This window comes from Sphaeramia orbicularis, chromosome 3 (assembly GCF_902148855.1).
Source record: "Sphaeramia orbicularis chromosome 3, fSphaOr1.1, whole genome shotgun sequence".
Taxonomy (NCBI): Eukaryota; Metazoa; Chordata; class Actinopteri; order Kurtiformes; family Apogonidae; genus Sphaeramia; species Sphaeramia orbicularis.
The window spans coordinates 7,340,022-7,484,200 of record NC_043959.1 but is presented as its reverse complement, the minus strand read 5'-3'; the positions used below and the strand labels follow the sequence as shown (position 1 = coordinate 7,484,200).

At 36.1% G+C, this 144,179-nt stretch overlaps 6 protein-coding genes across 10 annotated transcripts in view; 3 read left to right on the top strand and 3 right to left on the bottom strand.

Annotated features, from left to right (window-relative positions):
* lctla (lactase-like a) overlaps positions 1-9,441 on the bottom strand; it is a 9,945-nt gene extending 504 nt beyond the window's left edge. Inside the window, exons 1-12 of the mRNA XM_030161790.1 lie at positions 9,315-9,441; positions 7,805-7,965; positions 6,760-6,847; positions 6,308-6,417; positions 6,096-6,224; positions 5,907-6,002; positions 4,486-4,540; positions 4,232-4,393; positions 2,506-2,780; positions 2,233-2,359; positions 539-738; positions 402-465 (exon numbers count right to left, since the gene is read on the bottom strand). Of these exons, the coding sequence (XP_030017650.1) occupies positions 402-465; positions 539-738; positions 2,233-2,359; positions 2,506-2,780; positions 4,232-4,393; positions 4,486-4,540; positions 5,907-6,002; positions 6,096-6,224; positions 6,308-6,417; positions 6,760-6,847; positions 7,805-7,965; positions 9,315-9,441 (1,594 nt within the window). The remainder of the gene's footprint in view (positions 1-401; positions 466-538; positions 739-2,232; positions 2,360-2,505; positions 2,781-4,231; positions 4,394-4,485; positions 4,541-5,906; positions 6,003-6,095; positions 6,225-6,307; positions 6,418-6,759; positions 6,848-7,804; positions 7,966-9,314) is intronic.
* Positions 9,442-15,148: 5,707 nt separating this feature from the next.
* Positions 15,149-22,621, top strand: crybgx (crystallin beta gamma X). Its single transcript, XM_030125543.1, has 6 exons — positions 15,149-15,309; positions 15,560-15,608; positions 17,177-17,298; positions 18,881-19,016; positions 20,560-20,699; positions 22,489-22,621. The coding sequence occupies exons 1-6, from the start codon at positions 15,149-15,151 to the stop codon at positions 22,619-22,621; spliced, it is 741 nt and encodes a 246-aa protein (XP_029981403.1).
* Positions 22,622-26,374: 3,753 nt separating this feature from the next.
* Positions 26,375-52,097, bottom strand: cars1 (cysteinyl-tRNA synthetase 1). Of its 2 annotated transcripts, XM_030161683.1 has the most exons (23): positions 51,992-52,089; positions 47,295-47,522; positions 45,142-45,233; positions 43,234-43,322; positions 40,984-41,080; positions 40,287-40,385; positions 38,994-39,143; positions 38,072-38,212; positions 37,822-37,910; positions 37,602-37,723; positions 37,302-37,414; positions 36,986-37,114; positions 36,665-36,794; positions 35,660-35,763; positions 35,480-35,577; positions 33,167-33,356; positions 32,383-32,451; positions 31,939-32,020; positions 31,369-31,449; positions 29,646-29,713; positions 29,123-29,182; positions 28,624-28,707; positions 26,375-26,987 (listed from the first exon to the last, which is right to left on the bottom strand). In XM_030161683.1, the coding sequence occupies exons 1-23, from the start codon at positions 52,011-52,013 to the stop codon at positions 26,859-26,861; spliced, it is 2,466 nt and encodes an 821-aa protein (XP_030017543.1). In that variant the 5' UTR covers positions 52,014-52,089; the 3' UTR covers positions 26,375-26,858. The 2 variants fall into 2 exon arrangements, with proteins under 2 accessions (XP_030017543.1, XP_030017548.1); XM_030161688.1 differs by lacking the exon at positions 47,295-47,522 and having other exon boundaries at positions 51,992-52,097.
* Positions 52,098-52,153: 56 nt separating this feature from the next.
* Positions 52,154-68,122, top strand: pex16 (peroxisomal biogenesis factor 16). 2 transcript variants are annotated; one of them, XM_030161813.1, is made up of 11 exons: positions 52,154-52,429; positions 52,641-52,676; positions 55,283-55,359; positions 55,605-55,738; positions 56,727-56,827; positions 57,469-57,549; positions 58,634-58,792; positions 62,944-63,016; positions 64,471-64,590; positions 65,670-65,734; positions 67,606-68,122. In XM_030161813.1, the coding sequence occupies exons 1-11, from the start codon at positions 52,297-52,299 to the stop codon at positions 67,662-67,664; spliced, it is 1,038 nt and encodes a 345-aa protein (XP_030017673.1). In that variant the 5' UTR covers positions 52,154-52,296; the 3' UTR covers positions 67,665-68,122. The 2 variants fall into 2 exon arrangements, with proteins under 2 accessions (XP_030017673.1, XP_030017663.1); XM_030161803.1 differs by having other exon boundaries at positions 52,155-52,429; positions 58,631-58,792.
* Positions 62,923-87,903, bottom strand: arfgap2 (ADP-ribosylation factor GTPase activating protein 2). 3 transcript variants are annotated; one of them, XM_030161702.1, is made up of 17 exons: positions 87,771-87,842; positions 84,862-84,980; positions 84,128-84,200; positions 83,761-83,892; positions 83,060-83,140; positions 81,948-82,053; positions 81,489-81,545; positions 79,269-79,313; positions 77,981-78,033; positions 77,737-77,873; positions 76,270-76,401; positions 76,030-76,158; positions 75,557-75,709; positions 74,317-74,443; positions 73,908-73,995; positions 71,637-71,764; positions 69,368-71,539 (listed from the first exon to the last, which is right to left on the bottom strand). In XM_030161702.1, the coding sequence occupies exons 1-17, from the start codon at positions 87,840-87,842 to the stop codon at positions 71,519-71,521; spliced, it is 1,653 nt and encodes a 550-aa protein (XP_030017562.1). In that variant the 3' UTR covers positions 69,368-71,518. The 3 variants fall into 3 exon arrangements, with proteins under 3 accessions (XP_030017571.1, XP_030017562.1, XP_030017578.1); XM_030161711.1 differs by lacking the exons at positions 69,368-71,539; positions 79,269-79,313 and adding an exon at positions 62,923-62,932 and having other exon boundaries at positions 71,612-71,764; positions 87,771-87,903; XM_030161718.1 differs by lacking the exon at positions 79,269-79,313.
* Positions 87,904-95,663: 7,760 nt separating this feature from the next.
* On the top strand, positions 95,664-119,271 carry LOC115417157 (uncharacterized). Its single transcript, XM_030131165.1, has 13 exons — positions 95,664-95,799; positions 98,055-98,257; positions 100,882-101,010; positions 105,180-105,291; positions 105,555-105,741; positions 107,793-107,934; positions 108,071-108,226; positions 109,050-109,105; positions 111,498-111,673; positions 111,781-112,181; positions 112,838-112,934; positions 115,279-115,510; positions 118,608-119,271. The coding sequence occupies exons 1-13, from the start codon at positions 95,677-95,679 to the stop codon at positions 118,823-118,825; spliced, it is 2,232 nt and encodes a 743-aa protein (XP_029987025.1). The 5' UTR covers positions 95,664-95,676; the 3' UTR covers positions 118,826-119,271.
* The last annotated feature ends 24,908 nt before the right edge of the window (positions 119,272-144,179 follow it).

Below are 144,179 nucleotides of genomic sequence, written 5' to 3'. Positions count from 1 at the left end.
TTTTAAAGTAAAGCAGATTATATTCATATTTGTGGAGGACTGTTCATATTCTGTTAGTCAGTGTCTAATTTTATAAAATTAAAAAAAAAAAGTCTGTGTTTTAAGATCTTTTCATTATTTTGAGATACTAAGGCATTATTTTATCAATTTATCTAGTTTATGTGGTTTCAGAAACATATGTTAACATTAAAGTTCTGTACCTAAACTTCATCATGCACGGGCCAAACCTTTGGCATTCCTGCATGATCCTGATTTCCCTGGGATTTTCTTCTATCTGAAGGGGCAAAACAAAGAAAAACCCTGTTAGATCGTTAATGAAATAACAAGCTTGAGCCAGAATTTTCCTTTGTTTGGCCCCACCTAGCTCTTTCAGGGTACATCGTGTGTTATTAAATACTGACCTGCAGCCAGGAGCTGGTTACTAGAAGAACACGTCTCTATGGCTTTCCTCTTCCAACTCTCCACCTGTAACAATAGTGGCAGTTAAAGCATAGCCTCAGTAATTATTCTTCAGGTCAGATGTGATGTTAGACATTACCTCTCTCTGATTGGGGAAGCCATTAGAGCTGATGATGCGTTTGTAGTACTGGACTGAGGCCTTAGGGTAGCGTGGTTTACTTTTACTCCTGAAGTCAACATAGAAGAGACCAAACCTCTCAGAGTAGCCTTCATCCCACTCAAAGTTATCAAGAAGTGACCAGGCTGTGTATCCCTTCACATTCACCCCATCTTTAATCGCTATGAGGTGAAAAAAGAAGCAGAAATGTAAGAATTCAGACCCAAAATCAGACAGACCAACATGAAACAATGTCTGTTCAGTTTGTGGAGTTAAACGTCTACAGGCTAGTTGTACAGAGTGGGTTCTTCATATGTTGTAAGTAAAATTAAAGGTCAAAATGGATGTGGCAGATTTAGCTCCATACCAGGAACAGGTGAATGTCACATATTTGAACATTCAACAAAAAAACATTAAATATATACAAAAAATATTGATAAATTCAGTGTCCCAGACTGCGTCAGAACATAGCCTACAGTCTTGGTGTTACTGGTGTCATTTGCGCTACATAATGACTCTCAAAACCCCAATTCTTTTCAGGATAGACTTTTTAAAAGCTCAATATACTTCAACCATTTGTCAGAAATTTGAGGTTGTGGCTCTCTGTAAATATAAAATAAAACTGGCATAATGTTAAAAAGTGTGTCATAGCAGTACTTGACAAGTCAGTAATAATAATAATAATAATAATAATAATAATAATAATAATAATAGATTAGATTTATGTAGCGCTTTTCTATGAATGCATACTCAAAGCACGTACAGAGGATCCATTATTCATTCGCTTTCACATTCACACTCTGGTGGTGGTAAACTACATTTGTAGTCACAGCTGCCCTGGGGTAGACTGACGGAAGCATGGCTGCCAATCTGCGCCTACGGCCCCTCCGACCACCACCGAACATTCATGCACATTCATACACCAGTGTGAGTAGCAGCACTGGAGGCAAGGAGAGTGAAGTGTCTTGCCCAAGGACACAATAGCACATGGACAGAATGGAATTCAAACCGCCAACCCTTCGGTTATTGTACGACCCACTCTACCATCTGAGCCATGGCCGCTCCAGTAAGCTCTAATGTAATGTGGAGGCAGACTGTTAAAGTTAAAGAAGATTTTCTAAGTGACCACGTGTAACTCACAAAGTACAAAATCAAACATGTCCCTTAGTTTTTCAAGATGTTTGGAAATCATCGGACATCTGGTTTTTCACTCTAAAAGAAGAACTAGTTTCACCTGATCACACATACGGAATCAGACTAGTTTGAAACGGCAGGTTTTACATATTTTGTGATTTTTTTAAAATTATTTTGGTGACAAAATATATAGGCAGAAATGTTTCAGCACACACATTTTTGTACAGGGATCATAGGTATTTAATAAAGTATTTTAATGTGCTATGTACATCTAATGGGTTATGTAGCAGAATGTGTTTGTGATTAATTTATTTTAGTGCCTCCTTATGATTCACAAGATTCAGTTTCCTTCAGTCAATTTTTTTCCTGAAGGAAAATGAAAAGCTGTTGCCTTCAGTTGTTGCCTTCCCAGTTCCAGTTTTGCTGTTACAATAATTGTACCAAAAAAAAAAAATGAACATCTGTGTAAAAACAGCAGGGTAAACCAGAACACTCACAGAGTGGTGATAGGTTTCATATTTGTATAAGTGTTTTTATTTCACCTTTGAGCATCTCATTGATGTAGTCTTTAAAGTACTGCATCCTCCAGTCATCACAGAGGTCAGTGCACATCATCTTCTCCGACACACCGTTTTCTGTTACATAGATCATGGGGTTTCCATACTGAGTCTGGTTGACAGATATTAATTACGTGCAGATTAGTACACCAAGTCAGAGACCTTATTATCATACTGATTTATATGCACATCATGAAGTTGCCCTTTATATGATATTCAGTCTGAAGTCTAAACTGTGTTCTGTTTGTGTTGTTGTACCTTAACAAAGTTCAGCATGCGACGGAAGCCCCAGGGGACAGAATAGAGCCACTCAGACCCAGGATCGGGCCAGTGAGGGTCGACCAGTTCAGCGAGGTCACGGTCTGCAAAGTAGCTGTCACCGAGTCCAGATGGGTAATTCTTCTGGGTAATGTAGCGGGTCGTGAAGTGTCCAAGACCCAGGAAGTCACAGGTGCCCTTGATGTAACTCTTCTCCTGAGGTGAGAAGACGGGAAGCCGTGAAGCCCCCAGGCCCTGCTGGCCACTTTTCCTGCCTGGAGGTTAATGACAATCATCATTTTAATGCAGGTGAGTACAGCAGAAGTCATGTCAACATGCACTTGTGTTTAACTTGTGGTCTATTAAAATGAGGTCAGTTTTCTTTACCATTATAAGGCTGAGCTGCAGCACCCGAGACATTTGGAAATATGAACAAATATGAATATGAATGAATGGAAAATGGAAAAAATGGAAAGCATCAAAACTTAAGGACTTTTCCTAAATCTAATGGATGCCACAGTCCACAGTGGAGCTGATGTTGTCTGGATGTTGTTAATCATCGACTCTAGCTTTGATTATGTGAATGATATATATAAATAAAATAAGATCTTCTAAAAAGACGTATGTACATCTGAAATTCTGTGTACCTACTGTTACCATGTGTGCCGTTTTTCATTACTGAAGAGTGCTGCGTTTTACAGCCCACAAACAAATATGTAATTATTCATATTAGAGATACCATCTGGGATCACAATAGTTGTTTGTAATTTCATCATGTTTCTCTGTTTACACTTACGTAACTTCTCAAATGTAACCTTTGGCCCCTTTGGTCTGCCTTTAAGTGCCTAAAAATAATAGTCATGTTACAGATAGATAAAAACTGTGCATTTCTAACGTGACTGTATAATGTCATATCTTTAACCCATAAAGACCCAGATCTACTTTTGTGGCAGTTTCCAAGTGAATTTTTCTCTGTATTTAACCTTTCTTAAGTGATTTATCACCATGTATTACACCACTATCTTCTGTATTTTGCAATCCATCAGTGTAAATCATGTATTTCCCTATATTTAATTCACTGATCATGTAGATGTTCATAAAAAGTTCAAATTAAAGTTGAGGGTTATTATATCAGAAAAAGAGAAAACTGAAGAAAAACTGACTTTTCTTGCAAATCTATCATTAACTAAATATAAACTAATTGATCCAATTCCATTGGTTTTACTGGTGAATCAATGTTGTAGAAGATAACAGTGTTTTCACAGTAACTACGGAGCCTCTTAACATCCAAATGGGTCATATCTGATGACCATGAAAAGATGACAAACTGTATTTTACACTAATTATGCACATGTATTGATAGGATTAGTGGATCAACAGGTACTTAACATTTTAGATCAGAAGATCCTTTTGGTCGGTGGTGGATATTTGGGTCTTTATGGGTTCAGATTTATTGTACCACAGTCATCTCAGAAATCTTTCAGAATTAAAAATACTAATTGTTTTCAAGAGTATTTCAGTACATGTAAAATTACATTGTATAAGTTAAAACTTAGGTGGGTAAAACTAAACCAACTTCCACACTTTAGTTCTAACTCAGCCCATTATCATGATGGAATAGGGTCAAAAACCTGCGGGTTGTTTGTTTTTCTTTGAGGGAACTAAATCTTTGCGAAAAGCATGACATTTTTCTGATTTAGACATTTGCCTTGTGGCTGTGACATACCGATATATTCCTTCATAACCTGGGGGTAGTCTCCATTAAACAGTGGAGTAGCAAACCATCCCAGGTAGAAGTGGATGTATCTCTCGGCTGCTTCGATGTCCCTCTGGTTGCTGATATCAACTGGTTCCCCCCAGTCAGCAGTCAGTGAGATCCCAACCAGACCTGGATGGACATTTGTATTACACTTTAACCACAGCATATTAACAGAAACCCTTAAATATGAAAAGACATGCAGATGATTACATTGTTAATACCTTTTTGTTTGCTTCTCCACTGTGTGTCATACGTGTGCCAAACCTTAGCGTGTGCCTGGTTCAAAGACATAGAGAAAGCATCAACTGATAGATATCCTAAGAAGGACATTTGTAAACTTCAACTATTACAAAACAAAGCTGCCTGACTGGCTCTGCACTGCCCATTATGGACAAGCAGAGACAGTATGCACAACACTCTGTCTTGGCTACATGTTGAGAATAGGTTATTAAAGAATCTCCTGATCTTTTTTTATAATGTATGCATCAATATAAAGCCCACAATTTTGCATTCAAAAATAAATTATGTGGATCATAGACATGGTTATTCTACCAAATGACGGACAAATGGTGACATAGTTGTTCCTGCAGTTAGAACATGTGCAATGCAGAAAACGGTCTTGTATAGAGCTGTGACTCAGTGGAATAGGTTGCCTTGTGCTGTGAAAAAAAACTAACAATATAAGAAGTTTCAAAATTATTCTAAAGTAAAGATTAAGTAAAAATCTGTCCAAATTTTAAATACATTTGTATATGTTTTAATTGTTTTATTATAAGACATTGTTGCCCATTTTGTAAACTTTTCTTTATATGTATGCATTAAAATGATGTATGTGCTATTTTAAGTGATGGGTCCCAGGAAGACTAGTTGTTACCTTGGTAACAACTAATGGGAACCCATTTTAAACAAATAAACTAGGTTTGAACAATGTGCAAATGGAACCACTCTATCTGAAATACACTATATGGACAAAAGCATTGTAAAAGAATTCAGGTGTTACTTTTCTAACAAAACAATAATTACAAATGCCATAATATAGTTTTATATTGTGATAGATATCGTTGCATTGGTTCATTTTGTTTAAATTGTTATCTTTGCTTCCAAAATGCCTCAGAGATGGTTTTTACTTAATTTCACTCAACATTGACTTTTTTTTTATTTATTTATTTTTATCCATGACTATGATTTTAAATGTTCAATCTCTAAATTTCATGCTCTGACTGTAAATAATAATTTTCTAGCACACCTAACCATCTACTTTCTTCACATCTCACTTAGGCAGAAAAATCTCCCATGAAACTTTAAGGAAATATTGATGTTTATAAACTATATGAACAAAAATATTGGGATGCATCATGTCTACAGAGATAGAATATTTACAATCATAGTCATGGATAAAAAGAAAAAAAATGTTGAGAGAAATAAGGTAAAAAAATAAAAATAAAAATTTCTGAGGCATTTTGGAAGCAAAGACAACAATTTAAACAAAACTAACCAATGCAATGATATTTATCACAATGTAAAACTATATTATGACATTTGTCGTTACTGTTTTGTATCCCAGACCCCTGTTAGAAAAGAAACACCTGAACTCAATGTGTCCCAATACTTTTGTCTATGTAGTGTACCTCTAACATCTCACCTTGATGATATGATGGGCAGCCTTGTAAGCCCCTGTCCCTTTCAGCTTCAGTCCAGGTGCATGCTCTCCTGTTTCATACCCTTCAACAGCAATGGACTAGAAAAAAGAAAGTAGAAATAAGACTTAACATCTGTATTCACAGTACAGTAAATGCATCATTTCTCTATCTGACCCTTCCATTGGACGTACCCAAGGGTTGTTGAATGTGATCCAGTACTTCACTCTGTTTCCAAATCTTTCAAAGCATAAGTTTGCAAAGTCATTGAAGTAGTTCACCATGGTGACGTTCTGCCACCCCCCATATTTCTCCTGTAAGACCTGGAAACAGAAGAGTCAAACAACTGCAACAGACATGAAGTGGAAATGAAAACAAAAAGGTGTTGAGCAGATGCAGATCTTACCTGCGGTAAATCCCAGTGGTACAGAGTCACTATGGGTGTGATTTTATTCTCCAACAGCATGTTAATCAGGTCATCATAATATTTGAGTCCTTTTTCATTGATGTGTTCACCTGAAACAGATGACAGTATGGCTGTGTAATGGCAAGAATCTGCCAGTATGATATGGGTCATGACACAACAGCCTCTAAGTCTAATTTTAGGAAAGCTTTCACTGTATAAAGAACACAGCAGTGTATACATGAACAGTAACAATGGGGAGTTATACAAAACATAAAATGAGCTACCGTCTGTCATGAAGTTTTGACCATTAATGAAGACATCAGTACAGTAGTAACATAATATACAACGTGGTATTCAAGTGTATGTATATTTTTTTGCACCCCAGTAAATTTTCAGTTAATTAGAATGAATTGAAGTTGATATTATAGACATAAAATCTGGGATGAGGTTACTTTTTAGTCCACTGGGTAAAATCCTCGGCCAGGAGATGGAGAAGCGATAATGATTGAACTTCATGTCTTTCATCAAGCCAACATCATCCTAAAATACACACAGAGCAGAGAACACAATCAAAACCCCCATTGGAAACAGAACACACACAAGTCAAATACAGACACTGTTTAAGTCAGGTATAACAATGAAAGGAGGAGGGGATATCAGAATAATTTGCAGCCAAAAGCTGCACTGTCAGCCATGCTATGAGCTTCAATAAGGTGCCCTGAATGAAATGTGTCCATTAGATACAGGGGAATCATCAGCTGATCGATCAATCAGCTGATGTGGACTAGGACTGAGATCAGTCATGATCAGTGATGTGTTATCTGAGCTCATGACTCTGAATTATCCAAGATCAGTGTTTTATTCCAAATAGCAGTTGCAATAGATTAGAGGTGTCCAATATGTCTTTCGCAATCAACCAGTAGATCACGAAGGTACTGCGGTTAGATTGTATAAAAGAAAAAAAGAAAAAACCCATGGGCTAAATGACATTTTTAAATTTTTTTAGCAGCAGTCTTAGAATCTGGGCTGAGTTTGCTGAATAACTTTATTTCACACTATGTTTATTTTGTGTCTGCTTGAAGTTACTCATGTAAGATTCAAAAGACAAGTAAATATATACATTTGAGCTAAATTAATGCATGTGATGCATATAATTTGATAATTTTCAAAATACTAATACAGTATAAACTATGTACATATTTGTTTTTATTCCCTGAGTATTTAAATATTTACTATTTAAAGGTTGGTCTTTAATAGTGATTGCTTAACCTGCTTCTGTGTTTCACAGTTACTTCAGTTTCAGTATACTGTATCTTTCTAGATTCTAGTCGGTTATGTAGTTATTTCTGGTTATAAAGTCACCTGAAGTCAGTATTTGAAAAATGTAATAATCTGCCACTGAAAATTTTAGGAAGCTTTGAAACTTTTACCACTGTTTTGTAATGAATGCTAGTTTGTTTGTTTTTTGTTTCACCGATTCATTTTTTTTCACATTACCTTGAATTTATAGTAGCCTTCACAGGATGAGTCTCCTGTCTCATTTGAAATTATTTTCCCCTTTTTGCGGGCAAACACATCCCAGATGCTCATTCCTTTGCCATCTATGTCCCAAGCTCCTTCGGTCTGATAGGCTGAACTGCCGGCTCCCCAAGAGAAACCTGCAGGAAAACAGTCATTCACATTTACAGAACATGTCTTAGACCGTATTAAAAAGCCTTGACTTTCATTTACAGTAACCTTAGAGTTCACTCTCTTTTGAGTACAGTCAATATTAATACAGTTATTAAATGATTACATGTCAGCTTTGCACTTACTGGAAACATCTTCAAAGTGTTAGTGAATTAGTTGAATTGATTTTACCATTAAAATTAAGGAAATATTTCTCATGATATACACAGCACTCTATACCACATTATCCTGGCATCCGTTGACTGCATTTGTACTAAAACATGCTGTTTGTCTGAGTGGATTTTGTTTAACCCATAAAAACCCAAACGTACACTAGTGACCAAAAGCATCTACTGATCTAAAATATTTAATAACCTTAGATCCACTAATCCTATCAATACATGTAAGTAATTGGTGTAAAATGCAGTCTGTCATCTTTTCGTGGTCATCAGATATGATCCATTTGGACGTTCAGAGGCTCTGTAGTGAACGTGGAAACACCGTCATCTTCTACAACACTGATTCACCAGTAAAACCCATGGAGTTGGATCAATGACAGTGGAAGGAGACACTTGGTTTATGTTCACTTGATAGATTTTACTGAAAAAATCGCTTTTTCTCAAGTTTTCTGTTTTTGGTATCATAACCCTCAAATGTAATCTCAGCATGATGATTAAAGTACATGATCATTAAAATAAATATAGGAAAATACCAGATTTTCACTAACCAAATGCTAAATAGAGAGGATAATATTATGATAAATGGTGAAAAATCACTTAAGAAAGGTGAAATAGGGAGAATAATTAATTTTGGAATTACCACAAAAGTAGCACTGGGTCTTTATGGGTTAATTTACAAAATCCACTTTTCAAGTCATGGCTTCTTGAAATGATATGCAATGATGGGACTCTATGCACTTCATCATTTAATTTCACTTGTTAAATTCTGTGAAACTGACCCCACAGTGCTGTGACTGTATAATTACTGTATTTTCTTCTTCAGGTACATATACATTGTGATGAAATACCTGTCATGCAGTGTATCACAGAGCTGGTACATCATGAGACTATTATTTCTATGAGAAACATTGATGTAAACAATTAACCATAATATGGTGCTAACATGAGCTCTTCCATCTGTGATTCCCACCTCAATTAGGGATTATTGTTAGTCAATCCTGGATCATACCTAGACACTGTTAGTATGAAAACAGGAAGTATATTTCATTCCAAATGCAAAAAGGTCTTAAATATTTGCAGAAAAACCCAGCAGGAACCTAAACTTCACTGAGAGATACTGACACTGAAAGTTACAGTATTTTGTGTGTTTTCTGTCGTACCAGTTGGGAAGGTGCCATAGTAGAAGGACGTTCTCTCATTCTTCGTCCAGTCGAAGTCCTCACTGGCGGATACCAACAGAAGCAGTGCGACCGCATGGTACAGCCTCAGGATCCACCGCTGCAGCATCGTGATCTCTGGTAAAAAGTTCACTGTGTTCAGTTACACCTAAAGACAAATTAGACTATTTATAAATGCAATAAATAGACTTTCACAACCTGCTGAAGGTTCAACTCCCGTCTAACACCATTCACTGCCTGGAAACTAGATAAACTGCTGTGCATTTCATAGGTACGGCACAAAGAAAATGTTCCAAAAACATGAGTCAGACTCACTCAGAGGCGTCAGGTGTCCATAGGTTTTAAGTAAAAGCATCCTATCTCAATCCCCAAACCTCAGGAATTATTTGTTAAATATCCGTCAAAAAAAACACCCAGTCATTGTCAGACCTCATGGATGTGATAGAAGAATCGAGTTTCATTTCAGCCAGCTGTAAGACACACTGACACAAAATGCTATAAGAGACAGAAAATAGGCCAGCTTGTCCAGCACGGTGAGGATGAGTGACATCTCAAACTTCTTAATATCCTCAGAACTACAGAAAGATTAAAAGGTCAAAGTTGCTAAAAACGCAAAGTTGCTTCTGAGTTGTCCTGGTCTCTTTCTGTCCCTACACCTGCCCCCCTTTTGCTCTCAGTCTGTCTCAGCCCCAGCCGCCTCACTCAGAACCACATATAGATGTCTGACCTGCTGCATTTGTCTCCGCTGGAAACTGCTCCAAAATACAGGAAACGTCCCCAAGCTTCTGGACCGGGTTAGCACTCACCGGTGTCACTGGCAGGCTCAGTGCCAATGTTACAGAAACAAAACACAGTGAAACATCCAGGACATTTTCTCCTATTCATCAGCCCACACAGAGCAACACCCCCTCACCCCCCCACCCCCTCCATCACACACAAAATACCTCTCCATTTGAAGTCAGTGGAGTGTGAGCGTAAATTTGCTGGTGCAAACAGATCTTTTGGAACAAGGAGAGGTTTTGACACTGTAAGCAAAGTCAATATCACTGAGTGGCAACCAGTTTACACACACCTAACCCTAACATTTTTTAATATCCCCATGTACCTGCAAGTGTTTCCCCACTGTTAGTTAACTATCACGTTAAATTATTCTCCTTACAAAGAGTATATGTAAAACAAGGGTGTCAAACTCATTTAGTTCAGGGGCCACATTCAGCCCAGTATGATCTGAAATGGTCCGGACCAGTAAAATAATAACAGTTAAAAAAGTCTAGTTATATTATGAAAATGTTTACATCTAGAAACTACCCTTTAAAAAATTTGAATTACATGAACAATCTGAGATGTTTTAAGAAAAATAGAGCAAATTTTACCAATATTATGCTTCAGTTTATCATTTATGCATGTGCATTATAACTTACAGTTTACAGTGGATCTACAAATACACAAAACATTTAGTAACAAGTAGAATATTGGTAAAATTGCACTTATTTGTCTTAAGACATTCATATTTGTTGAGGTTATTCAATTTTTGGGAAAGGATAGTTTGTAAATTTACACATTTTTTAATGTAGTTTCACTTTTTTTATACTAAAACAAAGAAGAAAAGTATGTACTTGTCATTATTTATAAGTTATAGTTGTATTTTACTCGTCCAACCCATTTGAGACCAAAGTAGGGCTTTGTAAGGCCCCTAAACTAGAATGATTGACTGTTAATATCTTAAGTGTAATTTTTGCATTTCACAAATTCATCCCATATATATCCTTTATTTAACCAGGTTAAAAAAAGCCTCATTGAGATTGCAAATCTCTTTTTCAAGAGTGGCCTGGCCAAGAAAAGCAGCATGACACACAGTTTCTGAGAAGACGAGACATAATCAACACATAATTAAATAACTTACAATTGATAGTGACAAACAATCATTTGTGCAAGTTTAAAAACAGTTACATTGACCAAGCCCATTCATTTCACACTCCTTTAAAATGAGCGTGTATGTTTGACACCCCTGATGTAAAATGTTTAATCCAGTGCATTAAACATTCGTAAAGGCGGCCAAAATCTGATCTTTTCACTCATATGGGATATTTTTTCCCCTTCACAGTGCAACAGCTCAAGGAATCTGATTTGTTCAATTCTGAAATGGTCCACTTCCATATGTGGTCCTAAATCACAGACAGATCTAATCTTTATCAGTGTGAATTGAACAGTCAGATCAGAATTCATCCCAGTTTTGCATGATTTAAAATGGAGAATCACTGTAACTCTGCACTGGAGGAAGTCCAAATGAACCTTTAACATGTACAGCAGAAGAATATAAATAGACATGAAGGCAGTAGTAAAATGAATCCAAAACATTATATCAACGACAGGAACCTTTTTACTGCACAATGAATCGTATTTACATGTTTTAACTTAAAGCAAAGGTTTTGAACACACAACTTGTGCTTGTACCGGAGTACTGTCATTGTGTCTTTTAGTTACTAACTTAACTGAAGGATGTAATGTGAACACTTCATAGTGCATAGTCCTGGTTCATATTCCTGTACAAAAGCAGTGCAGGACCTGTTATCTGGAATTTGGTATTTGCCACATTTTAACAGCCAAATAAAAAATCTTGGTGAGCAATAAATCAGGATTGAGCACTAAGGTTGGAAAATGAAAACTACTAAAAATAAAATAGAAAACTACTGTGAATTATTCAACACACAGTATATTAATACAGTAATAGAAATTGAACTGTGGCTAAATCAGCTTCATTTTGGTTTTCAGACAGTGTTAAAGGGTTATGGTGTTCAAGAATAAATTTGCTTTGCATGATATGAGGCCTATAATTTTTTTTAATTATCTGCCTCAGATATTAAATGTGCTAAATGTTATGTATTTTAATAAGATTAATTGGAAAACAAAGGACAAAAGTGCTTGTTTGCTGATGTTTTCAAGGTATATGATAAAGTGTTTATATATATATATATATATATATATATATATATATATATATATACATTGGTTTATGTACATTTCTACAATACATTTATAAATGTTCCACTCGACAGAACCTGTAAAGTGAATGGATTGTAATGTGCAGACAGTGGTTTGAAGTAGATCTGGTTGCTCTGAGACTAATATTCTTGTTGACTAAAACCCATTCTCTCATTAATTCTTGAATTTCACATTTTGATCCAAGACTGTATCTTGGAAACTTCAGCCAACCAGCATTTTTGATTTGCTTTTTCTTTATCAGTGACTCACACGTGGTAAAATTTTATTCTGGAAGCATTTTATTAGTAGACCAGTGTAACCCATGGTGTAAACCACACTTTATCTCATACGTGGTTTCATTCTACATTTTTTAGATTCTCCAAATCAAAGTTTTTCTCACAATACCTGAAGTCCTACAGTACACTAGCTGGCACTAAAACCTAAATAATATTCACTTAACCTCAAAATAAAAATAAAAGTACATATTTCAGCTTACTTAAACACAACTTCAAAACAATGAAATAAATATAAACTATAACAAGGGTAAAGCCATAGCCTGGAGTGATGTGTTTGTGTGAGAAATGTTTGTCTGTTGAATGCTGGACTCTACCCCAGTGTTTATCTGTAAATGCAAAAGTAAATGGGGAGCTGCTGTTTTTTTGGGATAAAAAGCACTAGAATATATATTTCTATAAATGACATCATCAGCTCAATCTCAGATCTGACTAGTTACTTAGCTTTCTTTATCAATCAACATGTTAAACTTGTCATGATTTAAAATATGCAAAAGAGAATTGTACTGTGAAATGAAAATGTAGCCATTGATGAGAGAAGAAGAACAGTTAAGGAGTTAAAGCCCAGTTCCAACCTGACCATTTATATTGAAATTAGGAACCAATTATTACTAACTTTGCAGCCACTGGTGAGAAATGACTCGGAATGGTGGGAATCAAGGCATTGGAGTAAATAAATTCCTTTTCCTAAATTCTAGGAGTCGCAACTTTTTGCCAGTATGACCATGAAATAGGCATTAAATTTGTTCTAAGTAGTTTAAAAAGGTCTTAAAAAGTCTTAAATTTAACTTGTAGAAATCTGTAGGAACCCTGAAATGCAGGAGTCTAATGAAGCTCAGTCCAGATCTGAGGCCAAACAGTGAGTATGTCACAAAGGTCACAGCTTATAGTGATTTATAAAGGGTTTAACCCAGGGGTGTCAAACATACGGCCTGTGGGCCAAAACTGGCCCACCAAAGGTTCCTATCCAGCCTGTGGGATGAATTTACAAAGTGCAAAATGACCCTGAAGATATTAACAGCCAAGGGGGTCAAAATCATTTTAGTTCAGGTTCCACATACAGACCAATATGATGTAAAGTAAAATAATAACGTAATAACCTATAAATAATGACAACTACAAATTCTCTTCCTAGTTTAATATGAAAAAAGTAAAATTACATATTACATACAAACTATGCTTTCGCAATAAAAAGTGAATAAACTGAACAAATAAGAACAACCTGAAATGTCCTAAGAATACAATACTTATTGTATTGTTATTCATTTTTTTTAATGTTTTGTTGTTTGAAAAAAAGGGAGAAAAATCAAGAAGTGAAGACACTGGAGATATACACAGACAAACAATTATACAGATAGATTGATTTATTCTTTTCTGAAAAGAAAAGAAATATATAAAAACAACATTGTAAAATGTTATATGTGCATGTGAATGTAAAACATGTAAATTCTCAATTACAAAATCAAATAAAAACTTGAATTATAAGAAAAGAATACAATACTTAGAATAATTAATAGGTCCAATTTTAACAATATTTCTACCTGTTACTAAAGGTTTGGTGTATTTGTTGATCCACTGTGATCTGTAAGTTTTAATGCACATGTGTAAATGATAAACTGATGCATAATGTTATTGAAATTGCACTTATTTTTCTCAAGACATTTCAGGTTGTTCATGTTATTCCCATTTTCATAATGTAATTTTACTGTTTTCTCACTAAAACAAAGTGGAAAAAATTGTATAAAGTTATTATTTATAGTTTATTATGTTATTGTTTTACTAGTCCAGCCCGGTTAAGATCATGTTGGGTTGTATGTAGCCCCTGAACTAAAATGAGTTTGACAGCCCTGGTTTAACCAAGAGTAACCAAATCAAACACGTGCGAAAATCCTATAAAATAACAACAATAAGTGTCCACATTATTAGGTGATTGTTGTTAACTCCACAGCTGTGTAACCATGTAGCTCTTCAGTTGAAATCGTTCGATTGTGTTCATAGAGGTGATCATACATTTCCACAGGAGAGTCCTCCACGGTCAGTGTGGCACCCCTCGGGGTCATGACCTCTGTGCTGAATACAGTGTGTGGAGCTGGCCGTGCACAAAGCATGAATACAACCATTATCATACGCTGTATTGTTTACAGAACATAGTTGTTTAAAATGCTGAACAGGCCAAAGCAAATCTGTCAGCACTGCACTCTGTGTCTGCACATTTACATGTCAGTGTTCACACACTGTGGAGTTTCAGCTCCTGTGTTTGGACATTTGCATGCACATGTCTGATTCAATTGCTCTGTCTATGTGCGGGGGTGTTTTTTTATGTGTTCAGGTGTGGAGAGGGAAGACAACATAAGCGTGTGGTTGTGCGTTTAGCATATCAATGGCCTCCAGGGCCCCGGTGACTGTCACAGAAACACTCTGAGCCTTCTAGTACATGTCGGCTCACCTGCACTCGCTGTATTTAAGGGGCTTTTTTGTGGCCTCGCAGAGCTGACATGAACATCTTTACTAAGGTCTCAGGATTAGCCCAACAAACCAGGTATGTTAAGAGAGCCACCGTGCCGGCAGAGCCCACTGAGTGACCCCCGATCAGCTGTGGAGGTGGGTGGGCCTGTGGCTCCACATCCCACCATCCCTCCTCCTACTTCACATGCTGTGCTCTCTGTGACACCTCCATCACTAGTCGCACAAAATCATCTGAAGTACAGTTTGATGGTTTGCGTTGAAGTACTTGAAAATAAGAATCTGACTTAAGTTAGAAAATTAACTGCACATGATGTTTTTAACTGAAAGTGATGAAAATTGTCCAGTAGTGGCAAACCATTCTATAATTCCACTATATAACTACCAACACTGACTCTGCTTTCTCTGCAACTGTTTAACCTCTGTATTTATAATACTGGTATATTTTGGGGCTATAATGACTCATTAATAATGCTTCTATGTCTACAGCAAGCTGGGGTCTGTGCTCCAACGTGCCTTCTACGGGTCCAGTGGGAGGGTGAGTTGAATAATGATGTGGAATCCTTTCTTCAGATGAATCATACAGTTAGAAACCCTAGTATTAATGTTTAAATGAATAAGATATTTATATGGCACCACAGAGCTTAGTCTGGCAATAGGCTGCTTAACTATGAGTATTAAATCTGCTTTTCATTTACATGCCTACATGCTCTTATGAAAAATGCAAATATTTTTATGATAAAGTAAGTGCCAGCGGTAGTTATTTTCAAGATTTGGTTTGAAGCAGAAGTGGATTTGTGTGGACCCAGAACCTCAGTGTTGACAGTATGATTCACTAGTGTCAGTCGTACATGGATATGACCTTTTTACAAAAATACCTCATCACAGAGGAGACGACTGTACCATTAAACAAGATTATCTGCATCAAAATGCAGTCAACATCTGTTACAGGGATGCAGCCTGGCCAAAAAAAAAATTAACTCAACAAAAAAGGTCAAATCCATCCATTGGATAATTACTACCATACATTAACTAATGCAGTTGCTTCTCACTTCTTAAACAACTATCAGTTTGATAGAAGCATAAAGATTGGACTGTGTTTCAATGGAAAAGGTCATGTGGTCTGATGAGTCCAGATTGATCCGGTTTCAGAGTGATGGGCTCATCAGGGTGAGAAGAGAAGTAAATGAAGTGATTACCCATCATGCCTAGTGCCTACGGTATAAGCCTGTGGGGGCAGATCTAAGGTTGATTCAGTTGGTTAGGTCCAGGTTCACGTTATGTGTCCAAAATAGGATGGAAATAAATGTTATGACATTGCATAAGCTAACTGAAACAATGTTTGCCATAATCAAAGTTAAGCCTAAATAAGACTAAATATTAGAGTGTGGTATTTTTTTTCTTGGTCATATTGTGTTCATCAGTGTAAAAAGGCGTTCGTGGGACATGTGAAGGGCTTTGCTTTGTTTGCTGATGTTGAGTTGGATTTTTAAAACATATAACATCTGTATTTATTAGAGCCTGTGAAGGGTCATTTAGTGTCAATCACAAGAAAAATGACTTCTCTCACTACTTTTATGTAACTTCTTAGAGATATGAAAGAAATAGTTAAATAGTTGTAGTTTAATATAAGAGGTCTGTGGAGTAGGAATCAAATTAATTAAATACAAGTTCCTTTCTTAATGTTTATCTGAAACTTTAACTGAACTAGAACCATTCAAAACTAAAGATGCTGTAGACGACACCACCAAAATTTACTTTAAATAATGTCCTAAGTCTAAATTTCTCTTTTAAATGACATATATTTATCTACTCTGAATATTTATAGAAATCTAACTATGTTCTATTCTAAAGGAAACTATATATATGTGGCAAGATGTAACTGAGTAGCAAGTGTGAGAAGGTGCTGTAAAAACTGAACAAGTGGATATAAATAGACATTAAAACAAACCATCAAAGTGGTGGGGGGCACATTGTAGGTAAAAATCCTGCCAAAAAGTTCTCCAACTGAGTAAGAGTAACATTTATGTTGTAAACGTCCATCTGGAGCACTAAAACGTTGGTGCTTGTAAATTCTGAGCAGTTTCTTGTTTTGTTTTTCTTCAGGTGACCCTTTTCGAGCAGCGAAACTTCGCTGGCAGACGTCTGGACCTGAGCTCTGACTGTTCCAGGCTCAGTGACAGGAACTTCCCAGAGAGATGTAACTCTGTGCAGGTGGAGAGTGGAGCGTAAGTCTGCAGCGCCACCTACAGTTCACTACACTCACTACAACACAGAGTCTGCAGAGTTCTCATTGTCTGTCAGAACAGATGTTTGTGTGTTTTTTTTTAAATTCAGCTCAATTTTTCACAAGTCAAACAGAGCATTAAATATTTTTTATAATATATCATTCAGATTGGGTGAAATCTCCAAACGTATCCTTGTCATGACATCAAACAGGAAATAAGTGTGAATCTAGAGTAGAAAACAGACTGAAGACGCACCAACTTTAATACACTGAAACAGTTACTACCAAAATACAAGAGCTCCAAAAGTCCCAAAGGATGGTATTTATCTTGTTTTCGCAAGTTATTATCTCATGTGAATAAGTATGTATTTGACACACTTTGTAGGATAATAATCTTGTTCACACAGGAAGGGTTATTTAAGACTTAAGGTGCTCTGTATAAGCTGAATCATGGAACTAAAAAAGTGAATGTGAAAACATGTCTAGAAAAATTATACGGGGCTACCAAATATTAAGAAAGAAACAAAAGATGATTTACAAATGTCTTGTACTTCAGTGTGAGTTATAAATATGAACCATCACAAACTGATGCATTTGATTTTGCAAATACAAAACACACCAATCAAATACATACGCAACATATTTATAAAAATACATCATGCATTAGAAACAAATACAGCATGTCTTACAAATCCACAAATATATATATATATATGTATCTCCTGGAAAGACGTAATATATCACAGGATTTTATTTCACAATCTTTCCACTGTATTTAAGCTGCTGATTTTCTCACAAAAAGTCCTGTGTAATTCAGTTTTTAACAAAGCAGGTGTGTGTGGTGAGTTTATTAGTGTTGATTTTATGGCAAGTTCAGACAAAATCTCATGTGATTTTTATTTTTTCATTTTTCTGCAGGAAATATTTTGGATATTTGTAACATGATGTAAATTTTTCTTATGTATGTATGTATGTATGTATGTATGTATGTATGTGTATATGTGTGTTTATATGTATGTATGTGTGTATGTATGGATAGATGTATTGTATTTGTAGGTATGTATGTGTGTGTGTGTGTGTGTGTGTGTGTGTATGTGTGTATGTATGTGTGTGTATGTATGTGTGTATGTACTGTATATGTGTGTATGTATGTGTGTGTATGTACTGTATATGTATGTATGTATGTGTGTATGTATGTATGTGTGTGTGCATGTATATGTATGTATGTATGTATGTGTGTATATATGTATGTATGTATGTGTGTGTGCATGTATATGTATGTATGTATGTATGTATGTGTGTATGTACTGTATATGTAGGTATGTATGTATGTGTGTGTATGTTTGTATGTGTATATGTATGTGTGTGTATGTATGTGTGTATGTACTGTATATGTAAGTATGTATGTATGTGTGTATGTACGTATGTATGTGTGCATGTATGTATGTGTGTGCAAACCACACTTTGTTGGTGGTCATCAGTGGGACCTGGTCCATGGTATCTATTTTTGGTCCAGAATGGTTTGAGGGTTTGACGCTGTTGCAGATGTTCATTTCTGTCTCTGTATTTGTACTCGGTTACAGATGGGTTGGTTACGAGCATGAGAACTTCCGGGGCCGTCAGTACCTGTGGGACATGTCTGAAAGGGGAGAGTACAACTGCTACGACAGGTGGTGTGCTCAGGTCGACCATGTGTCCTCTGTCCGCTCTGTCAAACAGGTAACAGGTGGTCTACGTACGCAGGCTTTACAAACGCACACTGCACATTAGGCGACAGCTGATGGACTGAACGAGTGACTTCTGCTTAGAGCAGGGGTGTCAAACTCATTTGAATTCAGGGGCCACCTTCAGCCCAATATGATCTCAAATGGGCCAGACCAGTAAAATAAAAACAGTAAAAATAAATTAAATTACATGATGAAAATGTTTACATCTACAAACTATCCTTTAAAATTGTGAATAATATGAACAACCTGAAATTTCTTAAGAAAAATAAGTGCAATTTTAACAGTATTATGCCTCAGATTTTTATTTGTGTTATATGTCCTACTATATAATGCACGTTCTTTGTCTGATCGATTGATGTTGCAGCACAGGAGGGCATTTATACGGATTTTCTTTAGCCTTCACAGGCCCGATCGCCGCCAAACTCGCCAAATGAAAAGAAACATTACCTTAACTACCTACTACGCACAATTTTATGTCTGTATTCAAATATTGCGAGGTATGCTGGGCGATTTTAGCCTCTCTCTACTTTGAATTCTTCATCCCTGCCACCATACTCCATTTTCAGAAGTGGTTATGCTGCCGTTCATGAAATACTATAAATTGATGGTACTGAAATAAGCAAACTGCCTAAGTCTTGAAAATATTCCTTAAATATCCACTCCCAAATAATGTGAACAAATAACATCACGGCAATGTTTTACAAAATTGCTGCTCTTGCTGTGTCCATTTACAATAATGTATAGGCACTTTTCACACACAGTGGCACCACAGGTACAATGCCGCTAGTATTATTAACAGCCAGAATGTTGTTAAAATTGCACTTAGTTCTCTTAAGACTCTTCATGTTCTTCATGGTTGTTCAGGTTATTCATATTTTTTATGAAAGGTTTGTTTGTAAAATAATCATTTTTATGTCATTTTACTTTTTTACACTAAAACAATGAGAAACATTTGGTGTTGGGATTATTTCCAGGTTATTATGATAGCATTTTACTGGCTCCATCCACCTGAGATCGTATTAGTCTGAACTGAAATGATTTATGACATCCATTGTTAATATCTTAAGATGTTCAGTGTAATTTTTGCATTTCACAAATTCATCCTGCCAGCCTCATTGGACCCTTTGGTGGGCTGGTTTTGGCCCACGGGCTGTATGTTGGACACCCCTGACTTAGAGGAAAACAACCACAGAGCAAGTAGAAACACAGCTGTTGTTTCCCTAAAATTGTCATACAAAGAAAAATAGGTTTGTGTACTCTTGAACACACTGTAATTAAGGGTCAACTGACAAATTAATATCTGACTTTAGTTTGAAAATACTGGGTTTTTTTCAGCTCATTTCATTTGTCTTCACTTAAGTTGTGCTAAATCACAGTAAAATCATGCCACTACTTTACAATATCAGTAAACCATCAGACCATCAGCGTTAACACTATGATAGAGAATACTCAACATAGCAACACACCCCTTCACACACTGACCTGCAGCATCTCCCCAGCTGATGACTGTATTTGACCATTTTCATGGTTTCCAGGACAACAACCCTCCCAGAGCTCAGCTGTTTGAGCGCGCCAGTTTCTCCGGTAAGAAGATGGAGATCCAGGACGACATCCCCAACCTGATGAGCCGCTACAGCCTCAACAGAGTCGCCTCCATCCGCGTCCTGGGAGGAGCGTAAGTGGAATATTTGAAGACTATTGGGGATGATGCAGCTTTGCAAACCTCCAACCACAGAACAACAGAAAACAAACACAGCCCTAGGGAGATATGTAGTTTGATTAATGAAGATTACTTACAAATAGCAGTTTTGAGTAGTTTGTAACACAGGGTGTCTGCAGATACTTAAAAAATTTAGTCCTTTTTATCTGTATATGACAAAAAAATGACAAAAACATATTAGTGATGGCTTAAATCACTAAAAACAGGAATGCAGTGAAGTAGACTAGTAAATGATTATCTGTTAAACAATTCCCATATGTGATTATGTTGTTTATGAGATGAATATGACTAGATCTCAACCTTTTTATCCTCATTTTGTAAATGGAATCCCATGAGTGAGCTACAGTATTCATCCTAAATGCACATGCGTACAACAAGGATCAGTAAAGGACAGGACAAACTAAGAGACATATAGACCCGTAAAATCATCAAATCAATAAAAATCAATAATACAATTCTATCAACAAAAACCCATGAAATCAGATGAATAGATCATCTAAAGAATATAAAAGAATGACGAAATCATCTAAAGAACATAAAAGAATAGAATAAACCATCTAAAGAATATAAAAGAATAGAACAAAACATCTAAAGAACATAAAAGAAGACTAAACCATCTAAAGAACATAAAAGAATAGAACAAAACATCTAAAGAACAGAAAAGAATAAACTAAACCATCAAAGAATATAAAAGAATAGAATAAACCATCTAAAGAACATAAAAGAATAGAATGAACCATCTAAAGAATATAAAAGAATAGAACAAAACATCTAAAGAACATAAAAGAAGACTAAACCATCTAAAGAACATAAAAGAATAGAACAAAACATCTAAAGAACAGAAAAGAATAAACTAAACCATCTAAAGAATATAAAAGAATAGAATAAACCATCTAAAGAACATAAAAGAATAGACTAAACCATCTAAAGAATATAAAAGAATAGACTAAACCATCTAAAACACATACAAGAATAGACTAAACCATCTAAAGAACATAAAAGAATAGAACAAAACATCTAAAGAACAGAAATGAATAAACTAAACCATCTAAAGAATATGAAAGAATAGAATAAACCATCTAAAGAATATAAAAGAATAGACTAAACCATCTAAAACACATAAAAGAATAGACTAAACCATCTAAAGAATATAAAAGAATAGACTAAATCATCTAAAGAACATAAAAGAATAGAATAAACCATCTAAAAAAACATAAAAGAATAGAATAAACCATCTAAAGAATATAAAAGAATAGACTAAACCATCTAAAGAACATAAAAGAATAGAACAAAACATCTAAAGAACATAAAAGATAGACTAAATCATCTAAAGAACATAAAAGAATAGAATAAACCATCTAAAAAACATAAAAGAATAGAATAAGCCATCTGAACAATATAAAAGAATAGAACAAAACATCTGAAGAAAATAAAAGAATAGAATAAACCATCTAAAGAACTTAAAACAATAGAATAAATCATCTAAAGAACTTAAAACAATAGAATAAATCATCTAAAGAACTTAAAACAATAGAATAAATCATCTAAAGAACTTAAAACAATAGAATAAATCATCTAAAGAACTTAAAACAATTGAATAAATCATCCTAAGATCTAATCAACTAAATTGGGAGGGGTCTGTGTCAGACTTACGACTTCAGATTGACATTTTGTGTGCTTGTACAAAAGGGTTATTGATGAGAAATAAAAGGCCAAAGTTAACGGTCTGTTGTGCTTTATGCAGCTGGGTGGTGTATCAGGAGCCCAACTACAGAGGGCCTCATTACATCCTGGAGAAGAAGGATTACAGCAACTTCTCTGACTGGGGCAGTCAGAACAGCACCGTGGGCTCCATGCGCAGGGTCCGCTTCAACTGAGAACCCCCTTCAGCTCATCAGAACATCAGAACATCAGATCACCAGAACACTGGATCATCAGAACATCAGATCACCAGAACACTGGATCATCAGAACATCAGATCACCAGAACATTGGATCATCAGAGGACCAGAACATCAGCTCATCCATCTAAAGGACTGTTCAACATCACACACATGAAACCTGTCAGCTTTGTACACAACACTTTTTTTAGTAATAAATGATTAAATACAAGCTCCTAGTCTTCATTCTTTATTTCATAATAGATGGATTTATTAACCCATAAAGACCCAAACACACCATCAACCAAAACCATCTACTGATCTAAGCTCTTTAATACCTGTTGATCCACTAATCCTATCAATACATGTAAATAATTGATGTAGAATACAGTTTGTCATCTTTTCATGGTCATCAGATATGACCCATTTGGACGTTCCGAGGCTCCGTAGTTACCATGGAAACACCATCATCTTCTACAACATTGATTCACCAGTAAAACCCATGGAGTTGGATCAATGACAGTTAATGACAGGTTTTGCTACAAAAAGTCACTTTTTTCTCATATTTTTATGATTTGATATAATAACTTTTGAATTTACTCTGAGCTTTAATGGGCATCATCATGATCAGTGAAATAAATATAGGAAAATACATAAAGTACCACTGGGTTTTTATGGGTTAACTTTGACAGTTGACATTTTTGCTCCAAACATCATTTTATTTAGCTTTTATGAATAAAGTAAATATGTCACAAAATTAAATATCTGATGATTTTATGATAACTTCAAAATAGTGCAGGCTTATAATTTAAATGTAATTTAATTTTGCACATTTCTGATATAAAGTTCTGATCTTTACAACCCCTTTGTCCCATAGTAAATAAATACCAGAAATAAGGTCCATATTTTTTTTATGCCGAAGGTGTCTTTATTTTTAAATTTCTGTTTTTATTTCTTTGATTTTCAACTGGTGCAGAAAATCCCAACTGGAAATGAAGAAAAAATGAAAAAAATAACAAAACAAAAAAAACAAACAAAAAAAAACAGGAGCTTTACAGCTACGAGTTATTGCTTCATTCTTATCCTCAGACATTTCACTCGTCTCCAACGTCTCAAACCTTGACTAACCTTACAAATAATGTAAATGGGTCCTAATAGACAGGTCACTTCCATAAAACCAGAAATAAATCATCTCTCTTCACATTCTACGCACAGATTTGGTTATAAGTCAGTAGTTGAAATAATGTTAAATTACATGTTTTTATTGAAAATGCAGCACTTTTCTTGTCTTCAGTCTAAGTCTGATGTATAACATGTTTTCATTGTTGAAGTTTGATGGGTTTAATTGATGTAATTCAGTTTCCAACAGCCTTATCTTGCAAAAATTTAACTACTACTACTTGTTAGTTGTAGTAGTAGTGGAGGCCCTCCATTCTGAGCCCAAAGTGCCTTGCAGTAAAAAAAAAAAAAAAAGGCAAAATTATAATATACCTAAATATCAGAAAATAAAAAATATCATAAAAATGAACAAAGTAATCACAAATTGAATAAAATAATCAACAAAATAAACATTAACATGAACAAAATAAGCTCCAAACTGAACAAAGTTGAAGATAAAACAATAGCCAGCAAAATATAGACAAATAAAGTATGTAACAAATTTAATCAAAACAGCCAAATTAATAAAGTGAACAAAATGTGTAAAAAAAAAAAAAAGAGTGCTATGAACAAAATAAAGTTGTAAACATTTTGTTCTTATGTTAACGATATATTTTACTGAAAAACTCACTTTTTCTTCTGTTTTTTTCTGTTTTGTTATAAATAACCTTTGATCAGTATATTAAAAACAGAAAATTCCTGGTTTTCAGTGTGTTTTAGTCACATCCTGCCTTCAGGTGGGACTGGATGCACCTGTTGGTTCCACCACAGCAGAGGGTCATTGTCCTGAGTGGGCGAGGCTATACGGAGGTTGTCACACTCTGGGGTGGATGGGGGCTATATTTGTCCGTCCTTGTGTCCATCCATCCAAGATTTTTGTCCAATTTCTCGGACACTATTCACCTAATTCATTTCAAATTTTACACACATGTTCTTCACATGTGCCTGTTCCCAATTTTTTTATTTTAATTCTTTTTTTTTCTTCACATTTTTAAAAAGTTTAGAAAAGATTGAAATTTAAGACAAAAAGAACTAAAATGAACATATCAATCAACAAAATGAACAAAGCAACAAAAAATGAGCAAAATGAACAAATTAATCATAAAATAAGTAAAATAATCAACCAAATGAACAGTAATGAACCGAATAATCTGGTTCCCCTCAACACGTTTCTGATGTTTCTAATTTAATTGTTTGTGCTCCTCCTTGTCATGGGGTCAGAGGTCACAGTAAATAATGGCTTTAACCTTTAGAACACATTTACTTCAGGTTTTGTGTCTTTTAAGGTTGTGCACATATTTCTTGTATTTTCTTCATGTATGTGTAGAAAAGAGGATTAGAAACAAATAAATGCTCTTCAACCCTGAAAACCAGCAAAGATGAAGGTGGAATAATACACAGTATACATCTAATTAAAAATGTAAACAATTCCATTGAACTAATTGTATATTTTATTATTAGCCTTGTAAAGCCGAAACCATTAAATCATTGACAGAAAATTCCAGTTCTTTGAGACTGGAGCCTTTTTTGGTCTTTCTGACCCGGTCTTTCAATTTTTATTTTATTTTTTTTCAAGTATCAATTTCCATGTATGAGTTTCAATTTTGTATCATATTTGATACATTGGGTCTAAATGCTCAAATATTATTATTTTTGAACAAACAAAAACGTAATCATGTCGAACAAATTGGCAAAGTTCTGCCTCCTTCTTCTTCCTTAGTTCAAGACTTTTTTTTTTTTGCTTAATTCAAGCAAAAAAAATCTGCCAATGGAACAAGTGAAAATCATCTTGGGAAGATTTCTTGAAATAAGATTTTCAAGATCTATTGTCTAAAAATAGGTTCTTATATCTCACTGAAAAGTTAATCTTCTGGTGATTATGTCTTATTTTAAGTGTGATGAGATATTTTGAATAGAAATGAAAAAAATACACTTGGTAAGATTTAGATTAGATTTAGATTTTTGCAGTGCATTCTCAGTCAGTAAACAATGGCTCTAATTAAAATCTGAAAGTTACCAACAAGAACTCTTAGTCAAAATACACATCAAATCTCAATCCAAACATTTTTTTATTATCTTACTTATAAATGCCTTTGAGTCTATCCATACATGTATCTCAGATGGTGTTTCAGTTGCTAATGTCATGACATTTGTTCTGAGTTTACATCTGCCAAGTGCTGCTGCAGCCAAAGCCCCCCCCCAAAAAAAATCACACATTATATCACAGAGCCAAAATACAGAATGAGCCTAACGGACGGCTGATCATTAACAAAAAAAAAAAAAAGAAGCATTTTCTGGTTCTGTTTTACAGCCCCAGGGTTACGAGAGGAGACAAAGGTGAAAACGGCTGCCCATTCATAAGATCTGGAATAAACTGCAAATATATAGATAGAATTATTCCTAAAATATCCATCAGTGGAATGAAACAGGGCAACTCCTTCCAATATGTGCTGATAGAATGAGAGGAAACACTGCAGAGATGAAACATGGGCTTTAGCTTTAACACCACCCTAATAAAGTGACGTGAAAATGCACTAAAATGTCCTTATAAAGCAACTTATCCACTCAAAGTAAAAAAAGGATTAAACCAAAATAACCTCATGATACAGTATTTTCAATCATGTTAAAAAGATTATGAAGTGGCACACTTTCAAGAAAAAATGCTGATGTCATGGCTGTAAAACAGTGCTTACAATTCAGTTTTAATTGATACAAAAGAAAAAAAAAATCATTCAGACATAATGCAGTTAAGTTTAAACTGTTTATCGGCAGTGCTACGGATTTAAGTCAGAAAATCACCAGCAGTTGCTCTTTACCGGTCTGCACCATAGAAATCTCACTTCATTTTTTATGAAAGTTGCCGTGGAAACATGGAGGTCTTCTTGACTATGGTTTTCCTCCATTGTCTCTGGAAAAACAACACAGTCCCTTTGATTATATAAAGACTGTCTCAAACACTTTTCTCTGTTTTTTGCATGTGAACAGATGAACAGGAGACAAACGATGACCCAGGATCTCTGGCTTTGACATTTATTCTGCAGGTTTTCTGTAAGCGGATGGATAGTTTGCAAAAACAATCAGTTTCCATTTTGGTTTGTCTGAAGATACTCGCTGTGCAGTTTCTCTTGAGCCTCGTAGAGCTTGCGAAGTTTCTTGGCTTGTCCTTTACTGAGCTCCTTCCCTTCAGCATCATGAGTGGGGAAGCCCTGTTGACGACAGGTTCACTTCAATACATGTACAGATCAATCTACAGGTTTACATACAGACATTACATATTATACTGATAAACCACTGTTAAATGCCCGACTGTTAGTATTACCATTTAAATTCTTATTATCATGAAAACTGTGTTTGATTACAGCACTTTGAAAACTCACGATGATACTGCTCATTTCCTGGAGAAGCAGCGGAACTCCAGGCACATGTGCAGTTTGCAATGTTTGGCCTGCGAAAACATGCCTGAAGGCAGCGAGACCCGACCCACGGACCTCCTGCACAGACTGGGTACAATACATGGACCTGGTCCGAGCGCACCTCTGTCCCATACAACTATCTCTCTCTCTCATTGTGAATGATTTGATGCGGAAATGGTCAAACAAGCTCCACTATGACCTGTCCAATTACTTTTTTCCCCACTCAAAAAACACTCAAGAATCGATAGGAGAATTGGTATGGAATTGGATTGGGGAAAAGAATCAACAATGGCACTGATATTGATCAAATCCTTTCAATTCCTACCCCTAGTACAGATATCTCTTATGGCCATAGGGTGCCATCTTTAATGCGCATTTGCACGTTTGCTGTTTACATGTTATTATTTTCAGACTAATCTCGTGAAATTGCGTTGTATGGTGGCGCCAGTTTATTGCATTTTGCGTGCTATACGTACGCATTTTCATCCTTTGGCGTGTTATTTAATGCCATTTGATGGTGTGTCAACATGCTAGCCGCTAGTCGCACTAATTGCTAACCCTAAACCTAACTCTAACCACTAATCATGCTAATCGCTAACCCTAAACGTAACCCTAACCACTAATCGTGCTAGCCGCTAATTGTGCTATTTTACACGGCGTAAATATACACGCTGAAGCTTAGAATGCGTACAGATAACACACCAATTAAAAGTGGTGTGTTATCTGTACGCAGTTCATGATACCGCGTTGTTATTTTAATGTTTCTGCCACCAGAAAGTATACTGTGCGTGTTATTTTATTTATTTCAAAATACAACTTGGTTAAATTATTTCAGTGTGTGTATAAGTACTTTTTGAACATTTTGAGCACATTTCAACAATATTGCGATCATAAAGATAACCGTGATAATTTTGGTCACAATAACCGTGACATGAAATTTTCATATCGTTACATCTCTATTAAATATATGACGTATTCTCTCCAAGCCCTGCTGTTCAAAAGTTATATTCTAGGTTTATAGATATATTCTATTTTTATATCTTTATATTTTTTCTACTATGTTCCTTGTGATACCGTGGGCCTTACAGCATTCTAATTTCAGTTTTCTGTATGTGCTGTACATATAGCATAACTGACACATAAAGCTGACTTTGATGTAACACATGAATATTAATATAACATAATCAAAGCTCTGTTAAGATTTCTTAGATATAAAATCTGTTAAAACGTATCCCCCCAAAGCTTAATAATATAGGAATTACAATGAGTGTGAGCAGAGTGGACAAAGAATGAGAGAAGAAATGTCCTCCTGAAAACACCCCCTTACACTGAACTAAAGTAAGTACATGTAGGGTTTTGGGGACAAAATGTCATAATTGGAGTTCTGTCTTGATCATTCACTCTAAAAACAAAAAAACTAAAAAGTTACCGTTTCATCAAATTGGGAATATTTGTCAGTTTCTGCACGGAACATTTCACATGGAGGGATCTTCATCTTTGCGAGTTTAGCCATCTGAAACAGAAAGGCAATGAGTAAATAAGTATATTCCGTATTCAACAGTTCACCATAAGAGGACAGAGCAGAGAAAAGGGCTTTACCAGCATCTTCGTATATTTGTCATCAGTGAACACAGACTGTGTTTACATGCACACTAGTATCCAGGGTATGACGGTTATTCTAGTTTGGATCACAGAAAATAACATTTACATGGAACACAGAGAGACCTGGATACTCGAGTCCTCAGTTACAGATGTAAAAAGCCTTTTTTTTATGAACAACCTTTTCAACCTACTCCACCTCACCACCTACTACCCATTTTTCTCTAATTTTCTCTCCAAATTTAAACATCTAAAATGGATTTACTTGGAAAAAACATACGTAAATGCACTACTAAACATGTTGGTAAGATTTGTAGTTCTTAACTGACCTCCTGTTCCTGTTTTTTTCTGGCAGCCTCTTCCTTCTTCTTTTTCTTCTCTTCTTCCATCTGTGAAAGAATCCAACAGGTCACCGTGAACCTTTAAGTGTGAACTGATTACCGGTGTTGCATTACAATTAAAAATGAGGAAACCGGGAAGGAAATAACATTTTTAAGTCTGTTTTATTCTGATCCTGAACACACAACATTTCATCAGAGTGTGGTCTAGACCAGCTCTAAATGTGAAGTGTCATGAAATAACTTGTTATTATTTGGCGCTCTATGAATAAAATTTAATTGACTGATTTTTCTTTGGCTCTAATTTTCAACTTAATTTATCCTTTGATGTATGAACTTTTGAGTTTCAACATTTTATCTCTGGCTTTTTAAGCACTAAGAATGATCATGCATTGAATTTTTCTTACCTACTAAATCTGAAGGTTCACTCACAAATAAAAATCAACTGCTCCAAACAACACGATCAGTCTTTGGTGCCTGATTAAAGAATGTGTTCACCCCCCTTCTCTCTTACCATCTTCTTCTCCTCTCTCTCCCTCATTAACGTATCCCTGTCCACCAGTTTCACCACAGTAGGCTGACCTGCAACACAGTTTTGGTTAATTCAGTCCTTCTCACCACATCACCGTACATTAATGTCTTCCCTTTTACGACTAAGTGTAAATTACAAAGATAATGTCCTTAAATTCAACAATATGATGATCATTAAAAACAAGTTCATTCTACTGTCGGCATCCTTGATCATGTGCTAATGAAGATCGGGAGATCTCTGAGAGCCTTCAATAGCACCCAAGTGCTTCTACTGTGCTATGTGCTAATGCTAATGCTAGGTAATGTACACTATATTGCCGAAAGTATTCACTCACCCATCCAAATAATCAGAATCAGGTGTTCCAATCACTTCCATGGCCACAGGTGTATAAAATCAAGCACCTAGGCGTGCAGACTGCTTTTACAAACATTTGCAAAAGAATGGGTCGCTCTCAGGAGCTCAGTGAATTCTAGCGTGGAACTATGATAGGATGCCACCTGTGCAACAAATCCAGTCGTGAAATTTCCTCGCTCCTAAATATTCCACAGTCAACTGTCAGCTGTATTATAAGAGAGTGGAAGTGTTTGGGAACAACAGCAACTCAGCCACGAAGTGGTAGGCCACGTAAACTGACAGAGCAGAGTCAGTGGATGCTGAGGCGCATAGTGTGAAGAGGTCGCCAACTTTCTGCAGAGTCAATCGCTACAGACCTCAAAACTTCATGTGGCCTTCAGATTAGCTCAAGAACAGTGCACAGAGAGCTTCATGGAATGGGTTTCCATGGCCAAGCAGCTGCATCCAAGCCATACATCACCAAGTGCAATGCAAAGCGCCGGATGCAGTGGTGGAAAGCACGCCGCCACTGGACTCTAGAGCAGTGGAGGCGCCTTCTCTGGAGTGACGAATCGCACTTCTCCATCTGGCAATCTGATGGACGGGTCTGGGTTTGATTTTGGTTGCCAGGAGAACAATACTTATCGGACCTCATTGTGCCAAGTGTAAAGTTTGGTGGAGGGGGGGATTATGGTGTGGGGTTGTTTTTCAGGAGCTGGGCTTGGCCCCTTAGTTCCAGTGAAAGGAACTGGGAATGCTTCAGCAGACCAAGACATTTTGGACAATTCCACGCTCCCAACTTTGTGGGAACAGTTTGGAGCTGGCCCCTTCCTCTTCCAACATGACTGTGCACCAGTGCACAAAGCAAGGTCCATAAAGACATGGATGACAGAGTCTGGTGTGGATGAACTTGACTGGCCTGCACAGAGTCCTGACCTCAACCCCATAGAACACCTTTGGGATGAATTAGAGCGGAGACTGAGAGCCAGGCCTTCTGTCCAACATCAGTGTGTGACCTCACAAATGCGCTTCTGGAAGAATGGTCAAAAATTCCCATGAACACACTCCTAAACCTTGTGGACAGCCTTCCCAGAAGAGTTGAAGCTGTTACAGCTGCAAAGGGTGGACCCACGTCATATTGAACCCCATAGACTAGGAATGGGATGTCACTTAAATTCATATGCGAGTCAAGGCAGGTGAGCAAATACTTTTGGCAATATAGTGTATGTGTGTGTGTGTGTGTGTGTGTGTGCGTGTGTGTGTGTGTGTGTGTTAGTGTTAGGATGGTTAAAAGGAGAGTCCAAATGTCCCCATAAGGTTAATAAATTGAGTGAGAAATGTAACTTTGTCCTGATGTTTTCATCTCAGTTACCTTCATGATCTTCCAGTCGGACTCCCAGTTCAGGTAAGGTATCATTACGGACCACATCACAGAGTTGCAGCAACTCCATCACTGGAAACAAATCAGAATCAGAATACTTTATTAATCCCAGAGGAAATTATCACGTGTTACAGTTGCTCCGTGCAAGTATAATTAAAGGAGCAGGGAAAAAAATAAACACACACGTATATACTTATCCTCCTGAGACCCAGGAAAGTGAAAGTTTTAGCTTTTATACTTTAAACAATCGTCTTGATTGGAAACTGCATAATGCAACAATTTTTCAGATTTTAAAATTATTTTTATTTATTTATTCATTTTTTAATGGAATGTCCTTTGCAATGGACAGCATTTTTTAAGTAAAACTGAAACCTTTGTCCCCTACAGAGGACAAAAATGCACTGCTGGGCCTCAGGAGGATATATAAATATTCTGACAGAATATTACTCCATCTTCATTTATTTCAATTAAAGTGTTAAGTGAGTAAAGAGGAGTATATATCAATGTTCGATAATAAAAATAATAGTGTAAAGACAGTAAAAACACTGAACAGGACCTTACCTTTTTGCTCTCTGGCAATTTTTCGGACACCCTCTCTGAAATCTGACAGCACTGTGAGGTACGGCATCACTGTGCTCTCCAGCTGCAATGAGAATCAATAACAATAATAATAATTATATATATATATATATATATATATATATATATATATGTATATGTATGTATGTATGTATGTATATATATATATATATATATATATATATATATATATATATATATATATATATATATATATACATATACATATATATATATATATATATATATATATATATATATTCAATTTTCATGAAATTCAATAGACATGTGGAAAGCAGCGTTAGTTAAGGCAGACTGGACCAACAGATAGACAAAAGCCAACAGCACCACACTGGTCCAAATCTGTTGATAATTAGTTTGACTGAAAATGCAGATAACTTGCTGAGTAAAAATCTCCGTACTCACGTCAACGTTCTGATCTTGTCCTCCAACTGGAAAACCGATGGGTTCTGACCCTTCGATGGCACCAAATACCTAGAGAATGACAGACAGGTCTCAGAGGGTTTGGTGAGCACTGCAGAAGTGGTTCTACAATACAAACAGGTTTTACATCAAGGAACATCCCATCCACAAAATACAGCCTGGAGAAAATAAGTATAGATAAATAAACTTAGAAATAAACCAAGTGGACCAAATGTGAGGCTTTTTATTTCATTATGTTTTTTAATAAATGGTTTCCTAATATCTATTAGGAAATTTCACATATATAAAATAACCATAGTATGACTTTATTGTGTAAGTACTTAATTTTTTCTTGTTTCATAAATTAAAGGCTGAGCCACATGAAAAGAAGAGTGTGGTGAAAACAGAAGGTATCCTTTTTAATAAAATTATCAAAGCCACAACAAAGTCTTCATTATGTTAGGATTTTTTTCATACTCATTAGTTAATTTGTATTGTATATTTTTTTTAAAGGTAAAAACACAAACTTGTAAAAACTAGCCCAGCATCACATCCTAAAATTGCTTGTGTATTTCCCAAAAATATGCAGTTTATTGTCAAAAAGGAAGAAAGAAAGCAGAAAACATTCATAGTTACAAAGCGATAATCAGAAAATGAGCCAAGCCGATTATAAAAATAGTTGTAAATGCATGTATCAGTGGAGACCTCATTGACTAGTTGTTGCTCCAGTTTTCCACTGAACCACATCTCTCCTGTTCTGTTACTTGCTGCTGTAAAACATTCTCACCTTCATCATGTTGGTCAGATACATGGCAATGCTCTCCAACAGCATGCGGTTGGGCCTCAGCTTGGCGTTCTTCCTGTTGGCGATGTAGGTGTTGCTCTGGCTCACCAGTACTCTCATCTCCTCCATGACAGCGCGAGTGTCCATGTTGTCGCACAGAGCCTCATGAATGGACGCCTTCCTATCGTAAAAACTGGAAAACCGCAGAAGCCATTTAGTCTTTACAGTAGTTCCCATCCTACAGTGTCTCATCGTCATGATGCACCTGAGTGACCGTACTATCTACAATATGGAACAATGAAGTTAGTTGTAATCACGGTATTTTACAATTGTTTTCAGGCTTGTCTCAGTGTCTTGTCCAGTTGAACACTTGACACAGTGCATTTAACAAAAACACCCAATGGGTCAGTCCAATGGAAGTCATTCTGCCATAACTATCTGCTCTGCAAAAAGACAGTGGTGTTCAGAATACAGTGAACTACAACCACAACTACTACTACTACTACTATTATTATTATTATTACTACTACTACTACTACTACTACTACAACTACTACTATTATTACTACTACTATTACTACTACTACTATTATTACTACTACTACTAGTACTACTACTACTATTATTACTACTACTACTAGTACTACTACTGGAGGAGCGCAACACAAACATCTGTATAATCTGAAAAGTAAAAAGAACACAAAAACAAAAAGGGGACACTTCTTACAAATGGCTACATACTGTGTTGGCAAACAAATCTAGTAAATGTAAAACTGTGCTAAATGTTCTGCAATACTCTACAGCACAACATTTCACTGTGTTGATTTTTTTGTCACAAAACTGCCGTTGTGGTAGATTTCATCAACAGTAGCTGCATTCTTGAGTTACTTTCTGCCACTTATCCATATAGATATGATAGTGTTTATCATACAGTTCCATAGATGGTAGTGGTTTCTATCATTTGTACTAACTGCTGTAATAGTAGTATATCCACTGTTAGTACTTGTTATGTAGTAGCAGTATTAACAGTCATGAATTTTTGCTGTGGTTTTTAGTAATTATACTAACACCAGCTGATCTACTTTTGACAGTTCTAGTTCAGTTATCTGTGCATCAACTGCATCCATGTGTCTCCCAATACTCCCCCCCCCCTTCTCCCCCAGTCTCTCTCTCATTTTCTCCTCCTTTACCCTCTCTCTTTTACCCCAACTGGTCAAGGTAGATGTCCATCCTCCAGGAGTCAGGGTCTGCTCCAGGTTTCTGCTGTTAAAAGGAAGTTTTTCCTTCTGCTGTCACCACTCACAAGTGTTTGCTCCTGGAGGATTCTGTTGGGTTTCTGTAAATTGGCTGGAGAGTCTGGTTTCGACCAGCTCAATATGTAAAGTGTCATGATATAATTTTTGTTATGATTTGGAACTATACAAATAAAATTTGATTGATTGATTGATTGATAGGTCATGACTTGTATAAACATTATAACTGTGAAATATATTGAGAATTATATTTTGCCTGTACACTGTAAATGCACATGTCAATGCAAATATGACTACTTTTATAGAGCTGGTAACGGAGATAAAATCCAGATACTGTAATGTGTCTTATTTTAAGTGTATAGTGTCATATGAGCTCAAATGAACCCTAACTGAGAAACCAAAAGGCAGGTGTTTGGTACTAAACACGTGATTCTGATAGATATTCCTCTAATCCAGTGTTTTTCAACCTTTGGGTCACCTGGAATTCAAATGGGGTCGCCTGAAGTTTCTAGTAACTGATAAAAAAAACAAAACAAAACCCTTACTAATAATAAAAATTATATGGTGAGTTGAGAGAGACAATCCAAATACATAAAAGACATGACAAACTGTGAAGCTGAAACTGAAGCACTGTGGTACTGTTTATCTTTCAAATGTTCATTGTGGTTTCAGATGCTGCAGCTCTTTCATAATTCATAGTTTGAGGTTGTTTTTTTTTCAGTATATTTAATTGTCAGCCTTGTAAATACAAGATGGACTGACTGTACATATCCTGACCAAGGAAAATAAAATTCTCACTTTGTGCAGTAATCTACACCTGGCTTTTCTGCCTCCGTCCATAATAATATACATAATATAGACTAAATATCGTATAAAATTAATGTTTATTTGTAACATAGTATAGCAAACTATTACATGATCAAAAACAAATTAATTTTAGCAAAAAAAGGAAAAAAAGAAAGTCTCCGTTTTGAATGTCTGGGGTCGCCAGAAATTTGTGATGTTAAAATGGCGTCATGAGTCAAAAAAGGCTGGGAACCACATCATTAATCTGCTCTCTTACCAGTTGTTTAGCTCCACCTCTGCTGCCTCCCACTTCTCGAAGCGACCAGTGATATCAGTGGGAGCACGCAGGATGTCTTTCACATTGAGGAAGAACTCCTGTTGTACAAAATATTCAGTTACTACAAATGAAGAGACAGACGTCTGGATGATTAGCGCCTCATTTGCCATGTTCACCCACATTCATGAACTTCTCGTACTGGACGGCTGATTCCATGGTGTTGGATGAGTAGTCCAGTGTGTCTTTCCAGGAATGCATTAAGAAAGCCAGACGGAGCTGACGAGCTGTAGGACGACAAGGTTTTTATTCATGAGTGGGTTTTTTTTTTTTTTTTTACAGATCGACAAGCCCTGTGATAAGATGAAGTGTGACTGCCCTCTGCTGACAGAAAACTGAACTATGTTTGGACAATGAAGATTTTCTCAAAATGTGCAAAGCTAAGAATTTTAATGTTTATAATTATAGGCTAGATAACTTATTATTTCATATAAATCAAATGATTACATTTATAAACTATAAGCACACTTATAGGCCCACAATAATTCTGGGTCACTCTAGGACAACGTACACACAGAGATTGTTAACTCATAAAGTTGTTTAGTTCCCAAACAGCCACTGGGAACTAAAATCCTCTACTGAGCTAAAATATTAAATAACTTCTGATCTACTAATCCTATTACTACAGGTAAATAATAGGTGTAAAATACAGTTTGTCATATTTTCATGGTCATCAGATATTCAGACGTTCAGATGCGCCGTAGTGAACGTGGTAACACTGTCATCTTCTACAACATTTATTTACCAGTAAAACCCATGGAGTTTGATAAATGATAATGGATGGACACACTGGGTTTATGTTCAGTTAATGATATATTTGCCTAAAAACATGAACATGTTTTTCAGTTTCCTCTATTTCTGACATAATTACTCTCAACTTTAATCTGAGCTTTTATGAATATCTTCATGATCAGTAAATTAAATGTAGGAAAATATCTGATTTTCACCTCTGAGGAAAAAAAATGCAAAACGCGGAGGATACTATAATAAGTGGTGATACAACACTGATAAGAGAAAAAAAGTAATTTTTGTAACTGCCACAAATGCAGAACTGGATCTTTATGGGTTAATGTCACTGTATAATTCAGGGATCTGAAAAGTAAGTATCTTAAAAATCAAGCAGCTCACCTGTGTTTCTAGCCAAGGCGTCCTTGATGGTGATGAAGTTCTTCAGAGATTTGGACATTTTGCAGCCTGCAATTGTCAGGTGACCCGTGTGTAGGAAGTAACGGACCCAGTAATCATTCTCAAAGAAAGCCTGAAGTGGAAACAGTGACGACAAATGGATTTTACTTTTAGTCACACTGGTTTAAATGTGTTAAAAGTTCATCAACTTTAATGTTGACTATTACTAAAAGTATTTAAACTGCTTTGCAAGGAAAGGAGTTATGACGATGATGACAATTATTAATATGAATTCATTCAATTAAATGTATTTTTTTTCTTTACCTCGGACTGAGCCAACTCATTGTCATGATGAGGGAATCGGAGATCAAAACCCCCACCATGAATGTCCATCGACTCCCCTAAAATGGAGCCTGCCATAGCTGAGCACTCGATATGCCAGCCCGGTCTTCCCTTTTTTAATGTAAAAAAACAAAGAATAACACAGAGTTGGAGTTAGCAGAAGCCTTTCAAAACCTGAAAAAATAATTTCATTTGGGTCAATTTGCCTGCAGTGTGAACATGGTAGATGTCTGATCCTTTCTGTTGTCTTCTTAAAGATAATTCTACAAACACACTTAAAGATCAGGTGAACTCTTACCTTCCCCCATGGAGAGTCCCATGACGGTTCTCCTGGCTTTGATGCTTTCCACAGGGCAAAGTCATTTGGAGACTTTTTCTCACTCAATCTGTCAGCAGAGATGCTCAGATCCCCTACAAAGTCAGATCAAATAAACATGATAAAATTCAGGCTAAAATGACTTAACAATACTAAGTTACTGGTACAAAGCCTCATGGAAAACTGAAATTTGCACCACTACAGTGCACTAATTTCAATAGTGTCATACTTTAAAACAAGTAGGTTTTAAAAGATCCTGTCTTAAATGATGGAGACGTGTACCTTCTCCCTCTTGCAAAGCCTTCTGATCTCCGACTGCCTCAGGAACCAGTTTGGCATATGAGTGATGTGGACTGGTGTCAAACCTCGCAGTGTCAAAGTACACAGATCCATTTGATTCATAGCTGGAAAAATCACAAATCCAACCATTAACACACTACTAATCTGAATGGTAATTTGGGGTGTAATACATAAATAGTATATAGTAACTGTTTGCGTTTACCCATAACCATTAGAGATGATCTTCTCCACAAATTCCACAATCTCAGGCACATACTCACTGACCCGAGTGAGAACGTCAGGAGGAAGAACCTAACAGACAATAGGGCAAGTTATGTGTAGTTACAGAGAAGGAACAGTGTTTTAACTACACAGTTCATGATTCCACCTGCATATGTAAAACATAGCTAACATTCATATGAACAATATAATATTATGTTTCTAAATGTGAATAATTGCTGCTGTTCACATACATTCAGTGCATCCATGTCCTTGTGGTACTCTCCCTCCCAGTATTTAGGGAGAATAGAGAAGATGGAGTTCTCTGTCACTTGACTTCCAAACTGCTTGTCCAACCATTCGGACAGCAAGTCCTTGGCGCTCTCCAGTAACGTCTAAAAGGAAAGACAGAATATGAAAAGGTCAGAATTAGAACATTGTATACTGAGAAAAACAGTTGTCATATTGCTTTGATAGAATACAATAGAAATCGAAATATATAAATGAAATAGAAAAAAATAACATCTTATTTAAACAAACTCTACCTTTTTTTCCTGATTGGTCATTTTTTAGTAAACACATTTCTGTTAAACTACAAAACTTCCGTAATTGTTAATGGTTTTGTTACACTGATCAGACATTATTTCAGTATACATGATTAAATATGACTATTTACTCCAGATGAAAAACCTCTACATGTTTAGTTTATGCATTTCATATCTATGAAAAGGCCTTGAATGTATAAGTGTGACATATTTTCTGGTAAGTGTACCTTGAATCACCCCCTGATGGTACTATACCTCAATAAACCAGTCAAGTGTCAAATTGCATCCATCCATTTGTTCAGACTCTTATAATACATTATATGCAGTAAAGACATAAAATGAATGATGTATAGTAATATTTCCAGTGATAAACATGCCATCTTCACTTAGAAGTGTTTTTAGAGAGCATCACATGGCCAGGGCCAAAATGTATTCAAGGTCAGTGAGGTTGACCTTTGACCACAGGATTCTAAACCATTCATGGTTGAGTCATAATGAACATTTTAAACTGTCAAATTTGGGGAAATTCTGTTCAGCAGTTCATGATTCTCAGCAAATAGATGAGAGGCATTGAAATGAACTCCAAACAGAGGAGAATTCCTATTCTCATCTTGATGTAAGTCATTCTTACCTGGGCCAGAGGCTGCACCATGTCATCTGCTGCTTTGCTGTTCATTGCTGCCTGTAATGGCTCTAATGCAGCAGTAACTGCAGCATCCAGCCGCTCCAGCATCTGCTTCTTATCTGGGTCTGTGGTCGAAGCCAAATAGTCCTTAAAGGGCTACAAACAGAGGTGACGACACAGGAGATTTAGGTGAATGTCATAAAAACTACAGTGTGACTTCAATTCATTTTATTTGTATTAGTGACAGCTGAACAACAAATTAAATAATAATAATAATAAATACAACATTTCAGTCATCTACAAAATATTTCAGAACGGTATTAAGCTGTAATGTTTTGATTTGTTTGTTTAATTTGATATCATTTTGCAACTTTGGATTCATAGGTCTGCATATTCTATAAATATATTGAGCTTAGCTGTAGCTACATGGATAATAATACTCAACTTTATTTATAAAGCACTTTAAAAATAACACAGTTGGCCAAAGTGTTGTACACAGACATAAAAACAAACAAGAAAAGCACTCTGTGAGCGCAGACCTCCACCAAGATAAGATCTGCCTCCTGTGCATGCGTGCTTGTTTGTTTGTTTGTTTGTTAGCAAGATAACTCAAAAAGTTATGGACGGATTTGGATGAAATTTTCAGGAAATGTTGATACTGGCACAAGGAAGAAATTATAAAATTTTGGTGGTGATCTGGTGTGTGTGTGTGTGTGTGTGGGGGGGGGGGGGCAGGCACTGATCGGCAAGCCCCCCGCCCAGGCCCAATCACCACCAAAATTTAATCATTTCTTCCTTGTGCCAGTATCAACATTTCCAGAAAATTTCATCCAAATCCGTCCATAACTTTTTGAGTTATCTTGCTAACAATCAAACAAACACACACGAACGCACGCATGCACACACACACACACGCACACAAAGCAAAGTGATTACAATACCTCCTGGCGAAGGTAATAAAGCACATAAAGGAATTAATAAAAACAATAAAAACCAACCCCTCAGACTGAGTTAAAAGCCAAAGAGAAAAATATAACATAATACAGCTCTAAGACAAATTTACTCCAGTTTAATGATTTCTGCATTCATATTTGCTTTATACTTGTGAAACAAATCACCATAATCTTGACAGTCACTTTTTCCCCCATTTGTCTCTTGTCTCACACAGATTAGAGTAGATCGATCCCCGATATTCTTTGGAAAAGTGAGCTACAGTTCTCGTACCCTGAGCTGTATTACTAACCAAGTCTTACTGATAGTTCACCAGAGGTGTAAGTTTCATTAAGTGTTGGTTCTCACCCCTCTGGTAGTCAGGACATCCTCCAGGATCTGGGTCGGTTGTGGGTTCTTCTCTTTGTACTGTTCCAGAAGGTAGTTGTGCCGAGCCCGTTTGATAATCTGACAAAAAGAAACATGAGCATGAAGGCCACAAAGAGCAAACAGAAGATGCCAATAGCAGTGTTTTTGAGACCCTTAAACTATAAATGTAAGACTGTAAAAATGTTTAACATAATTCCAAACACTGAAATAGTAATAATATCTCTTGACATATTTGCCCAATACAAGGTGATTCTGATGAAGGAATAACTCTGGAAAAATATACAGCATGTACAATGGCACTTTATCTTTACAAAACTACAAAAATGAATTTAAAATTCATTAATTCATTCATTTTCTGAGCTGCTTAACCCCTGAGGGGGTTACAGGACGCTGGAACATATCTCAGCTACCAATGGCTGAAGGTGGAGTTTAGCACAGGTCTGACAAACACAGACGAACAACCATTCACTCTCATATTTAACCCTATGGGTGATTTTTAGACTGACCAGTTCAACTATAAGTGCATGTCTTCGCCTTTAGAACATGTAAACTCTACACAAAAAGTTTTCTGGAATCGAACCCAGGACCTTCTTGTTGTGATGTGATAGTGCCTAACACTGCAGAATTAATTTAAAATAAAAACTTAAAAAGTCAGTTGATAATGAGCAGTACATACTTTGTCATCTATGTCTGTGATGTTCATGCAATAGAGGACGTCATATTTGAAGTAGTCCTTCAGTATCCTTCTCAGAATATCAAAAGATATGTAGGATCTGCAAATAAAAAACAAACAAAATCAATAAAATACAGTTAGGATGTGTTTGGTTTGTACTTATGGGTGGAGTTCAGACCAAAACCATTTACTGTTCTAAACTGTATGTGGAAACACCGTCATCTTCTACAACATTGATTCATCAGTAAAACCCACTGAGTTTGATAAATGACAGTGGATGGAGGTGCTTGGTTTATATTCAGTTATTGATAACTTTGGTGAAAAAGTCACTTTCTCTTCAGTTTTCTCTGTTTTGATATAATAGCCTTTGAATTTCAAATTCAAAGGATTTGAAATTCCTGAATTTTGAATTTGAGTTGATTTGAATTGAATTTCCTTTGAAAGTCAAATTATAGACCGGTGTCACTGTTACCACAGTTTTCTAAAATTCTTGAGAAACTGTTTGTAAAGAGGTTAGATGACTACATAGACAAATATAGGATATTAAATGATCATCAGTATGGATTTAGGAAAAACCGATCAACATCTTTAGCAGTAATGGAATTTGCAGAAAATATAGCAACAGCGGTGGATCAGAAACAACATACTGTTGGTGTTTTTATTGATTTAAGGAAAGCATTTGACACAATTGATCACTCAATATTACTCCGGAAATGTGAAATGTATGGTATAAGAGGTGTGACGCAAAACTGGTTAAAAAGTTATTTACAAAATAGGTCTCAGTATGTATCAATTGGAAATACAAATTCACAACTTAGAAACGTAACATGTGGGGTCCCACAAGGTTCAGTTCTGGGACCCAAGTTATTTATACTTTATTTAAATGATATCTTTATGGCATCTAGTAAGTTAAAATTTACAATATTTGCAGATGATACTAATTTGCTTTATTCGGGAGTAAATATGAAACAAATATTAGAAATTGTGGAAAAGGAATTGAGCAAGTTAAAAAAATGGTTTGATGTAAATAAGTTATCACTTAATGAAGATAAAACAAAATTTATGGTTTTTGGTGGTGCTAGGGGAAGTGATGATATAAAACTGAAAATTAATGAAATTGAAATTGAAAGGGTGTATGAAACAAAATTTTTGGGAGTGATTATTGACCATAAACTCTGTTGGAAACCACAAATAGAATATATCAAACGCAAAATGTCCAAAGCTGTTGCGATTCTTTATAAAACTCGAGACTTGTTAAGCAAAAAATGTTTGCATATGTTGTATTGTTCACTTGTAATGCCATATATGTCATATTGTGTGGAAATATGGGGCAATGTGTATAAGACTAATTTAGACCCAATAATTAAACTCCAAAAAAAAGCTATTAGAGTCATAAACAAAGCTGGTTATCTCCAATCAAGTAATCCACTTTTTGTAGAATCTGGTTTGCTAAATTTCTTGACATTGTATATTTAAAAACAATGGAATTTATGTTTCACGTTAAAAGTAAAAACCTTCCTTTTTGTATTCAGAAAATCTTTAAGTTAAGAAAAGGACATTATAATTTAAGAGGGATGTTTGTGTTTGAAAAGTGTAAAGTAAGAACAAACGTTAAATATCACAGTGTTTCAGTTATTGGTGTCAAGCTATGGAACGAATTGAAGGATGAAGTGAAATTGTGTAGCTCACTGTTGAGTTTCAAAAAGAATTTAATTGGTCAAATTATGAAGGGCTATGAGAGTAATATGTTTACAAAATAACTTATTACACTGGATGTAGTATAATTTAAGTTTAAGTATTTTTCTGTTGCAACTTAAGGTGTGGACATGGACAAAGGGTGTAAATAGGAGAAGCAGAAATAAGCCTCCGGCTTCAGCTTCTTCCTTTTTCAGTTACAAAATGTGTTAATTTTATGCTTGTTTGTTTCTTTTTTAATATGTAGGTGTTTTGTTTTGTTGTCTTTTTTATATGTGTGTGTTTTGTATCTTGTATTTAACTGAAATAAACATTCATTCATTCATTCATTTACTCTGAGCTTTAATGAACATCTACATGATCAGTGAATTCAATACAAGAAATACATGATCTACACTGAAAAATGCAAAATACACAGGATAATATCATTATAAATGTTGATAAATTAAAATTAAGGTTAAATTGAGTGAAAAATTAATTCGGGAACACCACGGAATTAGCACTGGGTCTTTATGGGTTACATGAGTCTTTAAATGCTTGTAATAATCATCCGTGTACCTGGCATGTCCCATGTGTGAGGCATCATACACTGTAGGTCCGCAGCAGTACCAGGTCACTTTGTTCCCTTTTTGAGGAACAAACAGCTCCTGAAACATTGGAAGGATGGGTCACCTGATCAGAGCACAGACAGAGATACCAAAAACATCTAATACATATAGTTTTTCTAATGCTATCAATGCCTGTGGCCCACGATGGGGAGTGTCCAGACAGACACACAGAGATAAACAAGAAAAGCACTCGGAGAGCGCAGACCTCCACCAAGGCCGATCAGTGGGGCTCCCCTGTGGGCCCCCCCGACCCCCATCACCACCAAAATTTAATCATTTCTTCCTTGTGCCAGTATCAACATTTCCTGAAAATTTCATGCAAATCCATCTACAACTTTTTGAGTTATCTTGCTAACAAACATAACAAACAAACACGCACGCACACACGCACACAAAATAAAGCGATCACAATGCCTTCTGGCGGAGGTAATCAAACAAAAGAAACAGTAGGACCTCACAACCAGACTATTTTTATATGATTCTCTCCTCTAAAAAGTCAGCATCCTCAGTTCTTAGGGAACAACCTCTCATCATATACAGGGTGTCTCAAAAAAAAATGTATACACACTTTAAATAATTGTAAAGTACATGTTTATTAAAATTCATTGAATTTTCAAAATGTAATAGAATTTCCAAACATCATTTTATTGTTTTGTCACTGTCTGTTCTCAAACTGACGTCCGTTCTGGTCCAGACACTGCTGACAACGCCAAGCAATGGAATCGCACACATCCCGAAACAATTCCCTTGGTATTTGCGTGCATTCACGTTCAATCGCTGCTCAAGGTGAACTTGCCAAACAGATGGATTGGACAGAGGGGTTTTGTTGAATACCCTCCACGTTCTCCGGACCTCACACCACCAGACTGGTTTTTTTTTGTTTTTTTTTAAAATGAGGATCCCTAAAAGACAAAGTCTACAATTTGAGACCTGCAACAGTCGCTGAATTGAGAGCAGCCATTGAACGTGAATGCACACATACCAAGGGAATTGTTTCGGGATGTGTGTGATTCCATTGCTTGGCATTGTCAGCAGTGTCTGGACCAGAACGGACGTCAGTTTGAGAACAGGCGGTGACAAAGCAATAAAATGATGTTTGTAAATTCTGTTACATTTTGAAAATTCAATGAATTTTAATAAACACCTACTTTACAATTATTAAAAGTGTGTATACATTTTTTTGGGACACCCTGTATATTTGTACCAAATAAGAAAGTGCTGAATAATAACTTTGGCAGTCTTTACCTGCAAACAATACTGTTTTATGATGATAGAAAAAATATTAATATTTATATTTATATATTAATATTTTGTTTATTTCGTTTCTTCGATCAGGACTATGTTTTCATTACTGACAATTAAATACCAGTGCTGATGAATGATAAAATACTTTTAAACAGCTTTACATAAATATTTGTTAGATGAAATCCTGCAGGGATAGAAGTTTTCCTACAAATGATTAAAAAATTTTATTCTGCATATGAAATAAAATTTATTTTGGTGTGTATTTTGGTGGATAGAGGCATTTCCTGTCACTCATTATCTTATAAGGAAACTCTGTATGCAGTGAAATGAGAGTCTTCCTTTAGCAACAACAACACATATTCATAATGAAACAGAAAGAACCGGCCGTCCTGGCTTTAACCACCAGAAGAATCGAGAAGTTGCAATAATTTTACTGTCACAACTGATTGAGCGTTTCAAGAGATGAAACAATGTGTGCATCATAACGGAAGCTTGTTTACCGCTAAATAGAAGGTGTTTTCTCTCATCACTTTGTAGGAACAATACGCCTCTCAAGACTAATTACAAGATAAGATCAGTCTATGTAAAGGGTTTTAGTTTGTGCATGCTGTACCTTGGCTCTGGTCAGGCTGTTGTAGAGTCTGAGCTGAGGGACGTCTGTTCCTGCCGGGGGAGACCACGGAGGCTGCACCCGCTTCCCTTTGACTGCAACAAAACACAATCAAACAGCCAACATTTACTCCAATGACTGTTTTACACAGGATTGCTCTGTTTGCTCCATAATCAGCTTCATGCTTAACAAGGATTTCAAGCCTTTTTTCAAGAATTTCAAGACACTTTTTTTTGTAGATTGGAACTCTTAGTTAGCGGGGACTGCAGATGTAAATTAGCTAAAGGCTAACTCTGGTATGATGCATCAAATGGCAACATTTATGTTTAAAATTAATGTTTAAAATCGTACATGGTCCCTAATAAATAAAATAAGTAGTAAGTTGGACTGAATTATTTCATTTCCAATAAGATGTCACACTTATTCAAGGCTATACAAAAAGTTTATTAATGTAATGAATGTAATATTTATAACAAGACACTGGTTAAAAAGAGGAAAGAACAAAATTAGAGAATAATCTGTGTTAGAGTGAGATTGAAATCAGCAAAAACAATTGGAACAAAATTACAGCACTATATCTTGTATTGTTCATTTTAAGAGGGGGAAAAGGTGAAAGATAAATTCAAGTGTGTGTAATAAGAAAACCAGATATTCAAGATAGAGACTATAAAAGAAAAACACTCAGGCCATAACAAGTCAATTCAAACAGGATGTGATTTACACCCCATGCTCTTCAGGCGTTTATCATAACGCAACAGAAATGTGGTTAGTTTACACATTCCAAGGCAGACTCGCATCAAATGGTATCAAAAACACACTGCTATCTGAACACTGACATTATTATCACAAACACAAGCATCCAAAATATCCTACAAGTGTTTACTTTTGCCTGGTTTATAAATTACTGAATGTGTTTCCTCTTTTGTATAAAGACAATATTCCTGATTAGAGATTGAGTCATTTTATTTTCTCACAAATAAGTCCAAGACATTTGCTTAATTTCTCCATGTATCCTTATTCGAAGCTCACGTTTCCTGTCAAATACAAGTGGTGGTCTTCTGTGTTGACTCTGAGTCTCTAAATACTGAAGTGAAAAGAATTTATCTTGACTTTGATTGAGCATGTCTAGACTCATGTCACACTAAAAAGAGAGCTGATTAGATTTGTGTATTTTTACCCCGCCCCCCAAAAGGCAAGGGGTATTGTTTTTGGATCGGTTTGTTTGTTTATTTGTTTCTTTTTTTAACAATTTAGCAGCAAAACTATAGGTTCAATTCATACCAAATTGGGTTTATAGACTGCCAGTGACCCAGAATAGATGTCATTACATTTTAGAAAAGGTAGGTCAAAATTCCAATTTTTTATGATTTTTTAAAATCTTCCCATTTACTTACAATGGGCAAAATATGTGGAAGGGGCAGGGTTTATTATGCCTGGTGCCACTTGCTGTGTTTCAGTGATGCATCAGAGAAGAAATAAATGTGTTATTATCCAAGTAATGTAGACCTACAGGAATCAGAATCATCTGACCCTAAAGCAGAGGACAAGCAGCTGTCAAAGCCACAAACAGCATGCAAAACACAACAGGAACGACAGGAAATGTTCAAATGACTCCATCACATGCAGCTTCGACCTGAGAGAAACAGACATTTCCTACAAATGGCACACTTTTCATCCTGTGCTCTTATCAGTCCCTCCAGGGATGTCTCTCACTTTTGTGTGGGGAGGGATGTTCTGACCTAAAACGTACAATTTCACAGCAGCTTTTCCCATCAAAAAAAAAGATGCATTTTTTGTAATACAAGGACTGGCTGGTCAACTTCGAAAAACTGCAGTGACTGGGAAAAAAATTCCTGAATTTTGCAGGGATTGGTCAAATTTGTATTAACTCTAGCAATAGCAACATCAGACCTCCCCGGAGGGACTGTGTTGTGGGTCTGCAGAGCCTGTTGAACACCTGTTACATGTTTCTGTACTAACTCACTTTGTTTAAACAGTGATAAACCGTATTCAATCCACATATTGTACACTTGGATGTTTGTAGAGGATCAAGTTGGAGCTGCTCTTAAATTCATCTCTGAAAACTGTTCCTGCCCTCTGGACCTTCAGGCTGTTGAATATGGGGTACGTCTAGCTGTCTATAACTGTCTACTCACTGCTGCTGTTTGTGTTGAGGTCCTGCTGCAGGGCTGCTATGTGTCTGTACCAGCGCAGAGCATGGACATGTTGTGAATCTGGGGGTCTGCGGAGGAGCTTAAAGGCTTTCTCGTCGGCCTGGGAGGGGGTGAACCCCGCCAGGTAGCTGCGTGAGGTTAGGTAGTCATTCAGGGCCACTGCCAGCGCGGCCTCCTCATTTATCTGAAGCAAGAAGCCATACTCAAAGGCTGCAAAAACAAAAGGGCAAATAGTCGCAAAGAATTACCGGCAAGGCTGTAAAAGCCTGAGCACACACTAACATGACCACAGCGACAGTTGAGTATTGAGGGGTACAGGGTCCGAGAGTTGACCACCAAATACGACTGAATCTGACAGAAATAAAATACAATCCCTGTCAGAACACCTAAACCTGGATAAGAGAAGACTCTGTGTCCAAGGCAGATAATTATATCTGCACCCAGAGATGGAACAAAAACAGAAGTACCTTCATATTTTTCTATACTATAGGCATTAATGGTAGCAGTGAGTAGAAGTATCCAATAACAGACAGTCTATTTAACCATGAGGCTGGATGTAACGGCACAAACATCTGCCTTGAGGCTATGGGATGGGATGATGACATAAACAAATGAAACGGATATGAATAAAATGACTCTCAGTGAAAGTCCAAAGAGTGAAACTCAAAATAATGATAATTATCATGAATAAAACCCGCACCCTCCCAAGTGTACCCACCCAATGAATGTACTCAGACTGAAACAGAAACACAGTCACATAGAAACTGCAACATCACTGAGCAGCACAGGGGAAATTAAGTTCTCAGAAGTGCTCCCTTTAAAAGAAAATATGTTGAAAAGGAGTTGAGAATGACATAGCCAAAAAGGCAGGGATGAAAGACAACAATAAAACTGAGCTGAATCCAGTCACTGAACCACTAAACCACCAGCCTGAGTTCAGTAACATTTACAAAGGCTCACTTGTATTTCCTACAGATGTAAAAAAAAAAAAAAAAAAAAAAAAAAAGGAAAAAAAAAAAGAAAGACAAAACACTGAGTAGCGCTGCAATTGACATTATTGTGGTGATGTGACATGTTTAACATTTTCTCAAAAACTGGTTAATTCTATTAAGGGTAAAAAATAAATAACTGTAAGTCCCTTGAAAAGGAACACTTGTTTTGACCACCTTTAATTTTTTATTGAATTAATATGTTGAATGAATAGATGTCTAATATATTTCATGTGTGCCTGACCATTGGGGGAGTGAAAGTTGTCAAACAGAAACTAACAGATCAGGCTGAAGCAATTTAGTAAAAGTGAAAATAAAAACTAATATAATTGCACATGAATAAAAGGTCATATTACTTATGAGGAAACACACTACAAATAAAATACTGTCCCCAAAATATATTCAATGTTTCTTAAAAAATATACACATACAAACACAAGCCCAGACTGTTACAAAAAGGGTCACTACACATACATTGGTTTACGTACATTTACACAATTAAAGTTTCACTACATTTATTCTGAAGGCATTTTACTTGTTGATAGGGCTGCACGATTTTGGAAAAAAAAAAATCCCGATTTTTTCCTCTAAAAACTCGATTTTCGATTTCGATTTCGATTTTTGGGTATAACTAGAAAAGGCAACAGCAGTCAGCATGTCGTTTTCGTGAGCAGCCCACAATGCAAGGCACTGCTCTGACCTCAAAGCTGTGATGGGATCACGTGATGAACCTACAGTTTTGTTTTGTTTTTTCTCTTCATTAAATCTTTGAAATGAAGTAGAGTATACAAACAATGTATACAACAAGAAAATAACATAAGTTTGTCAGGGGGAATACACTATAAGAAAATGTCCAAATCAGAGCAAATACTGATAGTTGTTACAACCTTTTTGTTTCCACATTTATCTAACAGCTTTAAATAAATTTCAACATCTTACAAAACATAAATAATATTTGGTTTTGTGTTACAGAACTTACATTTGTGAATGAAAAATTTAGCAAGTAAGAGGACTAAATTAATTATTAAAAAAAAAAAAAAAAAGTTTTTTTTTCTTTCTTTTCTGGGTATCTGGCCCACAGCAGTGATACCAGTGTCAGTCAGTGACAGGCATCAGTCGTGCGTGTGTGCGTGGACCACGTTAATATGAGTGATCCACATGCGGTTCTATTTAAACTGGGGGATCCGTGCGTGGAATAGACCGACCCAGGACACACTGGAGGGATTCTGTCACTGGAGCTGGTGGATGTGTGTGGGCACAGGGCTGTGTGGGCTCCTCTGCTGAGGCTGATGACCCCGAGACCCGGACCCGGTTCGGAAGAAGACAGTACGGTACGGATCCGGGACAACGGAAGATTAGTGATCCGCTTGCAGTTATATTTCAATTGCGGGATCCGTGCGTGAAGCCACGGCTTATATTGGTATAAGTACTGTGGGTTCATGAACAGATTTAACGTCCGGTCATTACACAGACTTCTGTGACAGACCGCTGTCACAGGAAGAGCCTACGGTAACCCGCGGGCACGCGGAGGCGCGCGGCCCGGAGGCATGAGAGAGATGAAATCGATTTTACGATTTCCCTTTTTTAAAAATTGTCCTAATTAAAAAATCCGATTTCGATTTAAAATCGATTAATCGTGCAGCCCTACTTGTTGACCAATGTTATTAATGATTAACTGAACCTTTTCAACTGTTTGTCAAAATGTACCCTTTAGGAAACAGCTCAGCTCAGTTTCATATTTAGCTAAAAAAAACACTTTTGAACATTTCTTAAATGACAACTTCTTATGCAGTTTTATCACTTCTATACTTGCACCGGGGTATAAAAGGCTCTTTCTGGTGCAAAAATTAATTTTAATGTTATTTGCGGATGTACACACTTGAAGTTAGATGTTACACATTGATATTAACACACAGTGTCTCTGGCCATGGTGCTGGATTGTGGCATTTGGCCACTGCAGGCACAAACATCTGACTAAATGTCAGGCTCCAAGTAGACAATGACATAAAACACGTAGAACTGATATGGATAAAATGATTGTGAAAGTACTAAGAGTGAAACTCAAATTAATGATAATAGCCAAAAATAGCAAACACTAAGAATGAAACCAAAACTTAAACATGAACTTTAGTTTAACATCCCACCCAAATGTACCCACCCAATGGATGTACTCAGACCGAAACAGAAACACAGTTATATAGAAACTGCAAGAACAACATCCCAAACTGATGGAGAGAGTCAGGAGATGCAAAAGGTAGCCCTGATGAACACTGAAACAGCACAAGAAATTAACTTCTTGGACATGCATCATCTTTTAAAGAAAATATGTTGAAAACAGTTGAAAATGATACAGAAAAAGACAGGGTGATATGATATGAAATGAAACAGAGCTAAATCCAAACACCAGGGACAGTACGCTTATGTGCCCTCAATGATCAAAACACATCTGTTCAGGTGCCTAGTAGGGGTGTGTATTCAAGAATCGGGCAATACAATACAAATCACAATACTAGGATCACGATACGATATATCACGATGTATCATGATACTGTTAAAAAGGCAATATTCTGTTTCTTTTTTAAAAATGATTATTTACTGGAAGAATTGAATTACACCAGAAATATGCACAAATACTAAACACATTTTTATTTGATCACAACAGGATCTAATGCTATTATCACAAAATGTTCCTGTGTTAAAACTACTTACTAAAATTATGTTTTACAGACATTACAGATAAAGATCCTGCTCAAATGTTCATATTCTATTAGTTCATAACTAACATCATAACATTATTTTTGTGCAATCCCAACAAAGGAACTAACATCTGCCTCACTCAGACAGTAAAAAATGCTTTTAGGATGCTTCAAATAACCATTATTTAATAAAACAGTGTTAAATAATAATAAATAAGATATAAACAATAAAGAAAAACAAAAAACAAAAATAAACCTCTGCCATACCTGCATTTGAATAAATACCTAAAAATATCAATACAGTACTTTTTAATATCGATATAGTATTGTGAAAAGAAATATCATGATATATAGCAGAATCGATATTTTCTAACACCTGTAATGCCTAGACCGTTACACAATATTCATGATGAAGAGAAGCTGCACGACAACAGTTTAGGATGGACTGATGCAAAGAGAAGAGAGTAATGCCCTGATTTAAAGCTACTTTATGTTCCAGATTATTAATGATTAACCGAGCCCTTTAAACTGTTTGTCAAAATTTACCCTCCAGAAAAAGCTCAGCCCAGTTTAATGTTTAGTAAACAAAACACTCATTTTAATCAAGCATTTCTTAAATTTATCGTGCCTTTTTAACACTTCAGAACTTTGAGTCACGTCTTAAAACTCATGTGTCAATGCATATGCTGAAGTAGAAAGAGTCTTTTTTCAGTGCAAAATTTAATTTTAATGTTATTTGTTGAACTGCATGATTGAGGATATAGCCTATAACGCCTATAAATAACTAGCTGGGTTTTTAAAGGGGGTTTGGCTGTGACAGTGTTACCTTTAGCTATAAGCGGCTCTGCAGGCTTTGGCTTCACAAATTAGCCGGCTAACGTTAGCTTGATGGCTGTGACAGTTCTCCAAAACATATAAAATTAAAATATTACAAGCCTCAAAGACATTTTCAACTATGACCTATTAAGTAAAAACCAAAGAGTCTATACTGCACCTGGTTCTCCTGAGGTCGACATTGCCACAGTGTTTGATGGTTGGATGCTGATGCAACAATAACGTGTCCGGAAGAGGAGCCGTGTATTATATCCTAAAGGTAGGAACAGGAACCAATGTTTGCACATGAGAGCGGGGGGACGAACTTCACCGACGGCACAGTCAGGCGGAAGTGTTTACATAGCAAGTGAAAGAAGTTGGACTAATTCGAAACTATTATTAAACACCGCAAAATAGCTGTAATTTCCTTAACGCCGCGGTTAAATAAAGAGTTGTTTTTTAATTGTGTTGTAAGTTTGAGCTGAAATGGCGAGTGTTAAAGAGTACATAGACAAAGTGACGCGTCTTTATGAGCGCTACATTGAGTATGTGCGGAGAAATCCAGCTGCCACTGCACAGCTGGAAAACACAGTACGGACACTGTCCTACCTGATAGCAGGTCAGTGAATCAAACATATTACTTTGTCCATTTGTTATAAATGTTACAATCACGGCTTATGATAAACTGCACGCAACTAAATGGAACGTAGTGTTGCACCTTTTTAGTTTCACTTTTAATTCATTGCGCACATTTGCGGCACCTAATTCTTCTGCCTTTGCCCATTGAGTCACCTAATGAATCACGTAATGTCACAACTTTTATTTTGCAGGTCGTTTTACAGACTCCCATGAAATATCTGAACTGGGTAAGTAAATGTTAATGGGTCAGTAACAGTGTAACAAGTAGTATTATACCCATTACTTTTTAGGCTGTGTTTCAAGAGTAAGATTTTTTGTTATAAAAGTTGCGGCAAATTTTTAAACTTTTTGCTTTTCTTATGAAGAGAGATTAAATTCAGTTCTCAATTTTTATTTTACTTTAAACATAGATTAGGTTAAAGTGTGTTACTCCTAAATCATAATCTCTCAATTTAAATCATGTTTCACTGTTAACTATAACCTTACACTTGAGGTAGGGTGACCAGATCCCAACTCACCAGATGAGGGACAAAGACTATGTTTGTGTGGGACACCAATGCATGTAAATAGTCTAAAGTAACTTAAGGAAAAAAAACAAATAATACATTTTGCCCCTTAGCTTATAACATTACTATGCTTTGATGTCTAGTTGACTCAGTAGCACATTAACAACAATGAAAATGAAAACTTAATATATTTTGTTTAAATGCATCTTTCTCAAGTTTGCTCACTTAAAACATAGTGGCAGGAAGCTTTCATGCATTTTTACAGTTCCTCTCAGTCAATTCTACGATTTATCTTTCAAGTATAACCTTAATACTTTTAAGTACTTAAAAGGGGTGAAGGGTTGCCTGTTTTTTTTTCCAACCACAGATAGAAACAAGACAGCCCCTGCCCAACTCCAGTCCAAACACCACAACATTAGAGTGTTTGCTGTAGTAGAAACCATATAATGAACCACATATTCAAATAGAACTGAAGTAGACCACATGTAGTAAGTGACTGATTATCTGAACAAAACATTAGTTGCAATAAAAGCCCATCTCACTCAGCTCAGAATCACATTAACTACACATAAGAAATATATTTGAAATGCATCTGTATTTACTGAAAATGCCACAGTGAGGTAGTAAAAGCAACACTGGGTATAAAAGGAGGCACTACATAAAACAACAAAATGAATAAAACAAGAAGCACAAATCAAAACTGGTCTGGAGGGAACACAAACTTATAACAAACAAAATAATAAGCTTAATAGCTTTGATTAGTTGAGCACTATGTTACTATGGTGAACCAAAGCCATGGATTTCAGCCACGGATAGATGGTCTACCAGTCTTTATTATAGCTGCACTTCCTTTTCTTGGCCGTAATACGCCTCGCTGTTTCCTCCCTACCCTCCACTGTTTTGTATACAGTAGTTTGTTTTATTCCCTTGACACAATCACACAGTTCGCCCCGCACCCTGATGACAGTGCTCACTCTCCCTGCTCTGTCAACACAGGCAACTGACAAGTACCAGATGCGGGACAGCATCTCAATTTGCAGGACGTGTGAAAAATAATAAAAATGTGGGACTGTCCCGTACAAAGCGGGATGTCTGGTCACCCTAACTTGAAGTGGTTTGTCTTTTAAATCATCTGCCTTTTATAAATGGAAAAAGCAAAATAATCAAGTGGGAGGAAAAATTGAACCCAGATTAAGTTTATGATTCTGGTAATGATGATTGAGTTATTTTTTTAGCATTTGTTTCATTTAACATATGACATTTGCAGGGATGTGATGACTATCAAGGTGTAGTGTTTTGGAAAAAATTGTTTCTCATATTGAAAGTATCACTTCACTGTATATAGCAGAGGTGTCAAACTCATTTTAGATCAGAGGCCACATACAGCCCAATGTGGACTGAACCAGTGAAATAATAGGCATAAAAACCTGTAAATAATAATCAAAAATTTTCTCTTTGTTTTAGTGTGAAAAAGTTAAATTACCTGAGCAACCATGTACAACCTGAACGTTCTTAAGAAAAATAATAGCAATTTCAACAATATTATGTCTCAGCTTATTATTAACACAACTTACATATAGCGGTTGATCTACAAATGGACAAAACATTTAGTAACAGCCAGTATATTGTTAAAATTACACTTACTTTTCTTAAAAAATTTCAAGTTGTTCATATTTGTTCAGTTTATTCACATTTTACTGTGAAAGGATAGTTTATAAATGTAAATATTTTCATAATATAACTAACTTTTTCACATTCAACCAAGAACAAAATTTCACATTGGTCATATTGGTCTGTATGTGAAACCAGAAGTAAAACGAGTTCGACACCCTTGACTAACAGTGTAAGTTTTGCAATTTTATCTTGTAGCCCAGATTGGACCCTTTGATGGGCCGATTTTGGTCTGCAGGCCGCATGTTTGACTCCCCTGATCTATAGGATTGTGTGATGGCTCAGTTTCTTTAATGGATTTTTAAAGTATTGGTTCAGGCATCATTCAGGTGTCAGTACCATTTAAAAAGTATTCCTACAGTACCAGTATCAAACTCAAATTATACTCGACCCTGATGGATGTAACTTGCTTTTATAATCTAACTTTTATCCAGATATTCTGTGTACCACAGTCATGTTAGGGTGCCACATTGTCAGGAGTGTAAATCAATGATATTTAATCATTAAACAGTACCATGCCTGAGTGTGTGGCCACGTTAGTGAATGTATTTTCAGAAACCCTGTAGTTTTACTTATTTAATGTTGTTAATATTGTTAAGTATCTTCTCTACTGTTTAGATTGATACACTTCTTCTTCAACTTTTAATGTTTTTTAGTGTATTCAGCCTCCAATCTCTTGGTGTTGTTCAATGACAGCATTCTGAGGAAAGGCCTCAAATGTGCGATCCCTGTGGTGAGTGCTGCTGCAGTGTTATCTTAAACATGAAGAGAAATACATGACTGCACCTTAAGACAGACACACTGATAGTGTTTGGATTGTCTGGTCTCAGATATGTTTAAGGAAAGAAAAAAAATGGAGAGGCACTGTTACAAAAAATATAGTTTGGTCTTCAGTAACACAGACAGATGTGATGAGAAAAGCAGATAAATGAATGTTCTCATTGGTTTCCTCTCCTGCTGTGTGTTATGTTTGTACAGTCTCTATCCCAGCAGAAACTCCTCACATGGCTGTCTGTGCTGGAGTACGTCGAGGTTTTCCTGGAGATAGGAGCCTGTAAAGTGTGGGGTGAAGTTGGACGTTGGCTGGTCATTGGACTCATTCAGATTTTTAAGTATGATGCCTTTACCTCATGACCTGTTGAATCATTTATTTTATAAATACCGTATTTTCCAGGCTATAAAGCGCACCGGAATATAAGCGGCGGCTGACTTTAAGTCGCACCTGACTATAAGTCGCAGGTGTCCACATGAGATATTTGCACAGAAAGATGGTAAATGGAAAGATTATTTAAATATTTATTTCCATACCTTAACTGCTTTTTTCCAAACAGTGCCTGTAACACAGCAGTAAAACGGCAGGAACACGGCTGGTTAAAACACCCAGAAAAGTCATTGATCGCTATCTTCATCTTCCTTCTTTTCATTGAAACCACTGCAGTCATCTTCTTCAGTGTTGGAGTTGAACAGCCTCAAAGACTCCGTCACACACCTTCTACGTCTCTCCTCCGTTGTTGCTCAATGGCACTTTCCGTGCTGCAGCTCTATTTCCTTCTTAGACAGACACATCGATTGCTTTTAACTGAAAAGCTGCAAAATATGCATTTCTTTGTGTGTTTTCCATGATGAGGGTTTGTACATGACACGCAAAATGATTGTTAAAAGTTAAGATTAAAACTTCTCCTCTCCGCATCTCGTCTTCCACCTGTCTGTCTCACTTTTGCGCTTCCTGCTAGAGCGCCCCCTGGTGGCCATTAGCCCGTATAAATCTATACTCGAGCTGCATCACTGTATAAGCCACAGGGTTCAAAACGAGAAAAAAGTGGCGGCTCAAAGTCCGGAAAGTACGGTACCTGTTATTGAAGAACAAACGGCTTCTGGTTATTTGGTCTAATGCGGTTTTAGCAGATTTATATATGTCCACATCCTTTTGACTCTGTGTTGTGTAAACATGTCTGACTTTAAATGTGCTGCTACTATGTTTTAGATTTTAGATTTCAGGGTTCAACCTATGAATCCCTACTTGTCGTGATGTTTGATATAAAATACTATGTGATCTATGTTCTAACAGTATCCTCTCTCTGTCCACATTCCTTTTCTTAGGGCGGTTTTCCGTATTTTGCTTCTTCTGTGGTACAAATCGGGTATCCAGACTTCCCCTCCCATAATCCCTCTCGACAGAGGTGCAGATTTCAGCAGTGAAGGTCAGTTCATGCCTCCTCTTTCTTTCACTCTCTGTCAAGCTGCACAGATCTTAGGCCATTGAAGTACTTTTTATACCTCTATGCCATTGAGATGTTATGTTATCATGTCATCTTGTGCAAGATTGTTCTAAATTTGATGATCACTGGTGGTCAAAGGTCAAAAGCTTACATAGGTTCCTTATAAGATAAAGAGATATCAAATAGATATAGATACCAAAGTGTGACATGAAATGCGTCTACACACTACAAATAATTTTTTTTAGATAAATCAATAACTCAAAAATCTGGATATTTTAAAAGAGTTTGCTTTAAATTCTGTAAGAGCAAGCTGTTGTCTTTTGCACCATGTATATAAGACAGGGAAGAATGTTTTTATTGTTACTTTGAACAGGTTTTAATCATTAGTCAATCAGGATGCAGAACCAAACCAGTCCATGTGTTTCTAGTTTAAGCTAAACTGTTCATCTCAGTTAAAGTAATTACTAACTATATACTGTATACTTTGACAGCTCTGATCATGTCATTTATGTGCATAAAGAAATGCCTTTCACCTTGTTTTTACTTGCATGTTAAAACGTGATATGTGATTTGAGAATAATGAAGGATGAGTTTAAAAAGCATTTCTTTGTTTTTCTCTACAGATGATACTAACATTGAACAGCAAGAAGATCGCTGCTTTGTGGGTCAGAGGTCAGGGCGAGTCATCCGACCCCTGGGCAGTGGTGAGCTACCTAAAAGTCTCTTTATTGCAAATGAAGTTGAAAATGTTATGAATGCTGGGGTGTGGTTTCAAATTTTAGCAGCAGCAACATATGATTTCTGCTCAAACACAAGGCCACTTACAGGAAATCATACAGAATCCGAAAGCAAACTCTTCTAATGCAATAGCAGACCGTGTTACAGGATGTTACTGCATGTTAAACCTTTACCTAGAACAGAGAAGCGCTGTTTGTTTCTGCAGAAGAAACATCCAGAGAAGGAAAAGGTGTGAAAGACTTTCACACCTCTGCACACATGTAATTCAGCTGCACCATTCGCCTACCCAGCTAGAAAAAGAACATTTTAGGTTGATCTGAAGAACAACACAATTGGAATATTGAAGGTTTTAGTGTGTTAGTAGTTAGGGGTGTTAGAAAATATTGGTTCTGCAATATATCGCGATACTTCATTTCACAATACTATATCGATATTAGCAAGGACTGTATCGATATTTTTTAGGTATTTATTCAAATGCAGATATGTCGGAGGTTCATGTTTGTCTTTTAGTTTTCTTTATCGTTTATATTTTCTTTATTATTATTCAACACTGTTTTACTAAATAATGGTTATTTCCTGGTTTCATGGTTTCATCCTAAAAGCACTTTTTACTGTCTGAGAGAAGCAAATGTTAGTTCCTTTGTTGTGATCGCACAAAAACAAGATTATAATGTTAGTTCTGAACTAATAGAATATGAACATTTGAACAAGATTTTAAACTGTAATGTCTGTAAAACATAATTTAAGTTTGAACACAGGAACATTTTGTGATATAGCATTAGATCCTGTTGTGATCAAATAAAAATGTGCTTAGTATTTGTGCATATTTCTGGTGTAATTAAATTCTTCTAGGAAATGATTATTTTAAGAAACGAAACAAACAAAAAAATTGTCTTTTTAATAGTATCATGATATATCGTGGTATATTGTATCGTGATCTTAGTGTTGTGATTTGTATCATATCGCCAGATTCTTGCCAATACACACCCCTATCAGTAGTGAACTTTTGTGTAACTGGTGAAATTGTCCCTATCTTCTCTGACACAGCAGCTCCATCCCTTCAGGACCGACTCTGGGGAACAATGGGCCAGAAGAAGAACAAGAGTAAGAGTAGCCTGAAGGAGCAGCAGCTGCACAGTAAACCTACACAGCTGACACTTCAGGAGACCATCGCTGAGTCCCTCTACATCGGACGACCACTTGTTCACTGTATCCTTTACATTCACTGTTCAAGACCTTGAATGTCATACAACAAAATGACATTATTTTCGATTATACTTTATTGATCCCACAACGGGGAAATTCAGTAGTTAAGGCAGCAACAGAATAAAAGGCAAGAAAAAAAAGTGGATGTATAAAGATTGAGCAAAAGACAAACAATATAAAACAAGTGGCGCCAGGCACAACAAACCCCGCCCCTCATACATATTGTAGTTTATTTTGGCATCGATCCAGGTGATGTCATCATGTCTATGCGTGTGTTGATTACAGCATGTCAGTTGCTTCTATATATGTGCCAAGTTTGAAGTAAATTGAAACAAAAGTGATGTTTTTATAGATGTGAAATTTCACCCATTATAAGTAAATGGAAGAAGAAAATTTAAACTTCGACCTATTTTTCCCAAAATGTACCATGTCTATTCTGGGTCACTGGCAACCTGTAAACCCAATTTGGTATGAATTCAACCAATAGTTTTACTGCTACAGACATTTGAAATTTCGCCCATTATAAGCAAATGGGGGAAAAAAAAAGATTTTAAAAATTCATAAAAAAAAATTGGAACTTTGACCTCCTGTTCCCAAAATGTAATCAGATGTATTCTGGGTCACTGGCAATCTATAAACTAATTTGGTATGAATTAACAAACGAAGAAACAAACAAACCGAACCCAAAACAATAGCCCTTTCCTCCCCTTCGGGGGGTTGGGGGCAAAAATAGTAATACTAGCAATAAGTAATGAAACTCTAATGACTATACATATAACTTACTACACGGAAGCACAAATATTGATGCAGAAAGCATATAATCAATATATAAAGTGAGAGACAATCATGATATACTGGTTCAAAACTTTTACGCTTAAGGATGTTTTAAGTTTGATCTCAAAAGCTACTCTATGTGTTCATAAAATGTCAAGTGGATTTGGAACAAATGACTGAAAAGCCCCAAAAAAGGAAAGAAGAAAAATACAAACAAACATACAAAGTGCCCAGCCCTCAAGGATTGACAAAACGCCACAAAAACCAAATAACAAAGCAGTGGTAACTTTAAAATAGAATTCATTAAAGAATGCAAGTGTCATTAAATTCACAGTCTTAAACATGTATTGTCATCTCTCCCAAGCATGGAGAATAAAATGTGTTACAATAACAAAAAAATCAATAAATGACAAGTCAAGTTTTTATAATTATCAACTTTTATCAAAATCAACTAAAATAACTCAACTTAGCTTGATTCACAGTACAACAAAAGAATGAACCCCACTTTGACCAAACACACAAACAGCAGTCTGCCCTCCTCTAGAACAATAGTTTATTACTCTGGTTAAACTGAAAGAGGGAATATAAAGCAACATTAGTTCAAACAATTTTCAGCACTAAATTATTCCAAATGATTCTGAGGTTGTAGTAACTTATTCTATTCAAACACTGTTATATGCAGACAGACCGACTGTGTAACACCTCTAAGGATTGTTTTTAGTCACCTTCAAGTTACTTTTGCTTTCACTGCTGCAAAAAAGCTGCAAGATAAAGAAGCCCTGATAAAAAAGGCTCTCCAATAATATCTATTTATACTTTTCAGTAAAATAATACCATACTGTCATTATTACAGTTCCAGGTGTTCTTTTAAATCTGATTATTTTAATGCGGGTTAATTTCTCCCTATATTTTCTGTACAGTGGTTAAGATGTTGAAGTAACAATTAAAGACAAATCTGAAAATCAAATTGTTAGCATTAGTTCTGTGTTTTCTACACTCATGATGTTTGTTGAAAACCTCACAGTCCACTAAATAACAATAAGAGAATAAAGAACACTGTTACAAAATAAATACACCAGGTCAAATAAGGGTTATTTTCATATTTAATACTTATGTACGTAGTACATTAGCTCAAAATAAACTGAATAGAAACAAATGGAAAGAGTAAATACTTTTTTTAAATTTTAAATGTAAAGTAATATAAAGCAACATTAGTTACAGTAAATTTCAGCATCGAATTATTCCAAATGATTCTGAGGTTGTAGTAACTTATACTGTTCAAACACTGTTAGATACAGACAGGCTGATTGTTGAACACCTTTAAGGATCGTTTTTAGTCACCTTCAAGTTGCTTTTGCTTTCACTGCTGCAAAAAAGCTGCAAATACACCCATTACTTTTCCCCTGATAAAAAAAAGGCTCTCTAATAATATCTGTTTATAATTTTCAGTAAAATAATACGATACTATCATTATTACAGTTCCAGGTGTTTTAAATCTGGTTATTTTAATGCAGGTTAATTTCTCCCTATATTTTCTGTACAGTGGTTAAGGTGTTGAAGTAACTATTAAAGACAAATCTGAAAATCAAATTGTTCGCATTGGTTCTGAGTTTTCTACACTCATGATGTTTGTTGAAAACCTCACAGTCCACTAAATAACAATAAGAGAATAAAGAACACTGTTACAAAATAAATACACCAGGTCAAATAAGGGTTATTTTCATATTTAATACTTATGTACGTAGTACATTAGCTCAAAATAAACTGAATAGAAACAAATGGAAAGAGTAAATACTTTTTTTAAATTTTAAATGTAAAGTAATATAAAGCAACATTAGTTACAGTAAATTTCAGCATCGAATTATTCCAAATGATTCTGAGGTTGTAGTAACTTATACTGTTCAAACACTGTTAGATACAGACAGGCTGATTGTTGAACACCTTTAAGGATCGTTTTTAGTCACCTTCAAGTTGCTTTTGCTTTCACTGCTGCAAAAAAGCTGCAAATACACCCATTACTTTTCCCCTGATAAAAAAAAGGCTCTCTAATAATATCTGTTTATAATTTTCAGTAAAATAATACGATACTATCATTATTACAGTTCCAGGTGTTTTAAATCTGGTTATTTTAATGCAGGTTAATTTCTCCCTATATTTTCTGTACAGTGGTTAAGGTGTTGAAGTAACTATTAAAGACAAATCTGAAAATCAAATTGTTCGCATTGGTTCTGAGTTTTCTACACTCATGATGTTTGTTGAAAACCTCACAGTCCAGTAAATAACAATAAGAGAATAAAGAACATTGTTACAAAATAGATACAGTAGGTCAAATAAGGGTTGTTTTCATATTTAATATTTATGTACGCACTATATTAGCTCAAAATAAACTGAAATAGAAACAAATGGAAAGAGTAAATACATTTTTTTTTAATTTGAAAAAGTGACATGCAGAACTGTAATATCTCAGCCCTGCAGTCAGAGCTGTGGTGAACTGTGACACCTTGGTGCAAGAACTAGAATGACCGCTAGTGGGCAAAGTATTACAAGCAGAGCTCCAGTGATGTGTGGAGAAGGTACATGTACATAATTAATCCCATTCTTAAGAGAAGGACACAATCACAGTCAAAGAGAATAATAGAAACATTCACATAGAAACTATCCAAAAGCTCTTTTAAAGGGGTCGTATTTTGCTAAACCCACTTTTATTATTTTATTAACTTATATTATTTATTCTTTGGTATATTTATTTGTGTATTTGGACCCTAATAGTTCAAAAAGTTTGAATTTTATCCCTCCAGGTGCTGCAAAGCTATCTTTATATTCATTTTGGCAAAACTTAAGTGGATTTCTACAACCCGTTTTAATTCCTGCTTAATTTGTTATGTGTATAACTAGTTACGTCACAACATTTGCACATTTAAAGTCAAGACTTCCGGTGAACATTTCTCTGAGTACAACACAATTGTTTATCAGCAGTGGTTGTAGTCCATACTGAAAATATGTCCACACTTTGAGCCGATTACCTAAAATGTTCGCTTTTTGGTTGTATTAACAAACACAAGTGGCTGAACAGGACAGAGCAGCACAGCCAACAACCTGGAGGGGGTGGGGTCATTTGCATTTAAAGGGCCAGCGCTCAAAACGACCTTTCTGGTGTCATTACTCAGAAATAGGGTTGAAGATGGACCTGTGGAGTTGAATTAATGAAGAATTCAGACCCAAGCAGAGCATTTACAGTTTATGTAGACCACAGGAAAATGTTTGAAAATGCATAATTCCATTTTTAAAAAAAGCAAAATATCAGTCCTCTAAAGCAGGGATGTCCAACTGAGAGTGACAAATAGTCAGTTTATCCTTAACTCGTTCCCTCTTGACTGCAGTACTCTGCCTTGGACTGTGTGGGAAAAAGTCCTGGAAGCCGTGGCTCATCTCTGGAGCTCTTGAACTTTCCAGGTAAATCTACTTCACACATACGTATCTGGTGTGAGTCAGAGTCACAGGAGGTTTGATTTGTGTCGCCACTTAAATTTGCATGTTAACCATTTGAAAAACACTAGAAGCATGTTACCCCACCTCAGTGCATTCATTTTGTGTCATTACCTCCGCCAAGGAGGTTATGTTTTTGCCAGGGTTTGTTTGTCTGTTTGTTTGTCTGTCCGTTAGTGTGCAACATAACTCAAAAAGTTATGGACAGATTTTGATGAAATTTTCAGGGTTTGTTGGAAATGGGATAAGGAAGAAATGATTAACTTTTGGGGGTGATCGGGGGTGGGGGGGCCCACTGATCAGCCTTGGCGGAGGTCTGCGCTCTCCGAGTGCTTCTAGTTTATGAAGTATTTACAGTATGCATGTTTTCCATAATACGTACATGAAACTAAGCTTTGACTGATTTAAGATCCAAGTCACCAAAATTGCTGATTTACTTGCTCAAAATATTTTCAAAGGATGTGTAAGTGACAGTAAAAATGGTCAAGAATGTTCACATTCTCTCTTCTGAAGGATCGGGTTCAGTGGTTTGTCATTTTTCAGATACATCTGTCCATTGTCGAAGAAATTTACCTGCAGCAAAAACCTCTAAATCCTCTCAAAAGCCCCACATCCTGTCACATTTCTGATCAGAAGAGCCTTCTATCCATTGCTTACTATTAGACAGGAGTGTCAAACATGCGGCCCAGGGGTTAAATCCGGCTCAGCAAAGGTTCCAGTCCAGCCCAAGGGATGAATTTACAAAGTGCAGATATTGACAGTCAAGGATGTCAAACTCGTTTTAGTTCAGGCGTCATATACAGACCAACATGATCTAAGTAAAATAACAGCATAATAACTTAGAAATAATAACAATAACTAATTTTCACCTTTGTTTAATGTGAAAACATAACGTTATGCTATGAAAATGTTTACATTTACAAACTATCTTTTAACAATAAAATGTGAATAACCTGAATAAATATGAACAACCTGAAATGTCAGAAGAAATGAAAAAAGTGACATTTCATAAGAAAAATATGTGCAATCTTAACAATGTTCTGCCTGTTACTTAGTGTTTGTGTAAGATTGTGTAATGCACATGTATAAATAATAAGTTGAGGCATTTTGTTAAAATTGTACTTATTTTTCTTACGAAATGTCAGTTTTTTCATTTTATTCACATCATTCACATTTTTGTGAAAAGATAGTTTGTAAATGAAAATGTATTTTCTTAATTTAATGTTTTTTATTGCACTAAAGAAAAGAGAAAAAGTTGCCATTATGTGTAGGTTATGTTTGTATTTTACTTCCAATCAAATTGTCTGGTCTGCCTGACCATAAAAGTGACAAGTGTTCAAAACGATCATGTCAGATCACAAAACACAGATAAGACAAAGCTGCAGTGAAGTCACTTCACTTTTTTTTCATTTTTCCTTCAGCTTCGCTGTTCTCAGTGACACCAAGTTTCAGAATCGATGGGAGAAGGCAGAGATGAAGAGGAGAGCTTTCCTCTTATTCTATTACCTTCTGCGGTCGCCCTTCTATGATAGATACTCAGAGTAAGTACCTGGAGATAGAACAGAACACTGTTGCATTTTTATTCTTCTTAGTGTTTATCTCCATTGTTTTTTTTCACTACAGTATAAAGGTGTGTAGGTCTTTCATACTCACAGAATGGCATGAGTTCACAGGACAGTCATAGACATAAAGTTCTACAAAGTAAAAATATACTTTAAAACAGTCACTTCAGATTATATGTAGTGTTTCTACATTCAAATATTTAAAAATTACCTTAAATTATCATTAGAGAGTTCAGAATAAAGACCACTGAAGTTATTCCAATGACACCAGTGTATTGGATAGTATATTTACTGATGGACTGTCAGATATATGTGACCACTAGAGGGAGTAGTGAGTCACACTGCCAATGTCCTGAGGTGCCACAAGGCCTTCAGCAAAGCATCCAGTTAGTACTAGTACTAGAGTCAAAGTAGTATGTTTTATATGCAAGGAGAAAATCATTTGACAAGAGATTTTCTACTCACCTCTTCCACAAGGTGTAGATTAACAGTGTAGTACCATACCTAAGAGAAAATCTGTAAATATAAAGAATAATTAATGCTACATGCAGTGATTATCAGGCCCTCACTCCCTGCACGTCACATAGATGTGTTCAGCCATGGCCTTGAAAAATGAGGCATATGGGATTAACAATGTCAGTAATATAACATAATATAATATAATATATTATAATATAATACAATATAATATAGTATTTCTTTCCTGTTACTTTTTATTACACTTGAATGGAGCAACTGTAACACCTAATAATTTCTCCCTGGGATTAATAAAGTATTCTGATTCTGATAACAACTTCCTCTGTTATGATGAATCAATGAAAAATGGACATTCAGTTTGATATGTAGTTGTATTCAGGACAGGTTTATAATCAAGAATGTAAAATCGGTAGATTGGACAATCACTAAACAATTAAAATTCAGTATATAATACCTTTTTTGGTAAAATATGGACAACTGGTAAAGCTGTGCACTCCCACTAGATGCAGACATACACCCAATTAGAATGTAACAGGGTTTGTACAGTGATTAACAGTTGTGTTTGTATTTTTTTGTCTCAGGGAAAAGATACTGTTCATTCTCAAACTCCTGGCTGATTATGTTCCAGGAGTCGGCCTAGTGGCACGTAAGTATCAGGTTTTCCTTCGAATACGATTGAACCCCTCGTATATGATGTTTTTTATATTGTCATTGATGGTTTATGTTACCATCGTAGTTTATCAATGCAGTTTCTGACAGAAAAAAGTCTCACTGAGCCACATCATGGGCTGTTTATAGACTCACACAAAGTATATCTTGATGTCATCAATTTCCCAACATATCTGGTCACATGATCATACAGATCTGATAACTAGAAGTAATCAGACAGTTATGATAATCAGATCTGATGCTTTTACATGCATTTTATAAATGAGATAACAGAAAAACCCTGGTTTACATGTTTCAGTCTATTATTGGATATCTTTCAGAGTATATATGTACATAGTGATGGTAGAATTAAACTTCCTATTATTAGCCACTGTTACACAGAGATCCCGGAAAAAAGGTGAGATGGTGATCCCACCTTTTTGCCACCATCGGCCTATTTCCACAGCCAAGCCGAAGGAGTAACAGTGGTGAGACAGGCAGGGCTTTTACACAGCGGACCTGTGTAACAGAATCAAAGGGGTGGCGACGCATAAGTTGCATGTCAGAAATACCCCAAGCATAGCGGTGTTGCAAACCTCTCCATAGTCTTTCACCGTTCCACAAATGTTAGCATGGAAAGAGTCCTCCGCCCAAAGTGACAACAGCTCGTGGATCTGGGCGTCATCTTTCTGGTCGCGTTGATAGGTTTGTTTACTGTACACGGCCTGTGCTCATTTTTAAATCCCCCTGGCGTGGGGGTTGCACACGCAATACGTCATCAAAACTACACCTTGGTTGCGGAACAAGAGGTGTTCCTTATATATAGTGTTCCAGAATCATGAAATGGGCTCAATGCGTCTAAATGGAAAAGAATACACTCAATGTAAAGCAGTAATAAATATGTTGTTGAAGTTGTCACAGTAGAAAAAGCCTAATTGTATTCAAGAATACCAAGTATATGAAAATAGGTGTAAGAATTATGAGAAAATCGGTGGCTCTGAAACACTGGATCAGCCTCGACAAACAGTAACTTTCCCTGGTAGGACCACAACCCACAACTCCACACAGGAGTTGTGGGTTATTTCAAAGGTTAATTCTCCTGTCCCATCTGGAGTTGGTCCCCGAGTGCCTTCAACGGCAGCTCACTGCTCCCAGTGTGTTAATGCTAATGCTAATGCTAGGTACTCTGTGTGTGTGTGTGTGTGTGTGTGTGTGTGTGTGTGTTAGGATGGGTAACATGCAGAGAAAGAATTTCCCTACAGGGATAATAAATCAGATTAACTTTTAACCTTTAACATTTATTTCATGTCACAGCTACATAGCAGTTAACATGTTGAACATGCTAATAATGTGTTAAAACACCAAACAAGATTCTCTCAGGTGTCAAATACCATTACAGCAAAAATACTGAACTGAGCTGATGCAAAACATTTCAACCATCTAACTCCTCAGTTCACATAGATCTCTTTTAATCTTTATTATCTACTGTGTATCATGTATTTAGAATCAAATGAATTTACTTCACATGGACTTTTCATAATGACAAGCATCGACATAAAAACATTTAAATAGTTTAGACAGCTCATCTGTTTTATGATGTGTGGGTGATGTTTTCATTAAAATGAAGGACAGTTAACTCTCAAAATGTTACCAGGATTTTCTGTTAATGAAGTTCCGTCCTTTTAAGAGTTGTAGAAATTATAGAAGGATGTTTACGTTAGATCCCTTCACATAGTTTTCATATTTATATTATATTTATTTCATATGTAATCTGTTAAGTACAGTTAATACAGAATTAGTTGTATTTAATTGAACGCTGACTGATGGTGTTTGTTTTGTGTGTGTGTGTGTGTGTGTGTGTGTGTTCAGGGCCATTGATGGACTATCTTCCCACCTGGCAGAAGATCTACTTCTACAACTGGGGATAACAGCTGCCTGATCTACTCACATTAATCCTGAATTCTAACTGAAGGAGAGAAAGGCAAGAAAAGACCTTGAGGCCATCGCTGCAGCCCTCAACAAATATTCGCCATATTTCCTCTGAAATCAAATGAAAGAATATGTATGAGTTACTTGGACCAATGGACAGTAGCTGATTTACTTGGCTTGAAGATGTACTGCTAAAATCAGCTGTTTTTGTGTCATTTTTAGCATAATTGTATTATGTTAGACTGCTTCAGTCTACAGTTTATTGGTGTTCTGTTTTCTGTACTGACAGGATGGAGTGTGGACATTTCAGTCATGTCAGCCTGTTCTTTCCTTGTCAAAAGCCTTGTTTCCTACTCCATTACTTTGGCAGAACATTGTTAACACATTGCTGCTGCTTAAAGGATAACTCTTATTTGCCTAGAATGGTTGATATTAAATTCTGAACATGTTTTTTTGTTTGTGAAAATTCTCCCATCCCTTAATATTTTAGGAAATCTTTGGATTTGTACTTTTAAAACATGAACAAGATTTTTTATTTTCAACAGCAGCACTGCCAAGTTACAAGGAAGCACACGAATGTTCCACGCAGGCAATTCAGCTTCTGTACAACACTGAGCAGATTAGAGTTACACGTCATGGAAAGTTGAGAGACAACAAAAGCAGGTTTAACCCATAAAGACCCAGTGCTGCTTTAGTGTCAGTCCCAAATGAATTTTTCTCTCCATGAACCTTTAAGTGATTTATCACCATGTATTATAATATTATCTGCTGTATTTCACTTTTTTTTCTGTGAAAATCATGTATTTTCCTGTATTTAATTCACTGATCATTAGGGCTGCACGATATTGGAAAAAACTGACATTGCGATTTTTTTTTAACCCTGTGATATATATTGCAATATGAAAAAATACTCAGGATTATATAATAGCTGTTTGGTGCCGACGCAAATGGTCAAACAAATTAGTTGTGTTTCCTCTTGTGGCGACTGGTGCAAGACACTGTTGACATAGAACACGTGTTTCAGTATCATCCTTCTTGTAGCTGAAATAATTCCAAAACACTGACATTGCTTTTCTTTTTGGCACAAGAGTCTTCATTTACAGTGATTTTCTGTTGTTCATTGCTCATTTTTTAATATTGTTTCCAGCGACTCACACCAGACTGATTAAGAACGATTGTGATTGGTGGATCGGTGTGTGCAGTGTCAGGTACCCTTGAAATTAAATGAGAACATGTAGAGTTCATTGGCCTCCTACATTGCAGGACCTGCAATGTGACTATTGCACACACGTATATAATGATGTCAATGCTCAAACGTTATATCGTGCAGCTCTACTGATCATGTAGGTGTTCATAAAAGCTCAGATGAAGTTGAGGGTTATATGAGAAAACTGAAGAAAAAGTGACTTTTTCTGCAAATCTATCATTAACTGAATGTAAAAACAAGTCTCCATCCTGTCATTGATCCAACTCCATGGGTTTTACTGGTGAATCAATGTTGTAGAAGATGTGTTTGAATGTACAAATGGGTCATATCTAATGACCATGAAAAGATGACAAACTGTATTTTACACCAATTATTTACATGTATTGATAGGATTAGTGGGTCAATGGGTATTAAACAGCTTATATTTGTACATGGTGGATGTTTGGGTCTTTATGGGTTAAGGTGAATGTGTGAGTCATGAAAAAGAGCACAACAGGAGTTTTCCATCTTTATTAACATACCGAATAAGTTCCTTTTTGTAGCCTACAAATAAATAATTGAATGTTTTATCCACTCAATCCACACTTTTATTTTTCCTGTTGGAGAGTTTCTCAAGGGTGGGAAATGGCCACTCAAGGAAAAATGATCAATTCCACAGCCACAAAAAATATAAAACAAAAAGAGTTTCTCCTGGGTTTTCATTTACCTGCACACTCCTTTAACTTGTCGAATTTCAAGTCTGCCTGAATTAAATGTGATGGGACTGCAGAGTTGACATGAGGTACGTCAATCAAGGTGTGATTGAGTAAACCGTTACATCATGCAAAACACATTTTTATATAGATATATAATCAGAAGTGCTACCTGTGGAAGGAGTATCATTTTTCTGCCAAAAACATTTCTGCAGAGTCCATAAAGTTTTCCCACAGGAGATAAAAACCATGTTCGCACAGAAAAATACACAGTCTGGGCAAAAAGAGAAAAGTTCCCACAAGAATGTAAGATCCTTCTACTGAATAATTATTAATAGGATTCATCATTTGGTCTGAGTCGTCCAGACTGACCCTGTTCCAGAGAGATGGACGCATCAGGGTGAGAAGGGAGTTGGATGAAGTGATTACCCATCATGCCTAGTGCCTACAGTACAAGCATGTGGGGGCAGTTTTATGATCTGGGGTTGTTTCAACAACAGATATGGCCATAAAATGATGGCAATAAATGGTATGACATGGGATAAGTTTATTAAAATGAAGCCACAAATGTTTGAATAAAATCAAAGTAAAAGGCAGTCCTATATTATTAAATAAATATTGGAGTATCTGACTTTTTTTTTTTTGCCAGACTATCATTCGTGTGAAGCGTAATAAATATGTTCACCAAATGTAAACCTTTTTCCCCAACAATGAACCTATTTTGCAGAAGATAAATTGTGAATAATATATATTTTTTAAATGCATTACCTTTGGGGATAATTATTTCTATCAGGAAAATCATTATATATGAAAGGTGTGACTGTTTTCAGCCTTGACCGACAAACATTTTCAAATGGTCAACAAAACCTGAAGTGATGGATGAAAATGTAAACTTGCGACTTGGGTCTTAAAGGTAAAACGAATATAAAGATTAAAGGCAGCACTGACAGACTGAGGCAGACTTAAGATTCAACCAGACACAAGAACACGTCTCTTCAAAGGTCAGAAAATGGAAATGCATAGTCAAAAATCAGTCACTGTTTCATGAGCTGGGACTAAACATGCTCTGTCTGATGTCTGAGATGCTTTACGTGACATTTTTTACAAAGCATCATTTGAATTTTTAGCCCTAATTTTATTCTTAATGTTCAATTCCTCTGCACAGCAGTTCTTATCCCAGTGCCCAACCAGACTCCTGGACTCCCTGGGTTTTTATCTTTTTCCCTCAATAATAAATACACATAGCAGCTAGGACATCAAGTATCTGATATTCCTATAGTTCAAAGTATATATTCACACATAGACAGAGATGTATAATTCCAAGCTCATAAATTGTGTGAAAAGGTCAAGACAGATGGCTGTCAGTGTGCTGTGTGTAAATTAAAACATGAAATAGTGGATAAAAGTCTACTGTAAGTGAGAAACAGTGAATTGAACACTGAATGCAAAACATGACATTTTGTTCAAATTAATGCTTATGTTTAAAATATATACTGCACCTTTTTAATATCACAAAACAAAATAGACATAAGCATGGCGTGTTTGATAATATGAGTCAAAAACATTTTGATTCATGTATACGGAATAAAATATAGAAGAATTAACTCTAACATCATTTTTGAAAAGCTAAGACCAAAAAATTCTCGACAGTAAATTACAACAAAACTCTCGGTATAGAAAAGCCTACACCCTCAGATGTTTCCTTTATGAAAATAAAACTCAGGAGTCTGCTAATGAGAATGAGAAGAAAATACTGTCTCACTCCTGCAAAGTCTCTCTAAAAGAAGACGGGTGAAAAGGACGAGTTCATTCCCCCATGCAACCCTTTCTGATTCCCGTTCCTCCATCGTCCCATCTCCGTCCAAATGCACGAGTCGTTCCAGAGGCTGGTTTTCTCTACACAGGCGTCGGTTGGTTTTGTCTTGACACAGGTTGGTTTTATTGTTGAGGCTGTTCAGTACGAGCCGTAACGATCCTGTGGGGGGAAAAGAAAAAAAAAAAAAAAAAAAGAGTTAGGATAGGGGACATTTTCTACCAACATGTGGACATGAGATGGACTCTGCCGGTCTCACCTGGATCGTATTCATGACACCGTTGGCGAGGACCGCCATCTTCCCGGCGACCGTCTTCACTCCCTGTTTGAACTGTGTGATGTCTGGAACGGCAGGAAAAACGGACCTGTCGAAGTCAGACTCCGTCCCTGAAACAGGAAACAGGAATTCCCTCTTCATGCGTTCACAAGAAATACATTTATGACCAAAGTACATTTAAATTCCTGCCTGTAGTACAGGGTGTCAACAAAGTCTCCTTACAATTTAAAAAATATAACAATATTACATGTTAATCAGATTTCTTCTGAGTACTCAGTAGTTAAGTTATAATCACACTGTGGGATCATGTGCAATCGAATCATTGGTCCATCTTTAGTCCCAACGGCTCTTTCCCGAAAGGTCCGATGGACTATTGGTATCAGTTGGCGTCTGTTTATCGTCCGTAAACAATTTTTCAAGAATCTTCTCCAAAACCATCAGTCAGAATGACCTGATATTTGTTGTGGAACATCTTTGGGGTAAGGTCTACCAAGTTTGTTCAAAGAATAGGGAAATATTGATTTAAAATTTTTTTATGATTTTTTTAAATTTTAAAAATCCCCTTTGGTTTATAATGGGACACATTTCAAAATGCTACAACTTGAAAAGAGTTGACGTTATTGCTATAATTACTGTTGGCAATAGATAGGAAGTCACATATGGGCTTTCATTTGGTGCCATGACCTTTGACCTTGAAAGGTCAAACGAATGTCAATTAATGTCTTTAAATATGGCGTTGGACTACAGGACCCTTGGTCCTATTTTGCTTCAATGAGACCAATTACTGCAAATGTTTACCTAGACCTTTAGACTGAGTATGTGGCACCACCTGTGGTAGATGGTCCACCACCACATTGGGGACTGCATGTTGGTGGGTTCCTAAATCAAACATTTCCAGACCGATGGATTTCAAGGACTGGTCCAATTCCCTGGACACCTCCTTCACGAGTTATCACTGCCCTGGATTTCTTTCTATTGGGTTATGTTAAAGATGTCACGTATCAAACAAAGATACTGGACATCAGTGACCTGAAGCTAAAGATCACCGATGTCATTGATGAGTCTATGATTCAGCCAACATGGAAACAAATCCAGTACCATCTGGATGTGTTTTGTGGAACTAATGGTGTTCATATAGAGGTGGATTAACACTTTCAGTGCCATGGGCCGATTAAATCGGCTCTACGAAAACAACCTGTAAAGTGCCACGGGCCGATCAGATCGGCTTTGGAGAACACGCCACATTTGTGTACAAACAAACAATCCACCCCCATTTCTTTCTCACATTTCGATGACGTTCTTTCTGTGTCCCCCTTTTGAGACCAAGCAGACGGGAATTTGAGGTCACGCGACCGAATAATATTTTTATATCTTTTTAATGTTTCTTATTCTCCGGTGTTTCATCAGAGGGAGCCCTCCATGCCGGGGGGCGGCTGTGGACTCCGGGGGCTGTGGCGGGGGCTGTGGCGGCACCTTCTCTCACTGGGGTCCGCTCCTTTCTGGTGGGTGGGGGTCCCAGTTGGCCCTCTCCCACTAGTTGGGATGCGGGGCTGTGTTGCTGGTGCCTGGTCGCCGGGGTCGGCGGCTGCCTCCTGGTGCGGATGGCTCCCTGAGACAGCGCCTCCTAAATTGATGTTTTACTTTTACTTGTACATTTTTGTTCTGGTCTACCCGTACTCAGTCAGTCTTCTTAAGTATGTGTGAGCTTGTGGGTTTGCATGTATATGTGGGTTTGCATGTATATGTGTGTGCGGGTGAGTGGGTGGGTGTGGGTGGGGGGCGGTACTGATTTTTAAACTGATATGTAAAGCACTTTGTGCTACAGTTTTTAATGTATGAAAAGTGCTATATAAATAAAGATTATTATTATTATTATTATTATAAATTATGCAAATTACGATCAATAATGAATCGGCTGCGTCCGGTGCGTTTTGGATCTAATCAGCAATCGGTCAGATGTTACCGAGCGGTTTCCTGCAGGATTCTTCAAATATTATGAAAACGACGCGAAATACTGAAAAACAGCCAAATTCTGTGGCACTTTTAAGGCTTATTATCCCCTTAACTGTCTGGCACTTAAAGAGTTAAATGAGGCGCAAGAACTTTAATATCTGTTTTTCATTTTGTAAAAATTCCACAGCTTTGTCTATTCATTTACTTTTGTAATAAATTTGTTAAATTGTAAAGAGACTTTATGGACAGCCTGTACATCAGAAAGTCAAAGTTGTTCTTCATTTGCTCTGAAGGTCTTACCTTTATGGTCGCTGCCTTCACCAAACAAGTCTGCTGAACTGATAGAGGTGCTTCCAGACATGCTCTCCAGACGTGTCTTTGCATCATACTGTGAGATGAAACAACATAACTCAACTCCTTGATAGGAGCCACACAGTTCAAAGTAACCATAACATCACATTTGGTTTTGTATTGGGCTTTCATCATTTGGCTTATATAATACACCCCTACAAATACCACTGTTACGGGGACGATATCTTAAATATTTTGGACAACTCTCTCCCATTGTCCATTAAAAGTAAAATCTGTAAAGGCCTGTTAAGAAATAGTATACGCCACAAAACTGAATCCATTTAGCTCAGAACAGTCTCAGGATTCACTGCTGTTGTTGTAAAACACAATCTTTTCTTGAAATGAACTGGGTTCCCACCTCAGCACTGCTCTCCCGTCCAAAGAACATGTCTGAAGAGATGGCCTTGGCATTGGCAAACTTCTGCCTGGCCTCACTCGACTCGGACACTGGAGTGGTCACCTCCGCTTTCCTTCTGCTGGGCAGTCTACGAACACAACACAAACACAAACATCAGTGCAGAACAGAGCCTTTTTTTTCTTTGAGTGTCAAACTCATTTTAGTTCAGGGGTCACATATAGCCCAATTTAACCCAGATCAGTAAAATAATAGCATAATAACCTAGAAATAAAATAAATAAATAATGAAGCTTACTCTGTCAGGGGCCAACAGCTAGGGTATATCCCCAAAATCCCCCCAATCCTCTGCTATATATAAATACATCTACGATAATTGTTAGACAATCAATATGAATTCAGTTTGAGCTACATGGACCTGATAGTGGCAGAATAATGGTCAGAGAACCAGTTTTTCCTACAAAACTTCACCTAGTGCATGAAAATTACCCAATATGAACTCTGGATGGTAGCCAGAAAATGGACATTTGTAAGATATGAATATGAACCATATGAATAATATGAGCCAAATTTAATGTCAATCGGCCTATTATTGCTTGATTTATGTCCAAAAAAGTGATTTTCAGCAAAAGCGCCCCCATTTGGATGATTTATAAGACTCATAGAGAAGCTGAAATCGATAGGGTTCTTCCAATTGGGGTCCTCTATGTTGGTTATCAAGGGAGAAGAAATCCAACCAGATCGGTCCTAGTTATCACATTCACATGAAGGATATCCAGCAGTGGATCCGGCATTCGGGGTAAAACCATTATATCCCCAAAATTCAATTTCATTTCTGTGTTTAAGTCCAAAAAAATAAAATTAAATTATGAAAGCTTCTACATTTACAAACTATACTTTCAGAAGAATAACCTGAAATTTGTTAAGAAAAATAAGTGCAATTTTAACAATATTATACCTCAACTTAACATTTATACATGTGCAGTATATGTAGATCACAGTGGAACTACAAAGGCACAAAACATTTAGCAGCAGATAATATTGTTGGAATTTGGAGGTTGGAACTAAAATGAGTTTGACATACTTGACTGTTTATATCTTCAGTGTCATTTTTGCACAAATTCATCCTGTGGGCCAGACTGGAAACTTTGGTGGGCTGATTTTGGCCTGTAAGCCATATGTTTGACACCCATGATTTACAAACACACCAGAGACAGAGTGTGCAGGGACATCGATGACAATACCTCTCTCCTATTGGCTGAATGCTGGAGATGGTGACCTCTTCTTTGGGGTCGTCTTTCTCCAGGGCCCATGAGGTGGTAAAGGAGGTACTTCCTCCATCAGTATCCCACCTGGACCCAAAACTGTCTCCCACTGTAAACGGGTTATCCTTATATCTGCAACAAGTAGAAAACAGATTTAGTTCAGTGAGCATACAAACAGGTGACTCTGCAGGTCAAACAGGTTAAATGTAGGATTCTTGAAGACCATCATGCATTGTGCAAGACTCATTTCACATGTTGTTGCACTGGAGCCAGAGTTTGGAAAAGCACCCAATGAAAACACTGATATTCAGTGATGGCAGGCATTCAGTCCAAATGTTTGGATTTCAGATTTCCACGATATGCAGAAACCCTGAGTCCCTAAACTTTGTCGAGTTTATCTTTATTCCTGATTCCTGTCAAAGCCAAACAGATAAACTCGGTGTCAGACATACTTTGGGGGTCCAGAGGTGAAGCCGGGCTCATCAAACATATCCAGTTTAGAGCGAGATGAGGTTTTAGCTCCGACGGGAGTTTCCTGTTCAATCACCTGCATCTCTGACATCACTGAGTGAGACACAGCACTGAAACAGAAAACATGTGCCTTTTTACTTTTTCATCTGATGTGATGTTTGAGGATAATTTTGGTGAAAACTGGTTTGCTTCCTGCTGAAATGTTTGTGTAGTGCTGTTACCTCCTGTTGCCGAAGCCCATGCCCAGCCTCTCAGCCTGCTCTCTCTTCTTGCCTTCAAGGTTCTGAAGCTTCTTTTCCTCTATTTTCCTATCGATCTCCAGCTCTTTGTAAGCGAGGCGCATCGACGCAACACTGCACAGAGTCAGATCAGAAAACACACATTACATATTTTATTACATATGTGAAAACACTGCATTGTGTATTAATGTGATAAAATGTAATCCATTTTCTTCTTTCTGTAATAACATCTGGGTGCTGCTATGAAACTGGTCCCTAAAAATAGGACATGGGACTAAAAATTCAAACCAGATGTAGACGAATGTTATGAAGCAAGTTTGGAAGCAGTTTGGGTCTATTTTAAAATAAATACTTATTGAGATAATACTAAGATAAAAGAGAAACTATTTTTTAGATAAAACACATTTTTGTATTATTGTACATTATATTTATTACAAAAATCTGCATGTAACACAGTGAAAAGGAGATAAAAATTATGCACTACAACTTTTTAAAATACATTTTTATTTTCTCACTAGTACATTTTGGGAATTGAACTAATTATGCAAGGCAGAGTGTTTCACAAAAATGACCGCTGTTGCAAAATCATTCACGATTTATATGCATTTAAATGGGCAGGTTCTGTATGTAACCCAAGTCGACACGATGGGTTACACACAAAACCTGGAATGAGACTGAGATTCATGAAAAACTCACATGTCTGGATTAGAAAAACCACTAGGATCATCAAATTTAACACAGTGTCTCTATTTATAGCGATATATAAGACCATTTACAGCCATGTTTTCCAGATAAAATGCACAGACACTTAAGTAGTTTGTTCTTGTCCCAATTTTGGGCCTATTTTTGGCCCCAATATTTTATTAAAAATTCATTAATTTTGGGATGGCACAGGGCAAGAGTATAATTTTTTGCATTTATCTGAGGTCATCATTAGGTAGACCCTGGGGGGAAATATGTCTAAATTTCTCTTTCATTATTGGGTCTAAAAAGCTGGAAAAGTGTCAGATACCAAAATGTACCCAGTTTCATAGAAGCACCCATCAGCATTTTATAAAACAGTCTGAATGTAATATATAACACACATACACACATACTGTGCCTTATGCAATAACCAATTTGTTGTCTTCATCTGTGTGCAACAAATTTATAACAGTCAAATAATAAATGCACTGGCACTTTTCATATTTGTCTTACATATACTATCAGACTCATGGATTTTATGTCAGATGCTGATTCAATCATGCTTTTATTTCTGCTGAGTCGACTGCAGTGGTTTTTTGACAGGTCTTCCTGAAAAGCCCCAGTTTAGTCCTAATGAAACTGCTGAAGCTGCAAATGTAACTCATTCTATTTTAAGCACAGAATGAAATGCTGTGTTATATTTTGTGAAGTTACTATGTGCAAAGTGGACACAGGCAGGTTGTGTTTAAATTCAAAGTGACTCACATGGACTCCTCTGCTTGTTTCTTGGCCTCAGCTGCCTGCTCCTCTCTCAGCTTCTCGGCCACTTGTGCTTGTTTCTCCACCTCAGAGAAACTCTTACTGCTCACCTTCTGAGCACCCAGACCTTTCTTTGCACCGAGCTGGAAAAAGAGAGTTAACAGCAGAAACATTGGATTTCAGAGGCTTCATTTGTCTCTGAGCAAACTGGCCAGTGGTGGATATCGAGTTGGCTGAAGAGATTACTTACTCCTTTTTTGGCAGCCATGGGCTTCTTTTTCCCAATAATGGAGGATTTCACATCTGTTAAACAAACCAATGCAGATTTTAATTATAAATGTTCACTTAGGCTGGGTGACAAATTGATATTGTGTACAAATTCCCTCTAAATCAAGAAAAACTAAGCAGCTCAAGAAAACCACTTTCTATAGATTAAAAAAGCTCCCAGTGCAGACGGAAAAAAAGCACCAAGAAGAAACAAGGCTTTTGCCTGTTTTTACTGTTAGCAACTTACATTACAACCATTACAGCCACAAAGCGTGAAGCTTTAGTAAGACATGTAAAGGCACCGCAGCAGTTACAACTGACATTTGGCCCTAGGGTTAGTTCTTAAAAAAACACAACTCACCTAAATATTTGACATCTTTTAAATTACAGCAAGAAAAACCTGATTCTCTTAACTCACATTCTCAAGAGAAGTGTGATGTAGGAAGATAATAATTTAGAGCAGGGTCCCTACAGGTTTCTACAAGTTAAATTCAAGACTTTTTAAGACTACTTAGAACAGAATTTAATGCCCATTTCACAGCCATATTGGCAAAAATTTGAGACTCCTCGAATTTAGGAAAATTTATTTATTTACTCCAATGTCTTGATTCCCACTGTTCCAAGTAATTTCTCACCAGGGGCTGCAAAGTTAGCGATAACTGGTTCCTAAATTCAATATAAATTATTGGGTTGGAATGGGCGCATCTGAGTCAACTAATGTTACTTTCTTTGCAGTTTGGACATTTAACAGACACATTTAAACACAACACAGCCCACAAATTATACCAAAATAACTTATGACCTACCATATGAAATTTAATACCTTTTAAAGACTTTTTTATGGTATTAAATGCAAATCTGTGAATTCAAGACTTTTAAGACTTTTTCAGACCCTGCAGGAACCCTGTTAGAGTGAAACGAAAACCCTAAATGTCACACACCATAACTATTCATCTTTTGGGACATGAGACTTTCTTGACAAACACTGTTAGAGTTAATGCTTTGACCCAAATACCACCGTCCAACCTGTAACACCACAACATGAGCATATTGCATATAAACAATCTGACTAAGAATCTTCTTTGTCAGTAACTTGTGAAAATGCAGGTGCTCAACTATAATATCACACCGCTATCACGTTGGTGAGAAAATGTTTCCATTGCCCAGTAAGCACTGAGGAGGAGATGGAGCCAGCCAGTGGTGTCAATCAAGCATCACAACCATGCGTCTAATGAATCATCATGAACAGCAGCAGCTGACACACAATTCACCTGTGGACATACATCCATCCTGAGACGCCAGACGCATGGAGTCCTCTACAGGACAGGACAAACCAGTCAGTGTCAGCACATACCCACACACTTAAACACCACACTATACTGACCCTGGTCTGGTTTGTGTCATTGAGATGATTAAAAAATGGTCAACAAGTGTGTTATTTTCAAACATACTGGTCCCAGTTGTTTAGAGCAGGTCGCCTTATGGGAGGTCTGTCACAGATTGTCACCCAAATAATGGTGATTTGCATTTCAATTATCTTTCTTCACAGTACACCTAATGAAGAAGATGACCCATTTACTGGCTTCGAACATTGGATCCTATGAATTGGCTTTGTGAGCCTGTTATTGAAAGATGCAAAGTACTGGTCACATGAGTGACCAGTACTAATACAAGTAATGTCTGTTGGTAGAAACAGTTGGAGACACTAATTTTCTCCTCAGGCACCATTAAACCAAAGCCAAAGAAGGAAAACACAGAGAGATATCATCAAGACAGAGCCAAATCTCAAACTGTGGAAATGGCATGTAAATAGTAATGAAATATGATAACATGTTTTTAACACATTTGGAATGTTTTTATACAGATGAATGAAGACAATTATTATTAGGTCTGCACATGTCCTCCTTTACTTATTCAAGCATTGCAGGGAAATATAAAGTTCAGTGGTATATATGTGGTCGTGTGTAAAGACAGTGCGATTCTGAATATGACAACATCAGGGGTCAGCAACCATGGTCCTAGAGAGCCCCTATCCTGCATGTTTTAAATGTTTCCCTCTTGCAGCACACCTGATGGTCATTATGAGGCTTCTGCAGAGCTTGATTTATCATTTGAATCAGGTGTGTTGGAAGAGGGATACATCTAAAACATGCAGGATAGTGGCTCTCTAGGACCAGGGTTGCTGACCCCTGGACTACATAGTCAAAAGGGGCTCCGAGTGTGGACATCAGTGTCAGCTGTCCACATGTGGATGTGACACAGCAGTAGTTCAGGGACACCCATATTACACATGATCACAAGATGTTTAATCCAAACTGTATGAGGCTCTGAAAGGGTTCAATTGACTGTTTTTGAACTGGTTTTACCACCTGAAAACAGTCTGCCTAAAAGTCAATACCCATTGAAGTGTACAGAGTATTTAAATCATTTCTGTAAAATTTTATTAGCAATTGTACAGTTCTTTTCCATGTGGAACTAAAACCTCTTAGACCTACTAAAACTAAAACAAAAAGTATAATTCTACCAAATTCCACCTACCGATCAAATAAATAAAGTGCCTACAGGTAATTAAAAAACTAAACTTCAGTGTAACTTTCTACAGCATTTATTTACAGACAGTATCTCCTCATTACTGAAGAGAACCAATGCATTCATGTTTTGTTTATCAGCTACGTGACAAAATCTCTAGGCTTTGTCATGAGATAATCAGCAGATGCCACATGTAACTGGCCTGAACACAGACTACTCAGTCAACCACTCCTGTTGACATCAGAGACTGTAACCTCAAAGAAAAAAGTGACAAACATGTTTCTGTGCATAGAAATAAACACAGACAGGTAATCCATCCCCACTAAAGGCTCCTCTGTTTTTTATTCTGTATACATGACTGATAATGTCCCAACCATACATATAACATGTTTCAGGTAAAAGGAGAATTGAGAACAATAGCGGGTGTGCAAGGTATCTATATTTACAGCACAGATAATTACTACCCATATTTAAGGCTTTGTCTGTCTGTCTGTCTGTGATTCTTACACAAACATGTCTGCGTGACTGAAAAATTTTATCACACTGAGGTTAAATAATTACTGTCCTTGTACATGATTATCAACAATAGTTCTGAATTGACGAACTCAACTAATGACGTGCCTATTAACGTATATCTATTTTAATATTGAATTTATTTTTTATAGATGTCCTCAAGCATCATTAAACATTGATTTTTGTATATATTTTTGATATTTAAAATAAATACATGCATTAGTAAGAAAATAACTGCTAGATAACAATTAATGTTACATTATTTTAGAGTGTATAGCCTTTACGCACAGAAGGATACACAGATTCAAGGCTGTAGAACAAGACCGAGTCACTTTTTTTACTGTGAGGAGGCACAACATCAAACATGAAAGCAGGAAATCACAGATGACAGCTCTGAGGTTACTGAGAACTACTCATGTTGTTCCTCTGGCAGATTGAATAACACTCACCAATGGAGGCTTTGGGTGATGTGCTCAGACCATCGATGCTCGGCCCTTCCTCTGGTTCTACAAAGAACAGGAGGACATTTATTCATTCAAGGGTACACATAGAACCTCTTTTCTTAATCAAATCAGAGACAGAAGAATAGAATGCAGCAGAAATGTTTCTTACAACTCAGGACTGATTAACACTTTTTATTTCCCCATTCAAAGTCTATGTGTTTTTAATTAGTTCATGGTCGGATGGCTGAAATATAATCTGTGACTGACACAAGCTTTAGGTATTTTCAGGGTTTGTTCTACAACAAAAAAAGTACTTTGTTTACAGCTAAATATTAGCATTTGCTGGCAAAGGAGCTCATGAAAAAAAAAAACTAAATTTGTTGCAGAAACTTGAATGATAGAAATACCACACTGATTAGTTCAGTGGATCACAACAGATGGGCATTATTGTTTGGTGTGACTTACGGCTCTCATCCTGGGCTTTGGACACTGTGTCAGTCAGCTGTGGGGTGACGGCGGCTCCGTTCTGCTCCAGTTCAGAAGGCAATGCCATGTTCCAGTCATTGGCTGGCTGAAAATGTTAACAAAGGCAAGTGTGTTTGTTTTAAAGAAAAAGCAACAAAATCTAGAGTGCTCAGAAGTTCAAGCCACTGTGATGAAAGTCTACTAGTATAGTTTTTTCATTTCATTCACAAGCATCCTGAGCTTTTACATTTTACAAACTTGTTTACCAAATCTGTGGCATTGTGCAAAATGTAAATAAAAACAGAATGCAGTGACTTACAAAATCACTTAAACGTACAATATGTGGCATGAAGAAAACTGCATGTATGAATTGCATTATATTTCTAACATGAGCAAAAAAGAGAAAAGAAAAAGCATCACATTCTGACTTTCTATAGCCACTTTTGCACAGCACTTCTGTTCAGGGAATATTTCACCTTTATTCTGGAACGACGTCTGTGTAAATGAAATGGTGGGATCATTTGGTCCCACCTCTGTAACGTCTCTGGACATAGTAACAGAGCCGTGATAAACATGGACTCATGATTCCGGAGCACTATGTAAAAGGAACACTTCTCGTTCCACAACCGAGGTGTGATGTTTTGATTACAAATTACGTGTGTGAATCTTGCATGGGGGGGATTTAAAAATGAACGCGGGCTGTGTACATGAAACAAACATATCAACGCGACCAGAAAGTTGTCAAAAACTGGGGAGACGCCAAGATCCGGGAGCTGTTGTCACTTCGGGCGGAGGACTCTATCCATGCTAACATTTGTGGAATGGTGAAAGATGGGTTGAGTCTGGAGAGGTTAGCTAAGAAGCTATACTCATATTTTCCAACACACAAGTTATATGTAACACCAACATCTCCCCTTTTTCCTGTGATCTCTGTGTAAGAGTGGCTTACGTCACCTTCGGGCATATTACAGCCCACTGAGTCATGCTTTGCAACTTTTACTTGACATAGCATTTCAGCCTTTTATAATACAACAAATGCTTTTTGGAAAACAGAGCTATGCATCCAAAACAAGAGACTTCAGACCAAAACAACTGCCTTCAGAGAAACAAACCTGTGTATGTTCTGCAAAAAAATCTGCCTCTTTTTTTTCAGGAGCTGCAGAGATCGCTGCAGCAGAAGAGTCAATCCACAACTGGAACAAAGAAAACAAAACAGAGAGAACATTCATGATGTTTACAACAGTGGTCAAAGTTTGCATTCACGTTGTTCTGGCATGGTGCCCTTCTTGTCATGATCATATGTAGTGATTTGTACAAACCCTCTGGACCTTGAACTAGATTTGATAACATCGTTGAGTTACTGCTAATAACTCTAAAACTATTACATAATATGTGAATCCCACACAGAGCAGTAGTTTACATTTCTGGAATGTTTTACCTGTCTACTGGAGAATGAAACTGTCAGAATCACAATGACATACAGCTGCTCCGCATTGGTTTACAAATTCTAATCATCACGGACCTACAATATTTGAACAGCTGTCCTGATCTAAGCACCTTGCCATTTCATAAAACAAACTAAATAATATAATACAAGTTTCTAAGGTATATTATTTTTAAGTTTATATTCTTTAAAGGACTGACTATAACACATCATCTCATGTCACATGATTAGTTAGATTAATTACAAAATTTGTTACACCTTCACTGCTTTGGAAGCAGAGCTATTTTAAACGTGTGTAAACTATGGCTGTTACAAAAAATGAGCAATGTATACTGGTTTTTCCACTTGTTAAAACTCTCCAATACTCACATCAGTGCCATATTTAGACAGAGCAGCATTTGCTTGTTGTCGAATCTTCTCCCTGTACATCTGGGCTGCACGGCTGTTATACTTGGCATTGGTGTCATTGGTGGAGCAGCCATGTTGGCGGAAGAATGCGGTCTGAAAAGAGAAAAAATTGTCTCATGAAAGGGACAAAAATCTACCCAAACTGTACAAGCCAGCTCTGTTACCTCAGCAGAAATTATGAACATGACAGATCATTAAGTCATTTTCTAGTTGGACAACATACCTCTTATTATGCAGAAGTTGTATAATGACCCAGGCACAATATAAAACTGCTCATAATTACATGTTTTTGTTTTTTTTATTTATCTGCACTCTTGTTCTGACTTACCGCATTGGCATTGCCTCCAACCTGCATACATCTTAGCTGAAACCAGTTCCAGTTGGAGTCTAACTCGGTGGATCTGAACAAAAGAGAAGAAAATCGAATGTCAACTCTCACAAGTCAAAAGAACTATGGCCAGATGAGTACAACAGCTCCATCTGATCAAATAAAAAAAATACATTGCTTTCACCATCATAAATATTCAGATTCCACTAATATTCTTTTTTAAATATCCCACGTACCAGAGTAATTACAGGTTGTGTTAAACAATGTGGAATTTGTATTTACTTCTAGCTATCGTCTAAATACTTCAACAATATTTGTTGTTGATGGAAAAAAAAATACAGAAAGAAATAGATTTTGTTACATAATACCTACAAAAAACTCCCCAGTAACCTGTGAAAAACTTTGGCTGAAAGTAATTTATTTGTAACAAACCCTATTTATAAAAGAGATAAGAATAATTCTGATTAAAATCATGACTGCCCGTTTCACCAAGCCCAAATCCATGCGTTTCACTACCAACAGGTCACTTTTCCTCAGGGCAATACTGCCTTCCCACATGCTACCACTATAACTTCCAATTTAAGTTAGACTTAGATCATATTTTCTCAACTCTCAATCACTTATTCAAACTGACAAATAAATATATATCATAACAGAATGGTCATAACATTATATATCATAATGGTATAACAATAGTACTGTCATGTACTGTTACAGAGCTCCATGAAGTGTACCTGATGAAGCTGAGGTGTACTCCCAGAGAACGGTGGATACCAGAGCAGTCAATACATAAGAACACACCATATGGGATACTGGCCCAGCTGGGGTTTTTGGCTGCACAGTCAAAACATGCCTGTAAAGACATATATATTGAAAGAGTTATTTTCAATGTCCCTCTGGCCTGTCATTACAGTGGTGTTTGCATGAGTATCTGGGTGTCATTCAAAAAAGATCTGATAATCTTGAATAATTATTTCATACAGATATCCCCAAAATAACTTTACATTACATGAGTTTAGGGGTGGGCGATATGGCAAAAACAAAAATATCTGCAGGTTGGTTGGTTCCAAGCAGAGTTACCATCGCACATGCACAAATGGGCAGTTATCCCAGGTAGTGACACGCAGCAGATGGAAGAAAAAAACTATTCCATATTGTAACACCTCAAAAGTTTAAACTGAAGACTTTAATATGCATAGCTTAATGTGTAGGCCTATTATTGATTTTTTTTTTTCTTTTTGGCGGAAACAACTTTGCTGTGACACAGCACCACGGCAAAACTTTACCAGTGGAAACACTGGAAACACTGTAGACAATTCCACAATCTCTCTGCTTTGTCGGATCGTTGATATATCCTTCACGATCTAATATTATCATATCGCACACCCCTACATGAGTTGTTGATTTCAGCCCTTTAGTTTTGTTTCAGTACCCTGGCATTTACAACTCATTTAAAAATCAATGATAAAAATGTATAAAAGCCATGTATACATGCTTCAGACACCAACAATGATGAGATGTACTCCATAAATATGCAACTGAATCAGGAGACATTGTCAGTACTTGATAGTATCAAAACTATTTGGTTGGTGCCATAAAAGTATTTCACACGTCACACGTTCTTTATAGTAGAGTGAATGTACAGAATACTAGAACACACTACTATCAACTTTCATGAGCAATTGGCTTAACTATTGAGACATCATTTCTGATTTAATCTAATAAAGCCAAAACAATCCACATTTTAAGCTTTGTGACCTAGAGCTCTGATGAAAATGTCACTTTGTTTGACATTATTTACAACTAGGACAATTACAAAACCAGCATGCCTAGGAAAAAAGAAACTGCAATTACCCAATAAATGATTTTGTAGTAGTTATAAGAAATCTGTGGAAAAAAACTAACAATTCCCTGCAGTCCAAAATTAGGTTTTAAATTACTAGTTTCATTTTACCAACAGGACAAAACCCAAAGATATTTGATTACATCACATAATTGTGGTGAAAGATATGTGCCATTATGGACGAAAAATTTCCCAAAATACATAGGAAAAAAAAACATCAACAATCAAACAAACCAAAATCAGTTATTTAATAAATAAATCAGTAAGTAATTTCAGCTCTACAGACTCCACAAAAGGAAGCAGGAAGCAGTAGAGACATACCTGCCTGGTGATCCCTTTCATCACAAAGGACAAAGAAAACTATTCAACTACATAAAAGAGGAACCTATTTATTCTTTTAATCACATCCTTTAAAGAAACAGGACACAAGCAGTCAACCTGGGATACGGCAGTTTTGGCAAAGTTAAACTTAAGACACTGAGGGAAGACCTTGATCAGAGACTGACATAATTATAGTAATGGTGACTATAGAGGCAAGCATTGAGGGTTAGGACAAAAGCATAAAGATAGGTTTAAAGTTACAAGCTGTATTTCCAACTACATCTAAATGTGACCCTATGCATCTTATTTTAATACCATTAATGAGAAAGGGAAACACTCAGGTGACAGGTCATATCACAGAGGATGAAGCAGTTTTAGAAGACAGAACCCTGCAACAAAAACAAGACAACTAGGAGTAATAATTTTTAAAAAATCAGTCTTGTTACAAATCAGTGTACCAAATTAGACTGATTAAAGAAACTGTCAAATAAAACACAAAGCCTAAAATGTACTGAATCATACATTATTAACATCGACAAATGGTTCAACAAAAGAACAAAGTGTTTAGGCTTAAGAATAAAAGAGAAAATGAAAGCTACATAATGGAGTTTCTTTTATCTCAATTAGGAGTCAATTTGTACTTTACTGACACCATTAAAAAGAATATTTAAGGGAAACCCAGGCAGGTTCTTAAGGAAGCTATTACCTTAGCTGTATTACAGAGGTGACACTAGTACAGCCTAGTGTGGAGGACTAAGGTTAACGGACGACAAACAAGTGAAGGTTATATACTGGACATTAAACTATTTCAATGATCTTGAAATATGGAACTATTTGCACTTCAATGATACTATAATAATAAAGAGGAAATGAGGTTGACGGGTTATCATCCAGGATACTGCAGTTTCGACGGAGGGGCCGATTTGAAATAAAAGAATAGCACCTAGAAATAAACCCGTACCAGCCTGGCAACAAATCATGTCAAACTAGTTCGATTAAAAAGGGTGTCAAATCAAACAGAGAGAATTAATACAAGGTTAAGACACTATTCCACCATAAAGCTAACAGGACCATCTGGTTGGCTAGCACGAATATGTGGTTGACAATACAGCCCAACATTTAGCATAAAATGTTAAGTGTTATTATTATTTTCGCCGTTTAAACGTCAGCCACAGTCTAACTCAACAAACCATTAAACTTGTTTCCTGTCTGGTGTTCACACTCAAAGTGAGATTAGTTGAACAGGTTAGCTACCTCGGCATACACAAATCGTATACGTGGCCTTTAGGTTTGACTGCTATACCGGTAGGCTAACAGGCTTTAGCCTCCGCTAGCCGTCTGACGGTGAAGTTGGGCCCGAGAAAACAGTTCCCCAGCCCGCTGAGCGCTCCTTAACGGGCAGAGTAAGATAACCAAGAGCCAACACAAGCGACAGTAAGAGAAACAGTACATTTATACACGCGGCGTAAGTTTGGTTACCTTGTTTGTAGGTATAGATCTTAATCTTTTGAAAATGGTAAGGATTTCGGTCTTATTTGGTTCCGTTGCCATCTTGCCCCTTAAACAATTTCCATTGACTGACGTCACTACGGGTCTTCGCTAGAGTCAGATAAGACAAAACCGAACAGTGTTGTTGTGGAGGAGGCATTTCTTCTTCGTTGAAATTTATTGGCGATGGCAAAAGCATGATTCACCCAAATACCGCCACTGGCTGGGTAGGTGTCCCCGCACAGAATGGTTTCCTCTGGCCGGGAGCAGCATTATGACTTCATCTCGTAATTATGACTTTTTTTTTTTTATCTCATAATTCTGACTTTTTATCTCATAATTATGATTTTTAAAATCTCATAATCATGATTTTTAAAGTCATAATTTCGACTTTTTATCTAATAATTTTGTCTTTTTTATCTCATAATTATGTCTTTTTAATTTTTAATAATTTCAACTTTTTATCTCATAATTATGTATTTTTAACTCATCATTATGTCTTTTTATCTCATAATTATGACTTTTATCTCCTAATTGTTACTTTTCATCTCATAATTATGTTTTTTATCTCATAATTTCAACTTTTTATCTCATAATTATATCTTTTTATTCCATCATGTCTTTTTATCTCTTAATTATGACTTTTTATCTCACAATTATTTCTTATTATCTCATCATTTTGACTTTTTATCTCATAATTATTACTTTTTATCACAAAATTTTGACTTTTTAATCTGACAATTATGACTATTTATCTCATCATTATGACTTTTTATCTCATAATTTTTACTTGTTATCTCATCATTATGTCATTTTATCTCATAATAATGACTTTTTATCTCATCATTATGACTTTTTTTTAATCTCATAATTATTACTTTTTTAAATCTCATTATTATGTCTTTTTTTATCTCATAATTTAGATTTTTTAGCTTATAATTTCTACTTTTTATCTCATAATAATGAAGTTCCTATGTATGGAAGCCTGTTTCTGCAACTGAAAAAAACCCAACAAAAACTATCCCATGGTAAGTCATAATTATGAGATAGAGGGGGGGGGGGGGGTTGCTTTATGTTCTTGTTCTTCTTTTTCTTCTTCTTCTTCTTAATAATAATAATAATAACAATAAATTAATATTGTAGTTGTACTTTTACAACAATAATATCAAATCAGTTAATGATTAATATCAAATTAATAATATCAAATAAATCTTCCCTATGTCTTCCCACATTATGTTTACCTGTTTTGTATAGTGTATTTGTGTATGCGCAACAGTGTATGTAGGCTAACAGTATATCTGGCATGCTATCTGAATAATTATGTGTTAATTAGATAAAAAGTAAGATAACACCACCTCAGTTTAAGGGACTGGATAAAAAAGGAGACCGACACAATGGCACAGTCTTGCTCATAACCAATGCAGGTTACGTAATGGGGCATTACTTAATTCTGTACAGCTAAAGACTACAGCTAAAGGCTGTAACCCCATTCTGCTGCTGATCTAGTAAGCCTGTTAAGTGCTTTTAAGTGGATCAGTTGAGGAGCATTCCAGTTTATGTAGGCCTGAAGGACATACATTAACCTAATTCACACAAAATAATACATTTTCATGTCAGAACAAAAGCATACACAGAATATTCTCAACCACTTATTTCTCCTGTGAACATTTCAGGCTTTCACAAGCATCACTGACATATGCTGTTCTAGTTTGCTAAACCACTCAACAAATATTTCTCATACTTAGTTTAAGGCATGGAAGTGACAGATGTAGTCCGCCTAAAAATTGCTGTAGGCGTTATAAATGCTAAGGTGGGGGGAAATTACTCTAGGCTGATAGATTTATACATAACAACAAAAAAAGAGAGGCCCCTACTCATGCAAACTGGAGGAGAGAAGTCATGATGAAGTTAGGTGGGAGGACACATTTTACAAAATAGGCTTAATAATAATAATAATAATAATAATAATAATAATAACAACCAGAGCAATAATGTAGAGATGAACACAAAAATATTGCTGTGATGATTTTTAAGTGTAAGTTTTAAGTTTTGTGTTATAATGTGTTTAGGTGTCATTAAAAAAAAAAAGAAGCATAATTATTATACTGTCTTAGCTGCTCATATTCAAAAACGGGGAGGAATTGGGTAGGGAAGCAGTATTTAAGGTGACAAGCATACAGTCTGTTATAACATGTTACTATACTACACAGTTAATGACAGTTATCACATGACTGTCCAATGCTTCCATACATTTCCCACACAGTACATTGGTACAGTACATGAATAGCAGCAATGCAGTACATGTCATGTAGCCAAGCCTTTTAACCCATAAAGACCCAAACAGGTACCAGAGACCAAATCATCTACTGAACTAAAATATCTAATACCTGTTGATCCACTAATTCTTTCAATACATGTAAATAATTGGTTTAAAATGCAGTTTGTCATCTTTTCATGGTCATCAGATATGACCCATTTGGACGTTCAGATTCTCCGTAGCGAACATGGAAACACCATCATCTTCTAAAACATTGATTCACCAGTAAAAGCCATGGAGTTGGATCAATGACAATGGATAGAGACACTTGTTTCTGTGTTCAATAAATGATATATTTAGTTGAAAAAGTCAAATTTTCCCAATGTTTCCCTGTTTTGATATAATAACCTTTGAATTTTCTTCGAGCTTTAATGAACATCTATGTGATCAGTTAATTAAATATAGGGAAAAATACATGATTTACACCCAAAAATGCTAAATACAGTGAATAACAATTTTTACTTACGCTAAGGAGGTTATGTTTTCATCGGGGTTTGTCTGTTTGTTTGTTTTGTTTGTTAGCAAGATAACTCAAAAAATTAAGGACAGATTTTGATACAATTTTCAAGAAATGTTGATACTGGGGGGGAGGCTGATGCTGATCTGCCTTGGATGAGGTCTGCACTCTCCAAGTGCTTTTCTAGTTTTATTTTATTTTATTTATTTGCACATCACAGACAGCTAAAGAAACATTTTTAAAACAATTTACATACAAGTAACACCATTGTGCAGGAGAGGATAGAAACCAAAAAAGGCTTATATAAATACTCCCCTGAAATAAACAATACACAGGGAAAAAAAAGAGAACTAAAAATATGATATATCTGAAATAATAATCCAAAGTAAAAACAATAGAAATACAAATCAAATGATATACAACCTTACATTTTTTCATGAGTTAGAGTCCTTTTCAGATGCTTTTAAATAATGATAAAGAAGATGTTGATTGAAGTTCAGGTCATAGATCATTCCAAAGATGTGGTCCACGATATTTTAGAGAATACTGACTGAGAGAAGTTCGGCAGTACGGAAGATAAAATTAGCTTGAGTATCGTGTAGGATAATTGTGAATAAGAGATGACAACATGAGGAAGTTCTGGAAAACTTTAGGAAGGACATGAGTTAAGTGAACATATTTGTACATGAAGACACAAGTCTGGTAAACATTCACATCAAAAACTGAGGGAAGTTTGAATTTTTTGAAAAGAGGAGCAGATGAGTCAAGTCTCTTAGAAAAGCTGATCATTCTTAAAAATTTCTTTTGAATTAGGAAAATCTTATTGAGATAAGTGGGACAGGGTGCCGCCCAAAAAGTACTGCAATAAATAATGTAAGGATAAATTAAGCAATAATAAAAAATCAAGAAACAGGAATTATTTATCAATGAACGGACTCTGCTCAAAATGTCAATTGACTTCATGTTTTGTTTTTGTTTTTTTACATGGTTTAATAAATGGTGAAAAATCACTTAAGGAAGGTGAAATAGCGATGAAAAATTCATTTGGGAACTGCCATAAAAGTAGCACTGGGTCTTTATGGGTTAAATTCACATTCTCCATTCCACTTGTTACAAAATGCTACCTAACCTAACACTAACCGGTCCAAACTGACACGCCTATTACAAGACTATTGCCAAGTTAATTGTTCTCCCCACACCCAACCTCATAGAACACAACAATAAGGTACTTTGCACATGCTTCGCATCAGTAGTTAGGAACATACCTGACTATTTTTTATCACTATTTCACTCTGCTTCCTTCTGGTACTGGTACAGAAAAGGTTTAATTATTCTTATGTTGTTTTATTGCACCCATTTTATGTACAGCACTTTAGGATTTTTATCTGTGAAAAGTATTTTATAAATAAACTTTACTTACTTACTTACTTAATCTGTACAGCCGTATTGGCCCAAAACATGAGTGCCAGACATACAGTAGAATGAATGGAATGTGCACAGATTTTTTTTTTTTTTTATAGCGATAATTAATAAGACATTGTGGACAGAAAAACAACAACACATAAATAAAGTGAAAATCAAACAAATAAAAAAACAAAACAGCAACAGGGACAGAGTAATAAAAAACAACAACAAAGACAACATCATATTACAGCGAAAAAGATAATAAATGTAAAGAGCAACTAAACAATTTAGCTTGATTAGGTGCGATAGGGAAAAGGGGAAGAGGGGAGTGTGAATGAAAGTGAGAACGAGAAAGGGGGGAGTGAGGGGGAAAATAATAATTGTTGTAATAATACAAAAATATATAATAATAATACCAGTCTAATTTGCTAGTATTATTGTGACGGCAGTAGCAGCGGAGGCAGAGACAATACAACAATGAGTTAAATAATTGAATATTTGTAATAATGTATTTGTATCAATTACTGTCCATTTAAGTGTATATGAATTAATCTAAATGAATGGAATTTGCACAGATGTTACTATGCATTGGTGCATTCCTCATTTATTACTGTCAGTGTACAGTGCTGTGGAAACAAATTTCTCTTAGGGCCGGTGAAGTCTAATGCCAAAAGAAATTTGTTACAGTTCATAAATCATGCTCCTTGGGGTTATAACTTCACAATGAAGTATTAAGGAACAAATTCATTAACCAGATTCAGTATTAATATAATAGAACATAGAAAATGCATTTATAGATGCTGCCATGTCTCAAATGCATGCATTGTACACATATATATTAAAGTAACAGTCTTAGTCCTGCTGGATCTGAGTGCTGCATTCGATACAAATGATCATGTGATTCTGTTACAGAGGTTAGAGGACTGGGTAGGCATCTCTGGTCCCGCCCTGAAATGGTTCAAGACCTACCTTGAGGACAGGAAGTATTTTGTTCAAATCGGAAACTATGTGTCAAACCAAATGGCAGTGACCTGTGGGGTCCCCTAGGGGTCCATCCTGGGACCCCTCTTGTTCAGACTTTACATGTTGCCCTTTGGCCAGTTAATACACAATAATAACGTGTCCTACCATTACTCTGCAGACGACACTCATTTTTACATCTCGCTGACAGCAGGTGAACATGGGCCTGTGGACTCACTCTGTGACAGCCTCCAACAGATCACTGTGTGGATGCAAAACAATTTTCTCCAAATAAATTCAGACAAGACTGAAGTCATTGTCTTTGGCCCACAAAGACGCAGAGAAAGTGTCATCAGTCATCTGGAATCTCTTACTCTAAAAGCTAAAAACCAGGTTAGAAATCTAGGGGTAATAATGGACTCAGACCTAAACTTTAACAGCCACATTAAATCAATTACATCATCAGCCTTTTACCATCTTAAAAACATTGCCAAAATTAAAGGTTTACTGTCTGAACCAGACTTAGAGAGACTTATCCATGCATTTATCTCTAGCAGGTTAGACTACTGTAACGGCCTTCTCACTGGACTCACTAAACGAGCTGTAAGACAGCTGCAGTACATTCAGAATGCTGCTGCTCGAGTCCTGACTAGAACCAGGAAGTACGACCATATTAGTCCTGTGCTCAGGTCTCTGCACTGGCTTCCTGTGGCTCAGAGAATAGACTTTAAAACAGCTCTGCTCGTTTATAAGTTTCTCCATGGTATAGCACCAAAGGACATCTGTGACATGTTGGTCCCATATGAACCATCTCGGACCCTGAGAACCTCAGGGACTGGTCTTTTGCTGGTGCCCAGAGTCAGGACTAAACAGGTGAAGCTGTGTTTCAGTTCTATGCAGCTAAACTCTGGAACAGTCTTCCTGATGATGTGAGACCAGCCTCTACTGTAACAATGTTTCAGTCTAGGCTGAAAACAGCTCTGTTCAACTGTGCATATGACAACTGAAAGGGTCTATCTGCACTCTGACCTTTTACTTTGTTTTAATTGATTATTATTTATGTTTTATTGATTATGTTTTAATTGTAATTGTGTGTTTTTACCTGTCTATTTTCCTTTTTTTTTTTAAAGCATTGTGAATTGCCCTGTGTATGAATGTGCTATACAAATAAATCTGCCTTGTCTTGCCTATATTCTAAAATGCAAGAAAAACTAAAATGGTGATTTACTTGTTAATTTGAGCCATTATTTGTGCAACACACTTAACAAAACAGTGATGAAATCAGACTGACAAATAAATCAGATGTACAAGTAACACTAGTGACAGCCACACTTAGCAGGTTATTAACCCATAAAGACCCAAACATCCATCACCAATGAAAAATAATCTAATCTAATAATCTAAAAAAAAATAATCTACTTAGCTATACCAGTTCCTTACATTTGTTATTCTATATTTGCCTTATATTTCACATGATGCTCGGGCATATGTACGCACATTTGGTTGCGACCCTGACTAAAACCTGGTCGTCTCTGCTCCTGTTTGGTTGCAGTGGTGGCTGGTCTGTTAAAGTGCATCACAGGCCCATACCTAATCACAGCGCTTTGATTCCAACTTGATGTTTTTTGCTACATGTCATTTCCCTATTCTTTCCTCCTCATCATTTCCTGACTTTATAAAACAAAGTCAAAATATGCCAAAAAAAAAAAATAAAAAAAATTAAAATTAAAATAAATTAAAAATTAAAATTATTAAAATTAAAAATTTTCATGAACACACAAATCCACTATTTTTACAATCTAAAACTTTAAAACTCATTGACCTTGTGGAGTTCAAAACTATTCAAATAATGTATAATGCAAAGAATAACTTACTGTTGGGCAATATTCAAGAAATGTTTTGTGAAAGAGAGGGAGTCTATGATTTACGGGGAAAATTTAATTTAAAGATTCATAAAATACGCACTACGTTAAAAAGTTTCAGTATTACCATCTGTGGAGTAAAATTGTGGAACAAATTGTGTGTGGAGATACAACAAATATCAAACATAATTCAGCTTAAAAAAAGATATAAAGAATTGATTCTTGAGAGGTACAATATTTTAATAATGACAATGAGGCCTGTTTGTTTCTGGATGATGTTGTACTGATAAATATGCTGTAATTATTGAAGAAAATGGTTGAATTGTTGAGTCTGTTTGTATGACTGCACTGCCATGAACATTTTGTTGTGTATAATTCAGTTACTGCATTATGTATTTGTTGTGGTTGGATGCTAAAATTAGGAAAATAGTATTGTTTGATTCTTGTATTAGGTTAGTGATAAAGGTGTAAAAGCACTGAGGGGTAGGATTAAATAAGTTCATGCTTCTTCCTACCCCTTTTCGACCATGCAAAATTCAGACCTGTTTGTGTTTGAAGAAAGATTCTGTTCATTTACATTTTATTTTGTTTTTGTCTTAATTTGGTTCGTTTTGTTTTATTTTGTTTCTTTCCATGTTCGAAATCAATCAATTCAATCAAATTAAATCGAATCAAATAAAGGTTCAATAGATTAAAAAAAAAATAGCAATAATGAATGTGTTGAAGTCATATTCACATGTGCTTATTTTTAGAAAAACAAAACAAAACAAAACAAAAAAAACACTTATAATCCAGATCAGATCTGGTTGGTCCTGTTTAGTGAATTCCAAGCAAGCCACCTGTAAGACTGAAACTGAGAGAACAAGCTTCTATCACGAACAGTTTTCCTCAGACATCATGGAGGCAGGTACGGTCCTGCTGATCCTGGTTGCACTTTTTGGTGTAGCTGCTGCTCAGGACTTTTATGGAGACAGCATCAGTTTTATGCCTCTGAAGAAGAAGCAGGATGGGACGATTCAGGTACAGCACTCATTTATTATTATCATTAAATTAATTAAGAGAAAAAACTGAACAGGGGATTTGTCGCTTATGAGAAACACCATCGTCTGTCATGCTGGATTTTATTTGTTAACTCTTATCACCATGAATAAAATCCTGCCTTCAGTGCATTTCACAGTACAGTTACCGTTAAACAAACCTGCCTCTTAAAATATCCAAACAGAAGCCGATAAGATCCTATAACTGCTACATTAGAACAGATGATCTTTGTTGTCATTGTAACAAGTACAATGAATTTAAAAGTATCATTCAACATGTGCATCAATTATATACAAATACAAATAAAAGCAGCTAAAGTAAAAAAAAAAATATTCCAAAAAAACACTTGTCCACATTGTGATTACGCCATTAAGGAAGATGATTTTGTTTTATAAAATGTCATACCATCCATGGGTGTTCAGCAGTCCTGTAGTGACACTCAAGGTTCCTGGCTTTTTTCCAATGAGGAACTGGAATCCGTGACTCTTTGCTGTGGTTGAATGATCTGTTTAGTCTTCATGATCTGGTGCTTATCATTCATTTTATACTGACTTTATAGAGAGTAAAAAGTGTGAGAAATTTACCAAACACTGTACAACAAAACAATAAGATTTACGAATGTGTGAATTGGTTTTTGGAATTGTAATTTAGGTGTTGACAAATGCACACTTTGCAGTTTCAGTGAATATGTGGTTATCTATTCATCCCAGTACCACCATGATCATTTTAGCGCAGAGGGTTTAACAACTTGTTCGCACCCTCAGTCCGTTGATCCTCAGTTCTACTTAGGATGAATCCTCAAAAACCCCTTTAATGAGGGATAAAGAAATAATTAAACCTGCATATACAGTATATACAGGGTGTCCCAAAAAATGTATACACATTTTAAATAACTGTAAAGCAGGTGTTGATTAAAAGTAATTTAATTTTCAAAATGTAATAGAATTTACAAACGTCCTTTTATTGTTTTGTCACTGCCTGTTCGCAAACTGATGTCCGTTCTGGTCCAGACACTGCTGATAATACCAAGCAATGGAATCGCACACATCACCAAACAGTTCCCTTGGTATTTGTGTGCATTCACGTTCAATGGCTGCACTCAGTTCAGTTCAGTTCACACTGTTGCAGGTCTCATAGCGAGAATTTGTCTTTTAGGGATCCCCATAAAAAAAAGGTCTGGTGAATGCGGAGGGTATTCAACGAAACCCCTCTGTCCAATCCACCTGTTAGGCAAGTTCACCAAACCTCACACCACTAGACTTAATAAATAGCAATTTACTTTTTAAATTTTTTATTTTAAATTATACATTTACATAAACATGTACTTAGACGTAAGGAACCACACAGACACAATACAAAAAAAAGAAAAATAATAATTATACAACAAACCTATAAACCTATTAAACAGAAAAAACAAAAACAAAAAACACAGCAGCATAATCGTTCTTGACCCTACAAAAATTGACTATCCTCTCAATCTATCAGACGGAGGGGGTATTTGTGTGGGTATTGCAGTCCATAAACAACATCACTTATGATACAGTGAAAATGAAAAGGAAACTTAACATACTTTCAGTGTTCGCCTCTGGACTTCTACACCTCTCATATACAATGGATTTTACACAAAATTTTCACAACTTCTGTATCCACTGGGCCCCCTCCACTGCTCTATGGGCACCCACAAATACTGAGCCCCATGAATTCATTTATTATTTATAACCTTTATTTAACCAGGAAAAAAGCTCATTGAGATTAAAAATCTCTTTTTCAAGAGTGTCCTGGCCAAGACAGCAGCAGCAGCAGAAGTTACACAAAATGGAAATCTCAGTCATACATCCACACAAACACAATGAAAGTCAGTGCTAAAAAGAAACTTAAAACTGATAAGAACATACATATAAAAAAATCACCATTATTTTAAAAGGTACTAAAAGTATAACAACAATGTTCCTTAAAAGCACCTCAAAGCCAAACCCAATTCAATCAATTACAAAAATATATACATCCACATTTGGCCTTTTCCCATTGATTTAAAATGACTTTGAATGTATTAAAAGAGTCCAGTTCCTTCAGTTTAATGTCCGTCTGTAGGTTATTCCAGGCAGTGGGAGCAGAATATTTAAAAGCTTTCTTTCCCAGTTCTGTTCTGACTTTTGGAACCCATAAAGATAACAAATCCTGAGACTATTTATTTGTTTGTCTTGTTTACCAGTGCTATATTGTCTCAAACCCTGCAGGTAACTTTCTACAACAGAGAAAATGGCAGGACTAACTGTCCAAACCAGGTCAACTACACATGTGACAGCGGTGCTTGTACCAGCATTAAAGAAGGACTGAACCTCCAAACTGACCACGACAACACAGGGCAAAACAGGTGGTGTCAGTCAGAGGGAAAGACAACAGTGACTGTCTCAACTAACAAAACCTCCTTTTCTCTGAGGTAAGACAAGCTCACAAGTGTGCACCTTGATTGAACTGGAAATAATTAGGCATACTGACAGCGGTAATTTAGATGTTGTGAACTGATGGAGATCATTCTACATACAAAAGAGAATGGAATGGAAGTCACAAACTGTAGTATAATTTAGGAACTCTCCCTTCTGACTGATTGGGTTGAATAATTCTTAAGCTACAGAGGCAAGGCAAGTTTATCTATAGAGTGTATTTAAAGGGGTCATATTTTGCTAAACCCACTTATATTAGTCTTTGGTTCATTTATTTGTGTATTTGGACCCTAATAGGTCATAAAGTTTGAATTTGAACCCTCCAGGTGCTGCAAAGCTATCTTTATATTAATTCTGGCAAAAATCGAATGGATTTCTACAACCTGTTTTAATTCCTGAATAATTTGTTATGTTTTATAACTAGTTACATCACAACATTTGCACATATAAGGTCAAGACTTCTGATAAACATTTCTCTGAGTACGACATAATTGTTTGTCAGCAGCAGCGGTTGTAGTAAAAACTGAAAATATGTCTAAACTTCGAACTGATTACATAAAATGTCAGTTGTTGGTTGTATTAACAAAAACAAGTGGCTGAACAAGGCAGAGCAGCACAGTCAACAACCTGGAGGGGGTGGGGTCATTTGCATTTGAAGGGCCAGCGCTCAAAACCTCTTTCCGGTGTCATTAGTCAGAAATAGGGTTGAAGATGGACCTGTGGAATTGAATTAATGAAGAATTCAGATCCCAAAATAGCATTTACAGTTTATGTCAACCACAGGGAAATGTTTTAAAATGCAGAATTCCATTCAAAAAAGCTAAATATCACTCCTTTAATACATAATGGCAATGTAATGTGCTTTACGTTAATAAATGGAACGGCCATAGGAAATAAAATCAGATTGCTTGAATATCAGCCCTTTAACCCATAAAGACCCAAACATCGACTAATGTAAACTGTTTAATACCTGTTGATCCACTAATCCTATCAGTATGTGTAAATAATTGGTGTAAAATACAGTTCATCATCTTTTCATGGTAAACAGATATGACCCATTTGGGTGTTCAGAGGCTCCGTAGTTACCGTGGAAACACAGTCATCTTCTACAACATTGATTCACCAGTAAAACCCATGGAGTTGGATCAAAAACAGTGGATGGAGACACTTGTTTTTTGATCAGCTATTGATATCTTTGCTGAAAAAGTCAATTTTTCTTTGGTTTTCTCTATTTTTTAATGTAATCGCCCTTAACTTTAATTTGAGCTATTGTGACCATCTGTGTAAAGCGTAAATTAAATACAGGAAAATACAAGATTTTCACTGAAAAATGAAAAATATGGAGGATAATCTTAGAATAAATGGTGATAAATCCCTTTGAAAAGGTTAAATGGAGAGAAAAATTAATCTGGGAACTGCCACAAAACTAGAAATCGGTCTTTATGGGTCAAAATTGTTCTTGAATTCAATGGATTCAATTCAAATGAATTCTGACAAAATTTCTAGAGGAGTATTTTCACCATAGTATTTTTACTTACCTACACATTTCTTGCTCTGGCAGATCTGTCTGACACTAGTGCTTCCTATTCAAACTCATTTCCACTGAGTCTAACACAGACTGTACCCATCTCAATTTATCTGATCTGAGGTGAGTCAGACGTATTTTAGTGCAATGATGGGCCTCCACCTGTGAAAGCTGCGCTGGCTTTTGTCCATGACTGTTGCTCTGATTGGATGTAGGTCTATTCAGTCACAACCAGAGACATTTTATCTTGGACTTTTGATGACATCCCTTAGAAATCAGAAATAAACCGAAAAGGCCCAGACGCCAGAATGCCAGGTCAACAAGGTCCTGATCCAAAGCTCCTCCCACAGGCATCATGATACATCATTAACCCAGAAAGACCCAGTGTTACTTTTCTGGCAGTTGCCAAATGGATTTTTCTTTCTATTTAACCTTTCTTAAGTGATTTATCACCATTTATTATAATATTATACCTCTGCATTTTGCATTTTCACTGTAAATTATGCATTTTCCTATATTTAAATTGTATGTTCATGAAAACTCAGTAAATTCAAAGGTTGTTATATCAAAACTTTGTATCAAAATGTAAGAAAAAGGAACTTTTTCAGCAAATATATCATTAATTGAACATAAAATAAGTGTGTCCATTCACTGTCACTGATCCAACTCCATGGGTTTTACTGGTGAATCAATAGTGGGGAGGATGGCGGTGTTTCCATGGTAACTACGAAGCCTCTGAACATCCAAATGGGTCATATCAGATGACCATGAAAAGATTACAATTTTACATATTTTACACCAATTATTTGCATGGATTGACAGGATTAGTGGATCAATAGGTAATGAACATGTTAGATCAGTAGATGGTTTTGGTCATCAGTGGATGTTTGGGTCTTTATGGGTTAATATACAGTATTTATGAGTAAATACATGAGCTTATTTGATGTCATATAAATGCTTGTCAGTTTTTCCCCCTTCTTTTGATGGGTATTTGGTAGATTATGTAAAATAGTGAATGTGTAAACATTGTATTATTATGAAGACTAATTTAAAAGTCAATTTTAATCAAAAAACTTTACATTTTCTCCGTCTCAGTGACTCTGGCTGCTGCTGGTTATCTGGAACAAAAACATGGACGACACATGCAGAGTTGGATGTGGGAACACGTTCTGACACACATGGCCTCAACAGCTGCCCTGTTACCACGACGGTGGCTGCATTAAGGTACTTATTTCAGTGTTTGAGAGCTTGGAAATGTGACTTTTTACATATTAACAACAATTTTGACATGCAAAATAAACCAGCACCTTTGAGATACAATTGGATATTATTTGGTAAATTCAAAACAAAATCGTCTGTGATCTCTGATTGATAAATTATTTCATATTGACAGTGATTTTAAATAGACTCTAAATCTGTGTTGACATTCATTTTTATTTATATCCACAAATAATTATATACTGTGACCATAATAAGCTATTGTCACCCAATCAGCTTGAAAATTAAATGTGCATTTACTTTGCTCAGCGTCACTGTTTAAATTAATAAAAAAGTGAGTGCCTGAATATACAGTCACGGAAAAAATTATTAGACCATCAAAAATCATCAAAAACAATGGTTATGCAATCAAGTGCTAACTCCTGTGTGCATCATGTGACTAAAACAGACAGAAAAGAAAACATGGAATGCCTAAAAGCACTGTTTTTGTCAGTACAATGCCATAGATATTGATGTAAGAACTTAAATGATTTTGGTTATTATCAAGAAAACATGGAAAATGACTAGATATCAGCTCTGAAATTAAACTCTTATGAGCTATTTTTGTTGTTATCATTATATTTATCCAAACAAATGTACCTTTAGTTGGACCAGGTATTAAAATGAACAAGAAATTGAAGAAAACAAGGGGCGGTCGAATAATTTTTTCCACAACTGTATATATAGTCAATGGAGCTAATTTCCTGCCAAAAGAACCAGAAAGTGCCAATCAAATAAATACTCAGCATCTTTCTAATACATTAGTCTTCAGAAACAACTGCCATGTCTTAAATGTACAAATATATGCCCTCATGTGCCAAGTTCTCGGGCAGCCTTTAGGTATGTTGTTTTTGCAGGGTTGAAATGGGAGTGTGTCTTTATTTCTCTCAAGAAATATGCAGGAAATATGTGCACAGTATTGAAACATACACACACACACACACACACACACACACACACACACACACACACACACACACACACACAAAATTAGACTCTCTTGGGTTGATTGTCTGGATGTTTTCTTAAAGAAGCTTGTGTTTTATTACAAACTTTCAGAAAGTCCCAGATTCAGATTTTTTCTGAAATGCAGGGCTGTACGTATGCAATTCTCAGTTGTAATAATATACTGTAAATATGTAAACAGTATTAAAAACAAAAGCATTTCAAAAACAACAGAAAGCTGTTTAGTGTGTGTGTGTGTGTGTGTGTGTGTGTGTGTGTGTGTGTGTGTGTGTAGGTGTGTGTGTGTGTGTGTGTGTGTGTGTGTGTGAGACATAACTTTTGGCCAATCTGATTTTGGCAGACAGACTGCAAAAGATGCCTTCAAATGTGCTCACAGCACCACCTGCTGTTGTGAAGAGCAAAGTGTTCAATTATGAACCCTTTCTAGTGTTGTGGAAATGTTCAACTGATAACCCACACACAAAGAGGAGGAGAGAAAGTTAGAGTTAAAATAAATAAATGCATTTATTGAGAAGTCAATCACAGAGAAACTCTGTAAGTGAAGTCTGATTAACCATGAAAATATTAAAGATTATATAGACCAAAAATCCAACCCCCCAATGGTGACACCCAAATGACAACCCCATATGTAAATCATACCACTCCATACCAGTCCTTCCGGTTCCGGGGGGGAAGAGGCCATATTGGCCTCTTACCCTTACCTTGTTTAAGTAATATCTAGCATGCAGGCGCCATCACATATCCAAACATTTAGGTGTTTGGGTTTTAACTCAAGGTAAGAACTCTGTTCCCGAGTCGGGGGTGTTACAGAGTGGTAACCATCACACATAAGCATATGCATGAAGAATGACTCAGCATTAAAAGAAGATGTACTAACAGTATAAAATATTAAAAGTATAAAATATAAAGAGTATAAAATATAAAAAGTAAATTTTTCCACCACACTAGTTCACTCATAGAAATACTGTAAAATTCAACATTTCAACTTTAGTGTGTCATTGCAGGACATTACAAGACTTCATTACTTTTGTGAAATTTTTCAAAATTTGTTATTGTTCTGAAACCAGAAGAGATTTGTGGTCTTCTGCTTTTCTCTTCTTGGAAAAGTACCATATGAGGACAGCCATAACCAGTAGTGAAAATACAAATGCAGTATCAAAGATCACAGTGCTGACGTTGGTGGCGATCATGTCAAGGATGTCCCAGTGTCTTCTGTCCACAGTAAGACGTGTAGGCAGTTCAAATTGTGATGGAGTGGGCACTGAAAGACAATAACACATATTTCTGATTAGTAGAAAAGAAAAGAAGATATACCTACATAGTAATTCTAGTTCCATTGATCCTCACACCAGGCTACATCAAACCAAGTGAGGAATCTCCTTACAACTGACAGCAGTATTAAAGACAGATATTTAGGAGTCATTTGTGTTTTCTATTCTTTGTTGCTATTCTTGAACTTTGACAGGAATCATCTTATCAGTCTCTGTCTTCATGAGTAATATTGTAGAGAGCCTTCAGATTGTTGTTTTTAATCAGGCTGATCAGTATGTATGAGGAAACACAGGCAGGCAGCATTCAGATAGTCATCAACGTTACAGATTACAAGAAAAGAAAAAAAGTGAAAGTGTTTTGCTTGTTTGTTTTTTTTTATTTCAACTTGTGTTTCAATTCATTCCAGTTTTGTTCAGAAAATCAGCAACTTTTGTTCAACCCTTTATAGCAGTGTTTTTCCACCTTGGGGTCGGGACCCTACGTGGGATCGCCTGAAATTTCTAGTAACTGATTAAAAAAAAAAAAAAAAAAAGTAAAAAAACATGACAAACTCAAAGTCTGAAACTGAAGCACTGTGGTACTGTTTATCTATCAAATGTTCATTGTGGTCGGTTTCAGATGCTGCAGCTCTTTCATAATTCATAGTTTGAGTTATTATTTGTTCAGTATTAATTGTCAGCCTTGTAAATTCAAACTGGACTGACTGTACATATCCTGACCAAGAAAAATAAAATTCTCACTTTGTGCAGTAATCTACACCTGGCTTTTCTGCCTCCGTCCAGAATAATATACATTATATAGACTAAAAATCGTCTAAAATTAACGTTTATTTGCAACATAGTATAGAAAACTATTAGATGATCAAAAACAAATTAATTTTAGTAAAAAAAAAAAAAAAGGCTCTGTTTTGAATGTTCGGTGTCACCAGAAATTTGTGATGTTAAAATGGGGTCACGAGCCAAAAAAGGTTGGGAACCACTGAATTATAGGACATGGAAAGAAATACTGTGAGATTCCAAATGTCAACCTTAGTGTGTTATTGGAGGACATAAAAAAAAAACTTTATTACCTTTGTGAAAATTTTCAAAAGTTGTTATTGTTATGTAGAATATCAAAGTCAGTGAAGTTACCATATTTGGTTCCTTACCTGTAAGTGGCAAAAAAAACAAAAATCCTAGAAGTAAATATATAAAATAGGGTCAAAACACAGTAATGTCCCGTCAGAGAGCGAACTTTAATTGATTACCATTCCAACATTTATTTCAATATAAAGTATCTCCTTGTTTTGGATAATCCTTTATGGTCCAACTAAAGCAAAAATGAATTTAACAGTAAAAATGTGGGTCATTTAGCGACACTTTTCTGTCAAATTGTCTCTAAAATGTCCTGTCAGAGAAATTTCAAATACTGTGTTTTGACCCAATACAAGAAAAACACATGTAAGGTGAAAGGAACATGTATTTTAGAACATTAGAACTTCATTTTAAGAGCATTCCAACATCATAAGTGCTGATCCAGACCCCTGTCCACATCCACATTATCCCTTTGAACATCATCCCTTACATTAGTACCATTACTACATGGTGCCTAACAAAGCAGGTACACTCACTGTACATGCAGAGGTGGACCTTACAGACCCTGTAGACCACTTTGGACTTGAGATTGTGGACTCACTATCCTCACTGGAACTGTTGCTGTCACGTAATGTGTGTGGAAATGACCAAAAATAGTCACCAACCTATTTATTAAACACCCTCCGTTTGATCAGATAGAAAATGAGGAAAAATAAAGGATGACACTACTGACAGTTCTCTGACATTTGTGTTTTAATGCATGATTGTAAATGTGAGAGTGTTTAAGGGTCATGTGATCTTGTTCATGTGTTTGTTTTCATGCAGGGTGCCTCAGAACTGTTTTTCAAGACTTCATTTACTGGCTCATGATCCAGACGGAGATGATGTGAAATGTCGCTTTGCTGGTAACAGTCCTGCAAACTTCACTCTAGATGAGGTTAATACAGCTCCATATACAATATATTTAACACGTTTGTCATAATTTAACTTAATCCAGTTTGCTTGTCACTGGTATTTTTGTACTGATTTTTTTTCTTTACACTGAACTGTATGTTTTTCACTTATTAGTGGACATTAACTGTTCTTTAATTTAGATTAGAAATGTCATAAAGCTATAACTCCTTGAATAAAAGGGAATATCTAAGAAAATAAACCCTTTAAAATGAATGTATCTTCATTTAACTCTCCATTTCCACACAGACTAAATGCATGCTGACCAAAGACGGTGATGTAAGCGTTGGTGTCCATGTGTTTGAGCTGATGTTGGAGGACTTTCCCACCAAAAACATCACTCTGTCATACCAAGATGGGAGCTCAGTGTTCCACGATGCGTCCGATGTGAATTCAAATCCTCTGTGCAGTGTGAAGCTGCAGTTCTCACTGGAGGGTAAATCATATCAGTGCTCTTCAGTGGTGTCTGTCTCATTTGTCTTTTGTCCAAAAAATGTTACTGTTGGTAAAGAAAAGTATTTGCACTTTCAACAGATGTTTCATTTAATTATTTTTATGTATGTATGTATGTATGTATGTATGTATGTATGTATATATCTATCTATCTATCTATATCTATCTATCTATCTATCTATCTATCTATCTATCTATCTATCTATCTATCTATCTATCTATCTATCTATCTATATATATATATATATATATATATATATATATATATATATATATATATATGTATATATACATAATTTCTGAATTTTCCTGCCATTTACTCATGATCTCTAAAAATATGTTAAAGTATTTATGTGAAGTTTATGTTGGAGTAATTTGTACAAGGAGCTGATATTTGTGAAGCTTTATGAAGCTCTGTTGCCTCCACTAACACGATGTTTCGAGATACATTTTCTGTCAAAACTCTTCAAATTCACTCTCGAGTTCTTCAATGCTTCTCTTATGCTTCACCATTGCTGCAACAATGAAAACAGCAAATACTCTTAGCTCAGAAAATCATCAGATGGTCAGCTCCCAGCACAACAGACTCCAACAGAAACTTTGCATATGGGCACAAACATACACAGAATATACACAGAACAATTCACTTCTATTTGAAGAATCATTCAAGATTCTTTATTGTCATCACGTACTTTCAAATGAAACAACATTTTTCTACAGGACCAACATCACACACTAGTCAGTAAATCTTAATTTAAAATGAAAATGACATTAGTGGTAACTATACAATTGTCTATCAATTTGTGGGATGGCTGGGTGGGGTCCCTCATAAATCATGCTGCAGTGTAAAAAAAAAAAAAAAATAGGACCAAGGGTGCTGTGGTCCAATGGCATATTTTTAAAGACATTAATTGACATTCGTTTGAATTTTCAAGGTCACTGGAGGTCAAAGGTCATGGCACCAAATGAAAGCCCATATGTGACTTCCTATCTATTGCCAATAGTAATTATAGCAATATCTTCAACTGTTTTCAAGTTATAGCACTTTGAAATGTGTCCCATTATAAACCAATGGGGATTTTTACAATTCTAAAAATTCATAAAAAATTTTCAAAAATCAGTGTTTGGGAAATTATTTGAACAAACATAGTAGACCTTACCTCAAAGATGTTCCACAACAAATGTCAAGTCATTTTGATAGACAGTTTCATTGAAGAAGATTCTTGAAAAACTGTGTATGGATGGACGACAAACAGGCAACGGATGGACGACAACTGATACCAATAGTCCATCAGACCCTTCAGGCCATTGGACTAAATAAAAAAAAAGTGCACCTCATTCTCAGTATATTATGTTGTATACAATATATATATATATATATATATATATATATATATATATATATATATATATATATATATATATATATATATATATATATATATATATAAAGTTCCTACCAAAACCAAACAAAAAAAAAAAAAATTTTACCCACAAAAAGTAGTTTGCAAATACCAAACATAATGAACAAACTAAAGTATTTTATCTTGAAAATGCCAAATATTCCTATAAAAAAAATCACATATTTTTCATATGTACCACTTTTGAAACAAATACAGCTTGAGTTACAAGAACAATAAAATCACTGTTTTTGCACCATCTTTGCATTATGTTTAAACTGATCATTTTCTCACCCTCCAGAATAAGTGTAGTATTTGCAGGAAATTAGCTCCTAACTCTTGCTTTTGCAATTTTAGTTGCTATTTTACCTTTCTTTTCTGTCACTTATGTGTAAATGTGTTTCCATTCCATTCTATTTGTCCTCCTTTTTTTTTTTTTTTTTTTTTTACAAAGACACTACAAAGACCTGCATTAATGTGACAGATATCACTAGAAGAGATTAATGCCACACAATGAGTTAATGCACAAGGATGAAACCACATAAACTATGTGTGACTCTATACAGTGTTTTAAGATTCAGATAAGTGCATTTGCTGTTGAGTTGCCTTGAAGAACTTGTTGTGTCTGTTTTAGTTCTTCCTCCTCTGGCAAACTGTAAAGCCGGCCATATCCAGCCCATGTTCCTGTCGAAGACTCCTTCACATGGTGACGTTCTTCATGCCTCTGTGGGTCACATGTTCCACCTTCATGCTGAAGCACAAGCTCATCATTCCAGGTATTTTATTCTCCAGGCCCCTGACCAAAGGCATAACTTGGATGAATATGACTTATCATACATGTTTTTTTTTTTTTTTTGGTCCAAAGATAATTATTTTTGTTTTGGCTTTCCCTTTGCGCCTTTTGTCTTGAAGCATACACACCTTCCAGGTCAGTGGTCCTCAGAATATGACCAAGCAGTTCACAGACAAAGCGCATGGAAAAGCAGGGCTGACACTGAGCTGGATGCCACACGAGACCGACGTCTACAGATTTGTCCCTGTTTGTTTCACAGCAGAGACAAATGAAACGTACGTGTATTGTAGTTGAGGCTACATTATATTAACATCATTAGCTTCATAGCATAAGTCATACAATATATGGACAAAAGTATTGGGACACGTTGAATTCAGGTGTTTCTTTTCTTATAGGGGTCTGGAATACAAAACAATAATGACAAATATCGTAATATAGTTTTATATTGTGATAGATATCATATTGATTATTAATATTGATGTTTTTATCTCAAATCAGCATGAACAGAACATCTTACAGCTGCAGCCATGATGTGTCCCAATATTTTTGGCCATATACTTTATAAACATCAATATTTCCTTTTTAAGTTTAATGGGAGATTTTTCTTCCTAAGTAAGATGTGAATAAAGTAGATGGTAAGTTGTGGCAGAAAATTATTATTTACAGTCAGAGCATGAAAAATATTTTGGAAATTTAGAGGAAGAGCACAGAAAGCCATAGTCATGGAAAAATAAAAATCAGTGTTGAAAGAAATAAAGTAAAAACCATCTCTGAGGCATTTTAGAAGCAAAGACAATAATTTAAATAAAACTAACTAATGCAATGCAATGCAATGATATTTATCACAATATAAAACTATATTATGACATGTGTCGCTGTTGTCTTGTATCCCAGACCCCTGTTAGAAAAGAAACACCTGAATTCAATTATGCTTTGAGGACACCTGATAAAGCTTGTCACATGCCAATGAACAATAAGTCAGTTATCTGTGCTGCTTTCTTGTGTTTTTGTTAGATTATGACAGAACAGAGTTTATGTGAAACACTGCTTTTACTTTTGCTCATGTGTTTTTCATGTGTGCTTTGGTGTTTTGTACAGCCAATCAGAGATGAGGTGCGTCATTGTCATGGTGACCAGATCAACCATTGTTCAAGGTTTGTAACATTTAATTTTTTTTTAACTATGTAACGGCAAAATTCTATCACTTGGGTAACTGTTGAAACCATATCACTCATGCAGTTCCTATCTGACCCATTTGTGTAATTCCTAACTGGGCTAACTTACATCACTTGTATAATTCTTACCTAACTTCAAACCTCTGGTTTTACTGAACTCACACAGTCACAACATACAGAGCATTCTACACTATCTGTATCTAATTGTACAGCACATTCTCTGTTATCAAGGACAGTAGCCACTGTGTGCATCAGAGAACACAAAGCATCTCACACTGACGTACATGAGCAGTATCAAACCACCCCATCAGTATTTTCCTCCATATGAAGGGCCTCTGAACCCATTCTGATCCCTCCCACAGAACCCTTCATTACCTCTTGACGTTTGACCAACTGTCACCTGTCTAAGACTGTAATCAGGCTTTTTCATTGTCCTATCTTCTTCTGTATATAATGCTTACTACTCCGTTCTCACTTACCCTCTCCTACGACTTGTTCAGGGGGAGTCCTTCCTAAAGGAAGCAATAAACTCACAACAAAGACCAGTTTTGACTCTTGAGTTCTCAGTTGACAGATTTTCCAACCACAACTCCTAAATATAACATTAACTGTACATTTATCACTATATTACTGGATGGGAGTAACTGATTTGAATAAAACCACGTTAGCAGCTTGTATCCTGTCTCCTTGTCTAAACTTTTCTTCCTGTTTGGTTTGGAAAGAGATGTCATTGTAGGTAATTTTACCATTTTACACAATTCAGACTTTGAACAGGACAGGACACTATCTGTCATATCTCTAAAACTTTCAGTGTGTTTTGAAACTCTAAATCTATATTGTGGTCTATGTGCATATTGTGGTTTGTGATAACACATTATTATGTTATGTGACTGACAAGCAAAGCCACAGCTACATGTGGACCCAACAAGATGACAGTGGCCCTGGATGTAAAAGTGTAAATTAAATATAGGAAAATACCAGATTTTCACTGAAAATGAAAAATATGGAGGATAATATTAGAATAAATGGTAATAAATCCCTTTGGAAAGGTTAAATGGAGAGAAAAATTCATTTGGGAACTGCCACAAAAGTAGAAATGGGTCTTTATGAGTCAAAAGTTTTCTTGGATTCACTGGAAAATTAATTGTGACAAAATTTATAGAGGAGTATTTTCACCATAGTATTTTTACTTACCTACACATTTCTTGCTCTGGCAGATCTGTCTGACACTAGTGCTTCCTATTCAAACTCATTTCCACTGAGTCTAATACAGACTGTACCCATCTCAATTTATCTGATCTGAGGTGAGTCAGACGTGTTTTAGTGCAATGATGGGCCTCCACCTGTGAAAGCTGTGCTGGCTTTTGTCCATGACTGTTGCTCTGATTGGATGTAGGTCTATTCAGTCACAACCGGAGACATTTTATCTTGGACTTTTGATGACATCCCTTAGAAGTCAGCAATAAACTGAAAAGGCCCAGAAGCCAGAGTGCCAGGTCAACAAGGTCCTGATCCAAAGCTCCTCCCACAGGCATCATGATACATCTTTAACCCAGAAAGACCCAGTGTTACTTTTCTGGTAGTTCCCAAATGGATTTTTCTTTCTATTTAGCCTTTCTTAAGTGATTTATCATCATTTATTATAATATTATACATCTGCATTTTGCATTTTTCACTGTAAATTATGTATTTTCCTATATTTAATTTGGATGTTCATGAAAACTCAGTAAATTCAAAGATTATTATTTCAAAACTTTGCACCAAAATGTAAGAAAAAGGAACTTTTTCAGCAAATATATCATTAATTGAACATAAAACAAGTGTGTCCATCCATTGTCACTGATCCAACTCCATGGGTTTTACTGGTGAATCAATGTTGTAGAAGATGGCAGTGTTTCCATGGTAACTACAGAGCCTCTGAACATCCAAATGGGTCATAACTGATGACCACGAAAAGATGACAAACTGCATTTTACACCAATTATTTACATGGATTGTCAGGATCAGTGGCTCAACAGGTATTAAACAGTTTCGATCAGTAGATGATTTTGGTCACCAGTGGATGTTTGGGTCTTTATGGGCTGATATACAGTATTTATGAGTAAATGCATGAGCTTATTTGATGTCATATAAATGCTTGTCAGTTTTCCCCCTTCTACCAAATACCCACTATTTGGTAGATTATGTAAAATCAAACTATAATTTAAACTTTAATTTAACCATTTTACATGATTCAGACTTTGAACAGGACAGGACGCTATCTGTCATATCTCTAAAACTTTCAGTGTGTTTTAAAACTCTAAATTCATATTGTGGTCTATGTGCATATTGTGGTTTGTGATAACACATTATTATGTAATGTGACTGACAGGCAAAGCCTCGGTTACATGTGGACCCAACAAGATGACAGTAGCCCTGGATAAAGCTTCAATGCCTGGCATCGATGAAAACTTCCTGATGCTGAGAGACAAGTCGTGCTCTCTTACCTCGAATGGAACTCACATCATGGGCAGCATGTCATTCAGTACCTGTGGCACAAAACTGGAGGTACTGAAAAAATGTTTTTCCATCCAAATAGGAATATTTCACTAAATATTTCATATTAATTATTGCTGACTGGTGGTTTTCCGTACCTGTGTCTACCTTGATTATAGGATAAAGGAGACTTTATAGTTTTCGAGAACGAGATCGACTCCTTCGAGCTGCCCACTGAAGTAATTACTCGAAGAAAGAAAGTTAAGATTGGATTTTCTTGCCAGTTTCCCAAAACCGTCAGCATCTCCAGTTACTACAACCTCCATAAAACTGATTACATTTTCACCGAGTCCAGCTTTGGCAGCTTTGGCTACGCCTTTGAAATATACCAAGATAACAACTTTACAGATAAAGTGTCAGCTAGTGAGTACCCCGTGGAAGTAAACCTGTTGGAGATGGTTTACTTGGGCATTGAAGCTTCATCTGACGTACCAAATGTGACTCTGTTTGTGGAGTCATGTAAAGCCACTCCTGACGACAACCCTGACAACAGCCTCTCTTACGACCTCATCAAGGATGGGTGAGTCCTGAGATACAGTTTACAGCAGGGGTGTCAAACTCATTTTAGCTCAGAAGCCACATACAGTGAACTATGACCAGTAAAATAATAGCATAATAGTCTATAAATAATGACAATTCCAATTTCTTCTCTTTGTTTTAGAGCAAAAAAGTAAAATTAAATTAAAAAAATATTTACATTGAAAAACTATACTCTCACAAAAACAAAAAAGAAAGTGAATAACCTGAACATCCATTAACAACCTAAAATTTCAAATTTAATTTCAGTGCAATTTTAACCATATAATGCCTCTAATTATCATTTTTACATGTGTATTACAGATCGAAATGGATCTACAAAGGCACAAAAAATTTATTAACAGGCATAATATTGTTCAAATGTTTGAGTTTGGAATTTGAACTTCTTATTTATAGGTTATTATGTTATTATTTTACTGGTTTGACCCACTTGAGATCAAATTAGGATAAAATTAATTTACACCCTTGACTGTTTGACATCTTCAGTCTTTCTCCAAGTCATCATGTGGGTCATAGTGGAACCTTTGGTAGGCCGATTTTAGCCCACAGACCATATGTTTGACACCCTTGGATTACAGTTAGTAGAACTGCAGAACCTGGGCATTAATATAAGGTTAATGTTTATGTTTCTTCCTACAGTTGTATCCAAGATGAAACAGTCAAAGTCCATGGATCTGAACCAACTGCATTCAACTTTGAGGTGCAAGCGTTCAAATTTAACGGAAACTATGACCAGGTAATAATACCACTGAAAACTAAATCCTACCAAGCTTCAGTTTGTGTGATGTCTGGCAGATTAATTCGACATCAATAGGTCAAACTACCATGACTTATAAATAATATTACACTTCCAGAAACAGAAATGATTAACTTGGAAGGAAAAGAGTAGATAAAACATGATATGCTGACTGCATAAGTGAAGTCTGGGACAGATAGTAAAGTTTATTTATCAAACTAAATTGTATTTGTACTTTATGTAAGAATTTTGTCCTTTATTTAAGGATTTTTACCATAAAAAAAAAAAAAAAAAAAAAAAAAAAAAAAAAAAAAAAAAAATATATATATATATATATATATATATATATATATATATATATATATATGTATGTATATATATATATATATATATATACATACATACACACACACACACACACACACACACATATATATATATATATATATATCACAAAACCCACACACAAACAGAGGACGCCATCATCATTGATGACTCTTCTGATGAATGGTTGCCATGACACATCATGTTGTTCCAGTGGTTAGTAGTGCTTTTTCAAGATTCTCTGGTGTTTGAGTGTGCATGTTCTCTCATGTCTGTGTGGGTTCTCTGGGTACTCCAGATACCTCCCACTGTCCAAAGGTTAACTGGTCAGTCTAAATCTCTTGTAGGTGATATGGTATGATTGTTCATCTGTATATGTCAGGCAGGTGCTGTTTCTTAGATAATCCAGGTTCAGTTACTATCTCAGCAAATAAAACCAGAATTGGATCTGGGTTAAATTGTTTGTGTAAAACCTCTGACAGGTTTTCGAAATATTTTTGATATTTTACTCTGGAATGTTCGGGCAGAGTTAATGAAGGTGGCGTCCATTCACATCAATCACATGAGGCATTGACTTTAGGGAAACATCATCTCAGAGGTCATCCTACTATAATGGACGTTCTGTGTCCGACGCGTGTCCCAATGTTGCAACACAGGAGGGTGTACGGGTGCAGTGTCGCTGTTGCACCACGGGAGGGTGCTATCATACCATGGCACCACGGGAACAATGCCGCTAGTCTTTTTAATGCACTCAAGAAAATAAACAATCCTTACGTACCTTTTTTAAATAAAGACCAATTTGTCATACATAGATGGGACAAAAACACATAGAAGTGATATACATTTATATACACTGTGACATGAAAGATGTAACAAGATAAAAAAAAAAACTAAAAGGACAAGAAAACTAATATTAGGATTGCTGAGAAGGAAAATGACTTTATACTTATACTCTTCAACTACATTTCAGAGGTTACTTATTTATTTATTTATTTATTTATTTATTTATTTATTTTACTTCTGCTTGAGTAAAAAATGTCAGCTGCTTATTAATGACCTGCTCACAGCACAAAACTTACTCCAATCTAAATATTCACACACAAATCTTCTATAGTGAATCTTTATGAAGGATTTTTCATTTCATACAGGGCTTTTAATTTTAATGGCGCATTTGTATATTGCAGTATTTTAACTTTTACTAAAAAACCTGAATACGTCTTCCATCACTGAAAAAATCACAGTATCACAGACTCTATTCCTAATGGTGGGCAAAAAAGTAATGGATGATATATCATATGAATTAATAATACATGAACCTTACTTTATATACAGGGTGGGGAAGCAAAATTTACAATGAACATTTAGTTGTTTTTTCTCAGCAGGCACTACGTCAATTATTTTGAAACCAAACATATATTGATGTCATAATCATACCTAACACTATTATCCATACCTTTTCAGAAACTTTTGCCCATATGAGTAATCAGGAAAGCAAACGTCAAAGAGTGTGTGATTTGCTGAATGCACTCGTCACACCAAAGGAGATTTCAAAAATAGTTGGAGTGTCCATAAAGACTGTTTATAATGGAAAGAAGAGAATGACTATGAGCAAAACTATTACGAAAAAGTCTGGAAGATACTATTAAAGAAGAATGGGAGAAGTTGTCACCCGAATATTTGAGGAACACTTGCGCAAGTTTCAGGAACCGTGTGAAGGCAGTTATTGCGAAAGACGGAGGACACATAGAATAAAAACATTTTCTATTATGTAAATTTTCTTGTGGCAAATAAATTCTCATGACTTTCAATAAACTAATTGGTCATACACTGTCTTTCAATCCCTGCCTCAAAATATTGTAAATTTTGCTTCCCCACCCTGTACGTGTACTATAAAACTGTTGATCCAAAGCACAAACGTGATAGTAACTCACTTTGATATTAATGATTAGATCTAAACTTCCAGCACTGTGCTTTACATTAAATACCTTCTGTAATAAATGCTGTCTCTGTCCACCCTCAGGTGTACATTACCTGTGCTGTGATCCTGTGTGAGCAAGGGAATTCCTTTTCCAGATGTGCCCAAGGCTGTGTGAAGTCATCCAGTAGACGCAGACGTAGGCGTGGATTGGCTAAAGAGACCGTTGCCCACTACATTACCCAGGGTCCTTTGCTGTTTATCAAACAGGATGTCCCCAGTGAGGAACTTGATGAAGATGACTTTGTGATGAATAAGTTCAATGACCCGACTACAGGTAAATATATGCATCTCTGCATGAACCATAAGGAGGAGCTAGGATAAACATTGTACATTTTGTTGAGCCATGAATCATTCATCGCATATTTGGACATTTTTTTAGCCTAGTTTAGACCAAAGATATGCAACTCACTACTACTGTTCTGATGTTTTATCAGTCCACATGAATGCAATGAGAAGAGACCGTACTTTGTTTCCATAGTAACTCACTATCAGTAAAGACAGACACAGTGACTAATTCCACTACATGGAACCGGCTTGACTCGACTCAACTCGGGTACCAGGTCCTATTCCTGGAGACCGTTTCCATTACAGGATACTACCGACTTTGCAGTACCTGGACGTCATTGCGATGCGGCGCGTTACTTCCGTGTCGTCTGCTCAGAGAGTTGCTGATAAACTTGTTCATTGCGTGTTGTCTCGTCAAACTCATGCTGAATTTTTACATCGGCCAATCCCCTCCAACCACGGTGTAGTTTTGCAGGCTGTCATCATGTGGATTAACCTACCGCTATATTTACTGTCAACTTCCACATCTGTTTTTTGTAAAACAGTGGGTCACAGAGACAACTCTCTGACCAATCAGTGGTCTGCAGTGTTTACATGGAATGTTTTAGTATCTGTTCCCCAGTCTTGGAACCTTGGAGGTGATACCAAAAAACTATTACCGGGTACCAGATTCCTTTTTCGTAATGGAAATGCAAAAAGGCCGAGTCGAGTCGAGTCGAGTCGAGCCAGTACCCCGTAATGGAAACGTGGCATTAAAGGTGGGGTATGAGAGGTTAGAAAAATGGTTCGAGCAAGCTACATTTTGAAAATACCTATTTCAAAAGTCCAAACCCCTTTCTTCAGACATCCCCTCGAAGCCACGCCCCCAGAGTACTGGCAAGTGCAATGCTTACACCAACAATTTGCCCGGCCCCAGCTCTGGCAGCCCCTGCTCCGGTTACGGCGGCCCCAATCCATGCATACCTCATTCAGTCTCCTCCAACCCCCCCTCTCTTACAGAACAGCCCCAGTTAATACCTATCTGGCAAACATTACATTTCCTAGTGATTTATGTTAGTGACAAAACAGTTTACCAGTGAACTTTCCATCCTAATATAACTAATATAGCCAAGCTCTGGCTCTGTCTTCGTTTCCTGTACAAGTGTTCCAACCCATTAGAACACACGATTCATGCACGAAGAGGGGTACACACAGAGGGGGGAGGGACAAATGGCAGTTGGGCTTGATAGACATGTCACTGTTCAGTCATTTTGATTGGGCGCTCTTAATGATTGGATGGTGTTTTTTCAGTCCCGTCCATTCCACAGGTGACGAAATTTTTTTTATTTTTGTGTTAGAGCATTCAATTAATTGGTTGTAATTGGAGTGTGAAGGGGATTTTAAGCAATATAGTAAAAATGCTCCAGGAAAACATCTCCTACCCTACCTTTAAGTGATTTTTCACCATTTATTATAATATTATCATCTGTATTTTGCATTTTTTGGTGTAAATCATGTATTTTTCCCTATATTTAATTAACTGATCACATAGATGTTCATTAAAGCTCGGAGAAAATCCAAAGGTTATTACATCAAAAACATGGAAAAATTAGGAAAACGTGATTTTTTCAACAAAATATATCATTTATTGAACATAAAAACAAGTGTCTCCATCCACTGTCATTGATCCAAAAAAAAAACATCTTGCACCCCACCTTTATTTACTACAGCTATATTTCCATTCTGATAAGCAGTGATACTACAGACTATAAAAGGAGGATTTACCACTACACTTCATAATAACAGTGGAGCTACAGCCCATAAATACCCATAAAAATATACATTACATAGAGCAACACGTTAACAAACCTCAGGCAATTTGACGATCTGAGTGTGAAACACCATCAGCTGGTTGAAGTTGAGTTACACTGGGCCAGTTCACAAAAACAATCTACAGGGTTATTCAAAAAGAATGAACCTATCTATCTATCTATCTATCTATCTATCTATCTATCTATCTATCTATCTATCTATCTATCTATCTATCTATCTATCTATCTATCTATCTATCTATCTATCTATCTATCTATCTATCTATCTATCTATCTATCTATCTATCTATCTATCTATCTATCCCTCTCTATCTCTGTCTCTCTTTCTCTCTCTCCATCTCCCTCTCTCTCTCTCTCTCTATCTCATCTCTCTATCTATCTCATCTCTCTATATCATCTCTCCATCTCTCTATCTGTCTATCGATCTATCGATCTCTCTCTCTCTCTCTATCTATCTATCTATCTATCTATCTATCTATCTATCTATCTATCTATCTATCTATCTATCTATCTATCTATCTATCTATCTATCTATCTATCTGTCTCTCTCTATCTGTCTCTCTATCTCTCTTTGTTTCACTCTTAGTATTCATCTGTACTGGATAATATTTTCTTATCTAAGAACAAATATTTACTTTGCAAAAAAGTGCGATAACCGCTGAATGCTACAAGCGCTAACAGTAGGTTGTTAGTATTTTAAAGAACTGCATGAACAGATTGTGATGGAACACACAGTGGACACATTTGACTGAATGTATGATATTTAATCATCATGTAAATAATATGCAAAATGTTTCTTTTTGAACTTGTCCGATGAACAAATAAGTGATCCTTTGGAGTCTGGTGTTATGATATTATACATATTTGTGTTTTCATTCTCATAAGTATCAAAATCATTGTTCATGGATTAAAGTGAATACTATCACTTGGGAAACAATACAAAACCAAATCCAATGCTTATGAGATTTGTCAGATGTATTAACCCTTTATTGGGTAAGTGACTATTTTTGGTAATTTCCTCATACATTCACATTACAAGACAGTGACAGCAACAGTTCCAGTGAGTCAACAACTTCAGGTCCAATGTGGTCTACAGCAAGTGTGTCAAACTCCAGTCCTCGAGGGCCAGTATCCTGCATGTTTTAGACATTTCCCTCTTCCAGCACACCTGGAAGCCATTATATTATTATCAGGCTTTTGCAGAGCTGGATGATGAGCTGATAATTAATTGAACTAGGTGTGATGGAATCAGTAATATGTTTTATTGTCTTTCAGTGCCCACTCCACCACAGTCTGAACTGCCTACTCGTCTTATTGTGGACAGAAGACACTGGGACATCCTTGACATGATCGCCACAAATGTCAGCACTGTGATCTTTGCTACTGCATTTGTACTTTCACTGCTGGTTATGGCTGTTCTCATATGGTACTTTTCCAAGAAGAGAAAAGCAGAAGACCGCAAATCTCTTCTGATTTCAGAGTGGGAAAACTAAACTCTGCTCTATATGCATGACCCACATTTTGGTATACTAGTTATACAGGGGGTCTATAAAGTCTCCTTACAATTTAACACATTTATTACAAAAGCAAATGAATAGACAAATCTGTAGAAATTATTAAAAAATTAAAAGTAGATATTGAAGTTTTTTGCCTCATTCAATCCACCTCTATGTGGACAACATTAGCTGCACAAAGCATATCCAGATGATACTGGATTTGTTTCCATGTTGGCTGTATCATAGACTCATCAATGGTGTAAGTAGTCCCTTCTCCATTGACCCTCAAATTGTGCAAATATAACTGGCACATAAAAATTTTCCTAATGAAAATGACAATTTTGCCAAAACTCATTTTTTGATAAAAAGTTTTTGCACTGGCAAGAGGTGGTTTTTCCGCCATAGCACAAATGGTATATCACACAAAACTGCAATGGAAAGACCTTTTTTTCGCAACTAGAGTCAGGTGAATTAAAAAAACGGATGTTGACATATGTTACAAGAAGCGAAGAAGAAGAAGAAACATGTCCGGTATGAGTGGACACACCAGGAAACCCAATCATTTTTTAATTTAGTATGAGACAGAGGGGTAATATATGATAATAATGAATATATCTGTAAATCAACACCATATTTACGTTTGTTGCCATGTTTATGGAATGACGTCTCAAGTCATCTCGCGATAATAAATAAAGAAATCATTGCATTTGTGATTTAATGGAAAAACCGACATTACACACTTATGTTTTTCGACATTTCGTAAATATCGGTAAAGTTTTGCACAGATGTCCAATGGAAAAGCGACTAGTGATCTTTTCCTTCAGGTAGTTGAGGTCTTGTATATTTGTCCAATACATTACATCTTTAACATAACCCCATAGAAAGAAATCCAGGGTTGTGATATGTGGTGAAGGAGCTGTCCAAGGAATCGAGCCATACCTTCCAATCCACCGGTCTGGAAATGTTTGATTTAGAAACCAACAATATGCAGTCCCCAATGTGGTGGTGCACCGTCTACCTGGAAAATGATGGTTGGTTGAAGGTCATCCAGTTGTGGTGACACATATTCTGACAAAAGGTCAAAGTCAAAATTTGCAGGAATTGAAGTGTTGTTGAAGAAAAATGGACCAATGATTGGATTTCACATGATCCCACAATGTGATTAAAAACATTAACCACTGAGTGCATAGAACAAATTTGATTAACATCTCATCAATTACTTTTGTAATAAATATATTAAATTATAAAGAGACTTTGTGGACACCCTATGTATTAGGATTCTTTAAAGCACTAAAAATTTTTTGGTGTGGCATCTAGTTGGTTGAGTGGCCCATGAAGTGGTTCCTATAAAGCTGTCACACACAAGGAACAGATAAATTGGACAAATATCTTATAAAACACAGTAGAAATAATCTTATTCTAGTACAAATGGGGATAAAACTCATAAGAAAATACCAAGTATTGGCTACCTATGGAAAAATTCCGAGTTTCCATTTCTAATGCGGATACATATGTATGCCTTATGAAACAATCTGTATGAATGTTTAGGTAGGAGGTGGTCAGGACAGTTTATATGATTGATGGTAAATGGTCAAAAGTCTGACTCCATTTTGAAAAACAAAATGACACAGCAAAAATACAATACATGAAGGAACCTAAATATGACTTATGGAGGAGGTGTTTGTGTGACAGTGTGTGAAGTGTTGAAACAGAAGAGTGAGGGGACTGTAATTTCTTGTGTATGGAATTGAGGAAAAATAATGTAAAAATGGGTGAGGAAATACACAACTAGCAAAATAATTCCCAACACACTAATATCTAGCCCTCAGCTTTGGTTCTGGCACACGTTCATAATAATGTTAACATTAACATTAATATTAATGTAATAATGATGCTGAACCGGATCAACTGAACCAACCCCAGATCATTACACTGCCCCTACAGACTTGAACTGTAGGCACAAGGCATGATGGGTAATCACTTCATCCACCTCTTCTCTCACCCTGATGCACCCATCACTTTAGAACAGGGTCAATCTGGACTCATCAGACCACATGACCTTTTCCCACTGAAACACAGTCCAATATTTATGCTCTCTATCAAACTGATGGTTGTTTAAGGAATAGGAAGATACTCACTGTGTCAGTTAGAATTAAAGAACTTGTTGCAGATGAAACATATTAATCAATGCAGTAATTATCCAGTGGAATGCATCTCAATTATCACTTTAGTTAAATTCAGGTGGATAGTGCATAATTTCAAAGCTGTAGTAAAATATAGAGGATATGAAAATACATTTGCATGTCACCAGGACACTACAAGTCAGTTCAAATAAAGGCTCTCCATTATTCAAGAATTTCATAGCACATGCCAGTGGGTCATGCATTTTTCGAATCGAATCGAATTGAATTGAATCCAATCGAATCGAATCAAATTAAATCGAATAGAATAGAATGTGGAGAAATGATGAAGATGCAGAGCCTGACCAAAAAGATTCCCCACCTGGATTTAACTGAGCAAACAGGTAAGATCTATTCATTAAATATTTTAAGCAGTTATTAGAATAGAACAGAACAGAACAGAATAGAATAGAATAGAATAGAATAGCTCTTTATTGTCATTGTTACAGGAACAATGAAAATCAGTTTAACAGCTCTGTTTCTGTTAAACAGCAAATTCTTAAAGTGCAAAACGAAAGGCTCTATAAAAATATCACAAAATTATGCTGAAAATATATACTGAAAAATATTGATAATATACAAAACTACAAAGAAATACTAAAATATGCAAAAGGCCAATTCTATACTACAGATAGAAGAAAAACATATACAATATATAGGATATATACAGGTACTACAGTGTATATACAGGGTAAAATTAAAACCAAAGTGCATGAGTCGTGAGTATTGCACTAAAGGGTGTGATTACATCGTTCATTAGACTGATGGTGGTGATTATTCAGTCAGTGAAGGGGGGTAGGGTACATTTGACAGCTCGTGGGTATTATTGTATGGATTTAGTGAATATATATTTATAGGCTAGTATTTAACACTTTCAGCACTCAAAAGAATTGATACGAATGGGAAACAATAAACAGACCTGAAATCTGAATGCCATTCCAATGACACCCAGTTGATAATACACTATCTTCTTAGTGCTGAAAGACACAGGTGCAGATAGAGAAGCTTTTAGCACTAGGTATTAGATAAACACTAAGTATTTCCCCAGGAAATGGTAAACAACTAAAAGCTTTAAAAGACTACGAAAAAAAAAAAAAAAAATCCAATTAATAAAGATGTTTGTGTAACTGCTGAAAGAATTAATTATTAATGGTTTGAGAAGGAGCTCACTGTTAAAGTCTCCATAAAATGACCAGCAAAACACTACCTGTTTTTACCTGTCTTACTGAAGATGGGGTAGGAGATCCTGGAAAAACGGTTCAAGGAAGCAACAAATAAATACAAAAAATACACAATTCAAAAGTCCAAACCCCTTTCTTCAGACCCAACCCGACCCCCCCCAAAGCCACACCTTCAGAACACCTGCAAAATGATCAAATATGGGCAGAGGGCAGGTAAATGAAGATTTAGAGCAGGGGCGTCAAACTCATTTTAGTTCAGGGTCACATACAGCCCTACTTGATGTCAAGTGGGCCGGACAAGAAAAATCTGTGTAACTAGAAAAGCATTTGGAGAGTGCAGACCTCCACCAAGGCAGATCAGTAGCACCCCCCCACCCCCCCACCCTGATCACCACCAAAATTTAATCATTTGTTCCTTGTGCCAGTACCAACATTTCCTGAAATTTTCATCCAAATCCATCCATAACTTTTTGAGTTATCTTGCACACGGACAGACAGACAGGCAAACCAACACCAGCAAAAACATAACCTCCTTGGCGGAGGTAACAACCATTAAATGAAGTATTTTAGAGTGAAAAACGAGCAAAATTACATTATGAATAACCTTAACTACCATGTACAGCCTGAAATTTATTCAGAAAAATAAGTGCAATATCAACAATGTTATGCCTCAGCTCTTTAATACAGCTTAGAAATGGATCTACAAATGCACAAAACATTTAGTAACAGACATAATATTGTTAAATTTGCACTTTTTTTCTTTATAAATTTCAGATTGTTTAAATGTGTTCAGGTTAGTCCCATTTTATTGCAAAAAAAATGTAAGTATTTCAGAATGTAATTTTACTCTTTTCAGATTAAAGCAAGCAGCAAATCTGGAGTTGTCATTACTTATAAGTTATTAAGCTATTATTTTACTTTTTTTAATGGTGCCTCTGAACTAAATCCAGTTTGACACCCTTGGTATTTAATATGTTAGTGTCAAATTCATTTTGAGGGTCAGAGTGGACCACTTGGGGGGCCGGTTTGGCATGTTTGACATTCCTGATTTAGAAGGATTAGTACAGGGATAAGAGTAAAGTCTTTGTTAAAATCTCGCATCTAGTTTTGCATTTTACATTAAAGTATAAATGCAAATATATGTCTTGGTCTATATGTCACCGAAACATAGATAGCAGTGTTTAGGTGACATACAGACCAAGGCATTTATTATATCATCAAATTAGATTTCATGGGTATTTAAAACTAACTACAAGCACTCAGAGAGCGCAGACCTCCACCAAGGCCGATCAGTGGGCCCCCCCCCGTGGGCCCCCCACACCCGATCACCACCAAAATTTAATCATTTGTTCCTTGTGCCAGTATCAACATTTCCTGACATTTTCATCCAAATCCGTCCATAACTTTTTGAGTTATCTTGCACGCAAACAGACAGATAAACCAACGCCGACAAAAACATAACCTCCTTGGCGGAGGTAATAATTAGGACATATGTTGAATACATGTTAGTGCTGCCCCCAAGTGGACAAATGAATCAGTTGTGCAGATGTTCTGTGAAGTAGTGATGAACTGCACCACCTTTGTGACATCAGTTTTTCCGAAGTAAATTGACAGCTCACACCCATACAGGGTGGAGGCCTTTGTGGGTTTATGCAGCTGGACCAGTTTTACAGCCAAAGTTACTGAAATAGATATTTAATTTGGTTTTACAATCTTTGAAAAACAAATTCCTCTTTGTGTGGGTTCAAAGAATTTTAATTAGATTTTTACAAACAAGTTTCCAGCAATGATCTGCAGGTGTTGAATTCTTTTGAACAACACACTAACTACCAGACACACTGTAATGTCAATGTGGTGTCAAATGTTTGGATTGTTCTAAAAATTAAAGGCCCAGTGGTAGATTTTGCTCATGTAAACAAATATATAACCAGTTTTTCCAGGTGTTGGACCAACCAAAAGGCTTCATGGTTCAAGCTTGTATTTTGTGCAACATTTAATGGAATGGAAAAGACATAAGGTGTTTTTCCATAAGGTGATGGGTTATAATCATATGTTTAAATGTTTACCTTTCTACAAACAGTTCTAGATTCTACTCAACTGTTAGCCATGTACTTCTACTGAGATACTGTAATTGGAAAACTTGACTTCTGTAGTGGTGAACATACCCTGTAGCATCATTTAAGTGAGATTTTATTTACATTAAACGTGTATGTGCAATATGTGTCTTTAATTTGTCTCCTTTTTTAATGGAATCATGTTTTGTAGGTGATTATGATGATGACGCTTTAACATCTTGACATTTGTACATTAACACTGCACAAGATGCTATAATTTAAATGAATAATTATTTTATTTTCTATTGATGCATTGACATCATGTTATTTTCTGGTGTTGAAGAAATATTTTCAAAGTCTACCAAAAGTTCATCAGAGGATGGGCTTGGATAATTTAGAAAACAATGGCCATTATATTCTAAATGGTTCTGAGCTTGAGAACAGCAATGGGATCTGCATTGTAAATGATCATAGGTTACACAGCAACAATAGTAACTGTGTTCTAAATGAATAATTTGGAACTGAGGAATTTGAAAAAAAAAGGGCTTTTTTATTAGATGTTGACAAAATATTGTCTTATTTTATTTATAAAATTAATTCCACCTTTTTATGAATAATGGTGCAGTAACATCACTTCATGCACCTGCTTGTATTCAGCTTCTTGATTTGTATAACTGTGTCCTTTACAGCTGTTTTTTTTTTTTTTTTTTAATCTTAAAACTATTTACCCCATTTTTACAGGTTTGATTTAAGTAAGAAAAAATAGCAGGTCTCAAATTCACTGACTGTATTATGATGCTATAACAGTATGGGTCATTTAAATCAGTTTGTGAGTTTGTCTAAATGTGCATTCTACATAACTCATTAAATAGGAGACTTAATATATTCGGCCATAAATGAATCCATATATCTATCAATGAATTATGGATCCCCATTACATAGCACACATCCTTGCCAATAATTTATACACAAATCATGATAAAATTCCACAAATTCAATAAAATGATGAAATGATATCGTTTCATATTTAAATAGCTGCCTTAATCCTCCGTAAAAACAGTCTGCTTAGACAGTGTTTCACAGGGGGAATTATCTGCTAAATTCATGCATGTCAGTAGAGCAACAACTTCTACTTTGCAAATAAATAAATAAACTAAATACCTTTTATTAAATTAATTCCAGGCTTTTTCTACATGTATGAGTCTGGAAAATGACATGGAAGTAAACTGAAACTTGGCTGCTACTGTAAGGCACTACTTCTAGTTGTGCTCTCTTACTAATTTTGGGATTAATGTAGTTTTTTAGTGATATGGAATAATGGGTTTAACTTTAGGTTTAAATATAGTTATGGATTTAATTCCAACTTAATAATGTCCCTTTAGTCTATCTTTACCTTCACACTTAAAATCCAAAAACATTTTCTTTTAAATTTCCAGACTTTTTTCACTATTGCTAAAATTTGCCAAATTAAGAGTGACTGTTGACATCTACGCTAATATTACTTTTTGTCCTTAAAAAGACAAAAAGACAATATTCCAAATAATCTGTTTACATGTGAAGTGAAAACATTCCTGTTCTCATGCTGTCATTTTTTCCTAAAATCCTATGTCATTCTGTTTATTAACATTAGGTTTGTCTGTCCCTCCAGAAATGTGGACATTTTCTGTTTATACATATATATATATATATATATATATATATATATATATATATATACACACACACACACACACACACACACACACACACACACACATATATATATATATATATATATATATATATATATATATATATATATATATATATATATATATATATATATACATATATATGTCCAAAGACTCTTCATAAAACCAGACTAATACTGGCATATCCCACGTCTGAATCTGAATACGCTCCATTCAGAACATGTTTAATTCAGAATATCCAAGAAGAACACTGTGTTTACATGACAACTACCAAATTCAGAAGAATTGAGAATATTAGACATGTAAACAGGCTCATTGTTATTGAACACAAATACAGTTTCATCCATAATATTCAAGAAGTTCTTGCAACTAGGCCATGATTTGACTGAGTTTGAAACCATCTTTCTTCTACATTGTTGAGTGTATTGTGTTTTTGTTGCCAATAGAAGACAAAAAAAGAAGCTCTTAAATAATATAGACCGCAGATCTGCTTTGAGCACAATGAAGTATAAGGTACATCAGATCCAAAAAGTAAACTCCATGTATCTGATGGGTCCTGGAAGATTAACAGTAACATTAAATCTACAGACTATAGAGGTGACATGGTGGTGCAGTGCTTTGGATTTCCACTTCAGACCAAGAAGAAAAACAGAAAAACTTCAAATGAGTTTATGCATCCTGAGTTGGAGTTTTCCTGTTCTCTCCATCTCATGCAGGTTTCCTCCAGGTTCTCTGGTTTCCCACACTGGTTTTATTCTACTGTCAGTGCCCCTAACCTGGAGTTGGTGCTAAAGTGCACTCGGTGGTAGCTCACTGCTTCTAATGTGTGCTAATGCTAATGCTAAACACTACTAGTAAACCTTTAACGTTATTTATTGAAATGTATTCTGATAAACAAATGACTGTAGTGATTTAGTGTGAAGTATGCAGGGCTCTCAAGTTTTGAACTGACGTCAGAGTGAGATTTTGGCAGTGGCAAGGAGTGGGGGTTTGGTTGGGGTAGGAATGGGAGTCTGATCTGATAAATGACACATAAAATCATACAAGTAAAAATATTTTTGAATTCAGCATTTCTTAGTGTATGTGTGTGTGTGTGCGTGTGTTCTATGAGGTCAATGCGACAGCTGTCATCTTCTGTAATGTTGTTGTAGCTGGAATATTTCAAATCTTACCTGGATATAGCAATGCTATTTTTTGATTTGGTTGTTCGGTAGCTATATTCTTTTTATTTGATTAGCCAGTGTGTGGCAAGTGCCTTCTGAACTCTACATGGAACCCACTTGATTCCTACCCAGTGGTTAATCCAGGGTATGCGGGGTATACGGAGTATACCTACTTATTTTTCAGACAGTATTGTGTATACCCACTTCTAAATCCCCCTGGTGTGCACCATTCAGTAGTATCTGAGCCAAATTGCCCATGTTTTCCCCTAGGATGGTGAAGCCATGACCCGCCCTACTCTACCTCTAATTGGTTAGTACTCACTGCCTTCAGTGATTAGATTGGTTAACTTTAGGCATGAGGACTGATGAGCCAATCAGAGGCAGAGTAGGGTGGGTCATACCGAAGAAAATATTGCTAAATAGCGCTGGCCACCTCTGGAAACTGATTGGACACCTCAGGTGCCAGTGCCACCCCAGTTGACTGACAGGTCACTGCACATCTCATTGAAAGATGCGCGATTATTGGAAATGCAAACAAGAAAGGCAGAATGAATGTATTTCAAATGAGTGACACGTTTTGAGAGAACCTACTTTCATGGAATACATAATTCTGAGGTAGGTTTTAAGGTGGTTTCAGAATGAGTCACTGTTTTAAACTACTGGTCATATGACTGCACATTTAGAGAAGAGATTTTGTCACCAATAGTTAAACTGTGTGAGTAGGCTAACATTATGAAAGGCTAACGTTATGTGAAATGCTAACATTATTCTATGTTTGCCTCGTGTTGAATACATTTACATACATGCAGTTGCTTGTGTGACCAGTAATACCTACAAACTGCTCCTGATCAAGTCATGGTAATTTTATAATAGTGAGCAAATACTACTGATGGATTTTTGGGTAAACTAAATACAGTAGTCTTATATGTCACTCTACTTTAGAAAAAAAAGGGGGGCAAAAATTGAGAGTATACACACTTCACCAGGGACCACTACACCACTGTTCCACTGTTATAAAAAATAGTGGCACAACTTGGTGGTGTTATCCTGGTAATTTCTCTGCATGAAAAATACAAGGTGTGGCATGTGAACTGGTTGAAATGCATGTGTCTAATGCCCAATGTGTGAGACTTGAGAGCCCTGTGTATGTTTAAAAAAAAAAAAAAAAAAAGATTTAGATAATATTTGTGCGTACTAGGTCATGATAAGCACACAGTAAGAAAAAAATACACCATATCTACTCAATAAAAATGAGGCAACACATTACAAGCAATAAAATTAATTAAACTTCACTATGTTTGGTATAGAGTAAAGCCCTTAATAGTTATCCACTTAATATGAGTAGATTCTAATGCAAAACAATATGGAATTAATTAAAACCTAAACAAAAATATTGACTTGATATGAAAAAAATGAACTTGTTAATGTGTAAATAGTACTTATAAAATTAATTTAATCCTACATATCAATGATATATAATTGAGCAATAATCATCTACATTGATTTAATTTCAATCAAGGCAATATATTAAGTCTATGGGATAACTGAACTTCAAGAAATGTATCTATGTTCTACTCATTTTACTTATTGAAACTTTTTAACACTTTCCAGCATAAAGTAATTGTGTTAGTTGTGACATCGTACAGATTTTTCTCTTTAATTAAGCATACTGATGATTACAGATGAACTGTTAATTGATTGTTCAGCCTACAGCTTTCACTCATGGTGCGCCTCAACAAAAATAAAAACAAACACAAAAAGGCCAATGAACATTACCACAGACACATTAAGCCCACATTCACACCCACAACCCTGCTGAACCCCTGCACATAAAAATAGCACATAATCAAGCAACATGCCCAATACCCACAATGCAATACGGCAAATATTCCACAATATGCAAATGTCGCACGTCATGACATTCTGCGTAACAAAACTTACTCACTTTCTTAAGTTATTGTTATAGATGAAGACTACTGAGTTAGAAGGAGTAATAATTAAAGTTTTTAAACTGATGGTTATAAGTGGATATCTTAAAAATATAATTTGTTACTCAAATATTCATTTCTTTTTGTGAAATAAACTTAAATAATAGATGTAAATATAAGACAAAATTAACTGTTGGATTTCTTAGCATTTATTTTGGTACGTCCAACTCAAATAAGCACTTAAGTGATTTTCAGAGATTTTATTGAGGTAGTATTTCTTTTAATTATTCTGATATTTATTAAAGCCCTGAATTATTTTTTAGAGTGTACAAGCCCAGTGAAAACAAAATAAGTTTCATTACTTTAGCCGACCAGGTAGAATTGTGCAAGATGAGGAATGGGGAAGAGGATGGGCTTTCTAGATTCTTTTCAAATGTCATGTGATGATAGCCTGCATAAAAAAATGCACTTTGGCAGGAAGTGCTTTTCAATAAAAAATTGCCTGATAATGTTCATTTGAATTCCTTCAGTATTCTCTGTGTTTGGAATTAAATAAACAGAATGCTTATGTGTTATTTAACTACAATGAGTGGATTTTATTCCAAACATCTTTATTTGAAAACTAATGCAATTATTGCCACAAAATCAAAGACACAGTTATATTGAATGTATTTTATCTAATACATTAATTCAAATCTACATGACCTCAGAATCATTTATTGCTATTTTACATTATTATCATTTACGTTCCTCCAAGTGGCTGCTTTTGACTGTTCACTGAGTTCTGACAGACTTCAGAAAAACAGCATTTTCCTACCATGCACCATGGTCATAGAATAATCTTCAAAAAACTGTAAAACTACATACATTCATTTCTATTAATGATTTTACAAGTATTATGGAGAATGCAGTGAAGGAAGAAAGTCACTGTTTTTCTTGATTCCATTATGGATGAATTGTTGTTATGGACTTTGTATGGCTGCTACCTTGGCCCGGCCTCCCTTGCAAAAGAGATTTCTAATTTCAGTGGGACTCCCTGGTACATAAAGATAAAATAAAATAAATAAATAAAATTACGGTGTGTATTTCTTGTACATTTTTTTTCCTATGTTTATTTCAGTAGATGTGCAAAAACGAAACTGCAAGTAAGACACCACAGTTCTCCACCTATACTGGGAATGTTGTTTCATCAGTGTGATCAGTCTGTCACACACATTAACAGGTGACAGGTGTGATAAATGCCACAAAACTAGTTAGTCAATGTTAGGAATGCACTCAGTTACCCTGCATGAGAGGGATTTGGACTGATCACAGATAATGAAAAACAGTCTGCTTCCTCATGCCAGTCAAAAAGGAGAAATAAAACTCACGTGTAAATGTTTCCATTTACTATTGCCTGAAAATTAATACCTGCCATTCACAAATAAGATAATCTAACTAATAATGTTATATAACAAAACAAAACAACAAATTAACAACAACATCCCGTGCATATCTTTGTAGAGTGGAAGGAAGACAAAGTAAAAAACTGGTGAAAACCCAGTTATCTATTGGTTATTGAATTGAAATTTTGTCAGACCTCTACCCTCAGACCTGTCCAACTTGGCTGTCCCATCTGAAGGCTAATCTTCTGCTGGTGTAGCTGATAGGGCAGTGGTTTCCAACCTTTTCTGGCTCATGACCCCATTTTAACATCACAAATTTCTGGCGACCCCAGACATTCAAAACAGAGACTTTTTTTTTGCTAAAATTAATTTGTTTTTGATCATGTAATAGTTTGCTATACTATGTTGCAAATAAACGTTAATTTTAGACGACATTTTGTCTATATAATGTATATTATTATGGATGGAGGCAGAAAAGCCAGGTGTAGATTACTGCACAAAGTGAGAATTTTATTTTCCTTGGTCAGGATATGTACAGTCAGTCCAGCTTGGATTTACAAGGCTGACAATTAATACTGAACAAACAATAACTCAAACTATGAATTATGAAAGAGCTGCAGCATCTGAAACCGACCACAATGAACATTTAACAGATAAACAGAACCACAGTGCTTCAGTTTCAGCTTCTCAGTTTGTCATGTCTTTTATGGATTGGGATTATCACTGTCAACTCACCGTATATTTTTTATTAGTAAGTTTTTTATTTTTATAAATTACTACAAATTTCAGGCGACCCCATTTAAAATCCAGGTGACCCCACGTGGGGTCCCGACCCCAAGGTTGAAAAACACAGTGTTAGGGTCACTGAGGCATGCAAACCCCCTGACCACAATAAGGTGGCAATCCCTCAGGGAGAAAATGGAAAAATAAAACAAAACATTAGAATAAAATATTCAATCAGTCAATCAATCAATCTTTATTTATATAGCACTTTTCATACACTGACGAGATAGCAGAAAGTGCTTTTCATATAAGTTTAAAAATCAGTACCCACACACCCACCCATATATATATATATATATATATATATATATATATATATATATATATATATATATATATATATATATGTATTTTTTATATATTTATATATATATATATATATATATATATATATATATATATATATGTGTGTGTGTGTGTGTGTGTGTGTGTGTGTATATATATATATATATATATATATATATATATATATATATATATATGTGTGTGTGTGTATACCATCACAGAAAATATAACATATAGAGTATGCACAAATAATAATAATAATAAAGGATGATGCCGGGCCCAGTTCAGGGGGGGGCAGACACCGTACAGTGAAACTGAAACTTATGACGTTTTACTAATTCTTCTATGTCTCCTACTGTTGTGCACGTTTGTAGCCACTTTAGATTTGTGCTGCGTGTGTGTTTGTACAGTATGTGTGAAAGTGGGTGTGTTTTTGTGGTGAGGCACTTGGTTGCTAGGGTCATCTGCACACCTGTGGGCATAGGTAACGATCTGCCAGGCAGAGGTTATATAAGGGAGACACAAGTGATCAGAGAGGATTTGAGCCATGGGAAGCCACACAGTTTATCAACCATGCCTATGTGTGTGACCGTCTGAATGGGTGTTATTAGTATTTTTTTTTTTTTGTCTTTTTGTATATGAGCTCATTTTTAAGTCATTCAGCCCCTTTTGTAGGTGTTTTTTAAGATTTATGAGAAAATAAAGTATTAATCGAACATCCGTGACAAACCTTGTTTTTACACACCATCACGAGTTGGAAATGTCTTCAAAATCCCTCAAGTGGCATTTTTTGTAACTAGATTGCCACTACACCTACCTTCAGAAACTTTTATTTGAGGGAGCAGGACATTTGTTGTCCCCACCAAAACCGGGCCTGAATGACACCCTGGTATTTGCTCTGTCGCTAGATTCACAAGTGTCGCTAAGTAGCATATCAAATATGTGACATTCCTGCAAATGAAGTGAATGATGTCTGAGCATATTGGAGGGATTTCTCCCTTTGAAGAAATGGAAGCTTTACAAGTGTTACAAGTGGCCCTGGTGTCGTCTTTTCATATGAAATATAGCCAGACTTTGGAGCCTTTCTGCCTCGACACCATGTTGGCTACATTCTGAACCAAAACAATGCAGCGTGCGTGTGATGTCATCATGCATGCGCAATGAAGGTGGAATTGATAAGCAGAATCGTTGAGCAGGCAGACAAACAATTCCAAGGAATTGAGTTACATGGAACCGGTTCTCGATTCTCATCCCTAGCTCTGTTACGACCTCCAGAGGCGTTACAGAGCCATGACAGAGGTGGGACCAAATGATCCCACCATTTCATTTACACAGACGTTTTTACGGAATAAAGGTGAAATATTCCTGGAACAGAAGTGTTATGTAAAAGGTGATTGGATGTTTAACTGGGGGGAGGTGAGTGGGGGATCTCTGCTGAGTGCTGTGTGAGCCTGGAGGGAAGAGCACAGAGGGAAAGAGTGAAGAAGAGATGCTTTTTCCAGTGGATTTTTCAGCTACTGCAATTTGATTTAAGGGGGCAGGATGTTTGTTTAAGGGGGCCTTGTCCCCTCTTACCCCTGAGTAGAACCAGCCCTAGATTGAACTGGGACCTTCTTGCTGTGAGGCAACAATGCCTCCCACTGTCCCACTAACAGAATAATAACTGCACAAATTATTCAATGGATAGATCTTACCTGTTTGCCTAATTTGGGGCGACCATGGCTCAGGAGGTAGAGAGGGTCGTCCAATAATTGAAGGGTTGGTGGTTCAAATCCTAGTCTGTCTGTTGTGTCCTTGCCCAAGACACTTCACTCATCTTGCCTCCAGTGCCACTCACACTGGTGTTTGGTGGTGGTCGGAGGGGCTGTAGGCGTGAATTGGCAGCCATGCTTCTGTCAGTTTGCCCCAGGACAGCTGTGGATACAGGTGTAGTTTACCACCACCAGAGGGGGACAGTGAGAGCAGATGAATAATAGGTCAGTAATGTAAAGCGCTTTGAGTGCCCAAAAAAGCACTACAGAAATCTAATCCATTATTATCATTAAATCCAGGTGGGGAACCTTTTTGGTCAGGTTGTGCATCTTCAGATCATTAAGTCTTTGTCAAATACAAGAGGACCCTGGAATTTATTATTGACCTCAGGAAGGTTGAGACCCACTGTTTCACCTGAGCTGTTTGGTCTGATTTGTGTTGCTGTTTAACTGGGCTAATTCAGTCAAATAACAACAGTTATAAATGAGTCAATTAGCTGACCTGGATAGCTTTGCATTACTGTGGCCAAACAGGTTCTTAGCAAACCCTCTGACAGAACCTGTGGAAAGTAGATTTACAGGAAGAAATGGAGCTGCAGCCAAGTGATGCATTCCTTTCAGAGCCATGTAATGCTGACTGATGTTGCAACACTGCTTTGTCCTCCTCAGAGTCAAGGACAGAGACAGTGCATAAACATTTAGAGATTAGTTGGAAGTTTGCATGAGTTTGAAATCTATTGGCTAATGATGGTGAGGGAGGTGACAATAATGATTTATGATTTGCAATAACAGTTGCAAAAATCTCAAAATGACATAGTGTGTACTGGATTACACCCCAAAGAAGCATGTTTTGCACCTCTGCATATGGGCTGCAGCAGCTTTATTTCAGGAAAAGTATAACAGAGTTCCTACAGGTTTCTACAAGTTCAATTTAAGACTTTTTAAGACCTTTTAAAGACTAGTTAGAACAGAATTTAATGCCCATTTCACAGCCTATTTCAAGACCATACTGGCAAAAATTTGTGACTCTGTGTTGGGTTGAATGTTCTGTGATCATTTCTCATTGGGTGCTGCAAAGTTACAGAGAACTGGTTCCTAATTTCAATATAAATTGTCAGGTTGAACCGGGTGGAACTGAGTAGACTAATGTTATTATCTTTGCAGCTTGCACATTTCCCAGAGACATTTAAACACAACACAGCGAACAAGTTTATGGCAACATAATTTAAGACCTACCATATCAAATGTAATACCTTTTAAAGACCTTTTTAAGGTATTAAATGCAGATTTTTAAATCCAAGACTTAAGACTTTTTTAAGACCCCACGGGAAGCCTGTGTAATCTGTTTTCAGTGAAAAAATAAAGGAAGGTCCGCACAACCTGTGAGCTCCCAAACCATTTATTCAGTGGTTTAATTTTTTGGGATCCTGCACACCTCTTATTTTGGATGTGCGTGTCATTTACCTTTTTTCATGATTAATCTGTTTTCAAGACTTCATTGTGCAATACTTTTTTTTTCATCCCACTGGGTTGAATTTTCATGCAATCTGTTTTTGGTTTTTTTTTGCTTGCCTTTCACTTTACTTAACCTCTTCAATTCAATTCTACCTGTGCAGTAACATTTTAAAGCTCTAAGATTGGCAACTTATCTCTCAGAAATTCTGATTGACAAATGGAAATTAAACTTTGGGTCACATTATGACACATTTGCTGTGATTTACAATAACATCACACAGTTTCCCATACCTTCAGTTTGTGCAATGGTTGCAGGCAGATTTGTCACAATCAAAACAAAGGAGGTGTTCTGTGCTGAGTCATTATTGTCTACTGTCTCACCGGCTAATTTCAAGAGTATGTTGACCTATTTTTAAAGTAATTTAGTTTAAGTTTTGTTTTGTTGCTAAATCTGAGTTGCAAACATCCCTAAACCTTTCTTTAGTCTGTTACTGTTTGAACAAAAATGAATTAACCCTCATATTATCCTTTGGGTCCCATTTAGTGTTGATCATTAAAAAAATAATAGTTGACTTTCTTTTTTTTGCTTCATATTTCATGACTTTTCCTAATACAACAGGGAAAACTGATTAAGTATAAAATTATCATGATGATATTTTGTCAATGCGCTGAGCACATATTGCACACATTAGTGTTCCTCTAGGGACAATTTGACCCCAGGCTGTTTTAGGTGTGTAAAACTTGCTGGACTTGTCTGTGTGCATGTGACCTGACATCCACACACGTGCAGGTGATACTTTTGAGTTGATGCATTAAAGGAGGGTGGGGAAAACAACTATTCCAGCCAGAACTTTGATACTTCTCATGGTGTGGCCAGTGGGAAACAACTCCTGCCAAAATGAGGAAGCAAATGTAGGCTTGTGAACTGATCACAAGTCTTTCCAACTACACATGCATCCCCTCTAAAATGATCATCTCAATAAATATGTTAATGAGCGGAAAGGGGGGGGGGGGGTCACCAACATCAATCAATATGGTTAATTCTTTGAGAGTCATGAATGTGCACCACAAATTAGAAATGATTTGGATGAAAGATTTTCAAGATACACAAACTCTAAAACTGAAAGTTTGACCTGATGGTGGCGCTACAGGAAAGGTCATGTCATCACCAAAACCAATAGGGTTCATACTCTTATGGTCGTTAATGTTGTCAGTAAATTTGAGAAGATTTGCATGAAAACTTTTCAAGATACATTAGTTTTAATTTAAAAGTTTGGCTAGATGGTGGCGCTAGAGGACAGGTCAACTCACTGATAGGTTTTATAATCAGGGGGTTATTTATTATTCAAGAAATAAACAAAGTGCCTGACACAAAAACTTGGTCAATTTTATGTAAATCATTTCTGGAGACAAACATCCCTGGAGTCAGATTGACCCCAAGGGTAAAATGCATTAGTAATATTTGAGGATAATAGGAGGGTTAGTAATAAAACACATTTCTTCATTTTCCTACAGGTTGTTAAGTCTCTCAGTCTGACCTCATCTGTCAACAGCTGCCTGGTGACTGTTAATTCACTTCTGGTAACGCCATACAATCTGCATATCATTCGTTCTTTTCATATTCAATTGAGAATCCACAATCGGAAACAAAAAAATAACTTATTTCATTATTCATGTACAAATCAAAAAACAAGTTGTTATGCATTCATTCGATTGTATGCACAAATTAAAAATTGGAAATGAGCAAACGGACCAAATCTCAGGTTTCATGTTAACATTTTTGATATCCGATTTGGTATGACCTGGAAGTTACTAACTTCTTCGTGCGTTGATTTGGACAATCGTGGGTTTGCTAGTGTTCTGCCTAATGCATTCTGCGGTAATGGAGAATTTCATGTTTTTCAGAGGCAGCAAACACGTTACTCTCAAGCAGGAAGACATGACAACAGCAGGATCTTTCAAGTATTGTTGTTTTATCTAATACAGTGCAGCCATGGTAGCCAATCTAAGTAGAAGCCAAGTCAGTAACTTTCGAGTCATTTTTTCATTTTTCTGATTGTGGTTTCTCAATTGAATATGAAAAGAACAAATGATACACAGATTCCATACTTTTTATAAAAGCAGTTTTTGTTTGGTTATGACATTGTCCTCTCTTTGGCACAAGAGTCACAGGCAGCCTTTTCTTCCCTCAGGTATCATCTCAGCCACAACAATGTATGTAACATGATGCTTGCACTTAATTAAATTGGCACCATGTAAGGTATTTACTTCCTACTACGAGATGTTGGATAACGCTCATGAATGGCTTAACTGGCAAACATCTATGGTATATGTCATTTGCAGTTAATTAATGTTATCAGTGTGAATGTGTGAGTGAATGAATAATGGATCCATTGTATGCACTTTGAGTATGTGATAAAGGTGGGGTATGAGATCTTAGAAAAATGGTCCAAGCAAGGTACATTTTGAAAATGTCCAATTCAAAAGTCCAACCCCTTTCTTCAGACATCCCCCTGAAGCCACACCTCCAGAGTACTGGCACATACAATGCTTTTTCTCGAGGGTTCATGAGCACTACACAGCAACAATTCGCCTGGCTTTGGCGGAACTTTCCATCCTAATATAACTAATATAACCAAGCTCTGGCTTCGTTTCCTGAATAAGTGCACCAAGCCTCTGAGAATGCAGGATTCATGCACAAAGAGGGGTACGTGCAGAGGGGGTGGGAGGGGACAAATGGCAGTTGAGTTTGATAGACATATCACCGTTGAATCACTTCGAGTGGGCACTTAGATTGGATGATGGGTTTTTTTTTCAGTCCTGTCCATTCCACAGGTGACTATTTCTTTTTTTCATTTCTGTGTTAGAGCATTTAATTAATTGGTTGTAATTGGGATGTGAAGGGGATTTTAAGCAATATAGTAAAAAAAAAAAAATGCTCCAGGAAAACATCTCACACCCCACCTTTAAAAAACATTATATGAATCTAATCCAATATTATTGTTTATTCAGATTTTAGTGCATGACTCGCCCACATTTGATATGACAACAGATTTTTAAAACTTTTAACAATATGCTGCATCTGAGACGAGAAATGAAACATTTTCAACATTTAATAAGACAACAGAAGAAATAAATATAACAAAAAATACATGGTAAGACGATATGCGCCTCAGGCGTTTCATATTAAAAATGGAATATAAACAATAGATTTTGTAGTAATTTCTATATCCCAATTGCTATTTCCAGTTTGTCTCTATGCTTTTCCATTAAGAACCAGAACACTCCTATTTTAGTGAACAATCTGAGCCTGATTCTGCACCCATCTCATCCCTGTTCTTTAGTCAGCTCGTCGATCATATTTTACCTTTTTGTGTCTTGGCCTCAGCCTCTTCCCTGTACCTATGACACTGCTGAATAATGTCTCTGTGTGCTGAACATACTCATTTTATTTCCTGTCAAATTAAAATTTATGTGTTCTTATGTGTTGCTCATCTGGTTAATGACCGACATTAGAATGAAAGTTAGTATTCAAGAGAAAATGTAAAAACACATCATTGTAGCACCAGTGCACAACAGCTGAGTGTTCACATTTGTATCTGTTCCCTCAGCACTAACATACATATAGGTCTATAAATGGGTCCGATCAAGTGAAAGTGAACGTCAACATGGAAAAAGTAAATTTGCACACATCATTTAAAAGTGGGCTTATTTTTTAGCTACAGATCTCTGTTTTATGGAATTGTTATCCTTTTTAAAATACCACTTGTAGAAAAAAAACTTACAACCAATTTTATGGATTGTACTTTTTTACACCGTAGCCATAGCTCGAATTTGAGGCTAAAAATTAAATGTAAAAATTTATTTTGTATTCAGTTTGTTGATTATATAGATGATTGTTAAGTTTCAAGTATTAGATTTTCATTATTTTGTGAAGATTGAACATTTGTGAGTTGCTTAAAAGGCCCTGTCCACCTCTTACCACAAAAATACATATTTTTAATTTTAAAGTTACTTATAATTCAGATATTTGAGTGAAACTTTCAGAAAGTAATGATCTTTTGATACGTTTTGGCTGATGCATACAATGGTAAAGAGTTGTCCACGTGTTGCTATGGCAACCTGTCCACATGTTACCACATTCTCATGTCAATAAAACAGAGACTTTTCATTATTTTACTCCAAAATTTATTTTCAGTATAGTTGGACATAATATCTAAAAAGTTTTGTCCTACTTGATATCAATTTCTGTTGAGAACTACATGTTTTGGATGTTTGCATAAAGCTTAAAAAATTGATGTCCATTTCAAGTCCACATGTTACCGAGCAGTAATTTGACATTTTTCACCTAAAAATTTTGTCTCCCCAAATTTTGTTACACATAATGTTAAAGTGCTCATAAATACCTATTGAAATATGTATAATATATTCAAATAAGTTACTCTGCTTACATGACAGAAACTGTTGAACAGGAAATGTGTCCACGTGTTACTGCTTGATCGGACTCAAATATCCACTAAAATATTGAAGGCCTTCCCTTTGGAACACTCTATGTCTCACACTTCAATCAACATCTAAGTTACAATTATTTAAAAATACCATAAGCAAAGGACTGTAATTTGTGAAGTATAATGTCTCAAATTTTCCTTTTATTGTGTGTAAGACCCTGTTTATGTATGTAAACTGTAATTATGTGTTTTTCTTCTTTAATGTGTTATATTAATGCCAGTATTTTAATTACTTTGTGACGTTTTATGAGGTTTTTTTTTTTCTTATACGGGAGGTATGTGCACAAGCCAGTTTTGGCTTCTAACCTCTGTTACATAAGGGCTTAATCTTTTTATCATCTTATTCTAAATCACACACGTTACTTACTATCCTGCCTTTTGTTATTCTTGATATTTAACAGTAAGTGCTTTGCATTGCCTAAACCTGTTTTGTGAAAAGACAAAAACTCAGGTAAAACATTAAACATCTGTTGTACATGAATAAATGCCTGCTTGGTTTGTCAAGTAGCAGAAATTACCTTTACATATTTGTTATATTATTTGAAATTAATGTTTCCAGATGACTGCAAATGAAGTACAGCGTCTTTCCTTTCTAAACATAATTTGAACATTATTTTGACATTTGTGGTACAAAACAGCATTAGTGATACCACGTTATTATCAGCTGCACTCACTTCTGGCTGACAAGGTGGTTCAGTGGGGAAAGAAGACAGTGCATCTATTCCCCAGATAATAAATGAATAAATAAATACATAAATACATAAGTACATTAAAAAAAACACAATATTTAACAACAACTATACATTTTATGTCAAAGTCATCACAGTCATTTAGAAATAACTATGCCCACTAAAATTGTTATTCATATTGTGAAGATCAGTTTTTATTTTTTTTCATTGTTCAGCTCTAGTTCTAATACAGTGTCAGTGAAATATAAATCCTCTTCAAGACATTTGCTCGTGAAGAATATGGAATATCTCCATTGTATCTTCTTTTATCTCACTGTTGCTTACTTACTCCTGCATGTCTAATAACCTGCTGTCAGTGGGTTAAATTGTTTCATGTGTAATAACCTGCCATCAGTGGGTTAAACTGTTTCATGTGTAATAACCTGCTGTCAGTGGGTTAAATTGTTTCATGTGTAATAACCTGCCATCAGTGGGTTAAACTGTTTCATGTGTAATAACCTGCCATCAGTGGGTTAAATTGTATCAAAGGAACAAATCACAAGGTCTGTGAAATTCTTGCAGAAGTTTGAATTTATTTATTTAATTTATTTTCATCATTTATAGTGGATAAATATGTATATTTTTATTAGAAATGTTTTAGGGCTTGTTCACACAGCGTACTTAAGTCTGTACCGTACCTGGATATGTTCACACCTTTCCTGCAAATGTTGCGTTCACAAGCACGTACCGTGGCCTGTGCCTGAGTACAAATGGGTGCTACAGGGCCGAAACAGTAGGTGGTGGTGTGGAAGGAATTCTGTCACTTTCCAACAAATGTGGAAGTCAGAAGAAGACAAACCCTTACCTATTTGTTAGCCTGTTTAAGGCAAAGAGAAGAAGAATGACCTGTTGTCCCTGATATATCACTGTGTGGTTCAATTGATAAGGTGAGACTGTGCCGCGTGGATCCGGGGGTTTTTCAGGTGACAACAGGAGCGCTGTTTATGGTCTCATAGCGATTAGGTCATTTCCGTTGTTGGAATGGTGATTAGATCACTTCTGGTCTAGGGTATGAATCGCATTCACACAGCAACGTACCATATCAGAGTCTGGGCGGTCTGGACCCATGACTACCTTCTCAACTGGACTCGGGTATGGTACTTGAGCACGGAACGTTTGCATTCACATTGATAAAATTAAGCGGACTTTGGGGTCCAGCGTACTTGGATATGGACTCCAGTACGCTGTGTGAAAACACCCTTAGAGTGGGATACAGGAGCAGGTGCACAAGCAAAAAGTTTTCTGCTCATATCCAGCCTCCCTTATCTTACTGTTTTTGAGTCTGTCATATTGTTTATTTTGTGAGATAATATTGAAACGTGAACCACTGCCCTCTCTGCTTTTCACTTTTGTTTTCTGTCATCATTTGATTAACATCAGGGCTTTATCTCATCTGCTCATTCAGCACAGAAGTATTTTCTTTGTTGACAGTGTGACAAGCAAGTTTGTCACAAAGAACAATGATAGTCTGATTTACAGGAAAAGCAAGATGAAATCAGTCTACATACTTTCCTTATGAGTACACAGTCAGTGACCGTCATGTTTGTGATTACACTGTGTGCAAGTTGTATTTTTGAGGATTAAATTTATTATTGAACCACTACAGTACTCTTGGTCAATTCAAAATGTTAATAAACCTCAAAGCTGTATATTTAAGAACTAAAAGTGAGGTTTTGGGTTTCTTAGGGACACCACCTACAGGGGTTGGACAAAATAATGGAAACACCTTCACCTCAAGATGATAATGCCCCAATCCATACAGCTAGAATTGTTAAAGAATGGCATGAGGAACATTCTAATGAAGTTGAGCATCTCGTATGGCCGGCACAGTCCCCAGACCTCAACATTATTGAGCATTTATGGTCAGTTTTAGAGATTCAAGTAAGACGTCGATTTCCACCGCCATCGTCTCTAAAAGAGTTGGAGGGTATTCTAACTGAAGAATGGCTTAAAATTCCTTTGGAAACAATTCACAAGTTGTATGAATCAATACCTCGGAGAATTGAGGCTGTAATTGCCGCAAAAGGCGGACCTACACCATATTAAATTATATTTTGTTGATTTTTTAAGGTGTTTCCATTATTTTGTCCAACCCCTGTATGTGTATACAATTATTGGGCAACTATTACTGTGCAGAATTATTATGAAACAGATGTAAATTACTATGTAATTAAATTAAACATTTTCCCGTCACACTCATTTATTTTCATCTGTTAAAGTGAGAATAATGAACAACTCAAAATTGACAAACAAACATTCTGACATGTAAAAAATAAAGATCTGTGGCCGAATATAGCCCCCCCGCCTTTTTTTTGGTTCGTGTGTCCAATTTCCATTTTGAAATTAAAAATTGAAAAATGGAAAATGACCTGTATTTCATTTTAAAATCTTTAAACAAAACCAAAAAGGACTTGTATCTTGTTGTTCTTCTTAAAATTGAAAAAACAAAAAAACTGGAAATGGCTCTTTAACTGACCTAAGGTGTTGTGAAAAATGGAAATTTGGAATGAAGAAAAACATTTTCCATTTCTCAATATCAAGTTCACGAAGTATGGTCTTGGTAAGAACAGACCAAGAGAACATACTTCCTAGGAACATAAGTCTGTCTGTAATTGGAATTGTAATTATGAACTTTCCTCCCTGGCTTTGCTGTATTTCCAACATCTGCTCCTTATACCCTATTTCCACAATCCGCCACAATATGTCATGTGACTTGATGTATTGACATTTGTACTACTATTTGCATGTTATTCATCATTTTTGTACATTTTGTATATTCTTAAAATCCCATTTCTTTTCTTACCCCTTCCTCTTCACCTAAGCCTTCCCCTTCGTCTATCCCTTATCCCTTGAAACAGTGTGATAAAGGGTAGGGGTTAGAATATTCCCCTAAGAAATGGGATTCAGCCATGGATTTTGCCTGGGGAGGGCAAATTTCCCCTCCATTCAAAGTCAGTGGGAGTGAAGCGAAATTTGCCCTTCCCAGGTGAAATCCATGGCTGTGGTTGGGCTTATTAGAATGTAGCCCAACCACTGGAACTGTCATATGAATGAGAATGTGTCCTCACAAGTTTGCAGAATGTTTCCTCCTCGCCTGCCATATTTCATCTTCTTCAGTAAATATAACAATGTTTTAAATTAAACATTGCTTGCATGTTGTTCCCGCCAGTGACATATGGTATTACAGGCGTTGCTGTGTCACATACCAAAAAAAAACCACAAAACAACACATTGACTATGAAACAGCCCTTAGCCCTGGCTCCTATTCTAAAGAGAATTGGGACATCCCTTACTGTCACGTGAGCGCACAAAAACAAGGGGAAGGGCTAAGAAAGAGGGCTAAGGGGTAGAAAAAAGATTCAGCCCAAACATTATCAGACATTATCAGTGGTACTTTTTTAAAATTCCTAATCCACCTACTGCTCCAGGTCAGTCCACCACTAAACCTAGCATGAATTTACTTGTGCAAAACTATCTGATAAATGACAGCACTTAGAAAATCCTTTCAATTTTGCTTATCATTGTCCCTGACAGTCAGCCCCATTGCACCCCTAAACAGAATATAGCTATTCAAGCCACCTAAACACTGACCTGGAATACTTGCATCTAACAAATGATCGGGCTACCAATGGTCTGAACTACAAACGTCTTCTTTGGTTTTGTGGTGCTTTTGGGAAATCAATGTTTTCCGGGCCTTTAAAAAAGACCTACCTCTGGCAAGATGGAAATGGAAAAGGTTCAACATTTTTCTCAATTCCAAATTTCCATTTTCCACAGTACGTGAAGTCAGTTAATGGAAAATTGGATGGCTGTGACATACACAGACATCCAACCCTGAAGACATTGTTTTCCTGTGAGACCCACAGAATTAAAGAAGACATTTGTAGTTCAGATTTGTGCAAGAAGATGTCTTTAGATCACTATTCAGATTTTATTAACCCTCTGGAGTCTGAGCGTATTTTAGCCATTTCTGAATATGGGGTGTACCCCGCCTTCACCCATAAGTAGCTAGTATAGGCTCCAGTGGCCCCTGTGACCGTAGTGAGGATAAAACGGGTTCAGAAGATGAATGAATGAATGAATGAATGAATGAATGGGCAAAGGTTAGAAACCCAGTACTCGGTTGAGAGTATATCACTGTTGATTTGTTGTAAATGCATATATTTTTGTTCATTGTTAACTAAACATTGTTGATTTGTAACATATTGTTTTGTTGAATGATTTAAATTAACATGTTCAAAACAAAGCATTCATTCAAA

What these genes read in the sequence shown, in the direction of transcription:
- cars1 (XM_030161683.1), bottom strand. Translation starts at nt 52,013, where the DNA reads ATGTCGACCTCAGGAGAACCAG. An exon ending in GTCGACCTCAGGAGAACCAG is followed by an intron (nt 47,523 to 51,991) that starts GTGCAGTATAGA and finishes TTGTTTTTGCAG; the next exon opens with CCTTTGAGTATGGCTTCTTG. An exon ending in ATGTCCTGACTACCAGAGGG is followed by an intron (nt 39,144 to 40,286) that starts GTGAGAACCAAC and finishes CTCTGTTTGTAG; the next exon opens with CCCTTTAAGGACTATTTGGC.
- arfgap2 (XM_030161702.1), bottom strand. Translation starts at nt 87,842, where the DNA reads ATGGCAACGGAACCAAATAAGACCGAAATCCTTACCATTTTCAAAAGA. An exon ending in TTTTTGCAGAACATACACAG is followed by an intron (nt 82,054 to 83,059) that starts GTTTGTTTCTCT and finishes TAACATTTTCAG; the next exon opens with CCAGCCAATGACTGGAACAT. An exon ending in ATTCAGCCAATAGGAGAGAG is followed by an intron (nt 74,444 to 75,556) that starts GTATTGTCATCG and finishes TTGTGTTCGTAG; the next exon opens with ACTGCCCAGCAGAAGGAAAG.
- LOC115417157 (XM_030131165.1), top strand. Translation starts at nt 95,677, where the DNA reads ATGGAGGCAGGTACGGTCCTGCTGATCCTGGTTGCACTTTTTGGTGTA. An exon ending in AGCAGGATGGGACGATTCAG is followed by an intron (nt 95,800 to 98,054) that starts GTACAGCACTCA and finishes CAAACCCTGCAG; the next exon opens with GTAACTTTCTACAACAGAGA. An exon ending in CAGATCAACCATTGTTCAAG is followed by an intron (nt 109,106 to 111,497) that starts GTTTGTAACATT and finishes TGTGACTGACAG; the next exon opens with GCAAAGCCTCGGTTACATGT.
- pex16 (XM_030161803.1), top strand. Translation starts at nt 52,297, where the DNA reads ATGGCGAGTGTTAAAGAGTACATAGACAAAGTGACGCGTCTTTATGAG. An exon ending in ACTGTCCTACCTGATAGCAG is followed by an intron (nt 52,430 to 52,640) that starts GTCAGTGAATCA and finishes TTTATTTTGCAG; the next exon opens with GTCGTTTTACAGACTCCCAT. An exon ending in GGAGCTCTTGAACTTTCCAG is followed by an intron (nt 63,017 to 64,470) that starts GTAAATCTACTT and finishes TTTTTCCTTCAG; the next exon opens with CTTCGCTGTTCTCAGTGACA.
- crybgx (XM_030125543.1), top strand. Translation starts at nt 15,149, where the DNA reads ATGTTAAGAGAGCCACCGTGCCGGCAGAGCCCACTGAGTGACCCCCGA. An exon ending in GTCGCACAAAATCATCTGAA is followed by an intron (nt 15,310 to 15,559) that starts GTACAGTTTGAT and finishes CTATGTCTACAG; the next exon opens with CAAGCTGGGGTCTGTGCTCC. An exon ending in TCTACGGGTCCAGTGGGAGG is followed by an intron (nt 15,609 to 17,176) that starts GTGAGTTGAATA and finishes GTTTTTCTTCAG; the next exon opens with GTGACCCTTTTCGAGCAGCG.